The following is a 144,179-nucleotide window of genomic DNA, read 5'->3' as shown; positions in this document are numbered from 1 at the left end:
GAAAGGAATCGGGGAACAGAGAAGTAAACCTCTTTGTGGGGGCACTCTTTAAATATAAATATAATTATCGTTTAAAACGTAACTTTTATTAATTTTCAAATAAAATATGATATTTATCCTTTCTTTAACAGGGTTTTTATGTGATTTTTTTAGATATTTCTATGTATTTTTATTTATTAACAAATAATAAAGAAAATAAATAAAAAAGCAAAAGGTAAGTATTTTGATTCCCTTACAGTAGAAGTTTTATATTTTAATAATTCAGACCTCTATATGCGGGTTTACCCACGGGTGAAAATATAATGGACTGTGTAACGAATAGGTAATTCACAGCAAAATAATAGAAAAAAAGTTTTTGTTAAAAAAGTGGTCAGAAAATAATCTTATGACCACAATGGCACTGTAGTAATCCAAACGGAGCTGCTTGCCTACAACATGTTTCCCAAAGTATAAACAGAGACAATTATCTTATTTATACCTAAACAGTGGGAAAACTAAGTACACCAGTTGCTGTTAATATCAAATCATCAATCACGTCTTAGTTTCCAACATACTCAGTGGACATTGTTATGTGAGCATTTAGCAAGTAATATATCTGTTTCCTATTGGGAAGAAAAAGGAGGAAGAAAAAGGCTCTACATAGATAACAGCACTTGTTTTTTGGCCACAAATGTATCAAGAATGTTTCTTCTGTAACCTAGAGAATAACTTTTTGTTCATTTGAAACATAACATTTGTTGCAAAAACAAATCAGGTGCCTGAGTGAGCTCAATCCCCCTGTAAATGAAAATAATCTATTGTACAAAGCGTGTCGCTTATAACTTGATGGTCTGGTTCCTTGGAAATATGACACAATTGTTACAAACTCAGACGTCACATTAGGCTCAATCCTCCTGTAAATAAATTAACATATAGTACAGACATATTACTAATGGCTGAGAATTCTCATATTATAAGCCAGTGATAATTTGGTGCAATAGTGGTCATAGAGTTATGTTTTAACATTTGTAATTTTCAAGAATACTCTGTAGACAGTAAGTAGCCCGTCCCATGTGTCTGGCTAACTTCTGCTGCCTTCCCATGTGCGTGCTGGCACACAGTGAATGGGAGGTGAGAGAGTTAACCAGACGGCGGCGGGCTGAAGAAAGAAAGAAGTGATTCTGCTGTCGTCCGCTACTCTCTGCTCTTGCTACAGCTCCATCCGCGATCGCGTTCGCGGCTTTTGCTTTTGTTGAGATGGAGACAGCTGTGTCTCCATCTCAAAACATTTTTGGGGTTCATCAGGGGGGGTTTCCAGGTACTCGGAAACCCCCCCTGCGTGCGCCACTGAGCCCCTCACCTTTTAGATTCTAAACTCGCAAGAGCAGGGACTTCTTTCCTCATGTGCCTTTCCTTTTCTTACTTACACTATCTTATACTCCATACTCCCTTTGATGGCACCTAACCCCGGGTTTTCTATACCTGTCCTATATTGTCTTGAACTGTAAGTGTTTTTTTCTTGTTTGCTCATTTGATTATGTACTGTCTAATGGGCGCTGCGGATCCCTTGTGGTGCCATATAAATAAAGGATGATGATGATAATAATAATAATAATAATAATATTATTATTATTATTAATAATTGTGATTAGTAAATGCCTGTCCTTTGAATGTTGCATGTTTCTTTCATGCCTGTAAACCATTTGTCACACTGTGGGGCAGATGTATTAAGCTTGGAGAAGGCAAAAGAAGCGATAAAGCGGTGATAAGTACCAGGTGATATCGTAACAGCCAATCAGCTCCAATATGGAAATTGACAGTTATGAGGTGACTGGCTGGTGCATTATCACCTTGCACTTATCACCGCTTTATCACTTCTTTATGCCTTCACCAGGCTTAATACATCTGCCCCTATGTGGGTAATTTGGATACGAGATACTCATAGCAACCAAGGACACTTTCCTTGGTCTAAATTATACTTGACCAACCAAGGCTTACTACTGATTGGTAAATGACTGCACATTCGCTCTTTTAAACCATGTTATTAAGTCACCCGCTATACATCTGAACCATGGCCCTCATTCCGAGTCGTTCGCTCGGTAATTTTCATCGCATCGCAATGAAATTCCGCTTAGTACGCATGCGCAATATTCGCACTGCGACTGCGCCAAGTAATTTAACAATGAAGATAGTATTTTTACTCACGGCTTTTTCTTCGCTCCGGCGATCGTAGTGTGATTGACAGGAAATGGGTGTTACTGGGCGGAAACACGGCGTTTTATGGGCGTGTGGATAAAAACACTACCGTTTCCGGAAAAAACGCAGGAGTGGCCGGAGAAACGGGGGAGTGTCTGGGCGAACGCTGGGTGTGTTTGTGACGTCAAACCAGGAACGACAAGCACTGAACTGATCGCAGATGCCGAGTAAGTCTGAAGCTACTCTGAAACTGCTAAGTAGTTTGTAATCGCAATATTGCGATTACATCGTTCGCAATTTTAAGAAGCTAAGATTCACTCCCAGTAGGCGGCGGCTTAGCGTGTGTAACTCTGCTAAAATCGCCTTGCGAGCGATCAACTCGGAATGAGGGCCCATGTTGTACTAAGCAGCAGTCAATGAGAGATGTTAGTCTCTGCAATTAGAAGAGAATTTATCCCCCTGCAGACAGCAAGGTTCTGCTGACTGTAAAATATATTTTTGTATGCATGGTTACAATTTTATTTGGTGTCTGAATCCCCTCCGGCACTTCACGCCTACTAATGTTTTGTTTTTTTTGTTTTTCTGTCGTCAGTTGGTTAATTACAGTGGTCTTAAATTGTATGTCGGTTTTACCCCTTCTAGGATGGAAAATGCATACACCTGCTGATGTGTTTTTCCAAAAACTAGTTTGTATACACAAGGTTTAATCAAAACATTTAAGATTTTGAATGCAATTTTTACCAGTGCTCTTAATATTTGTATTAGGGCTGATGATAAATGTGGCACCTTCAATGACACTGGTATGGGTTTATTTACTGTATCTGATAAGAGAAGATGAAATGAACAGTTACAAACATCTGGGATTATAATGCTGTGTTTTAATAAAATGTTAATCCCCCCTCCCCAATATATTATTCATGCGTAAATCATGTCAGGAACTGCTTTTATTCATATCTTGTAATTAGGGAGACCAATCCCGGGCCTTTTTTTCAATCCTGGGTATCGAGATTGAAAAAAGGTAAATTCCGGGATTCCCAGGATACTCGGGATTGGGTTGAAGACCCGCCCACCCCACCCCACACAAATACTCGCCATCGTGGATGGGAGCCTGGCTTGCTGGCTGTGGTCCTGGTGGCTGGCGTCAGACCCACCATAGTGGGTGGGCGGACTCACGGGCTGCGGTTCGGGTGGCACAGGCGGCTGGCATCTAACATCATGTCATGCTGCGCAGTATGCACTGCGGGGGAGGGGGGGGGGGGGGATCCGGCCAGCATCTGAGCCTCCTGAGGACGCTCAACACTGCCTGGCATTAAAAAACAATGGGGCAGGTATATTCCGCAATCCCTGGGATTGGAGCTCCCTACTTGTAATATTCAGTGCAAATGGGCAACAATCTATACAAATACCTCTATTATTTCAAATAACTCTTAGTTGTAGGCAAGACTGAATATGGCTGCATCTAGTGATATTTATCAAACTGTGCATCTTTACCAATTTACGATCATTTCAGAGTCATACACATATCGGATTTTTCTTTGTGCACTCTGACTATTTTTAGGTGACAGCTGGAGGAACGAGCAACAACGGGAACACTCGCAAGAGAATCACTATGTGCATGTGTCGTGGCCATTACTTGCTTATTCTGAGAATTATCCATGTAAAGAGGATGCCAATCCCAGATGGACGTCCTGCATCTAGCATTTAGGTAGGTGTAAATGCTGCTGCTAATGATGACGCCAGCTCTCACAGGATGGTATCGGGATCCCGGCAATTGGGATGCCTGCTGTCAAAATACCGACAGTGGCATCCCGAAGCTCAAGATCCCACACCAAGGTGGTAAGAACACTAGACCTAATCCTCAACCCCCTAATCCTTCTTACCCAAAGCCTGAACATAACCGCCCCCTCTGTAGGGTAACCCTAATCCTTTGCTGTGGTCCATAATTCTACCCCCCTTCCCCGCTGCCTAACCCTCCACTATGCAGCCTAACCCTAAAAGTCCCCCCCCCCCCAGACAAATAAAGAATCCAGCTATGCTGACATTAGCTTGAGGAGGGATGTAAACCGCAGCTACAAGAACCATAGAAAACTCCCTAGTCAGATAGAATGGCCTGCACCTTAATAACATAAATTCTAAGTCCATGGAGCAATAGTTTTCTATTAAAACCACATCCGAACTCCATATGTCATGCGTATAAATTAGAGATGAGCGGGTTCAGTTCGCCGAGAACCGAACCTTACCGAACTCCACGTGTCAAACACGGTTCCGAGCCCGGCTCGGTTATTCCCGCCTGACTCGGAAAACCCGAACGAGGCAAATCGTCATCATCCCGCTGTCGGATTCTCACGAGATTCGGATTCCATATAAAGAGTCGCGCATCGCTGCCATTTTCACTCGGGCATTGTAGAGAGTACAGAGAGGACGTGGCTATGTTCTCTCAGTGTCAGTTCTCAGTATCAGTGCTCATTGTCTTGTGCTGCTCAGTAATACTAGTAGAGTGTCTTGTGCTGCATCTTGCTGCAGTAAGGTGTGTGGTAGTAGTGTCCTGTGACTGTGCATCGGTCATCATCATTCCAGTCACAGTGGTATATGGGGGGGGGGGGGGGGGGGTGACAATTCCAGAGGGCTTTTGTGCTGCTCACTAATACTAATACTAGTACAGTGTCTTGTGCTGCATCGTGCTGCTCAGTGTCAGTTCTCAGTAGTATCATCAGTGCTCAGTATCAGTGCTCATTGTCTTGTGCTGCAACGTGCTGCTCAGTGTCAGTTCTCAGTAGTATCATCAGTGCTCAGTATCAGTGCTCATTGTCTTGTGCTGCATCGTGCTGCACAGTAATACAAGTACAGTGTCTTGTGCTGCATCTTGCTGCTGTTGGGTGTGTGGTAGTAGTGTCCTGTGACTGTGCATCGGTGATCATCATTCCAGTCACAGAGGTATATATGGGGGGGGGGGGGGGGGGTGTGTGACAATTCCAGAGGGCTTTTGTGCTGCTCACTAATACTAATACTAGTACAGTGTCTTGTGCTGCATCGTGCTGCTCAGTGTCAGTTCTCAGTAGTATCATCAGTGCTCAGTATCACTGCTCAGTAGTATCATTAGTGCTCAGTATCACTGGTCAGTGCTCAGTGTCTTGTGCTGCATCGTGCTGCTCGGTGTCAGTTCTCAGTAGTATCATCAGTGCTCAGTATCACTGCTCAGTAGTGTCATCAGTGCTCAGTATCACTGCTCAGTAGTATCATCAGTGCTCAGTATCACTGCTCAGTGCTCAGTGTCATTTCTCAGTAGTATCAGTGCTCAGTATCACTGCTCAGTAGTATCATCAGTGCTCAGTATCACTCGTCAGTTCTCAGTGTCTTGTGCTGCATCGTGCTGCTCAGTGTCAGTTCTCAGTATCAGTGCTCAGTAGTATCATCAGTGCTCAGTATCACTGCTCAGTAGTATAATCAGTGCTCAGTATCACTGGTCAGTGCTGAGTGTCTTGTGCTGCTCAGTGTCAGTTCTCAGTATCACTGCTCAGTAGTATCATCAGTGCTCAGTATCAGTGCTCAGTAGTATCATCAGTGCTCAGTATCACTTGTCAGTGCTCAGTGTCTTGTGCTGCATCTTGCTGCTGTAGGGTGCTGGGGTAGTGTCCTGTCACTGTGCATAGGTCATCATCATTCCAGTCACAGTGGTATCTGGTATCCATCTAGTGGTATCTAATTCCAGACATTACTGCCGTCTAATTCCAGATATATTACTGGCATATAATTCCACACATTATAAAATGGAGAACAAAAATTTGGAGGGTAAAATAGGGAAAGATCAAGATCCACTTCCACCTAGTGTTGAAGCTGCTGCCACTAGTCATGACAGAGACGATGAAATGCTATCAACGTCGTCTGCCAAGGCCGATGCCCAATGTCATAGTAGAGAGCATGTAAAATCCAAAAAGCAAATGTTCAGTAAAATGACCCAAAAATATAACTTAAAATCGTCTGAGGAGAAGTGTAAACTTGCCAATATGCCATTTACGACATGGAGTGGCAAGGAACGGCTAAGGCCCTCTCCTATGTTCCTCATGACTAGTGGGTCAGCTTCACATGACGATGGAAGCACTCATCCTCCCGCTAGAAAAATGAAAAGAGTTAAGCTGGCAAAAGCACAGCAAAGAACTGGAGGAGAGTCCAAATGTGTCGGCGGGTGCGATGCCTGACCTTCCCAACACTGGACAGGAAGAGGTGGCTCCTTCCACCATTTGCACGCCCCCTGCAAGTGCTGGAAGGAGCACCCACAGTCCAGTTCCTGATATTCAAATTGAAGATATCACTGTTGAACAGAGGCGGATTGGCCATAGGGTTCACGGGAAGATTCCCGTGGGCCGACGCACCCGCGGGGCCTGTTTTGTTTGAGGACATGTGGTCCTATTTATAGACATAATGAAAAAGATGCCAAACAATTTGCATATATAAAAATTACTTTGCCTCTTAGCCTGTGATTGCAGATGATCTAGTGTATGCTCTGTCTGCCTGCTTGGCTGACATATAAGATTGAGTGAATAGGGATTGGGATACGGTTGGTGTAATAAGCAAGAAAATATATCTTTCTAAAGAATTATATAGTTTCCTAAATTCTAAAGGTGTATCATATAATGTGCTCATAATATTTAATTTTATTTCCTTTTAACTTCCCCTTGATGCTGGACATCCCCACTATCTGGAAAGTCTTATGGGGAGGGTGCTGCTGCCATGGCCCATGGCTAGACCTTACACCTCTGGTGCTGCCCAAGTGGGGCCACTAGTACAAATTTTTCCAGGGCCGCTTTTTGTTCCCAATCCGCCCCTTCTGTTGAAGTACATCAGTATGAGGATATGGGTGTTGCTGGCGCTGAGGAGGAAGTTGACGAGGAGGATTCTGATGGTGATGTGGTTTGTTTAAATCGGGCACCCGGGGAGACAGTTGTTGTCCGTGGGAAGAATAAGGCCATTGACATGCCTGGTCAAAATACAAAAAAAAAATCACCTCTTCGGTGTGGAATTATTTCAACAGAAATGCGGACAACAGGTGTCAAGCCGTGTGTTGCCTTTGTCAAGCCGTAATAAGTAGGGGTAAGGATGTTAACCACCTAGGAACATCCTCCCTTATACGTCACCTGGAGCGCATTCATCAGAAGTCATTGACAAGTTCAAAAACTTTGGGTAACAGCGGAAGCAGTCCACTGACAACTAAATCCCTTCTTCCTCCTGTACCCAAGCTCCTGCAAACCACACCACCAACTCCCTCAATGTCAATTTCCTCCTTAGACAGGAACGCCAATAGTCCTGCAGGCCATGTCACTGGCAAGACTGACGAGTCCTCTCCTAACTGGGATTCCTCCGATGGATCCTTGAGTGTAACGCCTACTGCTGCTGGCGCTTCTGTTGTTGCTGCTGCTGGGAGTCAATCGTCATCCCAGAGGGGAAGTCAGAAAAACACTTGTACTACTTCCAGTAAGCAATTGACTGTCCAGCAGTCCTTTGCGAGGAAGATGAAATATCACAGCAGTCATCCTGTTGCAAAGCGGATAACTCAGGCCTTGACAGCTATGTTGGTGTTAGACGTGCATCTGGTATCCACCATTAGTTCACAGGGGCTTAGAGAATTGCTTGAGGTAGTGTATCCCCGGTACCAAATCCCATCTAGGTTCCATTTCTCTAGACAGGCGATACCGATGTGTACACAGACGTCAGAAAAGTGTCCACAGTGTCCTAAAAAATGCAGTTGTACCCACTGTCCACTTAACCACGGATATGTGGACAAGTGGAGCAGGGCAGACTCAGGACTATATGACTGTGACAGCCCACTGAGTAGATGTATTGCCTCCCGCAGCAACAACAACAGCGGCGGCACCAGCAGCAGCATCTCGCAAACGCCTACTCGTTCCTAGGCAGGCTACACTTTGTATCTCCGCTTTCCGTAAGAGACACACCACTAACAACCTGTTACGGAAACTGAGGGACATCATCGCACATTGGCTTACCCCACTTAGACTCTCCTGGGGATTTGTGATATTGGACAACGCCACCAATATTGTGCGTGCATTACATGTGGGCAAATTCCATACAATTAATTTGGTGGTGCAGAATTTTATGAAAATCAACAGGGGCGTGCAGGAGATGCTGTCGGTGGCCCGAAAAATTGCGGGCCACTTTCAGCATTCAGCCACCGCGTGCCGAAGACTGGAGCGCCAGCAAACACTCCTGAACCTGCCTTGCCATCACCTGAAGCAAGAGGTGGTAAGGAGGTGGAATTCAACCCTCTATATGCTTCAGAGGATGGAGGAGCAGCAAAAGGCCATTCAAGCCTATACATCCGCCTACGATATAGGCAAAGGAGGGGGAATGCACCTGACTCAAGTGCAGTGGAGAATGATTTCAACGTTGTGCAAGGTTCTGCAACCCTTTGAACTTGCCACACGTGAAGTCAGTTCAGACACTGCCAGCCTAAGTCAGGTCATTCCCCTCATCAGGCTTTTGCAGAAGCAGCTGGAGAGATTGAAGGAGGAGCTAAGATGGAGCGATTCCGCAAAGTATGTGGGACTTGTGGATGGAGCCCTTCATTCGCTTTGCCAGGATTCACGGGTGGTTAGTCTGTTGAAATCAGAGCACTACATTTTGGCCACCGTGCTCGATCCTAGGTTTAAAGCCTACGTTGTATCTCTCTTTCCGGCAGACACAAGTCTGCAGATGTTCAAAGGCCTGCTGGTGAGACAATTGTCAAGTCAAGCGGAACGTGACCTGTCAACAGCTCCTCCTTCATTTTCTCCCGCAACTGGAGCTGCCAGGAAAAGTATAAAATTTCCAAACCCACCCGCTGGCGGTGATGCAGGGCAGTCAGGAGCAAGTGCTGACATCTGGTCCGGACTGAAGGACCTGCCAACGATTACTAACATGTCGTCTACTGTCACTGCATATGATTCTGTCGCCATTGAACGAATGGTGGAGAATTATATGGGTGACAGCATCACTGTAGGCATGTCAGACAGTCCGTATGTATACTGGCAGGAAAAAGAGGCAATTTGGAGGCCCTTGCACAAACTGGCTTTATTTTACCTAAGTTGCCTCCCCTCCAGTGTGTAGAGTGTTTAGTGCAGCCGAGCACCTTGTCAGCGATCGGCGTAGGAGGTTACTTCCACTAAATGTGGAGAAGATGATGTTCATCAAAATGAATTATAAATACCTCCGAGGAGACATTTACCAGAAATTGCATCCAGAAAGTGCACAGGGACCTGTGATGGTGGATTCCAGTGGGGACAAATTAATAATCTGTGATGAGGAAGAGGAGGATCTACACCCTGAAAGGGGTGAGGAATCTGAGGGTGAGGGTGAGGATGAGGACGACATCCTGCCTCTGTAGAGCCAGTTTGTGCAAGGAGAGATGAATTGCTTCTTTTTTGGTGGGGTGATTAATTTCTTCGTTTTTTGTGGGGGCCCAAACAAACCAATCATTTAGTAACATAGTAGTAACATAGTAACATAGTAACTAAGGTTAAAAAAAGACAATTGTCCATCGAGTTCAACCTATTTATGGTCTCCTATGCAGTCTTATTATAAGACTAGTTATTTTTATGTTAGGACTAGTTAAATTAACTATAATGCGTGCCTACGCACCATAACCCTGAATATCATTATCCAATAGGAATTTATCTAACCCATTATTAAAGGTGTTGACTGAGTCCGCAGTTACTACTCTCTCAGGCATAGAATTCCAAACACGTATTGTCCTTACTGTGAAAAAAACCTTTTCGCCTCAATGTGCGTAAACTCCTCTCTTCTAACCTAAGCGGCAGACCCTGACGCTGAAACTATTGGTTTGTTAAAGTGTGCATGTCCTGTTTATACAACATAAGGGTGGGTGGGAGAGCCCAAGAACAATTCCATCTTGCACCTCCTTTTTTATTTATTATTTGCATCATGTGCTGTTTGAGGACTATTTTTTTAAGTGCCATCCTGTCTGACACTGCAGTGCCACTCCTAGATGGGCCAGGTGTTTGTGCCGCCCACTTGGGTCGCTTAGCTTAGTCATCCAGCGACCTCGGTGCAAATTTTAGGACTAAAAATAATATTGTGAGGTGTGAGGTGTTCAGAATAGACTGGAAATGAGTGGAAATTATTGTTGTTGAGGTTAATAATACTATAGGATCAAAATTACCCCCAAATTCTATGATTTTAGCTGTTTTTGAGGTTTTTTTTAAAATCACCCGAATCCAAAACACATCCGAATCCAAAACCCAAAAGGGTGGTTTTGCCAAAAAGCTTCTGAATCCAAAACACGACCGCGGACCCGAATCCAAAACCAAAACACAAAACACGAAAAATGCCCGCTGCACATCTCTAGTACAGAGTCCATCACCTTTCTCGTTCCCGGACTCTAAAGTTCTGTCAACTCTAAACAGGGACCTCTCAGTTCAAAGGAGCATACCGGATCATTCCCCCTTAGCCAGGTCTCTGTAAATACCAGAACTGAGGAGTTATTAAATGACTGGATCATTCCCCCTCAGCCAGGTCTCTGTAAATACCAGAACTGAGGAGTTATTAAATGACTGGTTACAGGCAATTTTCAGCCTAATCTCGTCCATTTTGTTGGTCAGTGATCTTACATTTGCTAAGAACAGGATTAAAAGTGTGGTACCTCAGACTTGCCAGGGTACCTGCTCTCTTCCCCCTCTTCTGTCACTGCGGCAACCACAGTGGCCAGCACAAGTCAAAGCTCCGTCAGCGATCCAAGCAGCGCCCGGTAAGACCTCCTCCTTCACACAAGAGCTGCAGCCATTTGATCCAATACGTTTAGCCCCAGAAAATGGGCAGAAAAAAATGAATCAACTTCTTGGGTTTAGAAGGTTGAGAAGTGGTTGCTATGGGCAACTTGTCCACTGGTCTAATCAGTTTCTACCTTTCATTTTATAGAATGTACTTGATAAATGTTACATCAATGCTGATTGGTTGCTATGGGAAACTTCTGCTCTGGTCCACTTCCCCACTCTGTTTTTCACTGCTTGATCCATCAACCCCGTCGTATTTCTTTAAAGAGAATAAACCCAAGGAGTTGATTTATTTTCTGGTACTACATGTATTGGATCAAAGTGGCTATGGTAATAATCTAATTTGTCTAAATAATGCTTGTCTGATCGCAATGATCAGGTTTTCAGTAGCCAAAACTAGAAGGTCCTGCCCATTCCACTGGAGCCAGTGGTGGTCACTGACTGATGTTCTGCTGTATCCAGCCAACGCTCCAGCAATGCAAGGAAATTGCCCAAGTCTTCTCACTACACTCGCCCATCTCTGTCATCCTCTGTACAGGACTCAAAAGAACATGCAAAAACAAAAAGTACAACCCGGGACATTCGTGATTTGTATTTTGGAAAGCATGTTTCTTTTGTTTGTTGATTTCCTCATATGTTGATAATGATACAGATTATGTCAGTTACAACCTTTTTATTGAGGACGAAAAGTTCTGATTTTATTACGATGACCTGATTCCTTAATGGGCTGGGGCAATAGTGCCCCCAAGAGGTAATAGGCGGAAACCACTTCACAAGACTTCATAGCAACTTCAGAAACAACTTGTGTTATTCATTTATCCAGTTATGGAAGCGTCCTTCCCAATGTAGCAAAGTCTGAATCATGCAGAGTGGAGTTTAGTATAAGTAAAGGTTGTTGGTTCTTTTCTTTAAGGGAAAAATACTTATAAAAATGATATTCACATACTGTATATGACTAACAAAAACAATAGTAAAGCCTTTTTACATATATTTGATTTGGAAATTATAAAACCCTCAAAGAGACCTTTACGAATCGTTGCATACTTGTTTAAAGTGCACCTAATTATGCCCCACATGCAGCTTGGGGTGCACGCCATGGTTTTTGAAAGCACCCTCTATATCAATCAGCAACTAGTTTTGTGGGTCAGTCAGATAAAATTGGTTTTGAAAACCATGAAAATCCTACATCAAGATCCAAAGTACCACTACTTCAGGAACATGTCATTTATATTTTTCTTTTTGCTCCGTTTAGTTTGATATTGCTTAAATTCGCTATAATTGTGAGGAGACATCGTTTTTTACACTGTTACTTTGGTGTGTTAAAGGCTGCTTCTTACACAGTGTTGTGGGTGCCTATAAATGCCATTACCTGTAGAAGTACATGTGAGAAGTGCTGGAGATGAGATCTGTTGTCTCTTGGGCCTCAGAGCATGGGCGTGGCTATAGTGGGTACAGGCATTGCTATCAGGCCCAGAGGCTTAGGGGCCCGACTCAACTGCAACTAGGTCATAAAGGTGTCACTGTCTACCAGTTTCTCAGAATTGCCTGCTAAGGACTGTGTGGTATAATTGAAGTGAGGGAACTGTGTGGCATGTGCACCAGCAGCAGTCTAATGTAGCATTATTCTTAACATGGGGCACTATAAAGTGAAATAATATAAAGTGGGTGCACTGTGCGGTATAACGTGAACTAGGACACTACTAAGGGGCATGACATTACCTAGGGCACCACTATAGTTCATAAATGAACTAGGGCACAATTATAGTGTATACAATTAACTAGGACTTTACTATGGTGCATAAAATGAATAACTGCTGTGTGTCAGGACCGGGTGTTTTTGTGAATCCGTTAACCTGGAACCAACCTCAGGTGTAGGTGCTGGGGTATGAAGAAAACAGGGAGGACGAAGGAAGTTCCGTTTCATATATTTATTAAAGTAACAATTCGGTAAGGAGTTAAATGACTAGTTGTTAATCATCATTATACTGAAGTATTGCAGGAATGACAGAAATAATATGCAAGAGAAAACTCAGAAATAAATAAAAGAAATGTTCATGGAAACATATGCAAAAACAAGCTGAAGAATAAATGTTGAATTGTCCAAATATAAACAGGCTTTGATGCTGAACTGCAGATTGTGTTTAACTGGTTAATGCAGACATGGAGAATTAACTGTAAGAATTTGCAATGGAGTTTTTAAGAGTTAACTGAGAGACTGTGAAGAATTATCCTTGTAATGACAACATAGAAAAAGTACTGTATTGGGTTACTTGCGGGTTCCGGAGATCACTGTGAAACTGTAGTAGATGGCAAGGTGATGAATGGGTTAAATGCAGAGTTGAACAAACGAACAGCTGAGGGAATTGGAATCCTCCAGACTTTGTATGATAGGCAGACAGACAGGGTAACCTCATGCAGGACACTGGGAATCCAAGTATTTCCAATAGGTGTGCAATTGACTGATAGCACAATGGAGAGCCGGTAGATCTTTGGCAGTGAAGGCTGCAAAACGGACCTCTGGGAACGGAGGCGATATCTGGACCACGGGAATCACACAGGAATGCACGGAGAGAGTTCAGAGCTAGAGCACAGCTTTGATACAACAAAGCACTGGCCCAGAGTGACATAATCCCAGCCTACTTAAAGGCAGCACAAGCACGGGATTGGCTTACACCTGCCCACAGGTGTTTTCACAAGTGCTCAGTATTAGCTATTTGGTCTCCAACATGGCCACCTCCTATACAGCAGACACACCGCAGTGCCTTAGGCCATTTGGTCCCCGCACTCACAGTTCCCAGACTCTGCATTACCTGTGCCATTGATCACGCCGTGTCCCCACACGGGCGCACAGCACCGCGAGCAACCGCACTGGCAACGGATGAACCCCAGAACCCGCAAAGGTGAGAGACCGGTTCGTGACAGTACCCCCTCTTCTACGGGTGGTCTCCGAACACCTTTGAACCTTGTCAGGATTTTTGGAGAAGTATTTCTGTACCAGTCTTGGAGCATGAACATCTTCAGAGAAAACCCAGGATCTCTCCTCCGGGCCGTAACCCTTCCAGTCGACCAGAAACTGTAAACGTCCATATCGGGAACGTGAGTCCACAATCTCTTTAACTTCAAATTCCTCATTCCGCAAAGAGTGAACTTTAGGAGATTTGGACTGGGTAGTACGGAACTTATTGAGAATCAAAGGCTTCAGTAAAGATGTATGAAAGGCGTTAGGAATTCTCAAAGACGGTGGCAGCTTGACTTTGTATGACACAGGGTTGAGTACCTTTACAATGGGAAATGGACCAATAAACCTGGGAGCAAATTTCTTAGAAGGAACTTTGAACTTGAGATTGCGCGTAGAAATCCAAACTTGGTCTCCCACTTTGTAATTCGGTACAGCTTTACGTTTTCTATCTGCAAAAGATTTATAACGAGCGGAAGTTTTGACCAAGGACTTACGTACACAACTCCAGATGCTAGATAGACGTTGAAGCTCTTGATCTGCCGCTGGGACCTCTAGGGCTGGCAATGGATGAAACTCTGGCACACGAGGATGAAAGCCGAAGTTAATATAAAAGGGCGTAGATTCTGAAGATGAATGGAAGAGATTATTATGAGCAAATTCTGCCAATGGAAGGTAGTCAACCAAGTCATCCTGTGAGGACGATATATATAGCCGGAGAAATGTTTCAAGGTCTTGGTTGACTCTCTCAGTTTGTCCATCTGTCTGAGGATGATATGCAGAAGAAAAGTTCAACTTGACATTTAAAGATGAACAAAGCGACCTCCAAAACTTGGCCACAAACTGTGTTCCCCGATCAGAAACAATTTCTCGAGGAAGGCCATGCAACTTGAAGATTTCAGAGATGAACAATCTGGCTAGTAAAGGGGCTGATGGTAACCCAGTTAATGGAATGAAATGTGCCATTTTCGAAAATCGATCCACTATCACCCAAATGGTATTTCGCCCTTTTGATGGAGGTAGATCGGTCACGAAATCCATTGAGATATGAGTCCATGGTTGTTTGGGTATGGATAGTGGATGTAACAAACCTGGTGGAGAACTTCTTGGACTCTTATGTTGGGCACATTTAGGACATGCTGCTATAAACTCTTGGACATCGGCTTTGAGACGTGGCCACCAATAAGACTGTTGAATAAACTTGAGAGTCTTTAGAACCCCAGGATGACCCATGAAGGAAGAGGAGTGAGCCCAGGTAAGCAGCCGTTTTCGAAGACTTGTGGCGACAAAGGTCTTGCCAGGCGGAGGAACTGGAGAGGTTCGAGTCATTAAAAAGGACCTAGGATTCACAATGGCTTGATTCGTGGTAGCATCATTTAATTCAGAAGAAGCAAAGGACCGGGAAAGGGCATCTGCCTTTTTGTTCTGAGACCCTGGACGATAGGTGAGTTTGAAATCAAATCGTGAGAAGAAAAGCGCCCATCGAGCTTGTCGTGGATTCAAACACTGAGCTGACTGCAGATACAGAAGATTCTTATGATCAGTATAAACTGTAATGCGATGTTGAGCTCCTTCTAGAAGGTATCTCCACTCCTCAAATGCCAACTTGATGGCAAGTAACTCTTGCTCACCGATTGCATAATTACGTTCTGCCGGGAGGAACTTACGGGAGAAATATCCGCAGGGATGGACTTTTTTATCTTCAAAGACTTGTGACAACACAGCTCCTACTGCTTCTGTAGATGCATCCACCTCTAGTAGAAAGGGACGATTCAGATCAGGCTGTCGAAGAATGGGGGCTGACACAAAGGCTTGCTTTAAATCAGAGAAGACTTTGATTGCTTCTGAAGACCAGTTCGTAGGATTTGCTCCCTTACGAGTTAGGGCTGTGATGGGAGCAGCTAACGTAGAATAATTCTTAATGAATCTCCTATAGAAATTAGCAAAGCCGAGAAATCGCTGAATCCCCTTGAGAGTTGTAGGAGTGGACCAATCTCGGATAGCTTGTACCTTACCGGGATCCATACATAGCTCTGATCCAGAAATGATGTAACCAAGGAACGGTATGGAAAATACTTCAAAAGTGCACTTCTCTAACTTACAATAAAGTTGATTTTTCCTCAGACGTGTCAGTACCTCTTTAACTTGGTGACGGTGAGACTTTATATCCCTAGAGAATATTAGGATATCATCCAGGTACACTACTAGACACTTGTAGAGAAGATCACGAAAAAGTTCATTCACATAGCTTTGAAAAACTGCAGGTGCATTACAAAGACCGAAAGGCATTACAAGGTATTCGTAATGCCCATCCCGGGTATTAAAAGCAGTTTTCCACTCGTCCCCTTCTCGGATGCGGATTAAATTGTAGGCCCCTCGGAGATCCAGTTTTGTAAACACAGTAGCTCCTTTTACCCGGTCAAATAATTCTGGAATTAAGGGTAATGGATACTTGTTTTTCACAGTGATCTCATTGAGTCCACGGTAATCTATGCATGGTCGTAACCCACCGTCCTTCTTCTTAACGAAAAAGAATCCGGCTCCTGCAGGTGAAGAAGATGGTCTGATAAATCCTTTGGTTAGATTTTCTTGTATATAATCAGACATAGCTTGCGTCTCTGGGATGGATAGCGGATAAATTCGTCCCCTAGGAGGTGTTTTACCCGGAACCAGGACAATTGGGCAGTCCCATTCGCGATGAGGAGGTAGAGAGTCTGCTGCTTGTTTACTGAAAACATCCGCAAAGGATTGATACACCGGAGGTAGGTCGGGAAGGCTGATTGACCGGAGAGGTACAATTGAGGCTAAACAGTCCTTGGTACAAGATTTACCCCATGAAAGGACTTCCATGGTTTGCCAATTAAGTTGAGGGTTATGTTTCTGCAGCCAAGGTAAACCAAGTATCACATCTTGAGAGGCTTTGGGAATCACGTAGAAGGAGAGGTATTCGGAATGGAGCACACCAACTTTCATCTTGAGACATACGGTTCGATGAGTAATTATACCATCTGGAATTCGACTTCCATCCACTGCTGTAACGGCAACTGCTGCTTCCAGAGGCATGGTTTGAACTTTAGACCGCATGACAAAGGCTGAGGAGATGAAGTTCTCGGCTGCCCCAGAATCTAGGAGAGCTGAAACTTTCACTGTAGAACTTGGAACTTCTAATTGAATAGACAAAGTCGGCTCTTCCCCAGAACGTGATTCTAGAGTAACTCCTAGCTTAACCTCTCTTGAATAAGCTAGGAGCGAGAGTTTCCCGGTCGGAGTTTGCAGAATTTAACTAAGTGTTCAGAGGACCCACAGTACATGCAGAGGTTACCCTGTCGACGACGAAGTCGTTCCTCTTCTGTGAGGCGAGAGCGCCCAATCTGCATAGGTTCGTCTGTCGTTACCGGAGACTGTGATGAAGAATCTTGTCGAGGCCTAGGATGATAACGTGGACTGGATCGCTCTGCCCTGGATTTCTCTAAACATCGCTCCCTGTAGCGTAGGTCAAGTTTGTTACAGAGAGAAATCAATTCATCCAGTTTAGTTGGCACATCCCGGATAGTTAAATCGTCCTTGATTCTCTCAGAAAGTCCATTCCAAAACGCGGCGATCAGGGCCTCCTCATTCCAGTTTAACTCTGAAGACAACGTGCGAAACTGAACAATATATTGATTGACAGGACGTAAACCTTGACGTAGACGGAGAATCTCCAAAGATGCTGAGGTGGTCCTGCCGGGTTCGTCAAAGATTCTCCGGAAAGAAGATACAAACTCTTTGTAATTAGAGAGGATAGGATCACCTCTCTCCCATAATGGTGATGCCCACTCCAGAGCCTGACCGGAGAGGAGGGCAATAATATATGCGACCTTAGAACGAGCTGATGGGAAACTGGCGGACATCAGTTCGAACTGGATCTCGCATTGATTCAGGAATCCCCTGCAAAGTTTTGGAGTTCCGTCAAACTTACTCGGAGAGGGTAACTGCAAGCGGGACGTAGGCAGCATCACAGGAGAAGCTGTAGTGGTAACTGGGACAAACGGAGTTGGAATCTGGACTTGAGACGTTTTAATTGCTGTATGAAGAGTCTCTAAACGGTCTGCCATAGTTTGCATAAACTGCACTATTTGTGTCTGTATAGACTCCTGGTTTTCCAGACGGGAAAGGATATTTGACGTAGCACCGCCTCCTGCGAATTGGTCACTTGACGGATCCATGTGGCCAGTGCTTACTGTCAGGACCGGGTGTTTTTGTGAATCCGTTAACCTGGAACCAACCTCAGGTGTAGGTGCTGGGGTATGAAGAAAACAGGGAGGACGAAGGAAGTTCAGTTTCATATATTTATTAAAGTAACAATTCGGTAAGGAGTTAAATGACTAGTTGTTAATCATCATTATACTGAAGTATTGCAGGAATGACAGAAATAATATGCAAGAGAAAACTCAGAAATAAATAAAAGAAATGTTCATGGAAACATATGCAAAAACAAGCTGAAGAATAAATGTTGAATTGTCCAAATATAAACAGGCTTTGATGCTGAACTGCAGATTGTGTTTAACTGGTTAATGCAGACATGGAGAATTAACTGTAAGAATTTGCAATGGAGTTTTTAAGAGTTAACTGAGAGACTGTGAAGAATTATCCTTGTAATGACAACATAGAAAAAGTACTGAATTGGGTTACTTGCGGGTTCCGGAGATCACTGTGAAACTGTAGTAGATGGCAAGGTGATGAATGGGTTAAATGCAGAGTTGAACAAACGAACAGCTGAGGGAATTGGAATCCTCCAGACTTTGTATGATAGGCAGACAGACAGGGTAACCTCATGCAGGACACTGGGAATCCAAGTATTTCCAATAGGTGTGCAATTGACTGATAGCACAATGGAGAGCCGGTAGATCTTTGGCAGTGAAGGCTGCAAAACGGACCTCTGGGAACGGAGGCGATATCTGGACCACGGGAATCACACAGGAATGCACGGAGAGAGTTCAGAGCTAGAGCACAGCTTTGATACAACAAAGCACTGGCCCAGAGTGACATAATCCCAGCCTACTTAAAGGCAGCACAAGCACGGGATTGGCTTACACCTGCCCACAGGTGTTTTCACAAGTGCTCAGTATTAGCTATTTGGTCTCCAACATGGCCACCTCCTATACAGCAGACACACCGCAGTGCCTTAGGCCATTTGGTCCCCGCACTCACAGTTCCCAGACTCTGCATTACCTGTGCCATTGATCACGTCGTGTCCCCACACGGGCGCACAGCACCGCGAGCAACCGCACTGGCAACGGATGAACCCCAGAACCCGCAAAGGTGAGAGACCGGTTCGTGACACTGTGGAGAAAGTTGTATTTCTAGAATGGGAAAGGAGCCCCTTCAGTATGTTGCTATGGGGCCCTGCAAAGTTCCGGCTATGCCCTTGCCTCGGACGTGGTGAATTAATCATACCTTCTTGTGTGGTGGAAAAGGCAGTGTACCCTTCTGCACATAACTCTTGTGAAAGTTCCCTTTCCAACCCCTTATCTCATTCTCTGCAAAATAAAATCTTGTAAAACTGGGAGTGCTTGTGCTCCTAATCTACGTTTACCAAATAACATTCTTAATCCAACCACCATGTACTTCAATCCAGAGCAGACATACACTTACCACGGAAGCCCCATCTTGGCCCAATTACTCGTGCACTTCCTCATAAATGTGACTCTATGTTATGGCTTTAACCTTTTGCCATTCCTAAATACGGTCTGATTATTATCAGCTAGACTGGTGTGTGTGTGTTTTTGTTTTTTTTGAGGCATTTGTGCGCTCATTATAACATTTTTAATCTCTTGATTTTCTAATGATTTGGTTCTTGCACCACTCCTTATTGTAGAGTCATTTTATTTGCTAAAACAATGCCTTCAGTTGCATTTGGTTTTAGAGCTTGTTTTCAAATATAGTTTATAGAAAAAGTTCCTTTAAATATTTGTCAAGTTCAAACAAACTATGATTTTTATCCAGTAAATCCAATATCCAGGTCTGTGTTTTATCCACTTATGCCTCTGTAATCTCATCTATATCATTGACTGTACAATCCTCCCTGTCTTTATTTTATTCAACCTTACAGCATCCTTAGAACACACAGAGGAAGCATGTGTAACACTAGCCGCAAGGCTGCCTTCGTTACTGTAGGCTCCGTATATCTTCCTATGTGGTAGGAGTTAAATCGATTTGTCTGGTGTGATTTAACACGTCTATAATTGGCCCACAACAGTAGTAATACGTGTACTATTGGATACAATTTTCTCTGCAGAAACAAAGCGTCTGTAATTTCAGATCACATTTAGGACTTCCTGCTGGATAAATACGGTTCTGTATTACAATCACGCCTGTCTCGAAATCCCCACCGAGAGAGGAAAAATGTTCTGTAGTGCAAATTGTACAGTGTGCTCTTCCTTCTATCACAGTTCATCAGGGTGGATTTCTGACTCAGTTCTGGGCATGATATCAAAGCCTCAGTTGATGCTGAAACAGAGATTTTCAGCGTTCCTTGCCAGGACATGACACACATAATTTCCTAGGCAGAGGCTATAATGTTATTTTACCCCTTTGGTACAGAAGATGAAAATGTTATTGCCGTTTAGAATGCTAGTTCTCGTCTAGACCGGTAGTGGTTAAATCCTTAAATGGGTTCTATAGAGAGGTTTGAAAATGAGACATACCTCCGTCTACCAGCTGCCTGTGCTGCTAGGTTACCAGATGCTGAAAAATATATACGGGGACGCAATGTATTTTTTGGACATATGCGGTTATTTCATAAACCCCGCCAACCACAGGGGGCGCAGAGTTTGCACTATTTAATATATAAATATTAGCTTAATTTGTTCAATCTGTGCACAAAGCCAATCGCTAAAATTTGGAGTTAGCATGTCGTTACCACACAAGTCGTATTTGCTTCCACCCAAAAAAAAATACAGTATAGCTGATAATGGGAGTGTAAGTACTGGGTAGGTGGAGGGTGGGTGCAGATGGGGCAGTTGCCCCCCCCCCCCCTTCCATGAGCTCCTACAGAAAAGTGAATGGGGATATATGAAATGAAAATGGGGATGAAGTGATAATAGCTGTATTTGAACTTGCGAACTGTTGTGGTATATGCTTACCACAGTTACCAGTGTTGCTATTACAGCTTGTACTTAGCATAAGCAGACACACGAGACCGGGAAGCTGCATTTCCCATCGATTGTTGTAAGTTGTACAACAATGGAACAGAGAGAGCAATTGACTGCGGCCTGCAGGCGGTTTAAGACGTTAGCAGCTGTCTCATTGGTGCCAGATCATAGGGTAGACAATGGTTGCCTTTGCAGAGTCGTAGAGCCATGGCGCCCGCAGCAGGCTCATGTCCCGGCGCCCCGCCATACACATACTGACACACGTGACACATCACAATGCAATTAACACCCCATGAAACCATTGCCTCAAAAACCCATCAATCCACCCCTGAGAATCCATTAACCTATTCATCTCCATTCTATCATCATTTCACCCTCCCAGCACCAAATAACATTTTTATCCACTCTATCAGCTCCCATAAAGATCTTCCCACAGTAAAATGTAATTTTTTAAAATTTCATTTTGTGAAGTAATTTCATTGAGGATTTACAGGGAAAGGCAAATGACATGCATAAAACAGCAATACGAAAACAGTTTTCTCAGATAAACACACAATGTAGAAAACGGCATACAAAAATGGAAAGCAGCAGAGATACCTGTGAATTCTGAACAGCTGGAGGGAGGAGAAGAGGGGAATGGAGAGGAAGTAGACAAAGGAAGAAAGGGAAGGGAGGGGAGAGGGGGACTGTTGGCGGATACCAGTGGTGCAGATAGAACATATTTCTTAGTGGTATTGTGTGCGTGACCCCCCCCCCCCCCCCCGCCCCTTCTCCCTTGTGCGCAACAAAATGGGGCAGTCTCATCACTCTGAGAACATTAATTTCCATTTCATATGCACCTTACCTATATGGTGGTTTCTCACAATGGGGAACCTCTGAAGAAATGTATCCTCCCTGATCAGACAGCGTCTTCAGTTGGTTTTCACTATTCATGTAGGAAATCACATGGAAGATGCCTGTTTGTGTAGCAATATAATATTGTCATACAACAGATTCAACCAGATGCATGCCACCTGTGTCACCTTCCACCCCCTGCGGCTCTCAGCTACACCATTATCTTCGCATCTGCATCTCTCAGCCACGCCATTATCTTCGCCCCTGCGCCTCCCTGCCACATTATCATGTGTTTAAAAACCTTAAAAATAAGGTTTATTGGCACTGTGTAGACAAGTGTGTATACAATGATATGCAGATCAACAGGCACCTAGTGAGGGGTAGCCAGCCTCTTCTCAATCATAAGCACAAGGAACAAAGGGCCTAATTCAGACTTGATCGCTGTTGTGTGATATCGCAGAGCGGACGATTATCGAATGACTGCGTATGCACCGCAATGCACAGGCGCGAGACCAAACAGCAGCAGAATGGTGCAAAAATTTTGATTGCAAGGTGTATGCAAGGTGATTGAAAGGAAGACGATGTTTGGGGGTGGTAAATGCCCGTTTTCTGGGAGTGTTAGGAAAAACGTTCCCAAGCGTTTTCAGGGAGGGCGTGTGAGGTCAGCTCCGGGCCTGATCAGCCGGTTTGTATTGCACTGTTGGATTAAGTCCTGGGCTATGCACAGACTGGAAAAATCATTCAGTGGTGACTGAGTTGCGAACAGATTTGCAGAAGTTTTTATTTATAAAGAATAAAACAGCTTATCTGATAAAACACTTCCTCCCATCCGCAGTAAGGGTGAAGTTCTAGTCCTTCCTATAACTTCACCCTTACTGCAGATGGGAGGAAGTGTTTTATCAGATAAGATGTTTTATTCTTTATAAATGTACGGGCATTTATGTGTTAATTATTATCATTAAACCTGTGTAAAACGTATTGCACTATCATGTCCATTTAAATCTCATTTATGTGACATACTCAGAATTTTGGATTGTGGACATTTGGTGTTGCAGAATGCATGTGGCTATATTAATCTGCGTGAGAATGGATGGTTGAATTACCACCTGATACGGTACTTGCAGATTTTATTAGGTGTCAGAAGGTGGCGGATGAAAATTGTTAAAAAATACTGCACTAGGAGGCGCTTTTTTCACTCTTTTACAGATATATATTATAATATCTCTATATAAAATATTGTTCTGCCTCCACTATGATGTTTCCAAATTCAGGCAAACCATATAACCACCTCTACTTTTCAATAATCCCAATCAGATGTGATAATCTGAATCCTCTATTATTATGCAGTAGAGGAAACTGAAAATGCAATTACAATAAGCATAGATAGGATAATACAATGCAAATATATAAATATGTAGGATGCAGAAACATTAACAAAATATGTAAATGTTACTAGTTCACATGTGCAAAGTATAGGCTGCAGTGTAAAACAATAGAAGCTAGCATATATAACTGTCAAGAGATAGCAGATTTAGGGTCCCCATCGGATGCTATGCTCCGGGTGAGCATGTGTGGTTGGGACCATGAGGGAAGTAAAAAATGGTTGCTCACAGTTTCTTTTACCCAGAATACACTGAGCACCTTGCTATGGTGGGCTGTGAGGTTCACAATTAAGCTAAAGTGCTTGTATGCTAACCACTAGATGAGGCTGATAAAATAAATGACTGTAAACAGAAATAAGATGTATAACTTGAAACATGACCTATAAGACACATGCTGAAGGTATGACCTATATAGTAATATCATTTGTGTATTATATTTGAAAGAAACACTTTTTTTATTTTGGTGAAATATGTGTGACACACATGCACTATACTGCTTCATTGAGAGTCTGTAGCTTTTACTATAATTTTTGTATTGTTCCTGTAGACCTTAGTACAGTATGTTGATTAATAAAGTCATTGACCCTGTCCTCTACGTAGACTGTTAGGGGGAGATTCAATTGTTTGAAAAGTCAGTTGGGTGTCTGTTTTTTTCCTGTCTAATAGACAGATAAAAACAGACACCCAACCGACTTTTCAAGCATTTGAATTCCCCCCTTAGAATTTGAGCTATGTCGTACACATCCACTTGTGCTACTGATTTATCAAATCGTGATGAACATAGTTAATCTGAGTCCCTACATATTTATTCAGATGTATTAGTACGTGTCAAGAAAGGACAACTCAGCATGTAGTGTAACTGGTTCAGAAGACTTCAGCCACTGGCATCTAATGCATTATACTTTAGTAACAGTTGTCGGCAATTATGATGTCTGTGTTACGAGTTGTTCCAAGAGAAGCTTTGAACGCGGTGACAGTAAAAAAACAAAACTGATATATTGTTGTCATTTTAACCTCAGTGGCAGCAGCCATGAAGTCTATAAGACTATTGCCACATGTCCAGGCTATAACATCTACATTTAGCTACGTGATACCTTTTATAAAAATAAACACATTTACTTTATAACAAATTTTAGTTGGCTATTTAAAAAAAAAATTGTCCTTTTTGAAAAAATATAAATGCAAATTGTATACAGTAGTTGCTGCTTAACGTAACACTCAGGAATTTCCTGATTAACAGAAATACTGTACACTAATGCTCTATTTGAAAAGTTACATTCTCAATATTAATTTGGTAATACATTGACACAATAAATATTTAAGCAAAGTAACTGAATCTAGAATGTCAGAGAAAGTTAGAGTTGAAAACTCATTGCACTGAAAAAATGTTTTAGGTCCCTTTGGAATCACATTTTCTGAGAATAATGCAGAGACTAGTTTTGAGGGGTTAGAGTTTTAAATGACCAATTTGTTAATGTGCACTTTAAAAATGACCACAATAGTATGCATGCACTTTGTGTAACCAACTTCACAGTTGTTATAACTGGATGGGAACGTGTTTTTCTCCATTAAATGATGGAGAAATGAGCCTATGATATTTTAGGGGCAATTAAACAAAACATTTTATGTAAATAATTTTTAAAATGTGAAAATAATATATTGTAAAGTAGATAAAATGTGATGCATATCTGAATTTTTCTGATGGCAGTAGATGTTAAATATACATCTAATATATAACAGTATGAATAAGTTAATGTTTAGGCCAACACAAGAAAAATCCAATAGCTAAATATATTCTACATTAATATTTATTGCCAAAACATTGCAACAAAGGCCCTCATTCCGAGTTGTTCGCTCTACTAGCTGCTTTTAGCAGCATAGCACACGCTAGGCCGTCGCCCTCTGGGAGTGTATCTTAGCATAGCAGAATAGCGAACGAAAGATTAGCAAAACTGCTACTAAATAATTCTTAGCAGTTTCTGAGTAGCTCCGGACCTACTCACAGATTGCGATCAGCTCAGTCCGTTTATTATTATTATTATTATTATTATCCTTTATTTATATGGCGCCACAAGGGTTCCGCAGCGCCCAATTACAGAGTACATAAACAAATAATCAAACAAGAAAACAGCAACTTACAGTTGACGACAATATAGGCCAAGTACAGGGTAAATAAACATAGCTACATCAGCAGATGACACTGGAATAAGTATCAGGTGGCAGAAGACTGCTGGATTTGGTGCAGTTGAAGATTATTAAAGTAAGAAAAGGGTAAGCACATGAGGGAAGAGGGCCCTGCTCGTGAGAGCTTACATTCTAACGGGGAGGGGTAGACAGACAGGGGTGAGACAGATGGGGTACATAGAGAGCGTGGAACAGAGGTTTAGGATGAGATTTGGCTGGGTTTGGTGTAGAAGTGGGTCTTGAGAGCCCGTTTGAAGTTTTGTAGAGAGGTGGAGAGTCTGAGGGGGAGAGGTAGGGAATTCCAGAGAAGTGGTGCAGCGCGTGAAAAATCTTGGAGGTAGGAGTGGGAGGAAGTAATCCGTAGGCAGGAGAGTCGGCGAGCATTAGCAGAGCGAAGAGGACGGGTGGGAGTGTAAAGCGAGATAAGATCAGAGATGTAGATGGGAGAGGAGTAAGTGAGGGCTTTGTAAGCAAGTGTGAGAAGCTTGAAATGGATTCTGAAAGGGAAGGGGAGCCAGTGAAGGTCTAGTAAGAGAGGAGAGGTGGACGTAGTGCGTTTGGTGAGGAAAATGAGCCGGGCAGCAGCATTGAGGATAGATTGGAGTGGAGAGAGGTATTTGTCAGGAATGCCAGTCAGGAGGAGATTACAGTAGTCCAGTCTGGAGATGACCAGTGAGTGGATAAGAGTCTTAGTAGCATCCTGGGTCAGAAAGGGTCTGATCCTGGAAATATTTTTTAGATGAAAACGGCAGGTTTGTGAGAGGTGCTGAATGTGAGGTTTGAAGGAGAGGGAGAAGTCAAGGATTACTCCAAGACAGCGCACTTGGGGGGTAGAGGAGATAGTAGTGCCATCAATAGATAATGAGATTGTAGGAGGTGAGGTTATGCGGGAGGGAGGGAAGATGATCAGCTCAGTCTTAGACATGTTAAGTTTAAGAAAGCGCTGGGACATCCAGGAAGAGATAGCAGAGAGACAGTTGGAGATACGAGTGAGGAGAGTAGGGGAGAGGTCTGGAGAGGAAAGATAGATTTGAGTGTCATCAGCATAAAGATGATATTGGAAACCAAAAGAACTAATGAGCTTACCTAGTGAGGACGTATAGAGAGAGAAGAGAAGAGGACCAAGGACAGAACCTTGGGGTACCCCTACAGTTAGTGGAAGTGAGGGGGAGGTGGAGTCATGAGAGGAGACAGAGAATGAACGGTTAGAAAGGTAGGACGACAACCAAGAGAGGGCAGTGTCACGCAGACCAATGGAGTGAAGGATTTGCAGTAGGAGAGGATGGTCCACAGTGTCAAAAGCAGCAGAGAGATCAAGTAGAATAAGTAGAGAGTAGTGTCCCTTAGATTTAGCAGCATGGAGGTCATTGCATACTTTTGTAAGGGCAGTTTCAGTGGAGTGGAGAGGACGGAAGCCAGATTGGAATGGGTCAAGCAGTGAGTGTGAGGAAAGAAAGGAAGTAAGGCGGTTGTTGACAATACGCTCAAGGAGTTTGGAGGCAAAAGGGAGGAGAGAGATAGGTCAGTAGTTGGAGAGAGTGTTTGGATCAAGGGTAGGTTTTTTAAGAATAGGAGAGATGAACGTTTAGTTCCTGGTTTGACGTCACAAACACGCCCTGCGTTCGGCCAGCCACTCCCCCGTTTCTCCAGACACTCCCGCGTTTTTCCCTGACACGACTGCGTTTTTTTGCAAACGCTGGGAAAACGCTGAGTTGCCGCCCGGAAACGCCCCTTTCCTGTCAATCATTTACCAAACAGCAGTGCGACTGAAAAGCGCCACAGAAGCCACAGCAAAACTGCTAAGTTTTGTGTTAAATAACTAAGCGCATGCGCCCTGCGTGCCTTGCGCATGCGCAATTTGCAACAAATCGCAGCATAGCAAAAATCGGCAATGAGCGAACAACTCGGAATGACCCCCCATGTGCTGCATATTATTTGCTAATCCTCTGCTGGCTTTACCCATTCTTATTGTAATTAGTAATATTATTACTGATGTAATTACTTACTATATTATTAATGCTCAGCTTCATTCATACAACACTAACACGTCATCATTATCCAATAATGCAATCGTGTCACAGACAAATTGCAATGCTACTATATACAAGAATGTAGAGAATGGTGACGGGGGACACCTGAGATGTAATGTAATAGGAAATTAGTTGTGGAATCATTGGTGAGGAGAGTGTAGCCACTCAGACTTCACTTAAACAGTACATGGGTAAATTCAGCGGTGACTCCTACCTAGGTGGAGGAGGGGGGCTGTCGCTGTCTCTATCACAGAGACTAGGGAGAACATGTAATGTTAAAAAGTATTCTTATTATTAAAATAATTCAGAGAAAATAAATAACACACACGTAGTGCACAAAGATAGCCGGGAAGGTCACATGCAGCGCAGGTTCCTGCTCTCTGTTTTGCCCGTCCCGTCCCCACCCAAAGTGCCTGCTTCAAAGAAGTATGGGGGCGTGCTGTGAGTCCCCACCCCCTGACCTTTCATGTGCGTGTGGGCCTTCAGCACACACACGTGCATAAAAATGCCAGGGTCGAAATGCGGCCCCAGTTCATCCCTGGGTAGCATATGTTATTTGTAATAAAATATTGTTATAGATGGGAATACAGATATTAAATATGTACTATGGATAATTCAATGAAGATGTAAATGGAACAAATGCCCCTAATGTTTAGGCAAGAAATAAGGGATATATGTACTAAAGTGTGAATTTATAGAACTGGAGATAGAAACATAGAAACATAGAATTTGACGGCAGATAAGAACCACGTGGCCCATCTAGTCTGGCCCTTTTTTTTATCCTTTAGGCAATCTCAACCCTTTCTGAACCTTCATTCTTTGTAAGGATATTCATATGCCTATCCCAAGCATTTTTACATTTCTCTACAGTCTTAACCTCTACCACCTCTGATGGGAGGCTATTCCACTGATCCAGAGATGGTGCCCATGGCAACCAATCAGAATCTTGATATTATCTTCAAGTTATCTTATCTCAAAAGTTTCTATCCCCAAGCGGTCCGCCTGCTGAAGTTCTGAACATTGACTTGCTAGACGTACATGTAACTAACTTTTGTCCCTGGGGTACTATTCCTATCTGCATTACTTTACTTGCCCCCCCCCCCCCTCCCCCCTCCCTGCTTATCTGTTACCTACTTGGCTGTTGTATAGCAAACCAAAGACAAATTCCTAGTATACGCAAGTATACCTGGCCAACAAAGCTGATTCTGAATAAGGTGCTAGATAAGTAGAATCTGGTTGCTATGGGCAACATCTCCACTTCTATAAACCCACACTTTAGTAAATATACTCTAGATGGTGCCGAACGGAGCTATTCAATTGTAGCACTGTTTGGACACGATCTGCATTTTAACTTGCACCCGCCAGGAGTGGCGAGTTCAAATGTGTGAAAAGTGACCTATTTGGGCACCCAAACGTCTTTTTTTCCCAATCGCGTCCATTAGTTTAGTTAGGTTTAGATGCTTTACGTGGCGAAAACGAACACTAAAGGGTGCAATCAGTGTGATATGGGACATCAATTGAATATCGCCCCCTGCAATCTCCCGTCACTTTAGATGGGAGATCGGGGTTGATAACAATTGAATTCCACCCTAAGACTCATAAGTTCGGTACTAGTGTGATTTCCAAATTCGGAACAATGAAATGTCCTCTTGTATAATAGCCCAGAAACATAAGAGACAACCGTCAGTTAAATCTCACTACTATGAGGAAATGTATAGCAGCAGCACTTTTCTCCAGAAAGGTTAGTCGCATGTATCTGGCGAATGTAATATCCACATGAGCTCCCAAATTTGTATGTGTGTTATCCCAGTAATTATTAGCATTAGGGCGCACAAGTTGATTAGAATAACTAAACACCTAACAGACAAAGTGGAAGAGGATGTACTTAATTTAATGTACGTGATTTGCAGGATATCCAGTGCACTGTATATTGCTATCACATGATTTACGCTCTCTTGAAATGCTGAAATCCCAGGGCTAGGCAGCACTCTAGGCCTTAGTTTGTCTAATCATAGTGTTGGCCCTGCATTCACTCTTATGTTCTTCAGGGAAGCAATCATGTCTAAGGTTTCATTTTATTTATGTTCTTCTTTTTATATCAGACACTCCATATAATAATGGTGAATTATTACATACTCATTAAATGCACATTTCAGAAATCTAATACATAAAAATGAAATTTTGTCCCTCTGTCTTTCTATACAAATCCACAGTTTACAAGCGGAGATCATGAAATTGGGGGAGGTGGGGGGGAAGCAGCACAGAGTATATCAGAGTATATCAGGAGACAGCATAACTCTGGAATTCTGGAGCAATGTACTAAAAAATTGGTACACATATGCCTTACAATCTGGCAACAAACAGTGTGTGTGTGGAGGGGGGGGGGGAAGGCAGCAGCACTGAGTATTTCAGCAGAACGCATAACTCTGGAATGCCTGCAGCAATTTACAACAAACTTGGTACACATATGACTTACCCTCTGGAAACAAACACTGTGGGGGTCAGACACCCCTAGGGGTGGGACAACGGCACAGAGTATGTCAGCAGACAGCATAACTGTGGAAGGCCTGGAGCAATTTACACCAAACTTGGTACACATCTGACTTACAATCTTGGAACAAACTCTGTGGGGGTTAGACACCCCTAGGGGTCAGACAGCAGTACAGAGTATTTCAGGAGACAGCATAACTCCAGAATGCGTAGACCAATTTACACCAAACTTGCTACACATACTACTTACACTCTGGGAACAAACACTGTGAGGGTAACACACCACTAGCACCCCTAGGGGTGGGCCAGCAGCACAGACTATATCAGAACATGCATAATATGTCAGTGATGACAGGGCTGTATGTGACAGGGGCTGTGACATGATGTGAGGAGGGTAATGGAGGTAGCACGAACCCACACACTGAGAGTTATATAGTGGAAGTAGCATGGTCCCCCATCAGCACAGAGTATATCAGAAGATACATAATGTGCTGTGCTATATAAGAAACTGTGGAGCGTTTGGGGGAGGAGGATCTATCTAGGTACTTATGTAATATATAACAGCGAAAATTTGTACTTCTGTCCTTCTGTCTTTCTATACAAATCCACAGTTTACAAGCAAAGATCGTGAAATTTTACATACGAGCATATTAAAACACGGCCAAGGCAACTAATTTTTTTTTAAATGTATAGTGGGAAGAGCCGGGTCTCTTTGGGGACCAAAAAGGGGTCCGCCCACAACACAAAGTGCGTCAGGGAAGCAAGATATGCCTATATACTAGATCTGCAACCAACGTAAATTAACGAACTATCATTCTAATTTACCATCCTCATCCCATAGCAAAGCACGGGTATTCAGCTATCTACAATGTTATTTATACTGTGTGTTCAATATTTCAATTTATTTTGGTAAACAGACATTCTTAAAATCCCGGGCAACGCCGGGTACTCCAGCTAGTACTTTATATAACTGAATATCATTTGTTTAGGTAATCTTGCTAAGAGTAAACTAATTATGCTAGCTCTTTATGCAATTTCCACTTAGTAGGTTATAGGCAGGGGTTAAAGTGAGCCGAAACAGGGCGGAACTGCGTTCCGTCAGTTCCACTTGGAGACGGAACACAGTTCCGTCTCCTTTGGCTCACCTCACCCGATGTGTCCCGGCGCCACACAGGGAAATGCCGGGCGCCTGCTGAGATTGTGTTATCAGCGGCGCCCGATTCTCCCTACATAGTTGAAGCCAGCGGCAGCTCAGTACTGAGCTCCAGCTTCCGGCTCCCGGCTCAGTGCGCGCTATGAGAGAGACGTCATGACGTCTCTCTCATAGTGCTGGGGAGCCGGACGCCAAGAGATCACAGCGGTCGGACGCGGGAGCGGGGCTTGGTAAGTATGGTGGCTTTTTTTATTTTTAAACATGTGTGACTGTACAGCACATCTACTGGGGCAAGCTACAGGGGGGCAAACTACTGGGGGCAAGCTCCGGGGGCTAACCACTGGGGGCAAGTTACAGGGGGCCAAACTACTGGGTCAAGCTACAAGGGGGCCAAACTACTGGGGCAAGCTACAGGGGAGGCAAACTACTGGGGCAAACTCCAGGGGGGCCAGACTACTAGGGCAGACTACAAGGGGCTAAACTACATGGAGCTAACTACAGGGGCGCATTACTACTGGGGGCATAACTACAGGGGCGCATTACTACTGGGGGCTAAACTACAGGGTGTTTTGTTCATCTGTTTGTAAATCCAGTCATCAGGACACAGAGACATGTGAGTTTACTGCTGTGCTGTTTTTATTCCATCACCAACTCCAGACACACTGCACACTAGACCACCCACTTCCCAGCATCCCCCTGGTCCCAGGGACCATCACTGAAGATTCAGGCTTACACATATTAGTAAGGGAGTATCTACAAATATTAAGCATTCTAATACACTAACATCACATCCTCTTTTCTTTAAAGATAAGCCCTGTACGCTTCAATGCAACAATTAACAACGTCATATTAAGAACATCATCTAACACGTTTCAATGAGTCTCTCAGGTCTGCGTATTTCCCTTTTGGGTCTTTCATACACAGTCTGTGTTTCATCGACCATGTTGGACCTTTCTAGAATCGTGGTTTGTTCACCATTATGAGGATCATCATACATGTCAGATGAAGGGTATTCTTCAGTCATGTTGTCTTCATTATGGTTAGGTTGAGATCTTAAATCCACCCGATTTCTTCTTACTTCCGTTCCATGCTCTGTACGTATAGTATAAGATCTTGGTGCTACTTGTGCTTGCACAACACCTTTCTGCACCCAAATAGCTTTCTCGTGATCTCTGAGACGGACTTGGTCACCCGATTTTAGATCAGATAAGCTTTTTGCTTGCCTGTCATGGAACAGTTTCTGTTTCGCCTGTTGACGTTCCTTACTCAGTCTGACCAACGCTGAGTTATGTGTATTAAGCATGTATCGGGAGATTTGCTCTAATCCTCCTTCCCATCAGCATTTGTGCAGGAGAAAGTCCATTCTGTAAAGGTGTACGGCGGTAGATTAGAAGACTTTTGTAGAAATCTTCTTTACCTTCTTGAGTTTTTTTCATGAGACTCTTTACAGTTTTTACTGAACAGTTTTTACTGAAATATATAATGATGCAGAGGCATTACAAACATGGATTTAACAAATACATAAATAAGATATCTGTATTATTTGTATATCTCTCCTAAACATTATACTAGATCAGCTATGTCACATTATACTCTAATTTTGGAAATAGGACCCTGCCAATTTAGAGAAATAACACACTGACTTTGATAGACAGGTCAGAGGCCAAATCAGTGATACAATCCTTCATCCAATCAGAACAGGTCTGGTTTGATAGACAGGTCAGAGGCCCAATCAGTGATACAATCCTTCAACCAATCAGAACTGGTATGGCCCACTCAGAAACATACAAATCAGAACAGGTCTGGTTTGATAGACAGGTCAGAGGCCCAATCAGTGATACAATCCTTCATCCAATCAGAACTGGTATGGCCCCCTCAGAAACATACAAATCAGAACAGGTCTGGTTTGATAGACAGGTCAGAGGCCCAATCAGTGATACAATCCTTCATCCAATCAGTACAGGTCTGGTTTGATAGACAGGTCAGAGGCTCAATCAGTGATACAATCCTTCATCTAATCAGAACTGGTATGGCCCACTCAGAAACAAACAAATCAGAACAGGTCTAGTTTGATAGACAGGTCAGAGGCCCAATCAGTGATACAGTCCTTCATCCAATCAGAACTGGTATGGCCCCTCAGAAACATATAAATCATGTCAATCTAGACACTTCAAGCACTCCCAGAGGAAGACCGAAAGGTTGAAACGCGTTGTAGGAACTACAAAGAAAGAACCACTACAGATTCAAAGACTTCATCAGGAAGACTCTTTCCCACGTCGAAAAGACCCAGTCACGTGACCGGACCAACCTGGAAGCCAGCAGCGCTGCTAGGATACCAGACAGCGGAGGAAGCCGGTGACGGAGCGCAGCTTGCGGCTGGAGCGGGCGACAGGTGAGTTCTCTGTAAACTGTGGGAGAGGCGCAGCTAGCTGCTCTGCAGAGCGGCATCTGAATCCTTTCCCCACCGCTAGACAGGTCCACCTCTCTGACCGACCTGCACCCGGGGGGCGTCTGAACAAGGACGCACCACGGGCAGCAGGGGCAGAGATGGGGAAACCAGTCCGGAGACCCCTATTTACCCCACTTATGCCACCACCGTAAGCTCAGGGCATCGTGAAGGTTTTAAAGATTTTTTACCAACACCAGCATTTATTATTATTATTTTTTTCCTAAATACTTTTCAACAGCAGATGTGCGGGACACCGCAGTCTGTAATATAACCTGCATGAACTTTATAAGAGACAATATCGCCCACCTGCATGAACTTTATAAGAGACAATATCGCCCACCCTGGGCATTAACCGCACACCTTTAGATTGGCCAGTATACAATAAATACAGTGGCTCACAACAATTAATTCGCATCATATTGTTATTTTTGTGATTTCTATATCCAAGTGCAAACTCAAATTTGGGTCTGTTCATACATTATCCTTTATTACATCTGATGTGCATTCGTTAGCTAAACACACACACCTTAGGGGTTGAGCGCAGTTCTATTGTGGTATATCCACTAAGCTTCTCCATTTACGTATAGGTGCGTTGGAACACCCATCAGAACGAGCAGCACACCCCGGCTAGCTATAGAATAAAGACACTCAGTGCGCAGAACCCTCCAATTTATAGTGTTTTACTGAACTTTCCACCAACCCATTTGAGCGTGGATAGTGGGGACTTGACGTAGTATGGACAAATTCCCACTCATCAGCAAATTGTCTTAATTCAGCACTGGAAAACTGAGGACCATTGTCAGTGAACACTTCCATAGGAACACCATGCCTTGCAAAGATTGACTTCATGCAATTGATTACGGCTTTACTAGTAGTTGTATGTAGTGTCTTCACCTCAGGGTAGTTAGAGTAATAATCAGTCACGACAATGTACGTTTTCCCATTACAATCAAACAAATCTGCGCCAACTTTCTGGTACGGTCTCTCTGGCACTGCGTGAGGACTCAGTGGCTCGACTTGTTGTTTCGGTCTATACGTAAGACATAATTCACATGTAGCTGTAGTCTGTGCTATGTCTTGGTTCATTCTTGGCTAATACATAACTTCACGCGCTCTCCGCTTACATTTTTCTTCTCCTAAGTGGCCTTCATGTATCTTGCACAGCATAGTTTTTCTCAGTCGTGCAGGTATGACAAACCTATTGCCTTTGTAAATAATACCATCAACAACTGTAAGGTCACTGCGGTACATCCAATAATCATGGATAGACAGCGGGCACGCATGTTTTTCTGCCGGCCAACCTTTCAGAATGATATCTTTCAACACTTTCATTGTGTCATCTGTCTCAGTTTCTTTCCTAATCTGTTCTTGTCTTGCAAAAGACAATGGTAGAGAAGCTACGATCAAATGAACATAGGCTTCTATCTCTTCATCCATCAGACTTTTGGAACCTTCACTTTTGTCCACAGCACGAGAAAGTGTATCAGCAATGTACATGTATTTGCCGGGACAGTACAGCAAGTGTACATCATATTTCTGTAGTCTGATAAGCATTCGTTGAATTCTCATGGGACAGTCATGTAATGATTTAGTCATGATAGCTACCAATGGCTTGTGGTCAGTGTCCACTGTAAATGTTTGACCATACACAAACTGATGAAATCGCTCACATGCATAAGTGATCACTAGAAGTTATTTTTCTATCTGAGCATACCTTGTTTCAGCACTTGTCAGTGCTCTTTATGCATAGATTACTGGTTGCCATGTATCCTCATGTTCTTGTAACAGCACTGAGCCTAGGCCAAATTGCGAAGCTTCTGCTGAAATTCTTATTCTTTTCGCAGGATCAAAGAATTTTAGCACTGGTTGCTCTGTAATGATCTGTTTCAAGTTTTGCCAACTTTCTTCTTGTTCATGTGACCACATCCACTCGTTATCTTTGTCCAACAACCATCTAAGAGAGGCTGTTCGTTCAGAGAGTTGAGAAATAAACTTTCCTAAGTAAGTAATCATTCCTAGGAATCTTCTGACGTCGTCTTTGTTGTTCGGACGTTCCATGTTCACTATGGCTAATATTTTCCTTGGGTCTGGTTTTACACCTTGATCCGAGACCACGTCGCCCATAAAGGTAAGCGTATTCACGCCAAATTCACATTTTTCCTTGTTTAGCTTTAGATTCACTTTCTTGACAAGTTCCATTACTTGTCTCAATCTAGAATCATGTTCTTCCTTTGTAGATCCCCAGACAATAAAAAATCATGTGTATCTTTTTGTGATATACTTCTGGAGCAGACAATATTCCATATGGTAGTCGAAGAAATCTGTATCGACCTTCTGGTGTATTAAATGTACAAAGCTTTGAGCTGGCCTCATCTAGCTTCATTTGCCAGAATCCTGAAGATGAGTCCAATTTACTGAACCATTTTGCTCCCGCAATTTGCGACATGATTTCATCTCTGGTTGGTAGTTTGAAATGTTCTCATTTAATAGCTTTGTTTAAATCTCTGGGGTCTAGACTTATTCTGAGTTGTCCATTTTTCTTTTCAACAATTACTAAGGAGCTTACCCATTCAGTAGGCTCATCAACTTTCTGTATCACACCCAAGGCTTCCATGCGATTTAACTCTTGTTTCAATTTTTTCTCTCAGCGCAAACGGCTCTTTTCTACAGGGGAGTATCACTGAAGAAACTTGCGTGTCTATATTTATTTTATGCTCTCCAGGCCAACAACCTAGACCTTCAAACAAGTCTCTGTATTCTGTAAACATCGATTTGCAGTCATCTTCTACTTGTGATGTCACCATAAAAACTTTCTTTAGCAAGCTTAGTTTCTCACAGGAACTTAATCCTAGAATCGGTTGCACATTTTTATCCACAATCAGTAGAGATGTTTTAAACTGTTTTCCCTTATATTTCAGTGTCACTAAGCATGTATCTTTCACAGGAATTTCCTCCCCAGTGTACCCTGTAACTTTCACTTTGGCTGGATGAATTTTAGGTTTTACTCTAAAAGTCTTATAGTCTTGAAACGATATTAAATTCACCTGTGCGCCAGTATCAAGCTTAAAGGGAATGACAATCTCGTTCACAGTTAAAGGGACAATCCATTCTTTCTTATCTGCACTGCAAAGTTCAATGCAATCCACAAAGAATTCCTCTGTTTGTTTAACAGCATGCACATTGGTTGTTTAACTTTTCATTTTACAGCATTTGGCAAAGTGATTAAGTCTACCACATTTCATGCAGGTTTTACCATAAGCCGGGCACATTTTAGGATTGTGAGCATTTCCACACATTTCTACACATTTCCTTATTAGACTGTGGCTTAGACTGCTTCATTCTTGAGAATGGAGGTGTGCTTGGCTCTGTTTTCTGCACTACATGTACATCAGCTTCCTTGTGTAACGTTTTGGCTTGAAATCTAATTATTTCTGCAGATCTACACATAGTCACTGCTTTATCTAGTGTTAGGTCTTGCTCTCTCAGCAGTCTCTCTCTGAGTCCATTATCAGGTATTCCACAGACAATACGATCTCTAATCAGTGAATCCTTTAAATCACCAAACTCACAGGTTTTACTGAGTGATTGCAGCTCTGTAACATACTGATCAAATCCATCTACAGACTTCTGATCACATGTGAAAAACTTATATCTTTCATATGTCACATTTTTCCTTGGCACAAAGTAATCTTCAAACTTTTGCATTATAGAAGATAGCACCATATTCTGCCCCTCAGCAAACTGAAAACTATTATAAATGTCCAGCACATCCTCTCCTATCACATGGAGGAAAATGGATGCCTTCGTTTTGTCAGCCTCTGTATCAGCTCCACATGCAGCAAGATATATATTAAACCTCTGCTTAAATCTTTTCCAGTTTTCAGACAAGTTACCAGACATCAGCATGCCGATTGGAGGAGCTAGTTTATCCATGGTTACTCACTGTTTGAAGAGAGGAGCACACGGCAGGCTTTGCAGACACTGAGTATCACAGCCTTAGAGACTTCTGCAAGATTCTTTCACACTCTGAGAGCACTAGCAGTCCAAGTTAAACTTCTTCTGACACCATGTTTTGTTCATATGTTTGTAAATCCAGTAATCAGGACACAGAAACATGCGAGTTCACTGCTGTGCTGTTTTTATTCCATCACCAACTCCAGACACACTGCACACTGGACCACCCACTTCCCAGCATCCCCCTGGTCCCAGGGACCATCACTGAAGATTCAGGCTTACACATATTAGTAAGGGAGTGTCTACAAATATTAAGCATTCTAATACACTAACATCACACAGGGTGGTTAAACTACAGGGGCTAAACTACAAGGGGGAATAACTACAGGGGACATTACTACTTGGGGCAAACTACATGGGGCTAAACTACTGGGGCATTACTACTGGGGGGCTAAACTACATGTGGCAAACTACATGAGGACTAAACTACAGGGGCTAAACTACTGGGGGCATTACCACTGGGAGGCTAAACTAAAGTGGGGGTAAACTACTGGGGTTATAACTGCAGGGGCATTACCACTGGGGGCTAAACTACAGGGTGCTGGGGGCATTACTACAGGCGACATTACTACTGGGGGCATTACTAATGGGGGCACTACTAATGAGGGCATTGTAAAGGGGGCACTTCATAAGGGGCATTACTCCTGGGGACATAAAGGGCACTACTACTGGTGGCATTGCATAAGGGGCACCACTACTATGGTCTCTATATAAGGGGCACTATCAGTACAGCGGACATTGCATAAGGGACACTACAACTGTGGTCATTGTAAAAGGGGTGCTACTGGCTGTGGGCATTGTGTATTAGGGGTGCTACAACTGTGGGCATTATTACTATTTTGTGTGACCACGCCCCTTTCTTTTTGAGACCACACCCCTTTTTTGGGCATGCGCCACATGGGCGCCGGGGGTACAGGGAGTGAGTTCCACCACCTCTCTAGGACCACTTTAAGCACTGGTTATAGGAATAAGGAATAAAGTCTTGGTTCTTTTTATTACTTTAGATACAGTATTTGATATTTTTAAGCTTAGTTTTGTTGAATGGGTCACTCTGACCTAGTCTTTCTCTTGATAATATCTTGTTCTTTATTAAATGGCAAATGTATAAATTTAACTTTCCCTATATAATACCCAGCAAAACGTCCATTGTGGCAAAGTCCTGGAACAGCGCTATGAGAGTTTGAAACTTTCAATCAGTGCTTCTCAAACTGTCCTTAAAACACATTGTGGAGCCAATTCAATTGGTTTACCCCGTGGCTGCCACTAGGGGGCACAAAGCGGAGCAATTCAAATGTTGATTCGTTTAGACGCCCAGTAGCCAGGGGGTGAAATTTCTTCTTGCAGCCTCCTGAGGTGCGAAAAGAAATAAGCTATAAATCGGCACATTGGGTGTCCAAACAGGAGTTTGGACGCCCAAAGCAGGACTTTACATGGGTTTAGCCATTTTACACGGCTAAACCCTGTCTGTTTGGCCATAACATGTGCAATGTGCATGGGCGCCCAAACATCAATTGAATTGTGACAGTTGTTTGGAGTGTCTAACACAGTCCCATTTAGACTGGATTTTCAGACACAATTTAATCAGCCCGTAACAGTCCTGAAATAAGAATGCTTGAGCACGGATTGTTAAATCAAAATAACTTCGGTACTAATTAAGTCACCTATGATGAAGCTTACAACCTGGACTGTTCATGTGTCTTGAAAGGAGTTTGCAACGTACCTTCCTAATACCCCTTTCACATCGCACAAATAACCCGGTACCGACACGGCATATTGCCGTGTCGAACCGGGTCAGTGTGCGATGTGAAAGCACACTGGCCGATTTAGCGGGTCGCCTGACCCGGTAAATCAACCCGGTAAAAAAGAAGGGTTTTACCCGGGTTGATTACCGGGTCAGGTGCGGTGTGAATGGGAGCCGTGTCGATGCGACACGGTTCCCATTCACAAGATAGGGAGAGGCGGCGCTGGAGATGAGCTCATCTCCCGACGCCGCCTCCACCCCCGCCCCTGCTGCTGCTGCGCGCTCCGTTGTTATGGCAACCGACCCGGTATATTGCCGGGTCGGAAAGCCAGCAGCGGAGTGCAAATGCCGGATCCCACCCGGTAAGTACACGTTTGTCTTACCGGGTAGGATCCGGCATTTGCAGTCTGAATGCAGCATAAATCACAGAATTGACCACTACTACATATTAACGGTCTTGTAGCTGGGAATCCACATGGTTACAGTTAAACTACATCTGCCTGCGATTTATCAAACTATTTCTATAATTGCAGATTAGATAAACAGCATAAAGCTTCCTTCTGGCTGTCTCATATTATTGTATTCTTACCAACTGGCTGACAAAGCCCAGGTCCCTGTGAACATTTCCTGGTTAATATTAAACTAATTTTTCCACTTTAATCTGGGATAGTTGATCTAAACCAGCCAGACATACAAGAAACCCTATGATAGCTGGATGTGTTTATAATGAATTGGAATGTATTTGGGTCATGCTTAGGCTATTGTGGCTTTCCAGTTCTGGTGGAACTACATGTTTCACTGGGCCTATCCAGACAGAAGTTGGAGTCAGGACATGCTGGGTTATGTAGCTCCACAACAATGTAAAAGCATCATGTTTATGGCAGAGGCACAGCTTGGAAATGTTATTAGTTCATTTCCATGGCCACATACGGATGGATGGCCATCGACGGTAGAGAGCTAATGGTTCTCTGCCATCGAAGGCAGGCAATATTTTTTCTTTCATTGGTACAGGGGGAGGCTGATCATCTCTGCCTCCTCCTCTTATTGGCCTGCTGCCAGAGCCAGCCCTAGGCATAGGAAAGCTAGGCAAATGCCTAGGGCATTTGGAATGCCGACTGGCACAAGCAGTTTCTGCTGATTAAAATGATATGCAGCATGCCTATATTCTGTGTGCAACTGCAGCTGTATCTGCATACAAAATGGTATGTTACAGTGTATTCCTGGCATTCACTGTAATGTAGCATTTCGTATGCAGATACAGCCACAGTAGTACAAAGAATATAGACATGCTGCATATCATTTTAATCAGTAGAAGCTGCTTGTGCATCCTAGTCACACAGTAACACTAGTAAGATGCATTTAAAGCAACAAAAAGGCTTCCAGCATTAGCAGAGCTGGCCGGGAGCTGCCAGTTGACTCACGCCAGGCATCTCCAGCTGCATGGCGTATTGAAGCAAGATGTATGCGAACACATACAGTACTTGTCAAAAGTCTGAGCACACCCCCTAAAATCGAAAAGAAGCTTGTTTATCGTACATTCTGCTACTTGTGTATGAATGGAGTATAATAAAAAATAACAAAATATATCATTGTTTTGAGGGAAGAAGGTTTATTCTTTGCGGCAAATCCGCAAACGGTTGAAGTTAGCCGTTGGGGCCGTGCGTCGGGCTATTGAACGAAAGTTAAAAGCGGGTCAAAATGTTACAAGAAAACAAACTAGTCATCCAAAAACAAAACAACAACTGTTCATAAGGACAACTTCATTGTGACTACTAGCAAGTAGAGATGAGCGGGTTTGGATCCCTGAGATCCGAACCCTACTGAACCTCCCTACACGAGTCCAGATCCGAGTCAAGCTTGGATTTTCTCGCCTGACTCTGAAACCAGAACGAGGCAAAACGTCATCATCCCGCTGTCGGATTCTCGCTGGGTTTGGATTAGTGATGAGCGGGTTCGGTTTCTCGGAAACCGAACCCCCCCGAACTTCACGCTTTTTACACGGGTCCGAGGCAGACTCGGATCTTCCCGCCTTGCTCGGTTAACCCGAGCGCGCCCAATCGTCATCATCCCGCTGTCGGATTCTCGCGAGGCTCGGATTCTATCGCGAGACTCGGATTCTATATAAGGAGCCGCGTGTCGCCGCCATTTTCACACGTGCATTGAGATTGATAGGGAGAGGACGTGGCTGGCGTCCTCTCCGTTTAGAGTAGACTAGAGAGTAGTAGAGACACTTGATTTACTAATTTTGGGGAGCATATTAGGAGTACTACTTGCTGATAGTGTGACCAGTGACCACCAGTTTAATTAATCCGTTCTCTGCCTGAAAAAAAACGATACACAGTGTGACACAGTCACATACCATATCTGTGCTCAGCCTCAGTGTGCCCTCAGTGTGCTGCATCATCTATGTAATACTGTATATCTGACTGTGCTGAGTGCTCACTGCTCACACAGCTTAATTGTGGGGGAGACTGGGGAGCAGTTATAGCAGGAGTACATATTTTAACAGTGCACACTTTTGCTGCCAGAGTGCCACTGCCAGTGTGACTGACCAGTGACCACTGACCACCAGTATATTGTGATTGTCTGCCTGAAAAAGTTAAACACTCGTCGTGTGGTGTTTTTATTCTATAAACGCATTCTGCTGACAGTGTCCAGCAGGTCCGTCATTATATAATATATACCTGTCCGGCTGCAGTAGTGATATATATATATATTTTTTATATCATTATCATCCAGTCTATATTAGCACTGCAGCAGACGCAGTACGGTAGTCCACGGCTGTAGCTACCTCTGTGTCGGCAGTCGCTCGTCCATCCATAATTGTATACCACCTACCCGTGGTGTTTTTTTTTTTCTATCTTCTTGATACTAGTAGCTTACTTTAGGAGTCTGCAGTGCTGAGCTGACAGTGTCCAGCAGGTCCGTCATTATATAATATATACCTGTCCGGCTGCAGTAGTGATATATATATATTTTATATCTCATTATCATCCAGTCTATATTAGCAGCAGACGCAGTACGGTAGTCCACGGCTGTAGCTACCTCTGTGTCGGCAGTCGCTCGTCCATCCATAATTGTATACCACCTACCCGTGGTGTTTTTTTTCTTTCTATCTTCTTGATACTAGTAGCTTACTTTAGGAGTCTGCAGTGCTGAGCTGACAGTGTCCAGCAGGTCCGTCATTATATAATATATACCTGTCCGGCTGCAGTAGTGATATATATATATATTTTATATCTCATTATCATCCAGTCTATATTAGAAGCAGACGCAGTACGGTAGTCCACGGCTGTAGCTACCTCTGTGTCGGCAGTCGCTCGTCCATCCATAATTGTATACCACCTACCTGTGGTGTTTTTTTTTTCTATCTTCTTGATACTACTAGTAGCTTACTTTAGGAGTCTGCAGTGCTGAGCTGACAGTGTCCAGCAGGTCTGTCATTATATAATATATACCTGTCCGGCTGCAGTAGTGATATATATATATTTTATATCTCATTATCATCCAGTCTATATTAGCAGCAGACGCAGTACGGTAGTCCACGGCTATAGCTACCTCTGTGTCGGCAGTCGCTCGTCCATCCATAATTGTATACCACCTACCCGTGGTGTTTTTTTTTTTCTTTCTATCTTCTTGATACTAGTAGCTTAGTTTAGGAGTCTGCAGTGCTGAGCTGACAGTGTCCAGCAGGTCCGTCATTATATAATATATACCTGTCCGGCTGCAGTAGTGATATATATATATATTTTTTATATCATTATCATCCAGTCTATATTAGCAGCAGACGCAGTACGGTAGTCCACGGCTGTAGCTACATCTGTGTCGGCAGTCGCTCGTCCATCCATAATTGTATACCACCTACCTGTGGTGTTTTTTTTTTCTATCTTCTTGATACTAGTAGCTTACTTTAGGAGTCTGCAGTGCTGAGCTGACAGTGTCCAGCAGGTCCGTCATTATATAATATATACCTGTCCGGCTGCAGTAGTGATATATATAAATATTTTTTATATCATTATCATCCAGTCTATATTAGCAGCAGACGCAGTACGGTAGTCCACGGCTGTAGCTACCTCTGTGTCGGCAGTCGCTCGTCCATCCATAATTGTATACCACCTACCTGTGGTGTTTTTTTTTCTTCTATCTTCTTGATACTAGTAGCTTACTTTAGGAGTCTGCAGTGCTGATCTGACAGTGTCCAGCAGGTCCGTCATTATATAATATATACCTGTCCGGCTGCAGTAGTGATATATATATATATTTTTTATATCATTATCATCCAGTCTATATTAGCAGCAGACGCAGTACGGTAGTCCATGGCTGTAGCTACATCTGTGTCGGCAGTCGCTCGTCCATCCATAAGTATACTAGTATCCATCCATCTCCATTGTTTACCTGAGGTGCCTTTTAGTTGTGCCTATTAAAATATGGAGAACAAAAATGTTGAGGTTCCAAAAATAGGGAAAGATCAAGATAGACTTCCACCTCGTGCTGAAGCTGCTGCCACTAGTCATGGCCGAGACGATGAAATGCCAGCAACGTCGTCTGCCAAGGCCGATGCCCAATGTCATAGTACAGAGCATGTAAAATCCAAAACACCAAATATCAGTTAAAAAAGGACTCAAAAATCTAAAATAAAATTGTCGGAGGAGAAGCGTAAACTTGCCAATATGCCATTTACCACACGGAGTGGCAAGGAACGGCTGAGGCCCTGGCCTATGTTCATGGCTAGTGGTTCAGCTTCACATGAGGATGGAAGCACTCAGCCTCTCGCTAGAAAAATGAAAAGACTCAAGCTGGCAAAAGCACAGCAAAGAACTGTGCGTTCTTCGAAATCACAAATCCACAAGGAGAGTCCAATTGTGTCGTTTGCGATGCCTGTCCTTCCCAACACTGGACGTGAAGAGCATGCGCCTTCCACCATTTGCACGCCCCCTGCAAGTGCTGGAAGGAGCACCCGCAGTCTAGTTCCTGATAGTCAGATTGAAGATGTCAGTGTTGAAGTACACCAGGATGAGGAGGATATGGGTGTTGCTGGCGCTGGGGAGGAAATTGACCAGGAGGATTCTGATGGTGAGGTGGTTTGTTTAAGTCAGGCACCCGGGGAGACACCTGTTGTCCGTGGGAGGAATAGGGCCATTGACATGCCTGGTGAAAATACCAAAAAAATCAGCTCTTCGGTGTGGAAGTATTTCAACAGAAATGCGGACAACATTTGTCAAGCCGTGTGTTGCCTTTGTCAAGCTGTAATAAGTAGGGGTAAGGACGTTAACCACCTCGGAACATCCTCCCTTATACGTCACCTGCAGCGCATTCATCATAAGTCAGTGACAAGTTCAAAAACTTTGGGCGACAGCGGAAGCAGTCCACTGACCAGTAAATCCCTTCCTCTTGTAACCAAGCTCACGCAAACCACCCCACCAACTCCCTCAGTGTCAATTTCCTCCTTCCCCAGGAATGCCAATAGTCCTGCAGGCCATGTTACTGGCAATTATGACGAGTCCTCTCCTGCCTGGGATTCCTCCGATGCATCCTTGCGTGTAACGCCTACTGCTGCTGGCGCTGCTGTTGTTGCTGCTGGGAGTCGATGGTCATCCCAGAGGGGAAGTCGTACTCGTAAGACCACTTTTACTACTTCCACCAAGCAATTGACTGTCCAATAGTCCTTTGCGAGGAAGATGAAATATCACAGCAGTCATCCTGCTGCAAAGCGGATAACTGAGGCCTTGGCATCCTGGGCAGTGAGAAACGTGGTTCCGGTATCCATCATTACTGCAGAGGCAACTAGAGACTTGTTGGAGGTACTGTGTCCCCGGTACCAAATACCATCTAGGTTCCATTTCTCTAGGCAGGCGATACCGAAAATGTACACAGACCTCAGAAAAATACTCACCAGTGTCCTAAAAAATGCAGTTGTACCCAATGTCCACTTAACCACGGACATGTGGACAAGTGGAGCAGGGCAGGCTCAGTACTATATGACTGTGACAGCCCACTGGGTAGATGTATGGACTCCCGCCGCAAGAACAGCAGCGGCGGCACCAGTAGCAGCATCTCGCAAACGCCAACTCTTTCCTAGGCAGGCTACGCTTTGTATCACCGCTTTCCAGAATACGCACACAGCTAAAAACCTCTTACGGCAACTGAGGAAGATCATCGCAGAATGGCTTACCCCAATTGGACTCTCCTGTGGATTTGTGGCATCGTACAACGCCAGCAATATTGTGTGTGCATTAAATCTGGGCAAATTCCAGCACGTCCCATGTTTTGCACATACCTTTGTCACGATCCGGGTATCTGGACGCCATTACTTACCCTTCAGATGCCTCCTAAGGCTGGCTCAGCGTTCCAGGACCGGATCCCGCTGTTCCTGAGTTTCCACATGCAGAATGTCAGAGTGGTGATTTCATCAGCCGCGGCCTCCGCTGTGCCCGCGTGGTTAAATGTGCGCTTGTCAGTCTGGCGTCTCCTGTCTCCTGTGGCCGGCGTTGCCATTACTGTTTCAATTCTCACATGGATTACAAACCAAACTTCCCTCCAAGTGTCTGCATGGGCGCAGCCATCTTGGATTTTGTCATCTGAGCATTTCCACCAATCTGCTGTCTGTATTGTTGATTTGCATAATTGCCTAGCCAACCCCTTCCTTGCTGCAGGTATAAGTAAGCTGTGCCTGAGCAAGGAAGGCGTCAGTGCTTTGGTTGTCTAACCTAGTTCCAGTTTGTCTCTCTCCTGTGGTTGTCTTCCAGGTTCCAGCTCCTGTCTCCAGACTTCTGCTATAGAGACCCGCACCAGCATTCCATCTGCGGTGTAGCCTGACTCTCCGATCAATTCTGGACTCACCTGTTTCCAGTTACAACAATCACCTGCTTCCAGCTTCCAGCAGTGTACAGCTTCTCTTAAAGGGCCGGTGTCCTTTCTGCAGTTTACCACTCTCCACCGGTATTATTATTTCACCGCTCTCAAACTCCAAACTTCATCAATCACCTGCTTCCAGCCCAGCTTCCAGCAGTGTACAGCTTCTCTTAAAGGGCCGGTGTCCTTTCTGCAGTTTACCACTCTCCACCGGTATTATTATTTCACCGCTCTCAAACTCCAAACTTCATCAATCACCTGCTTCCAGCCCAGCTTCCAGCAGTGTACAGCTTCTCTTAAAGGGCCGGTGTCCTTTCTGCAGTTTACCACTCTCCACCGGTATTATTATTTCACCGCTCTTAAACTCCAAACTTCATTATTATTTCATCGCTCTCAAGTTCGTTTATTATTTAACTGGTTCCAGCCAGTATCCACTCCGTACCAACAACAGTCTGGTTCCAGCCAGTATCCACAGCAGCCGTTTTATCTTCAGCAACCCAGCCTTTCCTGGAACACCAGCTGGTACGATCCTGGGTTCTCTCCATTGCTACAGTCAGGTCTGGTAAGAACTTTCCAACTAGAAGATTATAAGAACTGTCTCACTCTACCAGTGCCTGTGGCCCTTGCCACCCTGTAGTACCCAGGAATTGTATTTATCCTCTGTTGACTTTTATGTTTCCTTTACTGCTGCTGTGTTACGGAGTTTGTCATAATAAACATCATTGACTTTTATCCTGGTTGTCGTGGTCACGCCTTCGGGCAGTTATTCTACATGTTACTTACATGTCTAGGGGTCTGATACAACCTCCCAGGTTCCGTTACATCTCAGCCCCTACAACTGAGGCTGCCTCCCGTCAGCTCAGGCCCTCAGTTGTGACAGTAAGCACTGACCTAATGAATCCAGCCGGAGACCAGGATCAAGCGGCCAGGCCAATGCAAGAACTGGCAGCCCGACTTGAACATCAGGAGGCTGCACAGGGCCACATCGTCCGCTGTCTCCAGGATCTCTCTACACGGCTGGATGGGATTCAAACGACCCTCCGTGGACCTGGCACGTCCGGTGCATCCACTACAGTGACACCAGCTGTAACCCCACCCACCTTACCCATTTCCAGTCCACATCTTCATCTTCCAACGCCAGCAAAATTTGATGGATCTCCAAGGTTCTGCAGGGGATTTCTCAATCAATGTGAAATCCACTTTGAGCTTCTACCTGGCAATTTCTTCAGTGACCGTACCAAAATTGCCTATATCATCTCCCTTCTCAGTGGCTCAGCCCTTGACTGGGCATCACCTTTATGGGAGAAGTCTGATCCCCTGCTATCCTCCTATACTGACTTTGTAGCTACATTCAGGCGCATCTTCGACGAGCCAGGCCGGATAACATCTGCTTCATCTGAGATTCTCCGTTTACGCCAGGGAACACGTACTGTGGGACAGTATCTTATACAGTTTAAAATCCTGGCATCCGAACTGGCATGGAACGACGAGGCCCTGTATGCTGCATTCTGGCATGGCTTATCAGAACGCATCAAGGATGAGTTAGCTACCAGAGACTTGCCCTCAAAGTTGGATGAGCTAATTTCTCTTTGCACGAAGGTTGATCTACGTTTCAGAGAGAGAGCAACTGAGCGAGGAAGATCATCTACTCCTAAATCTTCTGCTCCTCCTCCTCGTCAACCATCTCCATCCAAGGATGAGCCTATGCAAATTAGTCGTTCTCGTCTATCTCCCGCTGAGCGCCGAAGACGTCTCTCTGAGTCTCTCTGTCTCTACTGTGCAGCTCCGTCGCACACTATCAATGCCTGTCCCAAACGTCCGGGAAACTCCAGATCCTAGCTCGCCAAGGAGAGGGCCGGCTAGGAGTAATGATCTCCTCTCCATCTCCTCATGACTGTAACCTCCCAGTGTCGCTCCAAATTGCTCAACGTTACAGGAACGTCATTGTCCTCCTTGATTCCGGAGCAGCTGGGAATTTCATAACCGAAGCTTATGTTAAACGGTGGTCCCTACCCACCGAGAGACTGTCCTCGTCCATCTCTTTGACTGCCGTGGATGGCAGCAAGATTTTTGACGCAGTCATTTCCTTAAGGACTCTTCCAGTTCGTCTGAGAGTGGGAGTTCTTCATTCTGAGTATATTTCTTTTTTAGTGATTCCAAGAGCCACACATCCAGTGGTTTTAGGCCTTCCATGGCTCCGTCTCCACAACCCATCAATTGACTGGACGACTACGCAAATACTGGCATGGGGTCCCTCCTGTGCTGAGACTTGTTTAGCCAAAGTTCTTCCTGTTTGTTCTTCCTTCCCCAGGTCATCTGATGTTCCGCCTCCTCCATATCAAGACTTCACGGACGTGTTCAGTAAAGCCTCTGCTGATATCCTTCCTCCTCATAGAGAATGGGACTGCCCAATCGACCTCATTCCAGGGAAGGTTCCACCGCGAGGCCGAACTTATCCGTTGTCTCTGCCTGAGACACACTCCATGGAAGAGTACATCAAAGAGAACCTGGCGAAGGGTTTCATCCGACCATCTTCTTCTCCAGCCGGCGCAGGCTTCTTCTTCGTTAAGAAGAAAGACGGTGGTCTGCGTCCGTGCATCGACTACAGAGGTCTGAACGACATTACCGTCAAGAACCGATACCCTTTACCCCTGATTACCGAGCTCTTTGATAGAGTTAGTGGTGCAACTATTTTCACAAAGCTGGACTTGAGGGGTGCCTACAATCTCATCCGAATCCGTGAGGGTGACGAGTGGAAGACCGCCTTTAACACCCGTGACGGACATTATGAGTACCTCGTCATGCCCTTCGGATTGAGCAATGCTCCAGCAGTCTTCCAGCACTTCGTGAATGAGATTTTCAGGGACATCTTGTACCGCCATGTCGTGGTTTTATCTAGACGACATCCTCATCTTTGCTAATAATCTCGAAGATCATCGTTTCTGGGTAAAAGAGGTTCTTTCCCGTCTCCGTGTCAATCACCTCTATTGTAAATTGGAGAAGTGTGTGTTTGAAGTTAAAACCATTCCGTTTCTAGGTTACATTGTGTCCGGTTCCGGACTAGAGATGGATCCTGAGAAACTCCAAGCAATCCAGAATTGGCCTATACCCTTAAGCCTCAAAGGGGTCCAGAGGTTCTTAGGGTTCGCCAATTATTATAGAAAATTTATACGAGACTTTTCCACCATTGTGGCGCCTATCACTGCATTAACCAAGAAAGGTGCTAATCCGTCCAAGTGGTCCGAGGAAGCTACACAGGCCTTTCACCTTCTGAAGCAACGGTTCATCTCTGCACCAGTTCTGAAACAGCCCGACACCGACTCTCCTTTTATCTTAGAGGTAGATGCCTCCTCCGTTGGAGTAGGAGCAGTGTTATCCCAGAGGGCCAAAGATGGACATCTACATCCTTGCAGTTTCTTCTCCCGGAAGTTCTCCCCAGCTGAGCGCAACTATGCCATTGGCGATCAGGAGTTGCTAGCCATCAAGCTCGCTCTGGAGGAGTGGAGATACCTGTTGGAGGGAGCTTCCCACTCAATCACCATTCTTACCGACCACAAAAATCTTTTATATCTCAAAGGCGCACAATGTCTGAATCCTCGTCAGGCCAGATGGGCACTTTTCTTCTCTAGGTTTGACTTTAAACTCCAGTTCTGTCTGGGTTCTCAGAATCGTAAGGCCGATGCCCTTTCCCGCTCATGGGAGCAAGAAAATGAGTCCGAGTCTGCAGACAAGCATCCTATTATTAATCCGTTGGCATTCTCCACGGTAGGGATGGACTCTACGCCTCCACCAGGGAAAAGTTTTGTTAAGCCAGTTCTAAGGAAGAAGCTCATGCATTGGGCCCATGCTTCCCGTTTTGCTGGACATACAGGCATTCAGAAAACCCTTGAATTTATTTCTAGGTCCTACTGGTGGCCAACTCTGAAGAAGGACATTATGGAATTTATTGCCTCCTGCCCAAAGTGTGCCCAACACAAAGTCTCCCGCCAGTCGCCTGCGGGGCAACTGGTTCCATTATCTGTTCCCCGTCGACCTTGGACCCATTTGTCGATGGACTTTGTTTCCGATCTACCTATCTGCAACAAGTTTAATACCATCTGGGTGGTAGTTGACCGGTTCACCAAGATGGCACATTTCATCCCTCTCACCGGTCTTCCGTCAGCTTCCAAGTTGGCTCAAGTGTTTATACAAGAGATCTTCCGACTTCACGGTCTTCCTGAAGAGATCATCTCGGATCGTGGAGTACAATTTGTAGCCAAATTTTGGCGAAGTTTGTGTCAAGCCCTCCAAGTCAAGTTAAAGTTTTCCACGGCTTACCATCCTCAGACCAATGGTCAAACCGAGAGGGTGAATCAGGACTTGGAGGCCTTCCTCCGTATATATGTGTCTTCCTCTCAAGATGACTGGGTTCAACTCCTTCCTTGGGCCGAGTTCAGCCACAACAATCAATACCATTCCTCATCTTCTTCTACACCATTCTTCATTAATTATGGATTCCACCCTAAAGTCCCAGAATTCCAACCGCTTCCCGCAACTTCTGTTCCAGCAGTGGATGTCACCTTGCGTCAGTTTTCAAATAACTGGAGGAACGTCCGCGCAGCCCTGCTTAAAGCCTCATTCAGGTATAAGAAGTTTGCCGATAGAAAGCGTAGAGCGGTTCCTGCTCTCAAGGTGGGTGATCGTGTGTGGCTGTCCACGAAGAATTTGAGGTTGAGAGTTCCCAGCATGAAATTTGCACCTCGCTACATCGGACCCTTCAAGATTGAACAAGTCATCAATCCTGTTGCCTACAGGTTACAGTTACCATCCTTCTTGAAAATACCCAGGACATTTCATGTTTCTTTGTTGAAACCGCTGATCCTGAATCGGTTTCATTCCGCACTTCCTCCAGCTCCCAAAGTTCAGACTCAACGGGGAGTCGAGTACGAGGTGGCCAAGATTTTGGACTCACGTTTCCGTTACGGTCAGTTACAATACCTCATTGACTGGAAGGGCTATGGTCCTGAAGAACGCTCTTGGACCAATGCCTCAGACGTCCATGCTCCTGCCTTGGTCCGAAATTTCCACGCAAAGTTTCCTTTAAAGCCTAAGAAGTGTCCTGGGGCCACTCCTAAAGGGGGGGGGTGCTGTCACGATCCGGGTATCTGGACGCCATTACTTACCCTTCAGATGCCTCCTAAGGCTGGCTCAGCGTTCCAGGACCGGATCCCGCTGTTCCTGAGTTTCCACATGCAGAATGTCAGAGTGGTGATTTCATCAGCCGCGGCCTCCGCTGTGCCCGCGTGGTTAAATGTGCGCTTGTCAATCTGGCGTCTCCTGTCTCCTGTGGCCGGCGTCGCCATTACTGTTTCAATTCTCACATGGATTACAAACCAAACTTCCCTCCAAGTGTCTGCATGGGCGCAGCCATCTTGGATTTTGTCATCTGAGCATTTCCACCAATCTGCTGTCTGTATTGTTGATTTGCATAATTGCCTAGCCAACCCCTTCCTTGCTGCAGGTATAAGTAAGCTGTGCCTGAGCAAGGAAGGCGTCAGTGCTTTGGTTGTCTAACCTAGTTCCAGTTTGTCTCTCTCCTGTGGTTGTCTTCCAGGTTCCAGCTCCTGTCTCCAGACTTCTGCTATAGAGACCCGCACCAGCATTCCATCTGCGGTGTAGCCTGACTCTCCGATCCATTCTGGACTCACCTGTTTCCAGTTACAACAATCACCTGCTTCCAGCCCAGCTTCCAGCAGTGTACAGCTTCTCTTAAAGGGCCGGTGTCCTTTCTGCAGTTTACCACTCTCCACCGGTATTATTATTTCACCGCTCTCAAACTCCAAACTTCATCAATCACCTGCTTCCAGCCCAGCTTCCAGCAGTGTACAGCTTCTCTTAAAGGGCCGGTGTCCTTTCTGCAGTTTACCACTCTCCACCGGTATTATTATTTCACCGCTCTCAAACTCCAAACTTCATCAATCACCTGCTTCCAGCCCAGCTTCCAGCAGTGTACAGCTTCTCTTAAAGGGCCGGTGTCCTTTCTGCAGTTTACCACTCTCCACCGGTATTATTATTTCACCGCTCTCAAACTCCAAACTTCATTATTATTTCATCGCTCTCAAGTTCGTTTATTATTTAACTGGTTCCAGCCAGTATCCACTCCGTACCAACAACAGTCTGGTTCCAGCCAGTATCCACAGCAGCCGTTTTATCTTCAGCAACCCAGCCTTTCCTGGAACACCAGCTGGTACGATCCTGGGTTCTCTCCATTGCTACAGTCAGGTCTGGTAAGAACTTTCCAACTAGAAGATTATAAGAACTGTCTCACTCTACCAGTGCCTGTGGCCCTTGCCACCCTGTAGTACCCAGGAATTGTATTTATCCTCTGTTGACTTTTATGTTTCCTTTACTGCTGCTGTGTTACGGAGTTTGTCATAATAAACATCATTGACTTTTATCCTGGTTGTCGTGGTCACGCCTTCGGGCAGTTATTCTACATGTTACTTACATGTCTAGGGGTCTGATACAACCTCCCAGGTTCCGTTACATCTCAGCCCCTACAACTGAGGCTGCCTCCCGTCAGCTCAGGCTCTCAGTTGTGACAACCTAGAATTTGGTGGTGCAGAATTATTTAAAAAACGAGAGGGGCGTGCAAGAGATGCTGTCGGTGGCCAGAAGAATTGCGGGACACTTTCAGCGTACAGGCACCACGTACAGTAGACTGGAGCACCACCAAAAACGCCTGAACCTGCCCTGCCATCATCTGAAGCAAGAAGTGGTAACGAGGTGGAATTCAACCCTCTATATGCTTCAGAGGTTGGAGGAGCAGCAAAAGGCCATTCAAGCCTATACAACTGAGCACGATATAGGAGGTGGAATGCACCTGTCTCAAGCGCAGTGGAGAATGATTTCAACGTTGTGCAAGGTTCTGCAACCTTTTGAACTTGCCACACGTGAAGTCAGTTCAGACACTGCCAGCCTGAGTCAGGTCATTCCCCTCATCAGGCTTTTGCAGAAGAAGCTGGAGACATTGAAGGAGGAGCTAACACAGAGTGATTCCGCTAGGCATGTGGGACTTGTGGATGGAGCCCTTAATTCGCTTAACAAGGATTCACGGGTGGTCGATCTGTTGAAATCAGAGCACTACATTTTGGCCACCGTGCTCGATCCTAGATTTAAAACCTACCTTGGATCTCTCTTTCCGGCAGACACAAGTCTGCTGGGGTTCAAAGAACTGCTGGTGACAAAATTGTCAAGTCAAGCGGAACGCGACCTGTCAACATCTCCTCCTTCACATTCTCCCGCAACTGGGGGTGCGAGGAAAAGGCTCAGAATTCCGAGCCCACCCGCTGGCGGTGATGCAGGGCAGTCTGGAGCGACTGCTGATGCTGACATCTGGTCCGGACTGAAGGACCTGACAACGATTACGGACATGTCGTCTACTGTCACTGCATATGATTCTCTCCCCATTGAAAGAATGGTGGAGGATTATATGAGTGACCGCATCCAAGTAGGCACGTCAGACAGTCCGTACTTATACTGGCAGGAAAAAGAGGCAATTTGGAGGCCCTTGCACAAACTGGCTTTATTCTACCTAAGTTGCCCTCCCACAAGTGTGTACTCCGAAAGAGTGTTTAGTGCCGCCGCTCACCTTGTCCGCAATCGGCGTACGAGGTTACATCCAGAAAATGTGGAGAAGATGATGTTCATTAAAATGAATTATAATCAATTCCTCCGTGGAGACATTCACCAGCAGCAATTGCCTCCACAAAGTACACAGGGAGCGGAGATGGTGGATTCCAGTGGGGACGAATTGATAATCTGTGAGGAGGGGGATGTACACGGTGATATATCGGAGGATGATGATGAGGTGGACATCTTGCCTCTGTAGAGCCAGTTTGTGCAAGGAGAGATTAATGGCTTCTTTTTTGGTGGGGGTCCAAACCAACCCGTCATTTCAGTCACAGTCGTGTGGCAGACCCTGTCACTGAAATGATGGGTTGGTTAAAGTGTGCATGTCCTGTTTATACAACATAAGGGTGGGTGGGAGGGCCCAAGGACAATTCCATCTTGCACCTCTTTTTTCTTTCATTTTTCTTTGCGTCATGTGCTGTTTGGGGGGTGTTTTTTGGAAGGGCCATCCTGCGTGACACTGCAGTGCCACTCCTAGATGGGCCAGGTGTTTGTGTCGGCCACTAGGGTCGCTTAGCTTACTCACACAGCTACCTCATTGCGCCTCTTTTTTTCTTTGCGTCATGTGCTGTTTGGGGAGTGTTTTTTGGAAGGGCCATCCTGCGTGACACTGCAGTGCCACTCCTAGATGGGCCAGGTGTTTGTGTCGGCCACTAGGGTCGCTTAGCTTACTCACACAGCTACCTCATTGCGCCTCTTTTTTTCTTTGCGTCATGTGCTGTTTGGGGAGTGTTTTTTGGAAGGGCCATCCTGCGTGACACTGCAGTGCCACTCCTAGATGGGCCAGGTGTTTGTGTCGGCCACTAGGGTCGCTTAGCTTACTCACACAGCTACCTCATTGCGCCTCTTTTTTTCTTTGCGTCATGTGCTGTTTGGGGAGTGTTTTTTGGAAGGGCCATCCTGCGTGACACTGCAGTGCCACTCCTAGATGGGCCAGGTGTTTGTGTCGGCCACTAGGGTCGCTTAGCTTACTCACACAGCTACCTCATTGCGCCTCTTTTTTTCTTTGCGTCATGTGCTGTTTGGGGAGTGTTTTTTGGAAGGGCCATCCTGCGTGACACTGCAGTGCCACTCCTAGATGGGCCAGGTGTTTGTGTCGGCCACTTGGGTCGCTTAGCTTAGCCATCCAGCGACCTTGGTGCAAATTTTAGGACTAAAAATAATATTGTGAGGTGTTCAGAATAGACTGAAAATGAGTGGAAATTATGGTTATTGAGGTTAATAATACTTTGGGATCAAAATGACCCCCAAATTCTATGATTTAAGCTGTTTTTTAGGGTTTTTTGAAAAAAACACCCGAATCCAAAACACACCCGAATCCGACAAAAAAAATTCGGTGAGGTTTTGCCAAAACGCGTTCGAACCCAAAACACGGCCGCGGAACCGAACCCAAAACCAAAACCCGAAAAATTTCCGGTGCTCATCACTAGTTTGGATGCCATATAAGGAGCCGCGCGTTGCCGCCATTTTCACTCCGGCATTGGACAGTGTACAGAGAGGACGTGTCTCCGTTCTCTCAGTTTCCGTGTCTTGTGCTGCATCTGTCCAGTCACGGTGGTTGTGTCCACTTAATGCCATATGTCCAGTGTTGCTGTATAGTGTGCTGTGTTGTGCTGCATCAATTCAGTGGTGGTGTATTGTGCTGCATCAGTCCAGTCACAGTGCTTGTGTCCTCTTGCTGTCATATGTCCAGTGCTGCTGTATAGGGTGCTGTGTTGTGCTGCATCAATTCAGTGGCGGTGTATTGTGCTGCATCAGTCCAGTCACAGTGGTATCCTCTGCTACCATATGTCCAGTGCTGCTGCATAGGGTGCTGTGTTGTGCTGCATCAGTTCAGTGGTGGTGTATTGTCCAGTCACAGTGGTATCTTCTGCTGCCATATGTCCAGTGCTGCTGTATAATTGTTATGCACACCAGTGCCTGCAGGAAAGTACTGGTGTCAGAACTGTTATGCACTCCAGTGCCTGCAGGAATGTACTGGTGTTTGAACTGTTATGCAAAACAAATGGACTCACAGACAGACTGGGGAATATGACATAACGTACACAGAAGGTGATAGGGTAACAAAATACACACAAGGTGAACAGAGAAGCCCAGAGGCTAAGGAACTGGGTATCTCCCTTGTATTAGAACTGCTCAGATGGGAAAAGCAGGATGTTGTGTTTTAATACGTAGAGAACCCGAAATGCTGTTGCTAAGGGCAACAGCAAAACCCTAAAGGGTTACCAACGGGTGTGGCAGTAAACTCCTTGGTCAGAGATGGAATGATAGACACAAGGAGAGTCTCCACAATCCTAATTCTCACTTGCAGGTTCAGCTTACTGACACTAAACTGACCCCTGACACCTAGCACAGTGAGACAGGATTAGACAGGCAAGTCTTAGAATACAGCCGCAAACTTGCTAAGTTCACAGAGTAGTAACAGAACCCCAGCAAGCTAAACGACTGACTCCAGTCTTACTGCTAGGTCTGGATTGGCAGAGTGTAATACCAAATCCCCAGGCCTATTTGCAGTAAGCAACAAACAAATACAAAGCTACACAGTACTGGTTAACTTTCAGGAACTGACTAACCAACAAAGATTCAGCAGCATCTGCTTACCCTGAGAAGAGGCCTTATAAAGCAGGTGCTGTCCACGCCCCACTCAGACCTCACAGACTGTGAGCACAAAAACCAGCACCGGATCCCCTGCCGTGCACAGAGCCTATAACCACTGGACAGCAAAAGACCCGAACCGGAGTATCAGCTGCGCTCAGGTTACTCCGCTAGCACTTGTCTCCCGGTTGCCATGACGACGTGGCAGCACAGGGCAGGAGACCCTAACAATAATAATAACAACAAGTCCCTTACAGTGTTGCTGTGTTGTCCTGCATCAGACTAGTGGTAGTGTCCTGTGCATCAGCCATCAGTCATTTCAGTGACCAGTCACAGTGGTATTCTCTGCTGCCATATGTCCAGTGCTCCTGTGCCGCATATTGTGTTATATAATTCCCAAAAAATAATGGAGAACAAAAATTTGGAGGATAAAATAGGGAAAGATCAAGAACCACTTCCTCCTAGTGCTGAAGCTGCTGCCACTAGTCATGACATAGACGACGAAATGCCATCAACGTCGTCTGCCAAGGCCAATGCCCAATGTGATAGTAGAGGGCATGTAAGATCCAAAAATCCAAAGTTTAGTAAGAAGACCCCTGTCACAATCCCATGTAGTTTCTACTCCATGCCTGGGGTGGCGCTCTCTGCTCTGGTGTTCAGAGTTCTGCTCTGTATCTGCATCTTGATTAGTAGCTGCTACCACAGCTGTGAGCAGCACCTGTACTCACTACTTAGGCCAGCCACACAGGCTCCCTGGTGCCAGTTCATCAAGTCAAGATTGTTACAGCTCCTGGTCATGCTGATCTCTGCTGCTAAATCGACCAAAGAACTGCCAGTGCTCTTGTTCCCGGCGAGTTTCTCCGCAGTCTACCCCAGTGTCTCCGGTGCTTCCAGCATTAACTGCTGCACAGCTTCCAGCGTTCTCAAGCAGCTTCTGGACTTTAATGTGTCTCGGTCATCAGCGTGCTGGGAGTCAGTGTCTGCATCAGAGTCTTTAATTGTTATTTTCAAGTTCCTAGAATCATCAGTGTCTCCAGTCACCGTTTGCTACTCTGCAAACCATCAGTGTCTTTAATTGTTATTTTCAAGTTCCTGGAATCATCAGCGTCTTCAGTCACCGTTTACTACTCTGCAAACCATCAGTGTCTTTAATTGTTATTTTCAAGTTCCTAGAATCATCAGTGTCTCCAGTCACCGTTTGCTACTCTGCAAACCATCAGTGTCTTTAATTGTTATTTTCAAGTTCCTGGAATCATCAGCGTCTTCAGTCACCGTTTACTACTCTGCAAACCATCAGTGTCTTTAATTGTTATTTTCAAGTTCCTAGAATCATCAGTGTCTCCAGTCACCGTTTACTACTCTGCAAACCACCAGTGTCTTTAATTATTATTCTCAAGTTCCTGGAATCATCAGCGTCCTCAGTCACCGTTTACTACTTTGCAAATCACCAGTGTCTTTAATTATTATTCTCAAGTTCCTGGAATCATCAGCGTCCTCAGTCACCGTTTACTACTTTGCAAATCACCAGTGTCTTTAATTATTATTCTCAAGTTCCTGGAATCATCAGCGTCCTCAGTCACCGTTTACTACTTTGCAAATCACCAGTGTCTTTAATTATTATTCTCAAGTTCCTGGAATCATCAGCGTCTTCAGTCACCATTTACTACTCTGCAAACCACCAGTGTCTTTAGTTATCATTCTCAAGTTCCTGTATCATCAGCGTCTCCAGTCACCATTTACTACTCTGTAAACCACCAGTGTCTTTAACCATTATTCTTAAGTTCCTTAACTCATCAGCATCTTCAGTCACCATTTACAAGTCTGCAAATCACCAGTGTCTTCAATCATCATTTACAAGTTCCTTAACTCATCAGCATCTTCAGTCACCATTTACAAGTCTGCAAATCACCAGTGTCTTAAATCATCATTCACAAGTTCCTTAACTCATCAGCACCTTTAGTCACCGTTCACAAGTTTACAAATCATCAGTGTTATCCTGTGTTCCAGTTACAGTGCAATCCTGCAACCCTGGTACGTGCATACTCTACCACAGTCTACATCATTCTCATGTACTCACAGTTTCCTGGCATCCCATGTCCCCTCAGTTTTCCCTTTGTGTTCTCTAGTTATTCCTGCTTTATATTTATTGTTTACAGTTGTACGTTGCTTTAATAAACTAGTTATTATTCCGTGAACCTCAGTCCCTGCTAATATGTTTTCACACTGGGAGATCCAAACGAATTCTGACAGTATGAACTGGCCAAAAACAAACAGCAGGGGAGATAATTGCAGTCTGCCTGAGGGAGTTTTCTCACAGCTCGTTAACCCCTCAGCTCCCGTGACATCACCTTCTTTAGATTTGTTACAATTGGGGGTTTTAAAGGAGCAGTTAGACCAGCTACAGACTTTAGTGTCCGGTATTCTATGCGTTCTTCCTGAATTCCTGGGGAGACTGGTGGACCCCAGTAAAATAGCTCCAGAAAAGGAGTTTTCTTCTGACCCATGGACTAGGCATGAAAGAGGCACCTCTCCTCCTCAGTCAAGAGGCAAGTTCCAAAGTTTCCCTCGACCTAGCCTCTCTGAAACAGAACGCCAGTATCGAAGAGACTATAAACTTTGCCTGTATTGTGGGGGTCAAGGACATTTTATTTTAACCTGTCCCATTCGAAAACCAAGAAATGAGGGCAGAGTGTATATCCAATCTTTAAATACCATCTGTCACAAAACTGGTCTTCCACCTAGAGTTTCCAAGCCTGTCGCCCCAGGAGGGAGTTCTTCAGAGTGTCCAGCCCCAAGAAGGGGTTCTTCAGAGTATCTTGCCCCAAGAAGGGGTTCTTCAGAGTGTCCAGCCCCAGTGAGGGGTTCGGAGCATCCAGCCCCAAGAGGGGGTTCTTCAGAGCGTCCAGCCCCAAGAGGGGGTTCTTCAGAGCGTCCAGCCCCAGTGAGGGGTTCAGAGCGTCCAGCCCCAGTGAGGGGTTTTTCAGAATGTCCAGCCCCAAGAGGGGGTTCTTCAGAGTGTCCAGCCCCAAGAGGGGGTTCTTCAGAGCGTCCAGCCCCAGGAGGGGGTTCTTCAGAGTGTCCAGCCCCAGGAGGGGGTTCTTCAGAGGGTCCAGCCCCAGGAGGGGGTTCCGAGGGTCCAGCCCCAGGAAGGGGATCCGAGGGTCCAGAGCCAGAGGGTCTACAGAGTGCTGCCCAGCCAGAGGGTCTACAGAGTGCTGCCCAGCCAGAGGGTCTACAGAGTGCTGCCCAGCCAGAGGGTCTACAGAGCGCTGCCCAGCCAGAGGGTCTACAGAGCGCTGCCCAGCTAGAGGGCCTTCAGAGCGCTGCCCAGCCAGAGGGCCTTCAGAGCGCTGCCCAGCCAGAGGGCCTTCAGAGCGCTGCCCAGCCAGAGGGCCTTCAGAGCGCTGCCCAGCCAGAGAGCCTTCAGAGCGCTGCCCAGCCAGAGGGCCTTCAGAGCGCTGCCCAGCCAGAGGGCCTTCAGAGCGCTGCCCAGCCAGAGAGCCTTCAGAGCGCTGCCCAGCCAGAGAGCCTTCAGAGCGCTGCCCAGCCAGAGAGCCTTCAGAGCGCTGCCCAGCCAGAGAGCCTTCAGAGCGCTGCCCAGCCAGAGAGCCTTCAGAGCGCTGCCCAGCCAGAGAGCCTTCAGAGCGCTGCCCAGCCAGAGAGCCTTCAGAGCGCTGCCCAGCCAGAGAGCCTTCAGAGCGCTGCCCAGCCAGAGAGCCTTCAGAGCGCTGCCCAGCCAGAGAGCCTTCAGAGCGCTGCCCAGCCAGAGAGCCTTCAGAGCGCTGCCCAGCCAGAGAGCCTTCAGAGCGCTGCCCAGCCAGAGAGCCTTCAGAGCGCTGCCCAGCCAGAGAGCCTTCAGAGCGCTGCCCAGCCAGAGAGCCTTCAGAGCGCTGCCCAGCCAGAGAGCCTTCAGAGCGCTGCCCAGCCAGAGAGCCTTCAGAGCGCAGCCCAGCCCCGTGAAGAGGGGGCTCTTGCCTCAGCCCAGCCCCGTGAAGAGGGGGCTCTTGCCTCAGCCCAGCCCCGTGAAGAGGGGGCTCTTGCCTCAGCCCAGCCCCGTGAAGAGGGGGCTCTTGCCTCAGCCCAGCCCCGTGAAGAGGGGGCTCTTGCCTCAGCCCAGCCCCGTGAAGAGGGGGCTCTTGCCTCAGCCCAGCCCCGTGAAGAGGGGGCTCTTGCCTCAGCCCAGCCCCGTGAAGAGGGGGCTCCTGCCTCAGCCCAGCCCCGTGAAGAGGGGGCTCCTGCCTCAGCTCAGCCCCGTGAAGAGGGGGCTCCTGCCTCAGTTCAGCCCCGTGAAGAGGGGGCTCCTGCCTCAGTTCAGCCCCGTGAAGAGGGGGCTCCTGCCTCAGTTCAGCCCCGTGAAGAGGGGGCTTCTGCCGTAGTTCAGCCTCGTGACAAGGGGGCTTCTGCCTTAGTTCAGCCCCGTGACGAGGGGGCTTTGAGCATTATGTCAATTTCAGAAGAAGAATCTAGCACTCTCGTTTCTCACAACACAGGCCATATATCTAGACACATAGGCACTGTTGTAGTCCTGGGTTCCAATTCTACTACTAACCTGTTGGCTCACGATTTGGGTACAGCCCAGTCCCCCAGGACTTCCAGGAAGGACCAAATCCAAAAAGTACCATCCAAGCCTCTAATCCAAGTTCAGTTAGGATCATCATATATTTCTGACCAGTCTTCTGAAAGTCTGTCCCCTCATCCTGATGATCCATCTCCAGTGTTTCCAGAAAATCAAGTTTCCACTTCACAGAATTCATCCAACGCTCCATCTTTGGATTACTTTGATGGAGATTTAACGCAATACTATGCACTAGTTAATCGATATGTTTCTATGATGGAGACAGATCTTTCCCTCGGAATTACTCCATCCAACATAGTTAAACTTTTATTCCTGACCTTCAGAGGAGAAGCCGCGGCTTGGGCTAGTCCACTAATTGAGACCAATGACCCAGTTCTTCTTAATCTTGTGGCCTTCAGTGAAATGGTAATTAAGAAATTCAATTCATGGTCTTACCAGTCTTCAGTCCCAAATGAGGCTCCTGCCCAGCCGGGGTCATCCAAGGTTCCCATCTATCTTGATTCATCCGAGAATCCTGTTGCCAGCTTTGAGACTCCAGCAATCAGCTTACCTGTTGGTTTTCTTCAGCTCCAGTCTATTGTTCCTACTGGGAAATCCACAAAAAGGAGAAAGAAGAAAAAGGGAAAATCTAAGTTGAAAGCCTCTGTTGGACTTCCTTTGCAGCATGAGGATACCGTGATATGCCCTCTACCTTTTGATTCAGACTCTGACATGTGTTGAGCGTCTGGAATCCGCTCCTTAGGGAGGGGGTACTGTCACAATCCCATGTAGTTTCTACTCCATGCCTGGGGTGGCGCTCTCTGCTCTGGTGTTCAGAGTTCTGCTCTGTATCTGCATCTTGATTAGTAGCTGCTACCACAGCTGTGAGCAGCACCTGTACTCGCTACTTAGGCCAGCCACACAGGCTCCCTGGTGCCAGTTCATCAAGTCAAGATTGTTACAGCTCCTGGTCCTGGTCATGCTGATCTCTGCTGCTAAATCGACCAAAGAACTGCCAGTGCTCTTGTTCCCGGCGAGTTTCTCCGCAGTCTACCCCAGTGTCTCCGGTGCTTCCAGCAATAACTGCTGCACAGCTTCCAGCGTTCTCAAGCAGCTTCTGGACTTTAATGTGTCTCGGTCATCAGCGTGCTGGGAGTCAGTGTCTGCATCAGAGTCTTTAATTGTTATTTTCAAGTTCCTAGAATCATCAGTGTCTCCAGTCACCGTTTGCTACTCTGCAAACCATCAGTGTCTTTAATTGTTATTTTCAAGTTCCTGGAATCATCAGCGTCTTCAGTCACCGTTTACTACTCTGCAAACCATCAGTGTCTTTAATTGTTATTTTCAAGTTCCTAGAATCATCAGTGTCTCCAGTCACCGTTTGCTACTCTGCAAACCATCAGTGTCTTTAATTGTTATTTTCAAGTTCCTGGAATCATCAGCGTCTTCAGTCACCGTTTACTACTCTGCAAACCATCAGTGTCTTTAATTGTTATTTTCAAGTTCCTAGAATCATCAGTGTCTCCAGTCACCGTTTACTACTCTGCAAACCACCAGTGTCTTTAATTATTATTCTCAAGTTCCTGGAATCATCAGCGTCTTCAGTCACCATTTACTACTCTGCAAACCACCAGTGTCTTTAGTTATCATTCTCAAGTTCCTGGAATCATCAGCGTCTTCAGTCACCATTTACTACTCTGTAAACCACCAGTGTCTTTAACCATTATTCTTAAGTTCCTTAACTCATCAGCATCTTCACTCACCATTTACAAGTCTGCAAATCACCAGTGTCTTCAATCATCATTTACAAGTTCCTTAACTCATCAGCATCTTCAGTCACCATTTACAAGTCTGCAAATCACCAGTGTCTTCAATCATCATTTACAAGTTCCTTAACTCATCAGCATCTTCAGTCACCATTTACAAGTCTGCAAATCACCAGTGTCTTAAATCATCATTCACAAGTTCCTTAACTCATCAGCACCTTTAGTCACCGTTCACAAGTTTACAAATCATCAGTGTCATCCTGTGTTCCAGTTACAGTGCAATCCTGCAACCCTGGTACGTGCATACTCTACCACAGTCTACATCATTCTCATGTACTCACAGTTTCCTGGCATCCCATGTCCCCTCAGTTTTCCCTTTTGTGTTCTCTAGTTATTCCTGCTTTATATTTATTGTTTACAGTTGTACGTTGCTTTAATAAACTAGTTATTATTCCGTGAACCTCAGTCCCTGCTAATATGTTTTCACACTGGGAGATCCAAACGAATTCTGACAACCCCAAAAAAAGAAATGTAAATGGTCTGAGGAGAAATGTAAACTTGCCAATATGCCATTTACGACACGGAGTGGCAAGGAACGGCTAAGGCCCTGGCCTATGTTCATGACTAGTGGTTCAGCTTCACATGACGATGGAAGCCCTCATCCTCCCACTAGAAAAATTAAGAGTTAAGCTGGTAAAAGCACTGAAAAGAACTGTGCATTCTGAGATGTTATCACAAATCCCTAAGGAGAGTCCAAGTGTGTCGGCGGTTGCGATGCCTGACCTTCCCAACACTAGACGGGAAGAGGTGGCTCCTTCCACCATTTGCACGCTCCCTGCAAGTGCTGGAAGGAGCACCCATATCCACACCAGGATGAGGATATGGGTGTTGCTGGTGCTGAGGAGGAAGTTGACGATGAGGATTCTGATGGTGATGTGGTTTGTTTAAATGAGGCACTGGGGGAGACACCTGTTGTCCGTGGGATGAAGAAGCCCATTGTGATGCATTAGCAAAATACCAAAAAAGGCACCTCTTCGGTGTGGAATTATTTCTCCACAAATCCAGACAACAGGTGTCAAGCCGTGTGTTGCCTCTGTCAATCGGTAATAAGTAGGAGTAAGGATGTTAACCACCTAGGAACATCCTCCCTTATACGTCACCTGCAGTGCATTCATCAGAAGTCAATGTCAAGTTGTGAAACTTTTGGTAAGAGCATAAGCAGTCCAATGACACCTAAATTCCTTATTCCTCTTGTACCCAAGCACCTGCAAGCCACACCACCAACTCCCTCAACGTCAACTTCCTCCTCAGCCATGAACATCAGTAGTCCTGCAGGCCATGTCCCTGGCAAGACTGACGTGTCCTCTCCTAACCGGGATTCCTCGGGAGGATCCTTGAGTGGTACGCCTACTGCTGCTGGAAGTCGATTGTCATCCCAGAGGGGAAGTAGGAAGACCACTTGTACTACTTTAACTAAGCAATTGACTGTCTAACAGTCCTTTGTGAGGAAGATGAAATATGACAGCAGTCATCCTTCTGCAAAGCGGATAATTGTGGCCTTGACACTTATGTTGGTGTTAGACGTGCGTCCAGTATCCGCCATTAGTTCAGTGGGATTTAGACAATTGATGGAGGTATTGTGTCCCCGGTACCAAATCCCATCTAGGTTCCACTTCACTATGCAGGCAATACCGAGAATGTACAGAGACGTCAGAAAAAGTGTCGCCAGTGTCCTAAAAAATGCGGTTGTATCCAGTGTCCAGTCCACTTAACCATGGACATGTGAACAAGTGGAACAGGGCAGACTAAGGATTATATGACTGTGACAGCCCACTGGGTAGATGTATTGCCTCTCGCAGCAACAACAGCAGCAGCGGCACCAGTAGCAGCATCTTGCAAATCCAAACTCGTTTTTAGGCAGGCTACGCTGTGTATCGCCACTTTCAGTAAGAGGCACACCGCTGACAACCTCTTACGGAAACTGAGGGACATCATTGCGCATTGGTTTACCCCACTTAGACTCTCCTGGGGATTTGTGATATCGGACAACGCCACCAATATTGTGCGTGCATTACATCTGGGCAATTCCAGCACGTCCCATGTTTTGCACATACAATTAATTTGGTGGTGCAGAATTTTTTGAAAAATTACAGGGGTGTACAGGAGATGCTGTTGGTGGGCCGAAAAATTGCTGGCCACTTTCGACATTCTGCCACTGCGTGCTGAAGACTGGAGCACCAGGAAACACACCTGAACCTGCCCTGCCCTCAACTAAAGCAAGAGGTGGTAACGAGGTAGAATTCAACACTCTATATGCTTCAGAGGATGGAGGAGCAGCAAAAGGTCATTAAGGCCTATACATCCACCTATGATATAGGCAAAGGAGGGAGAATGCACCTGACTCAAGCGCAGTGGAGAATGATTTCCGTCTTGTGCAAGGTTCTCCAACCCTTTGAACCTGGCACACGTGAAGTCAGTTCAGATACTACTAGCTTGAGTCAGGTCATCCCCTCATCAGGCATTTGCAGAAGCAGCTGGAGAAATTAAAGGAGGAGCTAAGAAGGAGTGATTCCGCTAAGTATGTGGGACTTGTGGATGGAGCCCTTCATTCGCTTTGCCAGGATTCAAGGGTGGTCAATCTGTTGAAATCAGAGCACTACATTTTGGCCACCGTGCTCGATCCTAGGTTTAAAGCCTACGTTCTATCTCTTTCCGGCAGACACAAGTGTGCAAAGGTGCAAAGACCTGCTGGTGAGTAAATTGTCACCTCAAGTGTAATGTGACCTGTCAACAGCTCCTCCTTCAATTTCTAAGATTTCCTAGCCCACCCAGTGGCGGTGATGCAGGGCAGTCAGGAGCAAAAGCTGACATCTGGTCCGGACTGAAGGACCTGCCAATGATTACTGACATGTCTACTGTCACCATTGAAAGAATGGTGGAGGATTATATGAGTGACAGCATCCAAGTAGGCATGTCAGACAGTCCGTATGTATACTGGCATGAAAAAGAGGCAATTTGGATGCCCATGCACAAATTGGCTTTATTTTACCTAAGTTGCCCCTTCCCTCCAGCGTGTACTCCGAAGGAGTGTTTAGTGCAGGCGGTAACCTTGACTTCGATCGGCATAGGAGGTTACTTCCACAAAATGTGGAGAAGATGATGTTCATCAAAATGAATGATAAATTCCTCCAGGAAGACCTTGACCAGCAATTGTCTACAGAAAGTACACAGGGACCTGTGATGGTGGATTCCAGTGGGGACGAATTACTGTAAAACTCTGTGAGGAGGGAAATGTACACAGTGAAAGGGGTGAGGAATCAGAGGATGAGGATGAGGTGGACATCTTGCTTCTGTAGAGCCAGTTTGTGCAAGGAGAGATTGATTGCTTCTTTTTTGTTGGGGGCCCAAACAAACCAGTCATTTCAGCCACAGTCATGTGGCAGACCCTGTCGCTGAAGTGATCGGTTTGTTAAAGTGTGCATGTCCTGTTTATACAACATAAGAGTGGGTGGGAGAGCCCAAGGACAATTCCATCTTGCACCTCTTTTTCTTCTTTGTATCATATGCTGTTTGGGACTATATTTTTAAAGTGCCATCCTGTCTGACACTTCCGTATATGTCCAGTGGTACTGCCATATAATTCCAGTGATACTGCCGTATATGTCCAGTGGTACTGCCATATAATTCCAGTGATATTGCTGTATAATTCCAGTGATATTGCTGTATAATTCCAGTGGGAATTGTTTATGCCGCTTGGCTTAGTCAGACGGCTACCTCATTGCACCTCTTCTACATCTTTGCATGAGGTGCTGTTTGGGGCCTAGTTTTTGAAAAGTGCCATCCTGTCTGCCACTGCAGTGCCACTCCTAGATGGGCCAATTGTTTGTGTCGCTTGGCTTAGTCATACAGCTACCTCATTGCACCTCTTCTACATTTTTGCATGAGGTGCTGTTTGGGGCCTTTTTTTTTTTATCTGCTCTCCTGTCTGACACTGCAGTGCCACTCCTAGATGGGCCAGGTGTTTGTTTAGTCCTCTTGTGCAGAGCCAGATTAACAATGGGGCGGATGGAGCTGCAGCTCCAGGCCCCCCAATGAAAATAGGCCCAGAGGGATCCGCTGGAGTCTGGCAGCGTGTACAGGGAAAAAAATATTTTCCTGTTTCAGCCAGCGCCAGAAGCCATCGGAGGTCCCGCACCCCTTCCAACACCCCCACCATACACCCTCCTGTCCGGCTACAGCTAGTATGCTGGAATAACCACATACAATCTCTATGCTCGAAGTACCTCTCAGACAGTGCTCTGGCTGATGCTGCATATACAGACCACACCCTTCTTTATCAGTTGGTGGATAGAGAGGGGGGGGGCGGCTCGGGATGCTGCATGTGCAATCCCACACGCCACTTGCACCTCTGATACTTGGGCTTCCGGCTCCGCCTCCCAGCTAAGGATGTGGCTCCAGGAATGGAGGAGGTGGCGGCTATGAGAACAGGTCGGGAGCAGGCACACCGGCGCTGCAGCATCCAATGGGTTCGTGACGCTTTGTGTAATGAGATGTATTGTAGCTGTAGAGCTGGGTGCCGGCATGTGTTCTGCCGCACACCCTGTCTGTGCTGGACCTCCTTATCATGCATCACTGCCTGTGTCCACCAGCAGTATCCCTATAGTACTGGAGCACTGCCTTTGTACTGGATGCAGTGGTTCATTTGTGTAACCCCCAGTTCCTCTCTCCCATAACACTGCCTACTCTTCATGCTAGGTGAAGGTCCATTGAGCACATAGGTGAGGTGCAGGGGTATGAGACGAAAGGAGGTAGTGAGGTGCATGGGTATGAGGAAGGAGTGAGGTGCAGGAGTATGAGAAGGAAGGAGGTAGTGAGGTGGAGGGGTATGAGGAAGGAGTGAGGTGCAGGGGTATGAGAAGGAAGGAGGTAGTGAGGTACAGGGGTATGAGGAGGAAGTGAGGTGCAGGGGTATGAGAAGGAAGTGCAGGACGAAAGAAGGATAGAGGGTATAGGGGGTAAGTATAGGAAGGAGGAAGTAAGAGTAGCAGGGGTGACACATGAGACATTTAGAAAAGCTAAATTAAAACAAATACTGTATAGGGAAGAAGATGATGAACACAGGTTAGATAACTATAATATATAATATGGTTTCTTTTATACTATATACTGATTTTACTTTATCAAAATCCTTACAGTTTCTGGGATTCTAGGTATACCCCAGATCCCCGGCCGTTCTATTAATTTGTGGACACCCCCACTTCTAAGTTCCCACTTGGACCACTACATACAACAACAACAATAATAACAGCAAAAACAGAGTACCCGATACAGCACTCTTATTATTGTTGTATGGGCTGGACTGAAGGGGGTATACACAGGCGGCTCCCTCAGGGGCTAGACCATCTGAGTGATATTGTGCATGCTACCCTGCAGCTGTGGCACAAGGGCAGAGTGACGGCCTCTATCTTTTTTGGCTCCTTCTCCACGCACAGGCTTTGTCGGGACCCTCCGCCTCTGACTGTGGGAGCAGGCTCTCTGAGCAGCTTACATAGCCAAAGCAAGACCCAGATCAAGAACAAGTGGTGAGTGGGGCTGGAGGGAGGGGTGTTATAATACACTATGCAGATTACGTACTGTATAAACTGTAATATTATCAGTTATAGTATTTATATAGTGAGTGCCAACTACCTCCTCCCACCAGTGATGAATTCAAGGATGTGTCCTGGCCCTGGCCCCTCTATCCTGCCCCTTCCACCTCAATCCTGTCCCCTCTGTCCTGCCCCTGTCCCTATTGTTTTGGTCCCTCTGTTCTGGTCCTGTCACTTCCGTCCTGCCTCTCTCCCCTCAGTCCTGGTCCTGTCACTCTGTCCTGGTCCCATCCCTGTCACCTCTGTCCCTCTCCTCTCTTTCCTGCCCCTGTCACCTCTGTCCTGTCACCTCTGTCCTGTCCCCTCTGTCCTGGTCCTATCACCTCTCTCCTGAACCCTCTTTCCTGTCCCTGTCACCTCTCCTAGTCCTGTCATTTCTTTACTGTCCCTCTCCACTCAGTCCTGGTCCTTTCCCTGTCACTTCTGTCCTTGTCCTTCTGTCCTGGTCATATCCCCTCTGTCCCTGCCACCACTGTTCTGGTCCTGGGACCTCTGTCCTGTCCCTGTCCACTCTATTCTTGTATTTTCACCTCTGTCCATGTCCCCATTGTCCTGTTCCTGTCTCTTCTGTCCCTGCCACCACTGTCCTGGTCCTGGTACCTCTGTCCTGTCCCTGTCACCTCTCCTAGTCCTGTCATTTCTGTCCTCTCCCTCTCCGCTCAGTCCTGGTCCTTTCCCTGTCACTTCTGTCCATGTCCCCATTGTCCTGTTCCTGTCCCCTCTGTCCTTGCCACCACTGTTCTGGTCCTGGGACCTTCGTCCTGTCCCCTCTATTCTTGTCCTGTCACCTCTGTCCTTGTCCCCACTGTCTTGGTCCTGTCTCCTCTGTCCCTGCCACCACTGTCCTGGTCCTGGTACCTCTGTCCTGTCCCTGTCCCCTTTATTCTTGTCCTGTCACCTCTGTCCTTGTCCCCACTGTCCTGTTCCTGTCACCTCTGTAACATTGGATGGAAAGTTAGAAGGTATCTAGAGAACAATGAAGTACTTAGGAAAGAATCGAGGGGGGAAGTGGTTAAGTAAAGAGGGGTCTATTTATTATTGTTCATATCTTTGTTAAGAAAGTGTTCCACCTATACAGCAATAAACCCTGCCAGAGGAACTATATTTAAGAATGTTTCTCTGGATGTTGATAGCAGGGAAAGCTCAAAGATAGAAAAAAGCTACTACGCTATTGCTGTTGCTGCAGGAGGCGTCTATAGGAAGTAGATGCCACCTGATAGTTTAACAGATCGGAAAACAGCTTCGGATCACCGTCATGACCATCGGTTGCAAAGGTAGCAATGGAGGCAGCAGTAGGAGTGGACAGTCTGAGTAAGCTGAAGTGAGCGCTATCATAGGACTCGTTCTGCACATGTGCAGACCCACAACAATTGGGAGTTGTATGACGGGTTTGCGTACAACTCTGAATTAGCCCCATACTCCCTTGTTTCAGTAGATGGCTGCTCTCTCCCAGTATACCAGATAGATGGTGAATCCAATAAGTAGATCTATAAAAGCGGTAGGCTAAAAGGCAATGCACATTGTGCTTTGACTGGCAGGAACTCAGCAAAGCCAGGAAGGCTTTGCGGAAGCTGGGAAAGGCTTTTGGCATCTATAGATGGCGTAAGCGATACAGTTACAAACAGCAGTAAGCTAAGCTTACTGCTGTTTGCTAAATACATGATGCATAACACACAAACCCACAGAACTGGTTACACTCCCTGCAGTGGCATAAAATAGGCCCTTCATAAATTTCAGCTCCAGGCCCATGTGGACCTTAATCTGGCACTGCTCTTGTGTCGCTTAGCTTAGTCATACAGCCACCTCGGTGCAACCTTTTGGCCTAAAAACAATTGTGTGAGGTGTTCAGAATAGACTGGAAATGAGTGGAAATTAATGTTATTGAGGTTAATAATACCATAGGATCAAAAGTACCCCAAAATTCTGTGATTTTAGCTGTTTTTATGTTTTGTTTCCAAAAATCATCCAGATCCAAAACCAAAACCAAAACACGAAAGGGTGGTTTTGGCAAAACCAATCCAAAACCAAAACGCGAAAGTGAAACTAGAACCAAAACCAAAACACAAAACACGAAAAGTGCCAGCCGCACATCTCGTAGCAAGCGTAACAGACTTTTGACCGCTCCTGAAATAGGAAGGGTGTTGCAGAAAAGTCGTTCCCAGCCTGTGTCTGATAGGACGGTGGCCAGGCACTTGCAAGAATATGGCCTTAGTGGTAGGGTTGCGGTAAGAAAACCACTTCTACGTGCTACAATCGTAGCAAAGAGATACGCATGGGCTAAAAAGCATAAGGATTGGAGAAAGTAACAGTGGAAGAGGATGCTTTGGAACGACAAATCAAAATTTGAACTTTTTGGCTTGCAGCGCCGGGCTTCTGTGCGTCCTATTCCAGGTGAGAGCTTTCTCCCAGACTGTGTAGCGCCAACAGTTAAGCATGGAGGGCAATGTGATGGTTTGGGGATGTTTCGCAGGCAACCAAGTTGGTGACTTGGTCAGAATCAATGGAATAATGGCTCAAAAGGTGTACCACAACATATTAGTGCATTATGCTATTCCCTCCGGAAGATGACTTGTGGGTCAGAACTTCGTTTTCCAACAAGATAACGATCCAAAACATACGTCCAAGTTGTGTACTAATTATTTGTAAAATAAAAAAGACGCTCAAGTCGTAACAAAAATGGAATGACCACCTCAATCACCAGATGTTTCACTCATGGAGCTTTTGTGGGAAGAACTAGACAGTGAAGTCTGCAAACAGATGCCTACCATACTGAAGGCCTCTGGGAGGCTCTTCAAAGCTGCTGAAGTTGAATGGATCGCCAAAAGCTTGAAAAATTGGTAAATAGGATGCCAAGGATATGCAAAGCACTTATTAAAGAATAGGGTCGTCACTTCGCTGAAAGCAGGCTGCCTAAATCAACTTGCCTAACAGTCAAAACAAGTATATTTTTTGTTTCCTTATTGCTCAAACACTTGTTTATTTTGTAAACAAAATTCCTTAAACTATACTGGTGTGCTCAGACTTTTGACAAGTACTGTATGTATCCAAGCAGAGGCAGAGGTCACAGTGTTAGTGGCTGTGTGAGTGCTGTGTGCAGGTAGGTTGATTGTGCAATAGTGTTCGGCATATGTGCAAGGGGCATTATGTCTGTCATGCGTTTAAATGCATTAATAATGTGCGGCATACAGTATGTGTAAGGGGCACTATGTGTGTCATTATGTGTATGAAGGCATTAATAATGTGCAGCATATGTGTAAGGGGCTTTATGTGTGTCATGTGTATAAGGACATTGATAATGTGCAGTGTATGTGTAAGGGACATTATGTGTATAAGGGCATTAATAAAGGTTGGCATGTGTAAGGGGCATTACTGTGTGGTAGTATGTGTATAAAAGCATTACCATTGTGTGGCATTATGTGTATAAGGTGCTCTACTGTGTGGCGTAACGTATAGAAAGGACACTACTGTGTGGTCTAATGTGAATAAAGAGCAATATGGTGTGGTATAATGTGAATAAGGAGCAATTCAGTGTGATGTAATGTGAAAAAGGGGCACTCCTGTGAGGAGTAATGTACATAAGGTAAAGTGGTTCTACATTGTGATGTAACGTGGATAAGGGATAATATCGCATGATATAATGTGAATAAAGTTGCACTACTGTGTGGTGTAGTTTGAATTGGGGGGATTGTTGTGTGGCCATGCCCCTTCCCAGCAAGAACACATCCCTTTTGTGCACAATGTGTTTCTATTTAAAATATAGTGGGTAGGAGCACCAAAATGAAGATTGCTATGGGTGAGGGGTGAAAGGTGATGGGTCAGAGGGAGAGGGTGCTGGGTCAGAGGTGGAAATAGCGGCGGTGCTAGTGGGCACCAGCCAAAATATTGCCTAGGGCATCATATTGGTTAGGGCCGGCTCTGTCTGCTGCCCATTATGTCACACATCTGGGATGCACATCTATAGGTCTAACCATTGATGGTTATCTAGTCGATATTTTAATACCATTAATGATAAACACCGATGATACCATTGATGTAGATAATCGATTATTAACTCATTGATGGCCTTCTCTCCTGCAGCAGTAATGGCTAACAGTTTACTGAATGCAGCAACATTGTTTCTACAATTGTCACTTATGCTGTGTTTCCAAAACACTCCTAAAATACTATCTACCATTAAATTCAATGTCCTCTTACCACTAATTTTAGCTGAACTGCTGACACTATTGGAAGTATTCAGTTGTTCCTTGGCTAATTACAAAACTGAATAAAAACTAGAGATGAGCGGGTTCGGTTCTCAGAGAACTGAACCCTACCGGACTTTGCCTTCCGAGTTCGGTATTGAGCCCGGCTCGGGTTTTTCCCGCCTGACTCGGAAACTTGTACGCGGCAAAACGTCATCATCCCACTGTCGGATTCTCGTATGATTTGGATTCCATATAAGGAGCTGCGCGTCGCGGCCATTTTCACTCCAGTCTCGGAGAGTGTATTGAGAGGACGTGTCCTCAGTGTTCAGTGTCTGTGTGGGGGCGGGAAAGTGGGGTGGCGAGTCTTGTGCTGCTCAGTCCAGTACAGTGTAGTCAGTGTATTGTGCTGCATCAGTCCAGCCAGTCACAGTGTTGGTGTCCTCTCCTGCCAGTGTAGCTGTACAAAGTGGTGCTGTGTTGTGCTGTCCAGTCAGTGTATTGTGCTGCATCAGTCCAGCCAGTCACAGTGTTGGTGTTCTCTGCTGCCATATATCCAGTGTAGCAGTATAAAGTGGTGCTGTGTTGTGCTGTCCAGTCCAGTGTAGTCAGTGTATTGTGCTGCATCAGTCCAGCCAGTCACAGTGTTGGTGTTCTCTGCTGCCATATATCCAGTGTAGCAGTATAAAGTGGTGCTGTGTTGTGCTGTCCAGTCCAGTGTAGTCAGTGTATTGTGCTGCATCAGTCCAGCCAGTCACAGTGTTGGTGTCCTCTGCTGCCATATATCCAGTGTAGCAGTATAAAGTGGTGCTGTTTTGTGCTGTCCAGTCCAGTGTAGTCAGTGTATTGTGCTGCATCAGTCCAGCCAGTCACAGTGTTGGTGTTCTCTGCTGTAATATATCCAGTGTAGCTGTATAAAGTGTTGTTGTGTTGCATCAGACCAGTGGTAGTGTCCTGTCTCATCAGTCATTCCAGTGACGTTATACGCTGCTGCTATATGTCCACTGCTGCCGTATTATAATAATTACAACAACAACAACCACAAGTCCCTTACAGTGTTGATGTGTTGTGCTGCATCAGTCCAGTGGTAATGTCCTGTCTCAGTCATTCCTGTGCCGCATATTGTCTTATATAACTCCCAAAAAATAATGGAGAACAACAATTTTGAGGATAATATAGGGAAAGATCAAGAAGAACCACTTACTCCTGGTGCTGAAGCTGCTGCCACTAGCCATGACATAGACCAGAGCTGGCCCTAGGCATAGGCAAACTAGGCAATTGCCTAGGGCATCTGGTATGCCTGGGGCACAAACAGCTTCTGCTGATTAAAATTATATGCGGCATGCCTATATTCTGTGTGTAGCATTTTGTATGCTGATACATCCACAGTAACACACAGTATATAGGCATGCCGCATATCATTTTAATTAGCAGAAGCTGCTTGTGCATCCTAGCCACATAGCAATGCAAATAAGGGGCACTATTGTGTCATTATGTGTATAAGGGCACAAATAATGTGTGGCATATGTGTAAGGGACATTATGTGTGTCATTATGTGTATAAGGGCATTAACAATGTGCGGCATATGTGTAAAGGAAATTATGTGTATAAGAGCATTAATAAGGGTTGGCATGATGTGTAAGGCACATTATGTTTATAAGGACTTTAATAATGTGTGTCATGTGTAAGGGGCATTACTGTGTGGTATTATGTGTATAAATGCATTACCAATGTGTGACATTAAGGGTATAAGGTGCTCTACTGTGGGGTGTAACATATAGAAATGGCACTACTGTGTGGTGTAATGTGAATAAGGAGCAATATGGTGTGGTGTAATGTGAATAAGGAGCAATATGGTGTGGTGTAATGTGAATAAGGAGCAATTCAGTATGATGTTATGTGAATGAGGGGCACTACTGTGAGGAGTAACATATATAAGGTAAAGTGGTACTACTGTGTGATGTGATGTGAATAAGGGATACTATTGCATGATCAATTGTGAATAAAGTTGCACTACTGTGAGGCATAATTTGAATTGGAGGTACTATTGTGTGGGCATGCCCCTTGCCAGCAAAAACACATCCCTTTTTGGCCTGTGCACCGAATGTGCGAACTGTTCTTATTTAAATTACAGGGGGTAGGAAAACAAAAAAAGGACTGCTATGGGTGAGGGGTGATGGTGCTGGGAAAGGGTTGCAGGGTCAGAGGCGGAACTAGAGGTTGTGCTGGGGGCACCAGCCAAAATCTTGCCTAGGGCATCATATTGGTTAGGGCCGGCTCTGACATAGACGATGAAATGCCATCAACGTTGTCTGCCAAGGCCGATGCCCAATGTGATAGTAGAGGGCATGTAAATCCAAAAAGCCAAAGTTCAGTAAAAAGACCCAAAAAATAAATTTAAATGGTCTGAGGAGAAACGTAAACTTGCCAATATGCCATTTATGACACGGAGTGGCAAGGAACGGCTGAGGCCCTGGCCTATGTTCATGACAATGGAAGCCCTCATAACTGAGGCCTTAACACTTATGTTGGTGTTAGACGTGCATCCGGTATCCGCCATTAGTGCAATGGGATTTAGACAATTGTTGGAGATATTGTTTCCCCAGTACCAAATCCCATCTAGATTCCACTTCACTAGGCAGGCGATACCGAGATTTTGCCATTTAATTCCAGTGATTTTGAAGTATAATTATTAATTACAGTGATTTTGCCAATTCCAGTGATTTGGACGTATAATTCCAGTGATTTTGCAGTATAATTCCAGTGATTTGGACGTATAATTATTAATTACAGTGATTTTGCCAATTAATTACAGTGATTTGGATGTATAATTACAGTGATTTGGACGTATAATTCCAGTTGGAATTGTTTGTGTTGCTTGGCTTAGTTAGTGCGGCGGTGCGCAGGGGCGGATTGGGACGGTCAAAATGTCCTTGACCATTAATGGCCATCTGGCAAGGGTGTCATACCCGCATCCCTTGCAACCCTGGTGTTGCACCCGCGCTGCCTGCCCACTATTACGCCGATGAAGGCCCATGGTGTTCAGCGGCATGACTTCACTACAGCAGTGCAACTCCTACCTTGTTAGGGCTGCTGCTGGGAGTGCGACAGCGATGCTAATGCTGCTGCCTGTCCTCACCGTCCTCCGGCTCCTCTTGGCTCCCAGAAGGTGAGGCGTCTGGCAAGACACAGAGACATAGAAGGGGGTGGGGACACACACACACACAGAGACACATAAAAAAGGATGGACAGACAGAGAGACATACTGTGTAGAATGAAGGGGGAGAGGGGGGAAGTGACAGAGAAACATAGAATAAGGGGGGGGGGCAGAGAGACATAGAATGAAGGGGGGAGAGACAGAATGAAGTGGGGGAGGCTGTTCGACACAGAGTGAATGGAGGGGGCAGTGAGAGACGCAGGTGGAACACGATGGTTTGGCAGAGAGACACTGTTGTGAGATGATTATGTTGCTGAGAGATGACACAGTGGTGACAGAGATGATGGTGTGCTGAGAAATGACGCAGGGGGTAGATGATGATGTGACTGAGAGACAACACGGGGGCTGGGGTGATAATGTGGCTGAGAAATGCAGCGGGGAGATGGTATGGCTACGAGGCAATGCAGGGAGGAGATTATAGTGTGGTTGAGAGACACAAGGGAGAGACTCATACTGCGTTGAGTATTGTGAATTTGGCCTATACTGTGCGGCATAATGTCAATTTTGGCTCACACTGTGTGGCGTAATGTGAATTCGGCTCATACTGTGTGGCGTAATGTGAATTTGGCTCATACTGTGTGGCGTAATGTGAATTTGGCTCATACTGTGTGGCGTAATGTGAATTTCAGCTCATACTGTGTTGCATAAAGTGAATTTCGGCTCATACTGTGTGATGTAATGTGAATTCGGCTCATACTGTGCAACGTAATGTTAATTTCGGCTCATACTGTGTGGCGTAATGTGAATTCGGCTCATACTATGCAACGTAATGTTAATTTCGGCTCATACTGTGTGGCGTAATGTGAATTTCGCCCCATACTATGTGAAGAAGAGGCACTACTGTCAGTAGCTGGTGAGCATGGGGACATGTTTGACACATTCTGGTGTCCTGCATATATAGAGAGCTTGATGGCATAGAAGGAGGCAAATGTGGCTCAGATGGCATACTGTATGAGTAAAATTGAAACTTGTGTTATATTAAAACTCAATTATTCAGCCCCCTAAATCTCCCGTACTTTTCAGAGTGGCCTAGTCTAAATAAGGGTGTATGTGCTGGGGTTGCAAGCAGTGTGGGGGAGGGGGGAGGGGGGATATATATGCACCTAGACCCACCACTCTCTAGTTCCATCACTAGGTCAAGGATAGGTTGGGGAAGTGTAAGCAGTGATAGGGTGCAGCAACAGCTGTGACTCAGGATTACAGTATGTTGTGGCGGAAAGTTAGTACCAGCCAGTGGTCGCACCACTATGTTTTATTTAATTTCTCTGGGGTGTATTATATTTGCTTGTATTATTAGGAACTAGGGAGAAATTAGATTAAGCCATGTGATTTTAATGAGTGAATGTAAAATAGTGCTAGACACGCCCAAAAGATGGTGCACCCCCTAATAAAATTATCTGTGCACGCCTATGCTCATTGCACCTCTTCTACATCTTTGCATGAGGTGCTGTTTGGGGCCTAGTTTTTTAAACGTGCCATCCTGTCTGACATTGCAGCGACACTCCTAGATGGGCCAGGTGTTTGTGCCGCACACTTGTATCGCTTAGCTTGGTCATACAGCCACCTCGGTGCAACTTTTAGGCCTAAAAACAATATTGTGAGGTGTTCAGAATAGACTAGAAATGAGTGGAAATGAATGTTATTGAGGTTAATAATACCGTAGGAGCAAAATTACCCCCATATTCTGTGATTTTAGCTGTTTTTATGTTTTTTTAAAACATTATCCAGATCCAAAACCAAAACTCGAAAGGGTGGTTTTGGCAAAACCAAGCCATAACCAAAACACGAAAGTGGAATTAGAACCAAAGCACGAAAAGTGCCATCCGCACATCTCTAATAAAAACTTAATTTCATCAAATTTACTGTAAACCAGTTTCCAGCAAAAATGTTGCATTATGAAATTCAAGCCTTTATGAAACATGAATCCTTTAAGAACTCATTATTATATATGAATTAATCCTTTCATGTATGAATTATGATAACCTAATGTAAGATTTATTTTAAATATTTTTTTTGTCTTCAGGCTCATAAAAACAAAAAAAGTTATACATGTGACCACTTGAGTGGACTGCATGCATCTACGAAGTAAAACATTGCTCTATTACACAGGTTCTCAAACTCGGTCCTCAGGACCCCACACAGCTTCAGCTGTCTGTCTGTTGAATATATTCAAGTCTCCGTGAGTGCCGTCCAGCTGGTTCATTTGTATGTATGGTACGTCCAGGTCGGGCACCGGAGCAGGCTGTGTTTCTAAGTGTGGAGGAGTGCCGAACATCCTTGGTTTATGTATTGAATGCAGTTGGGTTCTCCAGCGTCCCTAGTCTGCATTTAGTTCTGGCACCCCAAAACTACAGTTCACCTCTTTACAGATTGACTGTGACTGCTGCCGTGCAGTTTATTAGCCAGTAAGTTGCATATTGGCTATAAGATGTCCTCAATAGAGGATCCTCCTGGTTTCAGCAATATTGTTTTACCCACGGGAGAATCATTATGCCTTACTGTGACTCTGAAGCTGAAAGCATTCTATTTGCCGATAAATTATTTGATACCATTAACAGCACTAATTCCATTGAACAAATCTCAGCACAATTGCTGAAACTAAAAAAACGGGAAGTGGATTTTTATCTGCATGGGGTGACTTTATCTGATTATTTCAGAGACAAAAAAATCCCTAGGGGATTTAGAATCCGTAATATTCCGACTATTGGACGTTATAACAATGATTTTTGCAGACGTTGGGCAGCCGTGCTCAACAAGTGTTCTTATGATTTAATCTTGTTGGTGATAGAGGAGTCCAGAAAGGAACTTAATCTGACCAAAGAAAAAATTGCACAATTTGAACAGCAGCATCTAGAGTCCATCAAGGCTGATACTTCACAGGATTGGCTGGCTGATTTGTCCACCCAGGTCGACAAATATCGATCCGACTTGATTCAGTTTAAAATATCTAAGCGAGCAACTGTGGATCGTGACTATGCAGAGCTCAAAGTCTACAGTTGGGCGTACCATAGGGGAAGTGCCCAAGACCGTAGACCCAAATTCAGAAGCCGTAGACGCCCGGACGCCGGAACAGAAAATACTAGTGAAGGTAACTCTTCGAGTGAGGTAGAAGGAACAAGTAAGACTACTTCAACACGTAAACCCCCTTTAGGGGTAACCACTCGGGCCAAAAATGCCCCTTCAAAAAAAGAGCAACCCGTCGCGGCGGCCAGTGGGCGAGGCGGGCAAAAAAAGACGTATGCCAAGAAAACATAGTCTTTAACTTGTCCACACGGATCCTGACTACGGATGAAATCCGTGTGTTAAATAAAGGACTTTCATACGTACCAACCAACATTTATGATTCCTTTAACAGCCAAGTAGACCTTTATCATTTCAGTCGGCGAGTGCGCCTGAAAGAATTCTTTGGTCCTGACTCTTTAAAACTCTATGAACCTACACCTGTACATAAGCCATCAGCTTTCGATCCACAATCTGCGAACCCTGCCATTAAGATCTTCACCTCCCACATGAGTCATTTTGTGGAATCCATTTCCCAAAATATAAATGAAGTTGCACATAATTTATCTACAGCTGAAAGAAAAGCACTTCACGATTTAGGGAGATATCAAGACATCGTGATCCGCTGCGCGGATAAGGGTGGAGGCATTGTAGTGCAGGATTTGGAAACGTACAAATCGGAAATATACAGACAACTATCGGAACCCTTGGTATACCAACTATTACAACAGGACCCCACTATGATTTACAAAAAGGAATTAGATGACATCCTGACTGAAGCAGTTTCCAATAATTTCATTACCAAAAGCATACAGGATAGTCTGACTCAAGAGTGGCCTAAAATTCCTGTGTTGTATACGATCCCGAAACTCCATAAGAATGCATCTTCACCACCGGGTCGCCCTATCATTTCTGCCCGCGACTCATTATATTATGGGGTTTCTCAATATTTAGACTTTTATTTACAACCTTTAGTGCAAAAAGAACACACTTTTTTGAAGGACACCACTGCGTTTCTTCTACTGTTGCAATCCCTTTCTCCATTACCTGACAGAAAATTGATGTGCACCATTGACGTCACCAGCCTCTACACTAGCATTCCGCAAAAAAGAGGTATGGAGGCGGTCCGTAGGTTTCTGGTACACAATGTCAACTACACTGGACCTGACATCAATTTTTTCATGACATTATTGGAACTCACTTTATCTAGAAATTATTTTGTCTTTGATGGAAAGTTCTATGCACAGACATCTGGCTGTGCTATGGGGTCATGTGTGGCCCCAAGCTTCGCCAACATTTTCATGTATGACATTGAAAAATGTTTATTTTTTGGTAATAATGAGATCTCAAATCAAATTTTTGCTTTTTGTCGCTACATCGACGATATTTTTATGTTATGGTCAGGGTCAGAAGAGTCATTTGTTGAGGCCATAACATACATCAATCAGTTAGATCCTGATATTAAATTCACATACACAATGAGTTTTACTGACATACATTTTTTGGATGTGGCAGTTCATCAGGATGATGGCAATTATTTACACACTTCTGTGTACTTCAAGGACACTGACCGAAATACAGCATTGCATGCGGATAGTCATCACCCGCCGTCGATGAAATGGGGCTTGCCCTATGGGCAATTTCTCAGAATTTTTCGCATCTGCAGCAGTAGGACAGATGCTGAAGTTCAGATTGATTTGATGATGATTAAATTTCTACAACGGGGTTATCATCTTAAGTTATTGAAAGAAGCAAAAAGTAAAGTGTTGGCCTTAGATAGACAACAAATGTTATTGAAACACTCTAAAGATCCGGTGCAGAACAAAATTATTTGGACACAAGATTATTCCACCAGCAGTTCCGAACTCATGAAGAAAGCTAGGACGATCTGGCCGATTATCTCCGAGGACAAGGCCTTACCCATGATGAGAAAACAATCCATTCTCCCCTCATATAGACGGGGTAGGAATTTGAAAGATATAGTGGTACACAACGATATCACCCACTTTACCCCAGTTAAACCCACTCATTTTCTGTCTCGTAAACCTGGTAATTTCAGGTGCTTAGGATGCACTACTTGTAGTGCACTAGAGGTTGGAGATACATTTAGACATCCACGATCTGGGAAGATGTTCAAGATAAAGTTTCCCTTAACATGTACAAGTCGTTATGTTGTCTATTATATCCGTTGCCCATGTGGAAAATTCTATGTGGGCAAAACAACTAGGCAATTTAAGGAGAGAATAGCCCTACACCGTTCTGCGATACGAGCAGCATTGGACGGCAAAGGGTCGGAACAACCGGTGGCTAGACATTTCAAGGAATGCCAGCATAGTCTAGCCACCATTAAATATAAAATGATTGATTGGATACCTCCCAACATCAGGGGTGGTAATCGTGGACGTCAATTGCTTCAGCGGGAGTCCAGATGGATCCATTGTCTTCAGACTGTTCGACCACATGGTCTTAATGAAATTTTGTCTTTTTCTAGCTTTTTAGGATAATTGTATTTACAGTATTCTTTTATGTTTGTTTAGAGCAGATTTGCACACGGCATGTTATTAACTATGGGATGTATAGCTTTATGCTATACATCATTATCTATTGGATTTACATTAATCTTCAAATATATTTGATCTCTATAAATTACAGCCGTTTGCATAAATGCTCTATTATGTGTTATATTCAATGCTTCACCGGGTCTTGCATAATGATCCCCTTCACGGAGGTGTCATGCATCTATTTTATTTTTTATTTTTTTGTTTCAGTGTATCACCATGGTGATGGTTTGCACGTTGCGGCCCCCGCCCCCAAGTGATGCCGGTCCGTAGGCGCCGACGGGAGCCAGTGACGTCATCGGTCCACGACGGGTGCGGGAGCGCACAGTCAGCACGAGGTTGGGGTAAGGTATAAATGTTTGTTATAGTACCTGTATCTGGTTGTCTTGAAAAAAGAAGTAAATTCTGAAACGTTGACAATCCACCAGCTTCAGCTGTCTGTCTGTTGAATATATTCAAGTCTCCGTGAGTGCCGTCCAGCTGGTTCATTTGTATATATATATATATATATATATATATATATATAAAATTGTATATAATATATATATAATATTGTATACCACCTACCCATTTTTTTTTTCTTCTTCTTTATACATACTACTATAGTAGCTTACTGTAGCAGTCTGCGGTGCTGCTGAGCTGACAGTGTCCAGCAGGTCCGTCATCAGTCATTACATAATAAATATATATACCTGTCCGGCTGCAGTACTAGTGATATTATATATATATATATATTGATTTCATCTCATTATCATCCAGTCTATATTAGCAGCAGACACAGTACGGTAGTCCACGGCTGTAGCTACCTCTGTGTCGGCAGTCGCTCGTCCATCCATAATTGTATACCACCTACCCGTGGTTTTTTTTTTTCTTTCTTCTTTATACATACTACTATAGTAGCTTACTGTAGCAGTCTGCGGTGCTGCTGAGCTGACAGTGTCCAGCAGGTCTGTCATCAGTCATTACATAATAAATATATCTACCTGTCCGGCTGCAGTACTAGTGTGATATTATATATATATATATATATATATATATATTGATTTCATCTCATTATCATCCAGTCTATATTAGCAGCAGACACAGTACGGTAGTCCACGGCTGTAGCTACCTCTGTGTCGGCAGTCGCTCGTCCATCCATAATTGTATACCACCTACCCGTGGTTTTTTTTTTTTCTTTCTTCTTTATACATACTACTATAGTAGCTTACTGTAGCAGTCTGCGGTGCTGCTGAGCTGACAGTGTCCAGCAGGTCCGTCATCAGTCATTACATAATAAATATATCTACCTGTCCGGCTGCAGTACTAGTGTGATATTATATATATATATATATATATATATATATATATATTGATTTCATCTCATTATCATCCAGTCTATATTAGCAGCAGACACAGTACGGTAGTCCACGCCTGTAGCTACCTCTGTGTCGGCAGTCGCTCGTCCATCCATAATTGTATACCACCTACCCGTGGTTTTTTTTTTTCTTTCTTCTTTATACATACTACTATAGTAGCTTACTGTAGCAGTCTGCGGTGCTGCTGAGCTGACAGTGTCCAGCAGGTCCGTCATCAGTCATTACATAATAAATATATATACCTGTCCGGCTGCAGTACTAGTGATATTATATATATATATATTGATTTCATCTCATTATCATCCAGTCTATATTAGCAGCAGACACAGTACTGTAGTCCACGGCTGTAGCTACCTCTGTGTCGGCAGTCGCTCGTCCATCCATAAGTATACTAGTATCCATCCATCTCCATTGTTTACCTGAGGTGCCTTTTAGTTGTGCCTATTAAAATATGGAGAACAAAAATGTTGAGGTTCCAAAATTAGGGAAAGATCAAGATCCACTTCCACCTCGTGCTGAAGCTGCTGCCACTAGTCATGGCCGAGACGATGAAATGCCAGCAACGTCGTCTGCCAAGGCCGATGCCCAATGTCATAGTACAGAGCATGTAAAATCCAAAACACCAAATATCAGTAAAAAAAGGACTCCAAAATCTAAAATAAAATTGTCGGAGGAGAAGCGTAAACTTGCCAATATGCCATTTACCACACGGAGTGGCAAGGAACGGCTGAGGCCCTGGCCTATGTTCATGGCTAGTGGTTCAGCTTCACATGAGGATGGAAGCACTCAGCCTCTCGCTAGAAAAATGAAAAGACTCAAGCTGGCAAAAGCACCGCAAAGAACTGTGCGTTCTTCGAAATCCCAAATCCACAAGGAGAGTCCAATTGTGTCGGTTGCGATGCCTGACCTTCCCAACACTGGACGTGAAGAGCATGCGCCTTCCACCATTTGCACGCCCCCTGCAAGTGCTGGAAGGAGCACCCGCAGTCCAGTTCCTGATAGTCAGATTGAAGATGTCAGTGTTGAAGTACACCAGGATGAGGAGGATATGGGTGTTGCTGGCGCTGGGGAGGAAATTGACAAGGAGGATTCTGATGGTGAGGTGGTTTGTTTAAGTCAGGCACCCGGGGAGACACCTGTTGTCCGTGGGAGGAATATGGCCGTTGACATGCCTGGTGAAAATACAAAAAAAATCAGCTCTTCGGTGTGGAAGTATTTCAACAGAAATGCGGACAACATTTGTCAAGCCGTGTGTTGCCTTTGTCAAGCTGTAATAAGTAGGGGTAAGGACGTTAACCACCTCGGAACATCCTCCCTTATACGTCACCTGCAGCGCATTCATAATAAGTCAGTGACAAGTTCAAAAACTTTGGGCGACAGCGGAAGCAGTCCACTGACCAGTAAATCCCTTCCTCTTGTAACCAAGCTCACGCAAACCACCCCACCAACTCCCTCAGTGTCAATTTCCTCCTTCCCCAGGAATGCCAATAGTCCTGCAGGCCATGTCACTGGCAATTCTGACGATTCCTCTCCTGCCTGGGATTCCTCCGATGCATCCTTGCGTGTAACGCCTACTGCTGCTGGCGCTGCTGTTGTTGCTGCTGGGAGTCGATGGTCATCCCAGAGGGGAAATCGTAAGACCACTTTTACTACTTCCACCAAGCAATTGACTGTCCAACAGTCCTTTGCGAGGAAGATGAAATATCACAGCAGTCATCCTGCTGCAAAGCGGATAACTGAGGCCTTGGCATCCTGGGTGGTGAGAAACGTGGTTCCGGTATCCATCATTACTGCAGAGCCAACTAGAGACTTGTTGGAGGTACTGTGTCCCCGGTACCAAATACCATCTAGGTTCCATTTCTCTAGGCAGGCGATACCGAAAATGTACACAGACCTCAGAAAAAGAGTCACCAGTGTCCTAAAAAATGCAGCTGTACCCAATGTCCACTTAACCACGGACATGTGGACAAGTGGAGCAGGGCAGGGTCAGGACTATATGACTGTGACAGCCCACTGGGTAGATGTATGGACTCCCGCCGCAAGAACAGCAGCGGCGGCACCAGTAGCAGCATCTCGCAAACGCCAACTCTTTCCTAGGCAGGCTACGCTTTGTATCACCGGTTTCCAGAATACGCACACAGCTGAAAACCTCTTACGGCAACTGAGGAAGATCATCGCGGAATGGCTTACCCCAATTGGACTCTCCTGTGGATTTGTGGCATCGGACAACGCCAGCAATATTGTGTGTGCATTAAATCTGGGCAAATTCCAGCACGTCCCATGTTTTGCACATACCTTGAATTTGGTGGTGCAGAATTTTTAAAAAAACGACAGGGGCGTGCAAGAGATGCTGTCGGTGGCCAGAAGAATTGCGGGACACTTTCGGCGTACAGGCACCACGTACAGAAGACTGGAGCAACACCAAAAACGCCTGAACCTGCCCTGCCATCATCTGAAGCAAGAAGTGGTAACGAGGTGGAATTCAACCCTATTTATGCTTCAGAGGTTGGAGGAGCAGCAAAAGGCCATTCAAGCCTATACAATTCAGCACGATATAGGAGGTGGAATGCACCTGTCTCAAGCGCAGTGGAGAATGATTTCAACGTTGTGCAAGGTTCTGCTGCCCTTTGAACTTGCCACACGTGAAGTCAGTTCAGACACTGCCAGCCTGAGTCAGGTCATTCCCCTCATCAGGCTTTTGCAGAAAAGCTGGAGACATTGAAGGAGGAGCTAACACGGAGCGATTCCGCTAGGCATGTGGGACTTGTGGATGGAGCCCTTAATTCGCTTAACAAGGATTCACGGGTGGTCAATCTGTTGAAATCAGAGCACTACATTTTGGCCACCGTGCTCGATCCTAGATTTAAAACCTACCTTGGATCTCTCTTTCCGGCAGACACAAGTTTGCTGGGGTTCAAAGACCTGCTGGTGAGAAAATTGTCAAGTCAAGCGGAACGCGACCTGTCAACATCTCCTCCTTCACATTCTCCCGCAACTGGGGGTGCGAGGAAAAGGCTCAGAATTCCGAGCCCACCCGCTGGCGGTGATGCAGGGCAGTCTGGAGCGACTGCTGATGCTGACATCTGGTCCGGACTGAAGGACCTGTCAACGATTACGGACATGTCGTCTACTGTCACTGCATATGATTCTCTCCCCATTGAAAGAATGGTGGAGGATTATATGAGTGACCGCATCCAAGTAGGCACGTCACACAGTCCGTACTTATACTGGCAGGAAAAAGAGGCAATTTGGAGGCCCTTGCACAAACTGGCTTTATTCTACCTAAGTTGCCCTCCCACAAGTGTGTACTCCGAAAGAGTGTTTAGTGCCGCCGCTCACCTTGTCAGCAATCGGCGTACGAGGTTACTTCCAGAAAATGTGGAGAAGATGATGTTCATTAAAATGAATTATAATCAATTCCTCCGTGGAGACATTGACCAGCAGCAATTGCCTCCACAAAGTACACAGGGAGCTGAGATGGTGGATTCCAGTGGGGACGAATTGATAATCTGTGAGGAGGGGGATGTACACGGTGATATATCGTAGGATGATGATGAGGTGGACATCTTGCCTCTGTAGAGCCAGTTTGTGCAAGGAGAGATTAATTGCTTCTTTTTTGGTGGGGGTCCAAACCAACCCGTCATTTCAGTCACAGTCGTGTGGCAGACCCTGTCACTGAAATGATGGGTTGGTTAAAGTGTGCATGTCCTGTTTATACAACATAAGGGTGGGTGGGAGGGCCCAAGGACAATTCCATCTTGCACCTCTTTTTTCTTTCATTTTTCTTTGCGTCATGTGCTGTTTGGGGAGTGTTTTTTGGAAGGGCCATCCTGCGTGACACTGCAGTGCAACTCCTAGATGGGCCAGGTGTTTGTGTCGGCCACTAGGGTCGCTTATCTTACTCACACAGCTACCTCATTGCGCCTCTTTTTTTCTTTGCGTCATGTGCTGTTTGGGGAGTGTTTTTTGGAAGGGCCATCCTGCGTGACACTGCAGTGCCACTCCTAGATGGGCCCGGTGTTTGTGTCGGCCACTAGGGTCGCTTATCTTACTCACACAGCTACCTCATTGCGCCTCTTTTTTTTCTTTGCGTCATGTGCTGTTTGGGGAGTGTTTTTTGGAAGGGCCATCCTGCGTGACACTGCAGTGCCACTCCTAGATGGGCCAGGTGTTTGTGTCGGCCACTAGGGTCGCTTAGCTTACTCACACAGCTACCTCATTGCGCCTCTTTTTTTCTTTGCGTCATGTGCTGTTTGGGGAGTGTTTTTTGGAAGGGCCATCCTGCGTGACACTGCAGTGCCACTCCTAGATGGGCCCGGTGTTTGTGTCGGCCACTAGGGTCGCTTATCTTACTCACACAGCTACCTCATTGCGCCTCTTTTTTTCTTTGCGTCATGTGCTGTTTGGGGAGTGTTTTTTGGAAGGGCCATCCTGCGTGACACTGCAGTGCCACTCCTAGATGGGCCAGGTGTTTGTGTCGGCCACTAGGGTCGCTTAGCTTACTCACACAGCTACCTCATTGCGCCTCTTTTTTTCTTTGCGTCATGTGCTGTTTGGGGAGTGTTTTTTGGAAGGGCCATCCTGCGTGACACTGCAGTGCCACTCCTAGATGGGCCCGGTGTTTGTGTCGGCCACTAGGGTCGCTTATCTTACTCACTCACACAGCTACCTCATTGCGCCTCTTTTTTTCTTTGCGTCATGTGCTGTTTGGGGAGTGTTTTTTGGAAGGGCCATCCTGCGTGACACTGCAGTGCCACTCCTAGATGGGCCCGGTGTTTGTGTCGGCCACTAGGGTCGCTTAGCTTAGTCATCCAGCGACCTCGGTGCAAATTTTAGGACTAAAAATAATATTGTGAGGTGTGAGGTATTCAGAATAGACTGAAAATGAGTGGAAATTATGGTTTTTGAGGTTAATAATACTTTGGGATCAAAATGACCCCCAAATTCTATGATTTAAGCTGTTTTTTAGTGTTTTTTGAAAAAAACACCCAAATCCAAAACACACCCGAATCCGACAAAAAAATTCGGTGAGGTTTTGCCAAAACGCGGTCGAACCCAAAACACGGCCGCGGAACCGAACCCAAAACCAAAACACAAAACCCGAAAAATTTCAAGTGCACATCTCTAATTAGTAGTCCGTGTGCTCTTGCCTCAAATAAGGCAACTTTCTTGTGTAACCAAACATTTTCTATTACTCTTATCCAATCTGCCGCGGACCAGCAGCCAGTCATTGGCTGCCGGTCCGCGGCAGATTGGAAATAGTAGCGCCGGGTCATAGGAGCCAGTGCTGCACCACCAAAGGCCGCCGACCACAGCCTCCTCCATTGCACCACTGCTGCCCTCTGCCTCCTCAGCCACCCTCAGTCCTTCTCTGCCCATAACCTCCTCCGCCCCGTGCCGACCACAGCATCCTCATGCACCGCAGACCACATCATCCTCCACTCCGGCTGCTAAATAGGTAATCTTACCCTGCTGCCCTTCTCTCTCCCTAATCCCTACTGTATGCCCTTGCTGTCCCTCTCTCTGTCACTCTCCCTGTCCCTATGTCTTTGCTGTCACTCTCCCTGTCCCTATGTCCCTGCTGTCACTTTCCCTGTCCCTCTGTCACTCTCCCTGTCGTCACTCTCCCTGAATTTTGTCTCATTCCGTGTGGCATAATGGGAATTTTCGGCTCATATTGTGTGGTTTAATGTGAATTCCGGCTCATTCTGTGTGCTAAAATGTGAATTTTGGCTCATACTGTATTCTATAATGTGAATTTCGGCTCATACCGTGTGCTATAATGTGAATTTTGGCTCATACTGTGTGCTATAATGTTAATTTCGGCTACCGTGTGCTATAATGGGAGTTTCGGCTCATTCCGTGTGCTGTGAATTTCGGCTCATACCGTGTGCTATAATGTGAATTTCGGCTCATACCGTGTGCTATAATGTGAATTTTGGCTCATACCGTATGCTATAATGTGAATTTCGGCTCATACCGTATGCTATAATGTGAATTTCGGCTCATACCGTGTGCTATAATGTGAATTTCGGCTCATACCGTGTGCTATAATATGAATTTCGGCTCCTTCTGTGTGCTATAATGTGAATTTCGGCTCATACCATGTGCTATAATGTTAATTTCGGCTCATTCCGTGTGCTATAATGTGAATTTTGGCTCATACTTTGTAGTATAATGTGAAAGGAGCACCAGTATAAGGGGTCCTACTATTGTGGTGCATAATGTGTATAAGGGGTATGTAGTGTGGTAAACTACACTAGAGGACATGCCCCCTTTTGAGTGGCTATGCCCCCTTTCCCGAAGAGAGATATTAGATATACATATATCTATCTATCTATATATATATCTATATATATATATATATATATATATATATATATATATACACATGAAACTTGTGTGGCCGACACTCCTTGTTTAAATTCTTTTTAAGAAGAGCACTAGCATTCATACTGTTTTAAATTGCTTGGAGTGCCAGATTATATATAGACACACAAACACACACACACACACACACACACACACACACACACACACACACGTGGTGTGATACGGAAGGAGGTCCATGGGGGTGACACCATAAGTTGCCATACCGGGTGACACCAACCCTAGTGACGCCTCTGGGGGGCACTACTACTGGGGCATTATCAAAGGGGCATTAATACTGGGAGCATTACCAAGTAGGAATTAATACTGGGGGCATTACCAAAAGGGGCATTAATTCAGGGGGGGCACTACTACAGGAGGCATTACCAAAGGAACATTAATACTGGGGGCACTACTACTAGGAGCAATACCAAGGGACATTAATACAGGAGGCATTACCAAAGAGGCATCAATACTGGGGGCACTACTTCTGAAGCACTACTACAGGGGAAATTACTACTGGAAGTACTACTAATGGGGGCAATACTACAGGAGGATTTACGACTGGGTTCACTACTACAGAGGGCATTACTAGGGGCACTACTACAGGAGGCATTACTACTGGGGGTACTACATAAGGGGCATCACTCCTGGTGGCATGAGACACTGCATATGGGGCACCACTAATATGGGCACTGCATAAGGGGCACTACCACTGTGGGCTTGACATAAGGGGTACTACCACTACAATGGGTATTGCATAAGGGGTACTACAGCTGTGGGCATTATGTGTCTAAAGCTGGCCATACACTTATCCGATATGGCCTCTTTTCACCCGATTCTGAGAAATCGAGTGAAAAGTGGGCAAATCAGATGAGAGCGAGATCGGACAAGCTGCACATACGACCAACGACTCAGGGCGGGCTAAGACAGCAGGGAATGGGATCGCATGCAATATGTCACATGCAAAAGGACCGCATGCAATATATCACAAGAGCTTCCCAGGTGGCTCAAGGGGCATCGCCTGCGATTTATCCCGTGGGAGTAATGTATGGGGGCCTTTAGTGCTACTACTACTACTGTGGACATTGTGTATAAGGGCCACTAATGTGGGCATTGTGTAAAAGGGGTACTACTGTACAGGGACGGATTGGGAATTTACAGTGGCCCTGGAAAATTCTGAAAGTGGCCCTACAGATGTGTCCTCATACATCCAGCCACAATACGCCATGCAGCTTGAGATGCCTGGCGTGAGTGAGCCACCAGGTCCCATGCAACTCTGCTAACGTTGGGCATCTTTCTTTGTTGAAAATGCGTCTTAGTACCAACGCAATGTGACTAGGACATAGCAGGAGACTGTGCTGATTAATGTGATATATGACACTTGTATATTGTGTGTGACTGAGTCTGTATACGGAGCACTGTGGAACTTGTATTGGAAGAAAGCTGCTGCTGCTACATTGTACACAGTCAGAGACTCAGTCACACACAATATACCAGTGTCATTTATCAAATCAATCAGCACAGTCTCCTCGTGCGTCCTGTAATTGTGACATAAAAGATGACCGACACTAGGAGATTCTCCTGCGTCCTGGCGTGCCAAGAGGGGCTGTTTGGTGTGACTGCAGTAAAGATGTATGAGGACATATATGTAGGCATGGCCAGGAGAAAATGTTGGTGAGGTTTGCAGACCATTAGCCCTAGTGCTGATAGCACTGCAGGAAACGCTATAAAGCATACCTCCCAACCTTCTAGTAGCAGCGGCTGGGACCTTTACACATGTCGGAGGTGCATGCCAGAAAAAGGGGGCATGGCCTCATGTAAAGCACAGCGCCTGCGAACCACACTAAGGGCATGCCCAGCACTCCACTCCCAGTTAGTCTCTCCATGGAATAGACGCTGCGCGCGGCATCTATTCACCGCTTGCTCTACTAAGTAGAGCAGTGGGTGACAGGGGCCTCAGAAACCCACCCACCCCTGTCCGCCCTGCCACTGAGCTCTTCCTCACATGACAAGGATGGCCTGATCTCATGATGTTAGGAGGTCCTCCATGGGTCACTCTGCTTGCTATGGCAGGCACCGGCAGACTGCCAGTCATGCAAGTGTATCACTCCTTGCAGGGCCGGTTTTACACCAATTAGGGCCCAGGGTGAAAAGTTCTAATGCACCTCCATTAAAAAATTATAATTTTACATATGCTGGTATTTTGTGTGCACTATATATAAATACACCTTACCTATATGGTGGTTTCTCTGCAGCAGGGAACCTCTTAGGAAATTGATCCTCCCAGGGCTTACAGTGTCTTCAGTCGCTATTCACTATTCATGTATATCACGTCGGGAGATGTATCTTTGTGTAGAAATATATCCATAGTCATGATCGTACAACAGAGGTTCAACCAGATTCGTGGCCTCTGTCACCTCCTGTCCCTTGTGCCCCCTCCAGCCTACTGTGTCTCTTCACTATCCAGCCCAAGGTCACTCTAGCCTCCTGCCCCATGTGACTCCAGCCTCCTGTTCCTCCAGCCTCCTGCCCCATCTCTCCAACCTCCTGCCACTGCAGGCTCCTGTCCTGTCTCTCCAGCCTCATGCCGCATCTCTCCAACCTCCTGCCTAGTCACTCCAAATTCCTGCCCCATATCTCTCAAGCTTCCTGTACACTATGTCTCCAGTCTCTTATCTCCTGTCACTCCTACCTCCTGCCACTCAAGCCTCCTGCCCCATCTCTCCAACCTCCTGCCACTGCAGGCTCCTGTTCTGTCTCTCCAGCCTCCTGCCCCATCTCTCCAACCTCCTGCCACTGCAGGCTCCTGTCCTGTCTCTCCAGCCTCCTGTCCCGTCACTCCAAATTCCTGCCCCATATCTCTCAAGCTTCCTGTCCCCAATGTCGTCAGGCTCATGCCATGTCACTCCAGCCTCTTATCTACTGTCACTCCTCCCCCCTGTGACTCCAGCCTCCTACTTGTCTTTCCAGCCACCTGCCCTGTCCCTCTTACCTCCTGCCACTCCAGGCTCCTACCCCGTCACGCCAACCTCCTGTCCCTCTAGGTCACAGCACTTAACCCAGACTGCTGGATGCTGACTGCTCTGCTTCTGATGCGTGTCTGTTGCATACTTCTGTCTTGGACTGGAGGAACTCTCTGTCTCAGGAGAAGACAGCCTCTTCTCGCAATGTCAGTAGCTTGGTGCTCCTCCTTGGGCAGGCCACTGACAGGCCCCGGCGAGCTACTTGGCATATGAGAAAACTGAAGCACTACTGAGGGCTGGCTCCCATGTGACAGGCGGTCCCACAGTCCTCACAGCTCACCGGGGCTCTTACCTGGAAGTTACACGCCCCATCCACCCCTTTTAAACATCAAGAGTTGTGAAAGCTAAGGCCATATCAAATGTATCTTTACTACAATCCCAAATACATGGAACTGGCAGAATGCTTTAATCTACAAGGGGTTTCTCAAAAGTAAGTTTCCCTATTGCAGGAGAAAAACAATGGATACGCAAGTACAGTAGCTTGTGGCTTGGAGTGACATGTGGTCTTGCGTTTTGGAGCCGCCACTGTAAAGCATGTCCGACTATAAAGTGCATTCAGAACCATTTGAATGAGGACATTAGCCGCTCATCAACTGGACCAATATTGTGTGATGAACTGAATTTCAACATGGACGCTGTCAAGGCTGAGGTGAAATCGTGGCTCCTATCCATGGAGAGTGGCGTCATGTTATGACAAGTGTTTAGCCCTTAATGCTGATTATGTTGAGATGTAGCTTAAAAGTATGTAAATCAAATAAATGAGCCTTTCATTTTTCTTTCCTGGGATGGGGAAATGTACTTTTGGGGAGACCCCTCGTCATTTACACCACAAAAGCTTTCCAGATTCTGTAAAGGAAATTGCACTGTGTACTGGTCTGAACCAACATCAAGTCCTCTTAGTGGTTACAGAAACACTGACACTGTATATAGTATATGGGGATTCTGCACACGGTAATGTCCGCAGTTTGCAATGCTCCATGTCTCACACCTCTTACACAGCATCTTACGTTATCTAATGAGAACAGTATCAGTTCTTACAGACGCTATTAGGCAGGTAAGTGGAAGATGAGCTGTGCGTTGCCCGTGTCGCTACTCTCACTTCCTCTGCTCCTCCATGGGCTGTGGTGTGAGTGGGACTCTGCCATTGGTATGTGTATGATATACATATAATTCTTACTTGACACTGGCATATATTACATAACGGCACTCAATTCAAAGAGACCTTACCACAAAAACCAGATGTAGTATACACCAAAGCCCCTGATTTACAGCAGAGACTAGATCAGAACCACTTTAGGAATAATAAAGAATTAGTACAAACCTCAGTTACAGAGGAAACGGGCGGATCATCCACTGCGGAAAATGGTGTAACCTGAAGAACCTGGGACACAGAAGCACAAAACCCACCATAAGCTTCACATCAAACCAAACCAAACAGCCGTACACGATAAGACAGAGACTTACCTGTGCCTCCACCAACACAACACTGTATATCTGCTGGATGCAGCTCCAACTGGCAGCACGTGGGACGGACAGTAGGATCTATGGGTAGAAAGAACAGGGGAGCATATAAGTAATATAAGAAAAGGATTTCAGCGACATAATGCAGCAAAATATGACTGTAACCCTGAAGGTTTGAGATTTATATCAAGTGACAGTGAACAACCGAATTGGCCAGGAGGAGATTTTGGCCCCAAAAGGATTTTCCTATAATATTCAGTCTGGCTGGATACAGTGGGTGAGGAGAGTATACATAATTACCACCGTGTACTGCAGTGTATAACATAAGAAGATACTGGTACGGGACTTATAGACATTCTGTGCTACAATTGCCAATCACTATGATATTCCCCAGAATCACATTAGAGTCTGTTACATCTGGTTACATATTATTTGGTGACTATCATTTCACTTCTATGCTTAATACCAAAGCCGGACTGAGCGCCGCCTCCTGCCTGTATTCCTCCTCATTTCTGTGACTTTCTCCCAGCACTAGCAACTGGTGCCCAGAACCGTAAGCTGTGGGGGCTGCCGGGGGAGGAGGGGCAGAAAGAGAGGCTGGTGCTGCAGAGCGTTTCTTTAGGAGTGCTTAGGCAGTACAATACAATTTAATAAATAACACATTTCAATATACTGCCATACCCAGGATTCAAACCTATAACCTGTTGTATTCCAGTCAATTCAGGCTGTCCTGGGCCCCACAATTTCTGATGGCAGCCTTGATCAGTGCTGCAATTTCCGGATGCCGATCCAATCCACTGATCGGCGACCAAAACCAAGACTGACATATATTACATAAGGACACACAACTCAGAAGCTTTCCAACAACAATAAGATATAGTAAGCCCCTGATTTAAAACAGAGACCAGATAAGAAGCACTTTAGGAATGATAAAGAAGTAGTACAAACCTCAGTTACAAAGGAAACGGGGGGGATATTCCACTGCGGAGAATGCTGTAACTGCAGGAACCTGGGATACAGAAACACAAAACCCACAGTAAGCTTTACATCAAACTTAACCACACAGAAAAGAAGAAAAAAGAAAAATGCAGGTGCACACTTCAAACACTAAGATTACTGATAATCAGAATAATTATAATAAACTCTACATTTTAACATGGAGTAGTAATAAGGTTTCTGAGCATAGTAATCTACACATTAGAATGGACACTATGAAAGGTAAGTCCTGGATAAATACACTGCTCAAAAAAATAAAGGGAACACTAAAATAACACATTCTAGATCTGAATGAATGAAATATTCTTATTAAATACTTTGTTCTTTACATAGTTGAATGTGCTGACAACAAAATCACACAAAAATTATCAATGGAAATCAAATTTATTAACCCATGGAGGTCTGGATTTGGAGTCACCCTCAAAATTAAAGTGGAAAACACACTACAGGCTGATCCAACTTTGATGTAATGTCCATAAAAACAAGTCAAAATGAGGCTCAGTAGTGTGTGTGTGGTCTCCACGTGCCTGTATGACCTCCCTACAACCCACACAAGTGGCTCAGGTAGTGCAGCTCATCCAGGATGGCACATCAATGCGAGCTGTGGCAAGAAGGTTTGCTGTGTCTGTCAGCGTAGTGTCCAGAGCATGGAGGCCAGTACATCAGGAGACATGGAGGAGGCGGTAGGAGGGCAACAACCCAACAGCTGGACCGCTACCTCCGTCTTTGTGCAATGAGGAACAGGAGGAGCACTGCTAGAGCCCTGCAAAATGACCTCCAGCAAGCCACAAATGTGCATGTGTCTACTCAAACGATCAGAAACAGACTCCATGAAGGTGGTATAAGGGCCGAAGTCCACAGGTGGGGGTTGTGCTTACAGCCCAACACCGTGCAGGACGTTTGGCATTTGCCAGAGAACACCAAGATTGGCAAATTCGCCACTGGCGCCCTGTGCTCTTCACGGATGAAAGCAGGTTCTCACTGAGCACATGTGACAGATGTGACAGAGTCTGGAGACACCAAGGAGAACCTTCTGCTGCCTGCAACATCCTCCAGCATGACCGGTTTGGCAGTGGGTCAGTAATGGTGTGGGGTGGCATTTCTTTGGGGGGCCGCACAGCCCTCCATGTGCTCACCAGAGGTAGCCTGCAAGACGAAGGCATTGATGCTATGGACTGGCCCGCCTGTTCCCCAGACCTGAATCCAACTGAGCACATCTGGGACATCATGTCTCGCTCCATCCACCAACGCTACGTTGTACCACAGACTGTCCAGGAGTTAGCGGATGCTTTAGTCCAGGTCTGGGAGGAGATCCCTCAGGAGACCATCCGCAACCTCATCAGGAGCATGCCCAGGCATTGTAGGGAGGTCATACAGGCACGTGGAGGCCACACACACTACTGAGCCTCAATTTGACTTGTTTTAAGGACATTACATCAAAGTTGGATCAGCCTGTAGTGTGTTTTTCCACTTTAATTTTGAGTGTGACTCCAAATCCAGACCTCCATGGGTTAATAAATTTGATTTCCATTGATAATTTTTGTGTGATTTTGTTGTCAGCACATTCAACTATGTAAAGAACAAAGGGGTAGATGTATTAACCTGGAGAAGGCATAAGGAAGTGATAAACCAGTGATATGTGCAAGGTGATAAAGGCACCAGCCAATCAGCTCCAGTATGTAAATTAATAGTTAGGATCTGATTGGCTGGTGCCTTTATCACCTTGCACATATCACTGGTTTATCACTTCCTTATGCCTTCTCCAGGTTAATACATCTGCCCCAAAGTATTTAATAAGAATATTTCATTCATTCAGATCTAGGATGTGTTATTTTAGTGTTCCCTTTATTTATTTGAGCAGTGTATATACTATATACTGTGTCAGTATTAGGGCTGTAGGGACCCACCTGATAAAGGTTTGCCTTGCCGTGGTAGGAGAGCTTGCACTTTTAGCCAAACTAAGAAGTTAATTATAATAATTCTGATTATTAGTATTCTTAGTGTTTGAAGTGTGCACCAGCAATTTTCTTTTTTCTGTGTGCCACTACAAGTCTCAGCATGGTAGCACTTCTTATTATGTTTGAAATTAGGGTGTGCAGTCCGGCCCAGCTCCATCAAACCAAACCAAACAGCCGTACACAATAAGGCAGAAACGTACCTGTGACTCCACCAACAGAATACTGTATATCTGCTGCTGCAATCGGCAGTACGTGGGACAGACACAAAGACCTATGGAAAGAAGAATAAGGGTACACATAAGGAACGCAATAATGGATTTCAGCAACATAGTGCATCCCAACATTTCAGGGAAAAACATGACTGCAACCTTGAAGCTTTGCGACTTATAAAACTGAGCAGATACAACCTACTTAGCAAAGAGGGGATTTTGGCCAAAATTTACAAAACTGAGAGGCGATGGGAACTCAGCATAAAACCTTACAACCTGGAGGTCTAAATATAGATCCATAAGAAATATAATTGTGTGCACAGTTAAGTATGCAAAACTGAGTAGCATATAATGCATAATACAGAGACAATTTAGGGTGTGCAAAACCAAAATAGTATGAACCCAAGAACATACGTTATAGGGTATATAAGCTATAGCAGGACACATGCTATAAATGATTGCCGCTTTAATAATCACCAGACTCGCACAAATTCCCGCACTTCCTGCTTCTCAGAGTTATTACATTCAGCTCTATAAGCTACAAGGGCTAAAATACAATATAGAAACTAAAAAATTCCAACATAGAAGTTATCATTAGGAACAAAATTGGTACAATATGGAAAATAAAGGCTGCACCGCAGTTATGGATGTCGCACAAACAACACTGAGCAATTATAGTGACTAAAGTACAGAAGGAGAAACGTTAGGTGACCACTAGAGGACAACCAGTAGGAACCTTAACCATTGCATTTGATCACCATAAAGGAGAATTTACAACTAGTATCAGAGCCTGAAGTATACACCAACATAACAGTTACCACGGTGATGCAACAGAATGTCCTATGAAAATGCAACTACAGAGTGGCCATAGCAATGAAACAGAAGCAATTCTCAAGGGGGTGAGATAGGTAAAGGCATGCATGACAAACATGGTAGATTACCAATAAGAAGTTATCAAAAGCTGGAGAGAGAGATATTTGAGGGATCGTAGAAGCACAGCCACACCCACTGAGGAAATCACACACATGACGAAACGCGTTGGTCCACTATCACCACTGACCAATCACGCTAGGATTAGCAAGGAGAGATATGAAGAGGAGAAAGCAGCCAATGGGGTCTGTACATATGGCTGCCGGTCCTCCTATGTCTATTTTACTTCATTTAGAGATGGTTAATTGTATGATGGTAATACAGTAAAAATAAATTTTTAAATGAAGCACACAAGTAATTTTTATTATATATCATATACATAACATACCAATCACAGATACCTACTCACACCTTAGTCCATGGAGTAGCAGAGGTAGTAACACTGGTAAGTACTGTAATGTGCAACTCACCTACCACTTACCTGCCTAATAGTGTCTGTGAGTACTGATACTGTGCCCATTAAAACGAGGTTCTGTGTAAGAAGCGTGAGACATGGAGCATTGCATACTGCGGACATTACCATGTGCAGAATACCCATATACTATATACAGTGTCAGTGATTCTATTACCACTAAGAGGACTTGATGTTCAAAGTTATTATTTCTCATATATGCATGTATATTTAGATATATATTTTTTTTTTAAGATTCAGGATTGGTGGATAAGTATTTCTCCATTAATACATAGTCTGGCTGGATACAGTGGGTGAGCAGGAGCGTATACAGACTGGGGCGTAATCACCAGATTGGAGTCTAGTGTGTAACATAAGACGCTATTTGTATAGGACTTATAGACATATTTTGCTATAGTTGACATTCGCTGTTTGATATTCCCTTTGTATAAGAATCTGTTACACCTGGATACATATTATTTATTGACCATCATTTCACTTCTATACATAATACCAAAGCCAGATTGTGCGCTGCATGAATTCTGTTATTCTATGTAACATAGAGGCTGGATCCCTCTCACATGCGGGCGGCACAACAAGGTGCTATGCGGACTCTACTGATCCAGGGCCCTCAAATCTGTCACTTTCTATCATTATTTTATCATATAAATCCTTTGGGGGCTGAAAATGCCCCCTCCAGTTCCTGGTCACACACACACACCAGGGTCATTTCACCCCAGGGCCTAGTCTGACACTAACTTACCCTTTACCAGACCCATTGAGTAGATAGGAGTATAAGTGAGGAAGGATATATACCCCCTGGGGCAGTCAGGTGACATGGAGGTAGGCTACATACCCCCCGGTGCTGTCAGGTGACATGGAGGTAAGATACATACCCCCCGGTGCTGTTAGGTGACATGGAGGAAAGATACATACCCCTGGGGCGGTCAGGTGATATGGAGGTAAGATACATACCCCTGGAGCTGTCTGGTTACATGGAGATAGGATACATACCCCCTGGTGCTGTCAGGTGACATGGAGTTAAGATACATACCCCCCGGTGCTGTCAGGTGACATGGAGGAAAGATACATACCCCTGGGGCTGTCAGATGACATGGAGGTAGGATACATACCCCTGCGGCAGTCAGGTAATATGGAGGTAGGATACATACCCCTGGGGCTGTCAGATGACATGGAGGTAGGATACATACCCCTGGGGCTGTCAGGTGATATGGAGGTAGGATACAAACCCCTGGAGCTGTCAGGTAACATGGAGGTAGGATACATACCCCCTGGGGCTGTCAGGTAATATGGAGGTAGGATACATACCCCTTGGGGCTGTCAGGTAATATGGAGGTAGGATACATACCCCCTGGGGCAGTCAGGTGACATGGAGGAAAGATACATACCCCTGGGGCTGTCAGATGACATGGAGGTAGGATACATACCCCTGGGGCTGTCAGGTGATATGGAGGTAGGATACATACCCCCTGGGGCTGTCAGGTGACATGGAGGTAGGATACATACCCCTTGGGGCTGTCAGGTGACATGGAGGTAGGATACATACCCTTGGGGCTGTCAGGTGACATGGAGGTAGGTTACATACCCCTGAAGCTGTCTGGTGACATGGAGGTAGGATACATACCCCTGCGGCAGTCAGGTAATATGGAGGTAGGATACATAACCCCTGGGGCTGTCAGGTGACATGGAGGTAGGATACATACCCCTGGGGCTGTCAGGTGACATGGAGGTAGGATACATACCCCTGGGGCTGTCAGATGACATGGAGGTAGGATACATACCCCTGGGGCTGTCAGGTGACATGGAGGTAGGATACATACCCCTGGGGCAGTCAGGTGACATGGAGGTAGGATACATACCCCCTGGGGCTGTCAGGTGACATGGAGGTAGGATACATACTCTTGGGGCTGTCAGGTGACATGGAGGTAGGATACACACCCGCTGGGGCTGTCAGGTGACATGGAGGCAGGAGCGTAGCCAGAACTTCACGGGCCCCGTAGCAACATTTTGAAGGGGCCCCTGCCTCAATGATTCGAGAGAGACTGCAGGAGTTGTTAATTTTATGCCCCATAATAGTGCCCTTGCTCATATTCTGAACCATAGTAGTGCCCTAGTTCACATTATATCACAGTGTAGGGCTGCCAGTACATATTATGCAACACAGTATCACCAATTCAAATGGTCACATAAAGTGTTCCCAGCTCCTATTTTGCCACGCTATAGTGCCCCAGTTCATATTACGTAACATTATACTACATTAATTTTAAAATACATTCATTTTTTCGTACATTATAATCCAGTTAATTTTATACCACATTACAATGAGCAGGTCCAGTTGCATAACTAGATATATTGTAGGTCCCAAGGCAAATGTTTTTATCACCCAATGGTGAAAAATGTATATAACACATAACTTTGACAGGGAAGGTGGGCCCCTCTCAGCTCTGGGCCCCATAGCAGCTGCACTTTCTGCACCTATGGTAGCTACACCCTTGCATGGAGGTAAGATGCATACCCCCTGGGGCTGTCAGGTAATATGGAGCTAGGATACATACCAGGGACGTGCAGTCAGGGGAGGCAGGGGAGGCAGTGCCTCCCCTGTGATTAATTATTAAAATAATATAAAGAAGATACTTATGACACATATTCTGTGTCATAAGTATCTTCTTTCTTTTCTTCTAATAATTGTATGGCCTTCAAGTACTTTGGGAGGCACTGATAGCAGTGCCTCCCGTGGATAATGGGAACGGGACAGAGCGGGGGGCGGGGCCAAGCACGGGGCTGTAAAAGCCCATTAAAAAATATATGGAAAGCGGCACTGAAACAAGTGCCTCGCTGACAGGGACACCACCCCCATGTCAGCGAGGCACCTGTGATTGGACAGCGGATCCAGTGCTGGATCCGCCGTCCAATCACACACATGCGGCGCTGGAGGCGGCGGTCCCGGCGGTGAGTATCGCTGGAGGTAGCCGGGAGGGAGCAGTGGCCTTGGAGTGTGTGCGGTTCTCCTCCGTGCTCCCACTGACCCGAGCGGCAGCGTGCGGCTCTCCCCCTCCTGCGCCCTCCCGCTGACCGGAGCTACTGTCCCTCTCCTCCGGCGGCGTGCGGCTCTCCCCCTCCTGCGCCCTCCCGCTGACCGGAGCTACTGTCCCTCTCCTCCGGCGGCGTGCGGCTCTCAGCAGGTATTTAGTGTGTGTGTTAGTGTGTCTGTTAGTGTGTGTGCGTGTTAGTGTGTGTGTGTTAGTGTATAAGGATTTTATATACGGATGACAGAAATGTAATCATTGCAAGGGATTTGGGGCTCTATTTAAATGACACATACTGGGCTGGTATTTTCTACAGTTACCTCACCCCTCATTGTTAACATCGACCTGCAATATCGCTTTACTGCAGGCAACGAGCAACCTCATCGTTACTGAATATTTTAATGGCTCAACTGAGATCAACAGGCTTGGACATGCTCTTATCACCTTACAGCTTCCACCATTAACTTGTTACAGAATGTTGTTGAAACCAATGAATTCTAATTGTTGGGTAACTCTACATTGTATTAGTGCCAACAGTTTTTGCTTTGTATTATATTTCTGATGGCAATGCATACCATTGTATCATAATATATATGACCGCTGACCGGAGCTACTGTCCCTCTCCTCCGGCGGCGTGCGGCTCTCAGCAGGTATTTAGTGTGTGTGTTAGTGTGTCTGTTAGTGTGTGTGCGTGTTAGTGTGTGTGTGTGTGTTAGTGTGTGTGTGTGTTAGTGTGTGTTAGTGTGTGTGTGTTGTCGAAGTCAGAAAAATGTCTCTATGCACGTTGCCATATTTGCACCGCACACTGGTCCGTGCTGCGCATGCGTGCGCTCTCCCGTGGAGGCGCATACCCGCAATAGCGTGCACTCGCAGGCGCGGTATGCGTATTTACGGTAGAGTTTACGTAGTCGTAGCGTGCGACCCATTCGTTACAACTGTTCACAATTAATGTAGTTTATAGATCATGGTCCCTTTGATAGATTCTGAAAGTTTGGTTAAAATAGAATGTCCCTGAGCTGAGGAGTCCCTCTTTGCATCGTACGAAGGGTCTAACAGGAATCATACAGCAGTGTTTGGTACCCATCGGAAGAGTATTTAATTAGCAATATTCCGGTGTTGGTTTGGAGCGTATTAATTGCTCGTGCGAATAGTTATGGACATAAGAAGTTATGTCCATTTATTTATTATTATTTGTTCTTACTTAGTCATGCATCTGAACAGTTGGAGACAGGCATCAGTAGGTCTCAAATGTCTCTTTGACCTCAGAGATCCCCCAAACAATAGTTTGCATGTTAAGAGGGCCTCATATCTACACATGCATAAGGTAAACACAGGAATAGTAATTGAAGATCAATTGTACTCCAAATCAGTATCTTTCCCGCAGACGGAGTACAATAGCCTTTAATTACACTGAGCTTTTGAGACTCAATAAGGAGGGCCAACACCTGTGTTTACAAATGGGGCTGGATTTGTATACAGGAGAATGAGGGCTGAGATGTCATTGTCTCAACTGAAAGTGGACATCATGAATATAGAACAAAACCCAGACAGGATTCTGTTTTGTATTCGCCAAACAATAGCTTCTCACTAGACAGGAATGTGTTGGTCATCACCCATTGTGTTACATAACCAAGGCCACTGATGCAGCTGGCTCACATGCTGGGAGGGACACACACTTCCTGTGGTTGACACACCCCCACAGCTGGAATGCAGGTATGATATACCCACTGGAGATCACAGGGCTGACGGACACTCAGAACTAAGCTAGCATCAAGCAGCATGGCGGCTACATCCCCAGGACAGAATTCCTTCCCAAAGGCTAAGTATAGAATCACATGGCTATAGAAGGAAATATAGACATATTGCTTTCTGGTTTAAATAGGATATTGTAACTTGGCTGTGATGATTGTTGGGTGTTAGTGTTGGTGCCCTGTGGAATCTGTGATGGTAGCTGGGATCTTGTTAATCATAAATACCACCATGCAGTATTTTTGAATATGTGCTGGTAGCAATGGCAGGCTGATACTTGTGAGTACCTGGTGGTCTGGTCTTGTGATAACTCATATGCTCTGGTTATAGAGATACTGTGTTTGCTTGAAATTGTGAAAGGTGATTTAGATTGTTTGGAATTGTAAAATCAGAACATATGCATTGTTTTGAGGCTTGGACATTTTGGAATAAAATGGAGTCTAGCTTCTGCCCCATGCGGCATTGTAGGGACGATTGTGTAGCTGGGTGTTGTGTATATAGGGACAGGCAGCATGGGTAAGCTCAAGTACTTTCTAAACAAAGATTCTCAGCATTGATTAACTGCGCAGCGATTGTTCCTCACATGTGTAAGCTTCGCTGCAACCATATTGTCTTTTAATGTTATTGTGAGCCAATCTCTCTCAAATCTCTCTCTCTCTCTTGTCTTCTCATCTTCTCTTATTTCTCCTTAAACTTAACTGTATTGTATTGTAGTGTGTTTCCTGTATAGTTATCTGGTTAGGTGGTTTATGTTATACTGTAGTGTATCATTTGTACTGTGATTCCTTTTTGCAAGTATATTAGTTATAATACATAGTTAATAGGCTTTGGAACCTAAACCAGTATCTGTGTATTTTCTATAGTGTTAAGTGTTCACTTGAGCGTCGGTGACGCTCAAGCAGCTTTGTAGTTAGTCAGGTTACACAAGGTTGCACTTACACCCTGTACTCACATTAAGGTATTCAGTGTATTTCATTGGTATAAGGTTTTAACATAAAGGTATAGTGTTGTGAGCGTCTGCATCGCTGGTGACCTCCTCGTGGTCTCGAGCGTAGGCTACGCTACAGCGAATCATTCCCCTAGACATAACCAATAACGTGTCCTGTGATCACTGGGCCGTGAGCGAACGTGACGCTTGAGCGTCTCGCCTACGGCTTAGCGATCGTTACGCAGATAGCGTACCCATACGGTATTTCTTAAGCAAACAGCGTACAGTGTTCTTAGCTTCATAAAGGGTTGTTTATACGACAAAGGAATTTAGCATTGTCAATTGGGAACTCGTCCTATACTTCTCACATCTGCACTAGGTAGATCAGCAGACATTATCCCCCAGCAAAGGGTGGGAGATTGTCTCATAGTGCTGGCGGGATAAGCGTCTGCTTCGCTTAGATAAAGAGTGCTGAAGGAACCCGGTAACCGGAAGTAAGAACAAAACGCTTGTGTCCTTTTAAAACTGTTTATTTTTCTTTTGTCTTGCGTACGCACGCATATATCTGCATTTCTGTTTCATTTTCGTATATCACTATTCCTGTTTGCCAATTTTATAGTTGATAGAAAGTGCTAAAAAGAGATTTGCTGTTATTTCATAGTAGAGGTAATAGTTAAAGTATAGAACAACACACGGTTTGTCTGAGATACAAGGCAGTCAGTGTGGATTGCGGTAGATGATCAGGGATCATTTACATTGATAAAAATATATTGTGTTACGGTGGATCCTTTGCATTGCGTACACGTGTCGCTAACAAAGACTAGCGTACGCAATCCAAAAGGCAGACGCACGCAGTGTACATTACGCAACGTAGCGTCCGGTTACGCCCACGTAGCTCAAGCTGTGATAAAGTGAAGTAACGCAAAGGCGATAATTAACGCACAGCGGTAGATAACGCGACGCGGTAAATAACGCAAATCTATTTTTGGAAAAATCTGAAATTTAGTTTAACAGATCCTGCTCCTAATTGGTAACACTTTTGGCCTAAAGACAATTTCTGCGCAGAAATGGATATAGAAACAAAAGTGTACATGTGTTGAGTGAGTGTGTTTTGTATACAAAAGTTTATATAACTGTAAGGTGGAACCAAAAGGAAAGCCGGGTACTCGTCAAGGGACATACGTGTAAGTGACATATACGGTGGCTAGGGAGGCATCCCTGGTTAAATAATATTTGAGCATTAGAGTATAGCGGACCATAAGGTAACAGACCAGGAGGTCATAAGGTAACAGACCAGGAGGTCATAAGGTAACAGGTAAAATAGACAAAGAGGTCAGCTATAAAAGTCCAGTGGCACAACGCCTGGGGTGTTGGTGCAGAACCCATATAGGCCATACAAGCTCTTGCTGAAGGAATCGCGGCCGGAAACATCGATTCCATTGATCTTTCAGTACATGACAAGTAGTGCTCGTGTACTGAACGATTGGACCGCACGTAATTGTGTGCAGTAGTTAGTAATCTGACCTAATACCATTAGAGTAAAGTGGTCACAAACGCTATTTGTACATTCTGACGTGATTTGTGTAATTTTTTATTTTTGGAAGGGAAGTTCGCTGGTCACTCAGGAACTATCCAACAACCGATACTTGCTGGGGAACGCGCCCCAGTAAATAAAGGTTCACAGGGGCCCTGGGTTGGGTACAGCAGCTCTGGTTACAGTGATTGCAGCACAGGCCAACGTGGGCGAGAAGTAAGTGGGGTACTTGATAAACCACCACCGCCGGCCTGCCCAAGGACATCTTGGTTTGTTTGTAAGGGTTCGCTGAAAACCTTGAGATAAAGATCCAAGGAGGAATAAGCAACGCCTGCAGATTATGGGGGCCATTTGTTCAGGTAGGGGGTCGATCAACCTCGGTTCGGGTTGATTCAGAGAACCGACCAGTTGGGTCGGCACGATATGTAATGTGTGAAAAATACGGTAGTCACACAGAGGTTTTATGTGATGAATGGGAGAGAATGACTGTACAAGACAGGGACAAATTCCCAAGAATAGGTAGCTTCAGTCCAGTAGTGTTACAAAATTTAAGGAGGAGGATAAGTCTCATTGAACCAACGAAGAGACAAAATAAACATTATGAATATTTACAGTTATGGCAACAGGAAAGTGAATTACAAAAAGAGTCTATTGACTTTTCTGACTCTTATCTTGAGAGGAGAGACAGTGGCATCAGGAGAGGGGTTGATTGCGGAGAGAAAGACACAAGGGTGAACAATAAAAACGCTCTTAGCAACTGTAATATAGATTATAAGAATAAGTGTAATAAATGTAACAATGATTATTGTAATACTGTTGAATGTACAACTATTAACCTGTGCAAGCTGCACCCCATGTCAAACCTCCCTCAGGAATACAAACAAGAAAGTGAGCCCAGAACGATGTCGGCACCTCTTCCAGAAGCCATCCTACAAGACATCCAGGTGGACACGACCAAATTGGTAAAGGCAATAATCAAACCCCCTAACGGAGGGTCAGGTGAGGTCGTGTCCACAGGTACGTACAATGTTTTATATCACGCACAAACAAATGTACCCCATATTATAAGACCAAAACAAGGTGATGTAATTGAGTTTAGTCCTGTCAGGGTGATCACAGTCCCCAATGGGAAGACTGACGATCAGGGAACCATTCCCGTCAAGGACAGTGCAATGCGCCATCCCTGGTCCCGGACAGAATTGAGATCAATCATGTCTGATTACCCAGATCCTAGGAAAGATCTAACTGTATGATCAAAGATTCACAGAAGGTATATCAACTCCCTAGACAACGACATAATCATGGTATCCAAGGAATCAGGTAGGTACAGGGAAAGCGGTTGATGGTGATGAGCATCCAAGCGTTTGAGGAGGCATCAAATCAACCAAAACCCCAGGCCATTGGCACATGGAGGAACTTAAGGATTTGTGATCTGTGCAAAAGAGAAGGGCATTGTGCTAGCAACTGTAATAACCCACATAAAGTTAGACCCCCTAGACCAAGAAATGAGCAAAATTACAATACACACCATTATAATCAAGGATCACATAGGCAGGAAAGGTGATTATTAGGAATGGAGGCAAGCCTGAAGTAACGGTTAATGAAGTGGGAGGTCATTCACTAAAGACACAGGAATGACCAGGTGAAAAGTTGTAAATGTATTTGTGAAAAATGTTTTTCTCTCCCTCTCTCTATCCCCATCTCTGACTAGTAGTGGTAAGAATTCACACATTGCATACCCACTTGGTCCTTGCAGAAGTCTACCAAACCCCAGCATGACCTCCGCCACAATGTATTTCTGGCCAGATACAGACAGTGGAGTAATGCAGGTGCTGGTGGGGAGGGACTGCTCAAGGAGACCAGTAGACACATAGATATGACAGCCTAATAAGTCTGACAATGTTTTTCTAATGCTAACAATGTTTTCTTACAATGTTTAAAAATGCTTTGTTTCTCTTTTCTTATTGATGGTTATTGTCGAGTTATGTAATGTATATATGCACATGAATTGTTCTCTATCTCTTTTGTTTTTTTTTATTTTCTCTCTCTTCTCACTCATGTTTCCATGGTTTAAAGATGCTATGTCACCCCTCAGTTGGACCAATGGTAATGCCAGATTTTTGCTCCTTACAGAAAGATCGTCGGTTAGGAAGGAATATTGCATCACCAGAATGATCGTTTTTGAAGACTGAGAGACAACACCTTTGAGAGGACAGCAGAACAAGAAGAACAACAAGACGAGAGAACTTATTATCGTAACGAGTTCTCTCCCCCTCAAACTGATTTTCTTATACCCCATTTACAAATTTCTTCTTTTCTCCTCCTGTAAGATGGACTTGCCCCAAGAGACTGTGATATGGATTTTTCCCGTTAACCATGATGTTGACCAGAGCAGTCTGTTTCGGTGAGAGTACCAGTGAGGTCGAGAAAGGATCCAGAAAGGTCCTGATGACTGAGACGGAGGTGTAAATTTCCAATAGCAACCCAATCACCAAGCAAAGGCGAGTACCGGGCACGATCTAACAACCATGTTATTTGTAAACAACTGTGAAGGAATGTTAGTTCAAAAAGAAAGTTGTATCTGTAGGCTCTGTAACAAAGAAATGCCAATCCAGTTTTAATATCCATATGGACCGGCATCCATTGAGTGACTATCACTCTCTAGTGGGTAACGTGTTAAACCAAACAGATTGTTGGGTATGCTCTCAAGTACCTCAGGGTCATAGTAAATCAGGGCTAGTACCATTTCCTTTAACGTTAGGGGAGGTACTTGAGCTAAGTGGTGGGAGACCGGTGGACCGGAGGTTTAATATCTCCAGCCCTCCTAGTTTGAAGCTCCACCAATACCATGTGGATAGGTCCCTCATATGTTTTAACATCTCCAATCCCAGAAAACCGGGAAATTGGGAAGTGTCATGGAGCAACCTAACCATGACCTTTTCGCATAGAGCAGATAGAATGCCTACAGATACAGAGCTGGTACGCCACATAGCCAGTAGAGGAAAATCTTTCCGGTATCGATATACCTTAGGAAATAGGATTACTAGAGTTGGAGAGGTATCACCAGGATACTGTGCACATATCATACAAACTGATACGTGCATTAGGCAGATGGAAGAATTAGGGTCAGGAGATTTCACCTGGAAGGTTTGTAACATGGTCATGTCCTTCTCCGTCCCATATGTTCTCCCCGATGATGCATATTTCATATGCGGGAGAAAGGCGTACAAGTGGCTTGCCCCAAACTCTGAAGGATTGTGTTATATTGGAAAAGTATTGCCTGAAGTGATGACTGTTACACATGACAAAATGAAGGACATACACCGTGGTGCCCAAGCTCCTTATACTCACACTCATTACGAGCACCGAGTTAAAAGACAACTGTCAGAAAGGTTAGAGCATCCGGCCTCTGATCTTATCCATGAATCCACCGGGATTCAGGTTCTGGTAGCGTTAGATTTCACTCGCACCGCTCGAGGTGTGATGAATTATAGATACATTTCCGCACTCGCCAATTTGTTAGATAATATCACTGAAATGTATGATGACACGTTTAGATACACTGGAAGAGAACTTCAAGCTTACAAAACAGAACTAGTTCAGCATAGGATGGTTCTTAATTATCTTACAGCAGTAACAGGCGGATATTGTGTTACATTGGCAACACAGTACGGCATAAAGTGTTGCACGTATATCACGAATAGCACCGAGGATCCGGTAGAGGTCATAGACCAAAAGATGGACGATATTCTCCAATTGAAGTGGGAATTTCGTCGAAAACACAATCTCACCCTTGCTGCTGTAGGTAATGAGCTGACTAGTTGGGTGTCATGGTTGAACCCGCGAAATTGGTTCTCCGGTTTAGGAGACTGGGCTCAAGGAGTCATAATGGATGTTGGAAAGTTTCTACTATGTATCTTGGGTGTCGTTATATCAATTGGATTGATATTTAGATGCGGGCAGGCTTTAATGAGGTGCAAACAAAGTACAAAAGTGATGAGCTTGAGGAGTGAGGAAACTGTAATTAACCTGGATTTGATTTATGACCCAATGATAGAAACCAGAATGTGATGAAAAATGCGATTATACGGTCCGTTTCTTTCACCTGTTTTTCTGCTTTTCTCCAAGATGCAAAGACCCCCTTGGACGTGGAAGTTGACGAGACGCTATACAGACAACAGACAAGCACCAAAGATGAAGTTTTGACAACCTATGATATGGACACTTGATGAACTTTGCCATGGATCCCCAGTTTCCCTAGTACTTTTAAACTCACGCTAGCCCAACATTTTTTGTAAATCTGATGGCTCAGACAAAGCTATTTGCTCATGCCTAAGGAGCAATACAGCGCAAAGAAGACGACTCTCAACAGATACCGAACACAACCTCAACGACAGATGTACATTTCCCTGACATAGAATATCATTGCATTCTCCATAAGTGTTCTTTATCTTCATCTCTACAACCCTCAGGTAATAACACACATAGTCGACAGGGAATACAGGCACAGATATCAGCAACCACATACCTCCCCCATTCATGTATCATCAACTAAAATGTGCTCCCCATTTTGTTCAAAATCCGAAACGAGCTCGGTAGAGTTTGACAGCCCATCCACAGACCTGTACCACAGGATAAGAAGGAATTCAAATGTATACTTCGCAATACCTCGAAGCTTGATTTACCACACGTACGGCACGATGATACATGACCCTCCAAACATGGACTCATACACACATGCTTCTACTCTCTCACTAGGTCATACCCTTTTCACACCTACTCCTCTCTTCTTCCTTACCCCACCATGGAAATCAATTAACCCCTGACTTACATTTTTCTCCTTAAACGTTTTGTGGCAGTTATTATTGACTGCCAAAGGGTGGACTGTCGAAGTCAGAAAAATGTCTCTATGCACGTTGCCATATTTGCACCGCACACTGGTCCGTGCTGCGCATGCGTGCGCTCTCCCGTGGAGGCGCATACCCGCAATAGCGTGCACTCGCAGGCGCGGTATGCGTATTTACGGTAGAGTTTACGTAGTCGTAGCGTGCGACCCATTCGTTACAACTGTTCACAATTAATGTAGTTTATAGATCATGGTCCCTTTGATAGATTCTGAAAGTTTGGTTAAAATAGAATGTCCCTGAGCTGAGGAGTCCCTCTTTGCATCGTACGAAGGGTCTAACAGGAATCATACAGCAGTGTTTGGTACCCATCGGAAGAGTATTTAATTAGCAATATTCCGGTGTTGGTTTGGAGCGTATTAATTGCTCGTGCGAATAGTTATGGACATAAGAAGTTATGTCCATTTATTTATTATTATTTGTTCTTACTTAGTCATGCATCTGAACAGTTGGAGACAGGCATCAGTAGGTCTCAAATGTCTCTTTGACCTCAGAGATCCCCCAAACAATAGTTTGCATGTTAAGAGGGCCTCATATCTACACATGCATAAGGTAAACACAGGAATAGTAATTGAAGATCAATTGTACTCCAAATCAGTATCTTTCCCGCAGACGGAGTACAATAGCCTTTAATTACACTGAGCTTTTGAGACTCAATAAGGAGGGCCAACACCTGTGTTTACAAATGGGGCTGGATTTGTATACAGGAGAATGAGGGCTGAGATGTCATTGTCTCAACTGAAAGTGGACATCATGAATATAGAACAAAACCCAGACAGGATTCTGTTTTGTATTCGCCAAACAATAGCTTCTCACTAGACAGGAATGTGTTGGTCATCACCCATTGTGTTACATAACCAAGGCCACTGATGCAGCTGGCTCACATGCTGGGAGGGACACACACTTCCTGTGGTTGACACACCCCCACAGCTGGAATGCAGGTATGATATACCCACTGGAGATCACAGGGCTGACGGACACTCAGAACTAAGCTAGCATCAAGCAGCATGGCGGCTACATCCCCAGGACAGAATTCCTTCCCAAAGGCTAAGTATAGAATCACATGGCTATAGAAGGAAATATAGACATATTGCTTTCTGGTTTAAATAGGATATTGTAACTTGGCTGTGATGATTGTTGGGTGTTAGTGTTGGTGCCCTGTGGAATCTGTGATGGTAGCTGGGATCTTGTTAATCATAAATACCACCATGCAGTATTTTTGAATATGTGCTGGTAGCAATGGCAGGCTGATACTTGTGAGTACCTGGTGGTCTGGTCTTGTGATAACTCATATGCTCTGGTTATAGAGATACTGTGTTTGCTTGAAATTGTGAAAGGTGATTTAGATTGTTTGGAATTGTAAAATCAGAACATATGCATTGTTTTGAGGCTTGGACATTTTGGAATAAAATGGAGTCTAGCTTCTGCCCCATGCGGCATTGTAGGGACGATTGTGTAGCTGGGTGTTGTGTATATAGGGACAGGCAGCATGGGTAAGCTCAAGTACTTTCTAAACAAAGATTCTCAGCATTGATTAACTGCGCAGCGATTGTTCCTCACATGTGTAAGCTTCGCTGCAACCATATTGTCTTTTAATGTTATTGTGAGCCAATCTCTCTCAAATCTCTCTCTCTCTCTTGTCTTCTCATCTTCTCTTATTTCTCCTTAAACTTAACTGTATTGTATTGTAGTGTGTTTCCTGTATAGTTATCTGGTTAGGTGGTTTATGTTATACTGTAGTGTATCATTTGTACTGTGATTCCTTTTTGCAAGTATATTAGTTATAATACATAGTTAATAGGCTTTGGAACCTAAACCAGTATCTGTGTATTTTCTATAGTGTTAAGTGTTCACTTGAGCGTCGGTGACGCTCAAGCAGCTTTGTAGTTAGTCAGGTTACACAAGGTTGCACTTACACCCTGTACTCACATTAAGGTATTCAGTGTATTTCATTGGTATAAGGTTTTAACATAAAGGTATAGTGTTGTGAGCGTCTGCATCGCTGGTGACCTCCTCGTGGTCTCGAGCGTAGGCTACGCTACAGCGAATCATTCCCCTAGACATAACCAATAACGTGTCCTGTGATCACTGGGCCGTGAGCGAACCTGACGCTTGAGCGTCTCGCCTACGGCTTAGCGATCGTTACGCAGATAGCGTACCCATACGGTATTTCTTAAGCAAACAGCGTACAGTGTTCTTAGCTTCATAAAGGGTTGTTTATACGACAAAGGAATTTAGCATTGTCAGTGTCCTTGCTGCGTTGTTGAATTACATTGCAAAGTCATTGCGCACGACTCTGCACCAGCCCTTCTCTGCTTTTTCCTGCTGCTGCGACCTGGGCCACCGTCATGGAGAACCGCCACTTGCTGCATCTATTACAAGGTGCTAAAATGCTGGTTTATTGCTGTGTTAGCCTTTGTGTGTGTGTGTGTCTTACCAGCTCAATATCTTTTCCCCGTATTTAATTAACCCCCAGCCTGCCACGCTGTCACTTGCACCTGTTACACGTGACTTCTGCATGATACCTGCTCTCATAGGTAGCCTATTAGTCCACTGTGGGCACCGTATGTACGAACGTGCAGGACCCATCACCTCCGATCATTAAACAATGGCACATATGCCTGGAGGTGACGGGTCCTGTACGTTCGTACATACAGTGCCCATGGTGGAATAATAGGCTACCTATGACAGCAGGTACCGTGACGAAGAAGTCACGTGTAACAGGAGATGCGGAAGCAACTGACAGTGCAGTAGGCTGAGGATTAATAGAACATACGGGGAAAAGACATTGGGCCGGTAACAGGTTTTACCGCTATATTACTGCTTAGTACATCCCGCCCTCACACTCTCTCTCTCTCTCTCTCTCAGTTTGTAAGTATAATGTTAATTTTTACAGGTACCCCTACCCTATTGGATTCTACTGGACAAGTGGACGTGATTCTCGGCGTGGGATGTAGGTAAGTAATCTCTCTCATTTTTACAGGTACCCCTATTGGATTCTACTGGACAAGTGGACGTGACCGGCGTGGGATGTAGGTAAGTATGTGTTAGTGTGTAAGTGTGTTTTAATAAATTTTTACTTTCACGGTGTGTGAGTTGTGTTTTTATTTGGGTATTTTTTTTGTTGTAGAACTACAGGTATCTGCGGGCCCGTTATTTCCCCGCATGCTGGTACTTGAGGTTCTCCAAGTACCAGCAAGCGGGGGAGGCTTGCTAGGCCTTCTAGTTCCACAACAAAAAACAATATTTTTTTTTTACACACATGGCTATCAGCCCGGCACCCACCGCCCAGGGGTGCTGGGGACAGCCTCGGGCTTCACCCCTGGCCCTTGGGTGCCTGGAGGGGGGGGTGACCCCTTGAATTAAGGGGTCCCCACTCCTCTGGGGAACCCCGGCCAGGGGTGACTAGTTGGGGGTTAATGTCACGGCCGCAGGGACCTACATAAATGTGTCCCCCGGCTGTGGCATTATGTCCCTGGCTAGTGGAGCCCGGTGCTGGTTTCAAAAATACGGGGGACCCCTACATCTTTTGTCCCCCATATTTTTGGAACCAGGACCGGACTAAGAGCCCGGTGCTGGTTGTCAAAATACGGGGAACCCCTGTCCAATTTCCCCCCCAGTATTTAAACAACCAGGACCGGCTCAAAGAGCCCGAGACTGGTTATACTTAGGAGGGGGGACCTCACGCATTTTTTTTTTAACCAATTCAGACCCTTCTCCATTAAGTTAATGGAAGCCCTGGACAACAAAATTGCAAAATGTTTAATTTTTTTTCTATAAAAATGTACAATATACAACAAGTATGATGAGCACGCAGGCAGAAGGCATTGGCGGCATCGGACTGAGATGCAAATTAGTGGAGGAGGCCTGGGTCAGTTGATGGTGGGCGAGTTTGTAAGCCATTGGCGGTGGCAGCGGGCATTGGCTCAGAGGCAGTAGCGGGCATTGGCTCGACGGCGGTAGGGGTCATCGGCAGGATGTGGCAGACATTATGGCTGTAGTGCCTCACCAGCCACTGACCTCACCGCACGCCACTGATACATACCCACTGGGGCTGTCAGGTATATAGACTCTGTCAGGTGACATGGAGGTAAGATATACAGTATAACCCCTGGGGCTGTCAGGCAGGGCCGTAACTAGGTGTGTGCCAATGGTGTCTTGCCCACAGCGCAAATGCACTGAGGGCGAACTATCTGGCAGCACACCCCCACCCGCACGCACGCTATCTCACTACTCACTCCCGCCGCCGCCTGTCTCCTGGGCCGCTGCTGCACGGGACATGTCTGGCCTGCGTCCCCCCGCCGACACCACCAGCGCCCAGCTGCATTGCCTGGCTACCTCTCACATAGGTAGCTGGACAGCACTGCAGCTCTCTCCCACCCATGTGCTAGGAGAGATGACGTCTCTCCCAGCCCTCCCACAATGCCCTGCGCTGCGAAGAGCACAGCGTAGGGCAGATAGGAGAAGAGGAGAGGCCTGCCAGTTGGTCACATGTAAGTAGAATACTCTCTCTCAGACTCTGCCTGCCTAATGTGTAAAAAGGGGGACTCTGCCTGCCCTATGTGTAAAAAGGGGGACTCTGCCTGCCTAATGTGTAAAAAGGGAACTCTGCCTGCCTTAGGTGTAAAAAGGGGCTCTGTCTGCCTTATGTGTAAAATATGGCTCTACCTGCCATCAGGTGACATGGAAGTTAGATATATAACCCCTGGGGCTGTCAGGTATACATAGACCCCGTGTCAGGTGATAGGGGATAAGGATATATACACCACGTGGGTAGTGACAGGAGATGGATGCTGATGCCTCAGGCGGTTGCCAGGTAACGACGATCAGCTGCAGCCAGGTCTCCCGGCTTCTGATGCTGACACTCTGGCGCCGCCTCCTCACAGCAGCCAATCAGGAGAATCCGCACCACGATAGCAGGGATCGACAACGACAAATCAGGAGGCTTCTGAGAGAGATGGTTTCCACGGCAACCAGCTCCGCTCGAACAAGGGGGCATCTCCTTCCAAGATGTGGGCGGTGTCTTGAAGACGGCCGGGTCAGGGTTCCAGAGCCCGGAACAGAGCGGCAGAGACCGTGGCCGCACCGGCAGGATGGGAAGGGTGAGTGCTTCCTGGTGGCAGCGCCGTGTGACGTGTCTGTACAGTGGCAGGCTAGGTGTGCTGCTGTGACGATGATGATGTCACAATGTGTGTTCTGTATATATGTCACATGTGCTGTACAGAAATTCTATATATCTCACATCATTTAGATATTCTCATGTCATTTACAGTGTATATTATGTAGATATATCACATGCTGTACAGTGTATATTTATATACTAAGTGCTTCATCGCGCCCTACGGGCGCTCTTCACACCGTCGGAAGGGGCTACGCCCCCTTAACCCCTGCACGCCTTTCTGGGGTTCAATATATGGAGTATTACCTGCATTCCTAGTTTTGTTAGTGTTTGAATATTGCACAATGAAAGGGCATCCGATGGTGAAGGGGGCGTAGTCCCTTGCAACAGGAAGGGGTTTGGGGAGTGGGGACCGCGGATGGGGGAGGGGGTATGAATGCGCTGTGGGTGGGGTAGGAGCAGGGGTGTCGCAGGTGGGGGATGGCAGCTGCAGGGCTGTTGCGGATGGAGGAGGGGTTCCGAAGGCGCTGCAGATGGGGATAGGCTGGGTGCAGGTGTGCAGTGGATGGGGGAGGTGTCCAGGGGGCGCGGTGGGTGGGGGAGGGGTGGATGCGGGGGTAACGTGGGTGGGGGAGTGGCGGGTGCGGTGCTGTTGCGAATGGTGTAGGCGATGCGGATTGGGAAGGGCCTGCTGCGTGGGTGGGGTAGGGGATCCAAAGGTGCAGCGGGCGGGGGAGAGCAAGATGCGGGGTGTGGCGGATGGGGAGGGGGTCCGGAGGTGATGTAGGTGGTGGAGGGGCGGGTGACATAGGGGGTCTGGAGGCGCCGCTGGTGGGTACCGGGGGAGGGGGGCGGGGGGGCGTTGTGTGTGGGGGAGGGGCAGGTGGGGGAGGGGCAGATGCTGGGCTGGATGGGGGAGGGGTTCCAGAGGTACTGCGGGTGGGGAAGGGTGTGGCGGGTGGGTAGGAGGTGTGGAGGCGTTGCGGGTGGGAGAGGGGGGTGTGCAGTGAATGGGGTTAGGGGTCCGGAGGAGGGAGGGTCCGTTTGTGTGGAGGTGTGGGGTTCGTAGGCGCTGTGGGTGGGGGTGCCATGGGTGGTGGAGGGACAGGTGTGTGGATTTGCGGTGGATGGGGGAGGGGGTCTGGAGGTGCTGCAGGTGGTGGAGGGGTGTGTGCGCGGGTGGGATAGGGGGTGGGTGCGGGGGTGCAGCGGATGGTGGAGGTGGTCCGGGAGTGTGGGAGAGGTGAGGTGCTGTGGGTGGGGGAGAGGCGGGTGAGGGGCTGTTGCGGATGAGGGAGGGGTTCCGGAGGCGCTGCAGGGTGGAAGGGTGCAGGTGTTGCGGGTGAGGTAGGGGGCCTGGAGGCGCTGCGGGTGGGGGTTCGGTGGATGGGGAGGGGCCGCAGGTGGTGGAGGAGCGGGTGGTGGAGGAGGTCCGGAGGTGCAGTGGGTGGTGGAGGGGTGGGTGCTGAGGGTGGGGTAGTGGGTCCGAAGGTGTTGCGGTTGCTGGAGAGATGGGGGTGTAGGGGATGGGTCAGTGGGTGCAGCGGATGGGGGAGGGGTGAGTGCGGGGGTTCAGCGGATGGGGTCAGGGGTTGCGGGTGGGGGAGGCGGGTGAGGGGCTGTTGCGGATGGGGGAGGGGTTCCGGAGGCGCTGCTGGTGGAGAAGGGTGTAGGTGTTGCGGGTGAGGTAGGGGGCCTGGAGGCGCTGCGGGTGGGGGAGGGAGGGAGTGGGGTGAGGGTGCGGTGGGTCGGGAGGGGCTGTAGGTGGTGGAGGAGCAGGTGGTGTAGGGGGTCCGCAGGTGGAGTGGTTGGTGGTGGGGTGAGTGCTGCGGGTGGGGTAGTGGGTCCGAAGGTGTTGCGGTTGCTGGAGGGGTGGGGGTGCAGGGGATGGGTCCGGGGGGTGCAGCGGATGGGGGAGGGGCTGCTGCAGATGGGGGAGGGGTTTGGAGGACACTGCGGGTGGGGTAGGGGGTCCGAAGGCGCAGTGGGTGGGGGTGCCACGGGTGGTGGAGGGGCAGGTGCGGGGGATGGGGAGGGGTCCAGGGGCGCTGCAGGTGGTGGAGGGGCAGATATCAGTGCACATAGTCTCTGTGGTAGTTAGTGAGGGTTGGTGATGGTGTAAGAGGGGTGAAGGCCAGTACACAGACAGGCAGTTAGAGAGCAGGATGAGGGTGACAGGGCATAGTGACGGGGAGTACTTAGCAGATATAGGGGTGGGCTACAGGTGTGATGTCACAGTGTGTGTACCTTTGCTCTCATGTGTGAGGTATGTGAGGTATATGTGAGGTATGTGTGAGGTAAGGATGTGCGGGTCGTGGTGGCCACTAACCTCCTGGCTGCTGCTGTGAGATGGTGACTGCAGAGGGAGGGAGCTCAGACCCAGCAGCAATGGGTCGTGGTCAGCATTCCTTCCTGGCCCCGTTCCGCCGCACACTGTCCGCCCCGTCTGACGGGCGTCATTCCTCCATCCTGCCTGGCAGCGTCAGCTGCTGTGATCGCGGAACATAGGTAAGCGTCCGGAGCCCTGTGGGCGGGCAGGCATGGTGTTTCCCTGGAGAGGTGCGGCGCGCGTCCTTGGGCTGCAGACGGAGGGAGCTCCGGCCCAGCAGCAATGTTGATTAGTGCGTGTCCCGTCCTGGCGCTGTCCCGCTGCACATGCTCCGCACCGCTTGCCGCTGAGCATGGCAGCCCTTGTCTGTATGCTGCAGATGCTGATCTAGCGGTGCCTGAGCTAGCGCCCTCTCCCTGGGGTGTGGGTGTCAGGCGGCAGGTATGGTGTGTAGGTGGGAGAGGAGCTGCGGGCGGCGACTCGCTGCCTGCAAGTACCCTCCATATCAGCGCTGTTCCCCTCCCTGCAGATAGTGTCAGTGGCCGTGGTGTACTTTTGCTACTGGTGGCCAGGGCCGGTGCTAGGGTGTTCGGCGCCCCCCTGCAAACTATGAATTTTGCGCCCTCCAATATTCCTTTGTTGTGCATCGGGAAAAGTGGTGTGGTCTCACAACTAAGGGGCATGGCCACACAATAGTACCCCCATTTAAAATTACGCCACAATGTAGCACAATCTTATTCATCTTATACGTAATGCCCCACCCGTAGTAGTAGCGTCCTTATACGTAATGCCCCCCCAGTAGTAGTAGTGTCCTTATACATAATGCCCCCCAGTAGTAGTAGCAGTTATATGTAATGCTCCCCAACAGTAATAGTAGCGTCCTTATACATAATGCCCCCCCCAGTAGTAGTAGCATCCTTATACATAATGCCCCCCCAGTAGTAGTAGCGTCCTTATACATAATGCCCCCCAGTAGTAGTAGTAGCATCCTTATACATAATGCCCCCCCAGTAGTAGTAGCGTCCTTATACATAATGCCCCCCCAATAGTAGTAGCGTCCTTATACATAATGCCCCCCCAATAGTAGTAGTGTCCTTATACATAATGCCCCCCCAGTAGTAGTAGCAGTTATATGTAATGCCCCGGAACAGTAATAGTAGCGTCCTTATACGTAATGCCACCCATGTAGTAGTAGCATCCTTATACGTAATGTGCCCCCAGTAGTAGTAGCGTCCTTATACATAATGCCCCCCCAGTAGTAGTAGCACCGTCCTTATACATAATGCCCCCCAGTAGTAATAGAGTCCTTATACATAATTCCCCCCCAGTAGTAGCGTCCTTATATGTAATGCCCCCCCAGTATTAGTAGCCTCCTTATACGTAATGCCCCCCCCATAGTAGTGGCGTCCTTATACGTAATGCCCCCCCTATAGTAGTAGCGTCCTTATACGTAATGCCCCCCCATAGTAGTAGCGTCCTTATACGTAATGCCCCCCCTATATTAGTAGCGTCCTTATACATAATGCCCCCCCTATAGTAGTAGCGTCCTTATACGTAATGCCCCCCCCCTATAGTAGTAGCGTCCTTATACGTAATGCCCCCCCTATATTAGTAGCGTCCTTGCATGTAATGGCCTCAGCAGCAGTGGCGTCCATAAAGTGCGCACACACAGACATACCTCACACACACACACACAATTCACACACATATATACAAACACACACCACCATGCACACACACACACACACCCCCCCCCACTATACACACACACACACACACACACACACACACACACACACACACACTATATACACACACACACACCCCTCACTATACACACACACACACACACACACACACACTATATACACACACACACACACCCCACTACACACACACACACACTATATACACACACACCCACTATATACACACACACACCCCCCTCACTATACACACACACACACACACACACACACACACACACACACACACCACTATATACACACACACACCCACTACACCCCCCCCCACTATACACACACACACACACACCCACCCACTATATACACACACACACACCCCCCCACTACACACACACACTATATATACACACACACACACACACACACACACACACACACTATACACACACACATTTCTCTCTCACCCTCCACTTACCAAGTCTGGCTGGCCGTCACTGCAATGCTTATTCCACCACTGTTCAGCTGTCTGGTCCCGTGTAGCTCCGCCCCTCTATTCCGTGTAGCTCCGCCCCTCGTGCCGCCGTAGCCCCACCCCCTTTTCAGGACCCGCACTGCACAGCACACAGCCCGCTGTCACAGGTGATTGGGGGGAGGGGGGAGGAGGCTTTTGGCCATCCTCACCTCCTATACTGTAAGGTAGGGTCTTGCACCTGACTGCTGCTGGCACTGGGTATGGGGCAGCAGATGCAGTTGACTCCGCCCAGCTCTGTGACTCCACCCAGCGTTACGCCCAGCACAGAGTCACAGATCTGGGCTATTATATAGGAGATATCTCCCATACTGTACAATTCATAGTCTACATATACCACTTGCTGTACAGTTTGTGGGTGTGTATGTGGGTGTGTATGTATATATATATATATATATATATACTGTACAGTATATGTTCCATATATATCACATGTGCTGCATATTGCATATTATGTAGGCATCACTTGCTGTACAGTGTATATTCTCTCTATATTATGCTCTACATACAGTATATGCTCCACATATATATCACTTGCTGTACAGTGTATATTCTCTCTCTTACTGTATATATATGTTACATGCTGTACAGAAATTCTATATATCTCGCATCATTTAGATATTCTCATGTCATGTACAGTGTATATTTATCTATATCTCCCATACTGTGCAATTGATAGTCTACATATACTACTTGCTGTACAGTTTGTGTGTGTGCATATATATATATAAATATATATATATATACTGTACAGTATATGTTCCATATATATCACATGTGCTGCATATTGTATATTCAGTAGACATCACTTGCTGTACAGTGTATATTCTCTCTATATTACGCTCTACATACAGTATATGTTCCATATACTGTATATATCACCTGCTGTACAGTGTGTATTCTATCTATATATGCTGCATATTGTATACTCTGAAGACATCACTTGCTATACAGTGTATACTCTCTCTTTTACTTGCTGTGCAGTATTGTGTATACAGTGTCAAATACTGTATTATATAGAATGTCCCCATGTAGAGTAATGTAATGGTCCTGTGTGCAGTATAGTCTCTGTGGTCAGTATATATTGTGATATGCCTCTGTGTACAATATATACCTTACTATACCGTCACTGTGCAGTATATAGCGTAATATAATGGCTCTCAAGAACTCAATGCCAAGAAGTTTAAGAATGCCCTTCTACAGGAGTAAGTGTCCGTCTTTCCGTATCTGCATTGGAGGAGGGATAAAGAGGTCTATACACCTGCGTTAATGTTACCTCCTGGCCCTTCACCAAATCTGTTCTCTGCGCCACATTCTGATAATGTATGAGAAGGCCAGGGGCGGATTGGCCCACCAGGACACCATGACAGATTCCGATAGGCCGGTCCCATACACCGAGGGGCGAATTGGAAACAAAAAGGGGCCCTGGAAAAATTTGTACTAGTGGCCCCAAATGGGCAGCACCAGAGGTGTACGGTCTAGCCATGGGCCATGGCAGCAGTTCCCTCCCCCCAAGACTTTCCAGATAGTGGGCATGTCCAGCATCAAGGGGGAAGTTAAAAAGAAATAAAATTAAATATTATGAGCACATTATATGATACACCTTCAGAATTTAGGAAACTATATCATTCTTTAGAAAGATATATTTTCTTGCTCATTACACCAACCGTATCCCAATCACTATTCACTCAATCTTATATGTCAGCCAAGCAGGCAGACAGAGCATACACTAGATCATCTGCAATCACAGGCTAAGTGGCAAAGTAATCAGAATCAGAATCAGCTTTATTGGCCAGGTATACTTGCGTGTACTAGGAATTTGTCTTCGGTTTGCTATACAACAGCTAAGCAGGTGGGGGTAGGGGGGGTTGGGGGGGGGGGGGGCAAGTAAAGTCACACAGATAGGTATACCGTAGGGACACAAGTTAGTTACATGTACGTCTAGTCAGTCAATGTTCAGGAGTTCAGCAGGCGGACCGCTTGGGGAAAGAAACTTTTGAGGCTTCTGGTGGACCTGGCAGGGACGGCCCTGTAACGCCTGCCTGAAGGAAGCAAGTTAAACATGTTGTGGCTGGGGTGTAGCTGGTCTTTTAGTATCTTCATTGTCCGCTTTTTAGCTCTGGACAGGTACAGGTCCTGGACTGAGGGAAGATCGGCCATGATGATCTTCTCTGCGGTTCTGACCACCTTTTGGAGCCTGCATCTGTCCCTCGTGCTGGCGGAGCTGTACCATACGAGTATCGAGGAACCATACGAGTATCGAGGAGTATTTTCATATATGCAAATTATTTTGCATCTTATTCATTATGTCTATAAAAATGATCACATCAAACAAAACAGGCCCCACGGGTGCGTTAGCCCACCGGGAATCTTCCCTGTAAACCCTATGGCCAATCCGCCTCTGCTACTGTATGTCATAACATGAATAAAAGACACTACTATGTGGTGTAATTTGAATTGGGGATACTATTGTGTCACCACACCCCTTTCTTTTTGGAACAACACCCCTTATTTTTGTGACATGCATGCAGTCCCTCTATTTAGTAGGTGCCATGGAGGGGAAATAAGTTCCATCACATCTCTAGGACCACTTTAAGCACTGCCCGTATCTACCATCTCCTGTTGTTGCATTTGTGTGGGTACATCGCCACACATTGATCCATTACATCCACTCCCCCCATGTGCATGGTATATCACTCTGTGCCTAACTGTGTTGCTAGATGCTCTTGATGTCTGGAGAGCAGGGACGTGCAGTCAGGGGAGGCAGTTCCTCCCCTGTCATAATGATTAAAATAATAAAAAGAAGATATTTATAACAAAGTATGTGATAAATATCTTCTTTTATTATTGTAATCATTTTTCCCCTCTTGCTGTGGCTGCGTGTGATGGTGTGAGGCAGCGGGAGAGGTGCCTCCCGCTGCTAACATTAAAGTCCGGGCAGCGGGGGGCGGGCAGGGGGCGGGGCGCAGCAATGGGCTGTGAAAGCCCATTGAAAAAGAATGGGGAAGCGCCACGTTTACTGGTGCCTCAATGACAGGGGTGTGCATTCAGCCCCGATGAATGCATGCCCATGTCAGTCCCCCAGATGTGATTGGCCCAGCGGATCCAGCACTGTCCAATCAGTAGCGAGCCCCCTTCCCAGCTGCAGCAGGCGCCGTGGGCTGTGTGGGAACCCGCTGCAGACGGCGCCGCTGACTGACACTAGAGGTCATAATTGACCCCTAGTGTCTGAGCGGCGCTACTATGGGAGAGATGTAATGAGTCATGACGTCTCTCCCATAGTAGAGAGGAGCCGGCGGCCGGAGACGGAGGACAGCGCAGCAGGAGCGGTAAGTATGTGTGTGTGTATTTTTTTTTTATGTGTTTGGGGCACTGGCACATCTACAGGGGACACAGCGACTGGGGCAAAGCTACAGGGGGCACAGCTACAGGGGCACAACTACAAGGAGCACAGCAACTGGGGGCACAACTACAAGGGGCACAGCTACAGGGGGCACAGCGACTGGGGGCACTGCTACTGGGGGCACAGCGACAGGGGGCACAACTACTCGGGGCACTGCTACAAGGGGCACAGCTAGGGGGCACGGCTATTGGGGGCAAAGCTACAGGGGCACAGCTAAAAGGGGCACAGCAACTGTGGGCACAACTACAGGGGTCACAACTACTGGGGGCACAGCGAATGGGGGCAAAGCTACAGGGGCCACAGTGACTGGGGGCACAACTACTCAGGGCACTGCTACAAGGGGCACAGCTACAGGGGGCACAGCTACAAGGGGCAAAGCTACAGGGGGCACAACTACTGGGGGCACAGCCACAAGGGGCAAAGCTACAGGGGGCACAGCTACACGGGGCACAGCGACTGGGGGCACAACTACAGGGGTCACAATTACTCGGGGCACTGCTACAGGGGGCAAAGCTACTGGGGGCACAGCTAGAGGGGTCACAACTACTGTGGGCGCCTGCTCCATCCTCCCAGCCAGCAGTAGCACTCTCCCGTCTGTGCTAACGTGTTCCCGTGTCAGCGAGTGCATAATATTCATTCATTTCCCTCTCTCTCCTCCTGTGGATTACTTCGTTTGTAAGTATAATTTTCATTTTTACAGGTACCCCTATTGGATTCTACTGGACAAGTGGACGTGACCGGCGTGGGATGTAGGTAAGTATGTGTGCGTGTGTAAGTGTGTTTTAATACATTTTTAGTTTCATGGTGTGTGTTGTGTTTTTATTTGGGTATTTTTGTTGTTGTAGAACTACAGGTACCAGCGGGCCCGTGATTTCCCCGCATGCTGGTACTTGAGGTTCTCCAAGTACCAGCAAGCGGGGGAGGCTTGCTGGGCCTTGTAGTTCCACAAAAAAACAATATTCTTTTTTTACACACTTGTGGCTATCAGCCCAGCACCCACCGCCCAGGGGTGCTGGGGACAGCCTCGGGCTTCATCCCTGGCCCTTGGGTGCCTGGAAGGGGGGAGACCCCTTGATTTAAGGGGTCCCCACTCCTTCAGGAAACCCCGGCCAGGGGTGACTAGTTGGGGGTTAATGCCACGGCCGCAGGGACCTACATGAATGTGTCCCCCGGCTGTGACATTATGTCCCTGGCTAGTGGAGCCCGGTGCTGGTTTTAAAAATACGGGGGACCCCTACATCTTTTGTCCCTCGTATTTTTGGAACCAGGACCAGTCTAAGAGCCTGGTGCTGGTTGTCTAAATACGGGGAAGCCCTGTCCAATTTTTTTCCAGTATTTAAACAACCAGGACCGGCTCAAAGAGCCCGAGGCTGGTTATACTTAGGAGGGGGGACCTCACACATTTTTTTTTTTAACCCATCCAGATCCTTCTCCATAATGGAAGCCCTGGACAACAAAATTGCATTCATGTCCTCCTCCCACTCCCTTCCCAGTCCCAAACACTATATATATATATATATATATATATATATATATAAATTTTTTTACAATATATCACAAGTATGATGAGCAGGCAGGCAGCGGGCATTGGCGGCATCGGACTGAGATGCAAATTAGTGGCGGAGGGCTGGGTCAGTCGATGGTGGGCAAGTTTGTAAGCCATTGGCGGTGGCAGCAGGCATCGGCTCAGAGGCAGTAGCGGGCATTGGCTCGACGGTGGTAGGGGTCATCGGCAGGATCCGGCGGACATTATGGTTGTAGTGCCTCACCAGCAGGGCTTAAAGTGGTCCTGGAGAAGTGGGGGAACTCACCTCGCCCATGACCTCTCCTGCTTAGGCGCGCGCTCCCGACAAGGGTGTGTGGCCTCATTAAAATGGGTGTGGCCTCATTAAAATGGGCGTGGACTCATCTGATCTCATCACGGCCACCACAGGAAAAAAAAAGTCCCATTTTACACATTACGGCAGGCAAGAGTCCCCATTTTAAACAGTACGGCAGGCAAGAGTCTCCATTTTACACAGTACAGCAGGCAAGTGTCCCCATTTTACACAGTACGGTAGGCACGTGTCCCCATTTTACACATTACGGTAGGCACGTGTCCCCATTTTACACATTACGGCAGGCACGTGTCCCCATTTTACACATTACGGCAGGCACGTGTCCCCATTTTACACATTACGGCAGGCACGTGTCCCCATTTTACACATTACGGCAGGCACGTGTCCCCATTTTACACATTACGGCAGGCACGTGTCCCCATTTTACACATTACGGCAGGCACGTGTCCCCATTTTACACATTACGGCAGGCACGTGTCCCCATTTTACACATTACGGCAGGCACGTGTCCCCATTTTACACATTACGGCAGGCAAGTGTCCTCATTTTACACATTACGGCAGGCAAGTGTCCTCATTTTACACATTACGGCAGGCAAGTGTCCTCATTTTACACATTACGGCAGGCAAGTGTCCTCATTTTACACAGTACGGCAGGCACGTGTCCCCATTTTACACAGTACGGCAGGCACGTGTCCCCATTTTACACAGTATGGCAGGCAAGTGTCCTCATTTTACACATGACGGCAGGCACGTGTCCCCATTTTACACATTACGGCAGGCACGTGTCCCCATTTTACACATTACGGCAGGCAAGAGTCCCCATTTTGCACAGTACGGCAGGCAAGTGTCCCCAATTTACACAGTGTGGCAGGCAAGTGTCCCCAATTTATACAGTGTGGCAGGCAAGTGTCCCCATTTTGTACAGTGTGGCAGGCAAGTGTCAAGTGGGGGGGAAGGGAGAGGGAGGGGGGGAAGGAAGGGACAACTTACATATGAAGAGGATCTTCCCACTCTTCGGGTCGGGCCACCTCTTCTTCCTCGTGCAGGAGTACTCGGGAGGAGGAGGAAGAGGGGGAAACAGGGACCAGCAAAGTGCCGCGGCGGGCTCACCCGCCGCAAGTAACGGCACTGCCTGGCAGACTATTGAACAGTACTGGCTCACGAACCGGCTGCCATTGAAGAGAAGCAAGGCACTTTGAATCTGGCACCGCTTGTGCGCCATTCACGGCTCCCGGACCGCCAGCTAATGAGAAGCTGCCACTTGGCAGCTTCTCATTGGCTGGCGGTCCGGGAGCCGTGATAGGCTCACGCCAGATTTGAATAAAGCCGCCCGACTCCTCCCCCCTGTATTACTCCGCCCCCCCCTGCATTACTGGCCACCGAAGTGCCATACTCCGCCTCCCCCCCGCATTACTGGCTGCCGAAGGGACCGATTCCATCCGCCCCCCACGTATTACTGGCTGCCGAAGTTGCCCGACTCCGCCCACTTCTCTCTCTGCTTATTATGAGACTATCCTAACTGCTTACGGCTGCTATCAGCGCCCGCAGCAGCAGAGTAAGCAGAGAGAGAAGGGGGCGGAGTCGGGTACTTCAGCAGCCAGTAATGAGGTGGGGGGCGGAGTCGGGCACTTCGGCAGCCAGTAAGACGGTGATGGGGGGGCGGGCGCCACCGCGCCAGCCAGGTCAGTGAATCGCGGCCGTGTCTGCAATGCTCAGTGCTCACTCAGTGAGTACACATTGTGTGTGGGAGGGGGGGCGCGGCAGAACGGTGACTATACAGACAGTACACAGTGACAGTACTAGTGCTGCTGTAGTGTTGTGCTGTAGATAGGCTAACAACTTGAAAAAAGTGGGCGGGACGGCGGTGGAACGGCGTTCCGCCTCCAATTGCAAGAGCCGGAACGCAGTTCCGCCCCGTTCCGGTCCACTTTAACCCCTGCTCACCAGCCACTGACCTCACCGCACGCCACTGCTGGAGAGAATAAAACCAATATTAATAAAGCATCCGTCACTACTACCACAGCTGCTGTTAATGATGATAATTTAAATCATTTACAATTTAAATAGCTGTCAACTGGCATATATGGCTATTATATGAGGAAAATATTTAGGTTAGGCCTATATGTCAGGATAAGCCTAGCGTGTAGTATGGATTATTATTTTGCATGACGTCCACTGAACATATGATTTTACATCAACGGTGAACAAAACAGAGTATATGATCAAAACATCAACCATATATTATGCCCCAAATGTTACTTTCAAAGAATTTATTTTTTGCACCTGTTCTGGTATCTTTGAGTAAAAACATTTGACAGCAGTCCATGAAGTGTTCAGTGCTGGTGAACTGTTCTCGGCCATTTCATTTTTTTAGGAAAACTGCCACTACTTTAGGCGGAATACATTCTAATTTTGATAAAGCTCCTAAGAAGCGGACACAATGCACTAGTGATGTCAAAAGAGAGTTTCTAAGGGAGATAATGACTTAAAACAACTGTCCACTGTAGTGGCATCTATGTATGATAGGATTAATATGACAAAAAGTCACAACACTTCTTCAATAAAAACTGTGATAGCAAATTGATACATAAAGCACAGAAATGCTAGTAACACACTCATATAGTCTTTTGCGTAATGTACCTGGGGAAAGCTAGAAGAATGAACAATTCATTAGTTGAAGTCTGGGTTCCAAAACTAACGAATTCTAAAATCAAATATGCAATTTTTAACCCCCCTCCTCTGTGGCATAATAGCAATATATGTGTTATGCTAATCTGTTTTACAACCATTTTATTGCCCTTTATCCAATAACAGTACTACTGTAGTAATAGTTTCTAGAAATACTATTCTATTTCTCTTTGGAATATAGCAGAGAAATAAACGTTAGGCATTTTTTTTCTCATCCATACTGTGCATATCAAACATTGGGGTAAATGTATGATTGGTCGTTATGGTGGAGAAGCAGTGTCAGCGCACGTTATGTGCACTGATACCGCTTCTCCCCCATGTATAACAGCGGCGGTGTCGCATAGTGACAGGGGTGCTACTGTAGAAAAGATAGCAGGCCGATAGGAGGGGGCAATGTATGCTGATGGTTCTGACACCTGCAGCTGGAGATAACCTATTTCCACCGCAGGGACAGAGCTGTAGCGAGTGCTGGCCCCAGACTGCGCAGGGGATCTTGCGTGAGTAGAGACATCCTGCACATGCGCAGAGGAGCCGGACGGGCAGGGAGACACAGCGCATCAGCACTAAGCTATATATATATATATATATATATATATATATATTGATAAAGCTAAATATTTATCGTATATAAAACACTTTAAGAGGTCTAAGAACACTGTACGCTATCTACGTAAGAAGTACCGTAAGGGTACGCAAGTTGTGTAGCGATCGCTCAACCGTAGTCGAGACGCTCAAGCGTCACGTTCGCTTACGGCCCAGTGATCACAGGCAGGCACGCTATTGGCTGCCGACTAACGTAATGATTCGCTATAGCGTAGCGTACGCTCGGGACCACGAGGAGATCACCAGCGGTGCAGACGCTTACAACGTTAAAACCTTTATATCTATACCTTTAACAATGAGATACACAGTATACCTTAGTGTGGAGACAGAGTGTAAGTGCAACCTGGTGTAACCTGATTAACTACAAAGCTGCTTGAGCGTCACCGACGCTCAGAGAATACTTAACCCTTATAAAGAATACACAGATACCTGGGCTTAGGGTCCAAAACCTATTATATGTATTATAACTATTATACTTGCAAAAGGAATCACAGTACAAATGATACACTACAATATAACATAAACCAACTAACCAGATAAACTACACAGGAAATACAATACAATACAATTAAAGGAAAATACGAGAGAGATAGAGAGATAGAGAGAGAGAGAGAGAGAGAGAGAGATGGCTCACAGTAAGACAATATGATTACGGAGAAAACTTACGCACAAGGGGAAACGATCGCATGCGCCTCGATATCCAGCTCCCGATTATCAGCAATGAGAACCGTTGAAGAGAGTGAACTGGATACGGTCGGCCTGCCTATTTATGCCCCACACACAATACAATTCAATGGTCCCTACAATCTCATTGTTCATTGGACACAGGAATTCGGCTTCGCATTATAACAAAAGGTCATAGGTTGATTCATACAGGTGGGCTGTGACTATTTCCAACTGCTCAGGTGGGAGGGAAACTGGGTTTCCCGCCGCATGGGTAATAAAGTGCAAATAAAGTAAATGTTCATAAACTTCTTATGTCCATAACTATTCGCACGAGCGATTGATCTGCTTCAAACCAACACCGGAATATTTCTAATTAAATATTCTTCCGATGGATACTAAACACCACTGTATTACTCCTGTCTGACCCTTCGTATCAAACAAAGAGGGATTCCTCTGTTCATAAACATTCTATATTAACCAAACTTTCAGAATCTATCAAAGGGACCATGATCTACAAAATACATTATTAGTGAAAATATGTAACGATTGAGTCGCACGCTACAACCACATAAACTCTACCGTAAATACGCATACCGTGCGCCTGCGGGTGCCCGCGACTGTGAGTATGCGCACGTACGGGAGAGCGTACGCATGCGCAGCACGGACCTGTGTGAGGTGCAAATATGGTAGTGTGCATAGAGATATTTTTCTGACTTTGACAGTCCACCCTTTGGCAGTCAATAATAACTGCCACTTCCTGAAAACATTTCAAAAGGAGAAAAATATATGTTAGGGGTTAATTCATTTCCATGGTTGGGTAAGGGAGGAGAGAGGAGTAGGTGTGAAGAGGGTATGACCTAGTGAGATAGCAGAAGCATGTGTGTATGAATCCGTGTTTGGGGGGTCATGTATCATCGTGCCGTACGTGTTGTAAATTAAGCTTCGAGGTATTGCGAAGTATACATTTGAATTCCTTCTTATCCCGTGGTACGGGTCTGTGGATGGGCTGTCAAACTTTACCGAGCTCTTTTCGGATTTGAACAAAATGGGGAGCACATTTTAGTTGATGATACATGAATGGGGGAATATGTGATTGCTGATATCTGTGCCTGTATTCCCTATACTCTGTGAGTCATTACCTGAGGGTTGTAGAAATGAAGATAAAGAACACTTATGGAAAATGCAGTGGTATTCTATGTCAGGTTAATGTACATCTGTCGGTTGAAGTTTTGTTCGGTATCAGTTGAAAGTCGTCTTCTTTGCGCTGTGTTGCCCATTAGGTGTGAGCAAAAAGCTTTGTCAATGCCATTAGATTTACAAAAAATGTTGGGCTAGCGTAAGTTTAAGAATTCAAGGGAAACTGGGGATCCATGGCAAAGTTCATCAAATGTCCATATCTCAAGTGGTCAAAACTTCTTCTTTGGTCTATCCGTTGTCTGTATAGCGTCTCGTCAACTTCCTCGTCCAAGTGGGTCTTTTTATCTTGGAGAAAAACCAGAAAAACAGGTGAAAGAAACGGACCGTATAATCGCATTTTCATTACATCATTGTTTCTATCATTGGGTCATAAATCAAATCCTGGTTAATTACAGTTTCTTCACTCCTCAAACTCATTACCCTGGTACGATGTTTGCACTTCATTAAAGCCTGACCGCATCTAAATATCAATCCAATCGATATGACAACACCTAAGATACATAGGAGAAACTTCCCAACATCCATTATGACTCCTTGAGCCCAGTCTCCCAAACCGGAGAACCAATTTCGCGGGTTCAACCATGACACCCAACCAGTCAGCTCATTACCTACAGCAGCAAGAGTGAGATTGTGTTTTCGGCGAAATTCCCACTTCAATTGGAGAATATCGTCCATCTTTTGGTCTATGACCTCGACCGGATCCTCGGTGCTATTCGTGATATACGTGCAACACTTCACGCCGTACTGTGTTGCCAATGTAACACAATATCCGCCTGTCACTGCTGTGAGGTAATTGAGAACCATTCTATGCTGCACCAGTTCTGTTTTATAAGCTTGAAGTTCCCTTCCAGTATATCTAAACGTGTCATCATACATTTCAGTGATATTATCTAACAAATTTGCGAGCGCCGATATGTATTTATAATTTAGCACTCCTCTAGCGGTGCGGGTGAAATCTAACGCGATTAAAAATTGAATCCCGGTGGATTCACTTATCAGATCAGAGGCCGGATGCTCTGTCTTCTCTATCAGGTGCCTTTTAACAACGTGCTCGTAATGGGTGTGAGTATAAGGAGCTTGGGCACCACGATGTATGTCTTTAATTTTATCATGTGTTACAGTCATCACTTCAGGCAATACTTTTCCAATATAACACAATCCTTCAGAGTTTGGGGCAAGCCACTTGTACGCCTTTCTCCCGCATATGAAATATGCATCATCGGGGAGAACATATGGGACGGAGAAGGACATAACCATATTACACACCTTCCAGGTGAACTCTCCTAATCCTAATTCTTCCATCTGCTTAATACACGTATCAGGTTGTATGATATGTGCACAGTATCCTGGTGATACTTCTCCAACTCTCGTAATCCTATTTCCTAAGGTGTACCTATACCGGAAAGATTTTCCTCTACTGGCTATGTGGCGTACAAGCTCTGTATCTGTAGGCATTCTAGACAGGGAAGGGGGAGTGTTCCTGCACAACCTTTCAGAAAATAATGAAACGTATTGTAAACCAACAATCTGGAAAATAATTAAGGAAAGAATTTCCAAAGATAAATCATCCTGCTGGTGGTGCACCCCAAGGAAAAAAAGACTGAATTTTAGAAAATTGTTTTGTTCCTTGAAAGAGATCAAGAGAACAAAAAAGAAAACCTCTTTGTGGGGGCACTCTTTATCAAAATTGTTTAATTTATTTAAAACATAACATTTATTGAATCAAAAGTAAGAAATATATATCATTCATAGCCTTTCTCAAACAAAAAGGAAATTTTTGACCTCTAAGTATAGGTCACCCTCAGGTGAAAATATAGTGTAATATAAAATTGTATCCAAGAATGCTTTTTTTCAATTTGATTTTAAGATAAAATAAGCAAGGTCAGAAAATAATGATCCGACCGTGACGGCATAATGTATTTTCCTAACTGGACGATCTACCTATAGTTAGTAGCTACTGTATCACTCCTCTTGAGAGAAACCAAAAGCAATTTTATCAGATTAGTTTGTAGCTGATCATTGTACCTGCTCAGAACAGAATATACCTGAGCAGGCTTTGTAGATCAGAGCTTTATTGTGTTAAAATCCTGATATATAAACAATTGGTCATGAACAATTTTGAAAGTGAGTATTTACCTGAATAAGGCAGATAAGTCATATATTCCTTAATAATGAGAAGCAATTTGCTTTATAGCCCACAATGACAGGTACAGATAACAAAAAGACTTTTTCTGTCTTTATATGAGCATGATTTGCACTGAGGAGAAATATATATGTGTGTATATCCCCTGCTGCTGTGTTTGCAACAATTACTAAGGAAAAAGACACAAGGTAAGATCTCAAAAGAATGAAGCAGCAGCTCCTTATATGGACTCAAATCTCCAAATTACTTGCAACAATATTGTTATTTCTTTAAGCAAAATGTAACATCAGCAGTGCAACAATATTGTTATTTCTTAAGCAGAATGTAACATCGATAATAAGGTAAAATTACAATGAATTGTTAATCTTCCTATAAATCCAATTGTAGCCAGAGGAAGCAAAATGTAACATCACCAATAAGGAGAAAATTACAATGAATTGTTAGTCTTCCTATGAATCTGATTATAGCCAGAGGAAAAGTTAGATTAGTTAAGTCTGTTTTAGGGCTATAGCTATAATAGACGTCTGTGGAAAAAAACTTTTTTATTTTAATTACCACAGAAAGGGGATATTAGTATAAATTAAATTAAAGAATCCCCATCTACAGGCATAATAGAAGTCCGTCCTGGGAGGTACCGCCAAGCGGATGATGAGAGCGCACTGAAAATACCTAGCGGGGAGAGAGAGTGTCCCCGAGTGAACGTACGTTTCACCCTGTATAGCGGGCTTGTTCACCATCACAGATGGAGATATTAAACCTCCTGTCCACCGGTCTCCCACCATTTAACTCAAGTACCTCCCCTATCGTTAAAGGAAATGGTACTAGCCCTGATTTGCTATGACCTTGAGGTACTTGAGAGCATACCCAACAATCTGTTTTGTTTAACACATTACCCACTAAGGAGTGATAGTCACTCAATGGATGCCGGTCCATATGGATATTAAAACTGGATTGGCATTTCTTAATGCACCCATCTTCAATGACATTGTTACAGAGCCTACAGATACAGTTTTCCTCAGCTAACAATCCGTCACAATTCCTTCTATGGTCAATGCTATCGGATCGTTTTCTGATACTCGCCTTTGCTTGTTGGTTAGGTTGATCTTGGAAAACTACGCCTCCATCTTTATCATCAGAACCCATTCCAGAACCTCTATCGACCTCCATGGTACTCTCGCCGGAACAGACTGCTCTGGTCAACATCATGGTCAACAGGAAAATCCGGATCACAGTCTCTTGGGGCAAGTCCATCTTATAGGAGGAAACGGAGAAGAATGAGAAGGAGGAAAAAGAAATTTGAGGGAGAGGGGATGGGAAGTGGAGGAAAATAATAAAAGGGAGTGGGGAGTCGACAACAGCTCTCGGTCTTCAAGGCTCAGGTGCCGCCTCAGTCCTCCTGGAACAGACACTCCAGTGATACAACCTCTACCGTCTGTTCCTTATCACGGGACTTCTCTGGATCAGCAACCTTCTTGCAGTGGGATGAATGGACCCAAGTCTCTCTCTCAGCAACCTTTAATGCTGTAGTGCTAGTCAATAAGACCTGGTATGGTCCTTCCCATCTGTCAATAAGGCAACCTGAGCGTAGAAAATTCCGTATCATTACATAATCCCCAGGTTCAATATCATGACAATTACTATCAGGTAGATCAGGAATCACCAACTTCAGACTATCATTCTGATTCCTTAACTGTTTACTCATGTTAATCAAGTACTTTACAGTTACTTCATTGTTACATTTCAAATCATCCTGAGGGTTAATCATGACATGCGGTTGTCGACCAAACAAGATTTCAAAGGGAGACAGATTAAGAGGGGACCTGGGAGTGGTTCTGATACTATACAATACAACGGGTAAAGCTTCTGGCCATGTCAATCCTGTCTCTGCCATCACTTTACTCAATTTATTTTTAATAGTGCTGTTCACTCTTTCGACCTTCGCACTCGCCTGTGGACGGTACGGAGTGTGCAGCTTGCTATCAATTCCCATCAACTTACACATTCCTTGAAAGACATCACCTGTAAAATGGGTACCCCTATCACTTTCGATTATTCTAGGGATACCATATCTACATACAAGTTCCTGCACAATTTTCTTAGCAGTAAACATAGCGGTATTTGTAGCCGCAGGAAATGCTTCGACCCAATTTGAGAAAACATCTATACAAACAAGTACATATTTCAAATTCCGACAAGGGGGTAATTGTATAAAATCAATTTGTATTACCTGGAAAGGGCCGCCGGCAGGTGGGATATGGGATGGTTCTGTAGGTATTGCCTTTCCAATATTCTTTCTCAAACAGGTAAGGCATGACATTGCTCTTTTACTCGCATGAGAGGAGAATCCTGGGGCGCACCAATAGGCTCTTACCAATTTGCACATCCCTTCCTTGCCTAGATGAGTCAGCCCGTGAGCTGCTTCAGCCAGACATGGAAGATATGCTCTGGGGGCCACTGGTTTACCATATCCATCCATCCAGAGTCCTGAGGACTCCTGGCCACATCCCTTTGCCTTCCAGACTGCCTTTTCCTGTGTGGAACACAAATTTTGCATTTCACACAACTTCTGTGTGTTAATGGTATTAAATACCATCAATTGTGTGGTGTCTGTCTGTATGGGGGTAGCAGCTGCTAACTTAGCAGCTTCGTCTGCTCGGCTGTTACCAAGTGATACCGGGTCTTGGCTATATGTGTGTGCTTTACACTTGATAACAGCCACTCTGTCGGGTTCCTGTATCGCTGTTAGAAGCCTTTTTATGTGAGCTGCATGCGCTACCGGTGTACCAGCGTCCGTCATGAAATTTCTGAGACGCCATAGGGCTCAGAAATCATGGACTACCCCGAATGCGTATCTAGAATCGGTGTAGATATTGGCTGACTTACCCTTAGCCAATTCACATGCTCTGGTTAGGGCGACCAGTTCAGCAACCTGGGCTGAGTGAGGTGGGCCTAGCGGTTCCGCTTCTATGGTGTCTTGGTCATCTACGACTGCGTATCCAGTACACAAGTCTCCCGAGTCTGACTGTCTATGGCAACTACCGTCCGTGTAGAACGTGAGTTCTGCATCTTCCAGTGGGTTGTCACTGATGTCAGGCCTTGCGGTAAAATTTTGGGTCAAATATTCCATACAATCATGTGTATCTTCCTTTGTATTAAATCCTCCTTCCCCATCACTCTCACCTTCCACCCTTTGTGCCTGACCAGGCACACCTGGGAGATACGTTGCAGGATTTAATGCACTGCATCTCCTTATGGTGATGTTTACGGGGGCCATTAGTGCCAATTCCCATCTTGTAAACCTCGCTGATGAGACGTGTCTGGTTTGGGCAGAATTCAATAAGGCTGATACTGCATGTGGCGTATGGATTGTGAGGTTGTGGCCTAGCACGACGTCTTCGCTTTTTGTCACTAGCAATGCTATCGCAGCAACGCTTCGCAAGCATGTGGGGAGGGATCGCGCTACCGTGTCTAGCTGAGCGCTGTAGTATGCAACTGGCCTGCTGGCATCACCGTGTTTTTGGGTTAGTACACCTGCCGCGCAACCAGCACTTTCTGTTCCGTATAGTTCAAAGGGTTTCCCATAGTCTGGCATACCTAGTGCTGGTGCCTGCGTTAGGCACTGTTTGAGTCTCTCAAATGCTGTTTCGGACTCGTCTGTATGCGAAATCCTATCAGGTTTGTTTGAGGAGACCATTTCCTGCAAAGGTAACGCCAAAATGGAAAACCCTGGGATCCAATTACGGCAATACCCACACATTCCTAAAAACGTTCTGATCTGTTGCTGGGTTTGTGGCAGAGTCATGTCTCTAATTGCTTGGATTCTATCAGCGGTCAGGTGTCTCAGTCCTTGTGTTAGACAGTGTCCCAAATATTTTACCTTAGTTTGGCATAATTGTAACTTGTCTTTGGACACCTTGTGTCCTGTGTCTGAAAGATGAAACAGGAGCTGTTTCGTATCCTTCAGAGATGCTTCCAGTGAATCTGAACACAGTAATAAATCGTCCACATACTGTATCAATACTGATCCACTGTCTGGTTGGAAAGACTGTAAACAATCATGCAAAGCCTGAGAAAATATACTTGGACTATCTATGAAACCTTGGGGTAATCGAGTCCACGTGTATTGGACTCCTCTGTATGTAAATGCAAACAAATATTGGCTGTCAGGGTGCAGAGGTACCGAAAAGAAAGCGGAGCAGAGGTCAATAACAGTGAAAAATTTGGCGGTGGGAGGGATTTGCATTAGGATGACAGCTGGATTTGGCACTACGGGGAACTGACTCTCAACTATTTTGTTAATCCCCCTTAGATCCTGCACTAGCCGGTAACCCCTCCCCCCACTCTTTTTAACAGGGAAGATGGGACTATTGGCAGTGCTGGACGTTCTTACCAGAATGCCCTGTTGTAGCAAGCGCTCTATTACTGGGTAAACTCCTAACTCCACCTCTGGCTTCAGAGGGTACTGTGGGATTTTTGGAGCTATCCTACCATCTTTTACTTGTACAACTACTGGAGCTACGTTTGCCATTAATCCAGTGTCTTGTCCGTCTTTTGTCCAAAGTGACTCTGGTATCTGAGATGTCATCTCTTCTATTTGGGATGGATTCCTATTTGTCATAATGGTATGTGACATTAATTTTGATGGGGAGTCTAACATGTCTCGCACTTCCTGAGCGTGTTTCTCAGGTATGTCCAAGAATACACCTTCAGGAGTACAATAAATGACACACCCCATTTTACACAGTAAGTCTCTTCCCAGGAGATTGGTTGGTGCCGATGCAGCCAGCAAAAACGAATGCTTGGTATGCAAAGGCCCTATTGTAATCTCGGCTGGTTTGCTAACAGGGTAGTGCTGGACTACTCCTGTTACTCCCATGGCTGGAATTGTCCTACCAGTGGTTCTCATGCCCACTGTCGAATTTATCACTGACTTGGCCGCCCCTGTGTCTACAAGAAAGTTTAAAGTTTTACCAGCTACATTAATTGCGATCTCGGGTTCACTTCCAAGGTTGGCAATTAATTTTACTGGCTGCAGATTACAGGTATGGCCACACCCCTATTGGGTATGGTGGCCTCCCTGAATCCCGCTGGCAGCAACTACTTGTGAGGGAGATAGTTGGGAACTACCAGAGGCATGCCAGTCTCTGTTTGGGGGATATCTTTTTGTTTCCCCTGTATGTGGCTCATAACTCCGTTTCTGCGGACCTTGCTCCCAATGTCGTGTGTCGTGTCGTTGTCTAGGGGGTTGGTATGAGTTTCGTGGATTCTTTACTCTACAATCTCGTGCCATGTGTCCCTGTTTGTGACAAGAATAACAAGTAACCATACTTGACTTACCCACAGGATTTGGTGATACAAACAAAGGCTGCCTTGTGGTCAGAGCCTGTATACTTACTGACATTAATTTATCACCTTGTTGTTCCCTGTGTCTGGTGATGTTTCTATCGTGATCAATAGCAGCCTCTCTCAAAGTAGCCACAGACAGACCTCGCCAACATGGTTGTGTGGTCTGTACCCTAGTCTTCAATGACTCTTTTAAACCATCCATCAGTACCGATACTGCTACTTCCCGATGGTTTGTGTCTGTTTTAATGTCCTCTATGCCTGTGTATTTTGCCATTTCTAATAATGCTCTGTTACTCTGCAGCTGTCTCTGACTCCTTCTGTTTAATGGAGAATATCTTATTCCATTTAGCTACTGCTGGGAAATACTCTTTTAGCTGCAAGTTTATTCTTTTCACATTATCTTGGTTGTACACATCTGTAAGAGGTACATCATGATCTAGTCCGCAATCAGCTAAAAATTGAGTTGCGTCGACATTTGAGGGTAAACATGCTCTCAGCAATATCTGCCAGTCTTTATTGTTGGGCTCTACAGTGTTACCTAAGTCTCTGATGTATTTTTGACTGGCAACTAAGTCTTTTCTAGGGTCAGGAAATTCAGACACTATGGTCCTTAATTCCATTCGGGAAAATGGAGTGTACATGGCAATGTTCCTAATGGGAGTGGCTCCTGATGCGTCTGTTTTCCCATTTGGCACTGCTATTACTCTAACAGGGGTAATTCTAACAACCTCATTCTGTGTAGATTCTACAGGCTGTGGTGAAATAGTTTCAGCATAATGCATGGTGCCGTACTTACCAGTTGATACGACCTCACCTATCCCTCCGCTAGGGGCCTTTACTAATCTGGTGGGTGGAGCTGTGCCTACTGTGGTCTCTGCTATGGTGGCTGCTAGAGAGAGCGCTGAAATCGTTGCCGATTCGTCCTCTTGATCACACTCCTGAGGAAAGTTCAAAACAGGGTACAACTTGCACGGGTTAATACTTGCATGGGTTAATGGGTTAACATTATCATTAACATTTACACAGTTACTAAGTGATTTTGTGTTACACCTTAGTGCGTCTTTCTCCGCAATCAACTTATCTCCTGATATATATGGTGGCGGTGGGGCCGTGGCAATCAGTTTTCTGTTAGAGCCAGATCCCGCCGCCTGAGCCAAACCTCTCTGTATCTCACCTTCCTGTTGCCACAACTGTAAATAATCATAATGCTGGATTCGTCTCTTTGTTGATTTTATGAGACATATCCTCCTCAAATTTTGTAACACTTCTGAGCTGAAGCTACCTACTCTTGGGAATTTCTCCCCATCATGTACAGTCATTCTCTCCCATTCATCACATAAAGTTTCTGTGTGACTTCCATATTTCTCACACATTATATACCTGGCCGACCCAATTGGTCGGACCACTGAATCAACCCGAACCGAGGTTGATCGCCCCCTACCTGAACAAGTGGCCCCCATAGTTCGAAAGTGTTGCTTTATTTAGCCAACCCTTTACGCAAAACCAAATGTCAACAATAGGCTGACGGTGGCGGTTTACCGAGTACCCCACTCACTCGCCCACGCCGACCAATACGACCTGATCACACCGATATGGTGCTGGCGTACTCGACCTAGGGCCCCTGCGACCTGAACCTCTATTTACTGGAACCTGCGAGGGTTATCCGAAGAACACTTACTCTTTCCAGTAACTATTGGTTGCTGGATAGTTCCTGAGTGAGCAGCAAACTTCCCTTAAAATAAAAAAAATTACACAAATCACGTTAGAGTGTACAAATAGCGTTTGTGACCCCTTTACTCTAATGGTATTAGGTCAGATTACTAACTACTGCACACACTTACGTGCGGTCCAGTCGTTCAGTACACAAACAACTAAGCTTATGTACAGAAAGACCAATGGAATCGAAACTTACGACTGCGAATTCCTTCAGCCAGAGCTTATATGGCCTATATGGGTGTTGCACCAACCCTTTTCGGTGTTGTGCCTGTGAACTGTATAGCGGACTTCCTTGTCGGCTGTACCTGGACCTCCTGGTCTGTTATGACCTCCTGGTCTTGTTACAGTATGACCTCCTGGTCTTGTTACAGTATGACCTCCTGGTCTGCTATACTCTAATGCTCAAAATTGTATATTTAACCAGAGATGCCTCCCTAGCCACCGTGCACGTCACTTACACGCATGTACCTCACGAGTACTCGACTTTTCTTGTGGTTCAACCTTTAAAAATTGTAAAAACACTCACTCATCACATGTACACTTTTGTTTCTATTTCTATTTCTGCGCAGAAATTTTTCTTCAGATCAGGTGTGTTACCAATTAGGAGCAGGATCTGTTAATTAAATTTCGGACACCCAAAAATAGACTTGCGTTATTTCTCGCCTTGCGTTATTTATCGCTTTGCGTTAAAAATCAACTTATCGTGACTTGAGCTACGTGGGCGTAACCGGACGCTCCGTTGCGTAACGTACGCTGCGTGCGTCGGCCTTTGGATTGCGTACGCAAGTCTTTGTTAGAGACACGTATACGCAAAGCAAAGATCCACCGTAACACAATTTTATACTTTTATCAATGTAGATGATCCTTGATCATCTACCACACAAACACACTGACTTCGCCTTATCTCCCAGGCGAAACTGTGTGTTTGTCTATCTTTTAACTATATTACCTTTACTCTTAAACTATGAAATAACGGCAAATCTTTTTTAGCACTTCTATCAACTATAAAACTGGCAGACAGGAGAGTGATATACGAAAATGAAAAAGAAAAAGAAATGCAGATATATATATATATATGTGTGCGTGCGTGTGTACGCAAGACAGAAAAATAAACAGTTTTAAAAGACACTAGCGTTTTGTTCTTACCTCCGGTTCCCGGATTCCTTCAGCACTCTTTACCTAAGCGAAGCAGACGCTTATCCTGTCAGCACTACGAGGGATACAACCTCCCGCCCTTTGCTGAGGGATAATGTCTGCTGATCTACCTAGTGCAGATATGTGAAGGACGGGCGAGCCGCCAATTGATAAAGCTAAATATTTATCGTATATAAAACACTTTAAGAGGTCTAAGAACACTGTACGCTATCTACGTAAGAAGTACCGTAAGGGTACGCAAGTTGTGTAGCGATCGCTCAACCGTAGTCGAGACGCTCAAGCGTCACGTTCGCTTACGGCCCAGTGATCACAGGCAGGCACGCTATTGGCTGCCGACTAACGTAATGATTCGCTATAGCGTAGCGTACGCTCGGGACCACGAGGAGATCACCAGCGGTGCAGACGCTTACAACGTTAAAACCTTTATATCTATACCTTTAACAATGAGATACACAGTATACCTTAGTGTGGAGACAGAGTGTAAGTGCAACCTGGTGTAACCTGATTAACTACAAAGCTGCTTGAGCGTCACCGACGCTCAGAGAATACTTAACCCTTATAAAGAATACACAGATACCTGGGCTTAGGGTCCAAAACCTATTATATGTATTATAACTATTATACTTGCAAAAGGAATCACAGTACAAATGATACACTACAATATAACATAAACCAACTAACCAGATAAACTACACAGGAAATACAATACAATACAATTAAAGGAAAATACGAGAGAGATAGAGAGATAGAGAGAGAGAGAGAGAGAGAGAGAGATGGCTCACAGTAAGACAATATGATTACGGAGAAAACTTACGCACAAGGGGAAACGATCGCATGCGCCTCGATATCCAGCTCCCGATTATCAGCAATGAGAACCGTTGAAGAGAGTGAACTGGATACGGTCGGCCTGCCTATTTATGCCCCACACACAATACAATTCAATGGTCCCTACAATCTCATTGTTCATTGGACACAGGAATTCGGCTTCGCATTATAACAAAAGGTCATAGGTTGATTCATACAGGTGGGCTGTGACTATTTCCAACTGCTCAGGTGGGAGGGAAACTGGGTTTCCCGCCGCATGGGTAATAAAGTGCAAATAAAGTAAATGTTCATAAACTTCTTATGTCCATAACTATTCGCACGAGCGATTGATCTGCTTCAAACCAACACCGGAATATTTCTAATTAAATATTCTTCCGATGGATACTAAACACCACTGTATTACTCCTGTCTGACCCTTCGTATCAAACAAAGAGGGATTCCTCTGTTCATAAACATTCTATATTAACCAAACTTTCAGAATCTATCAAAGGGACCATGATCTACAAAATACATTATATAGTGAAAATATGTAATGATTGAGTCGCACGCTACAACCACAAACTCTACCGTAAATACGCATACTGTGCGCCTGCGGGTGCCCGCGACTGTGAGTATGCGCACGTACGGGAGAGCGTACGCATGCGCAGCACGGACCTGTGTGAGGTGCAAATATGGTAGTGTGCATAGAGATATTTTTCTGACTTTGACAATATATATATATATATATATATATATATATATATATATATACACACAGGTTGAGTATCCCATATCCAAATACTCAGAAATACGGAATATTCCGAAATACGGACTCTTTTGAGAGAGAGTGAGATAGTGAAACCTTTGTTTTCTGATGGCTCAATGTACACAAACTTTGTTTAATACACAAAGTTATTAAAAATATTGTATTAAATGACCTTCAGGCTGTGTGTATAAGGTGTATATGAAACATAAATGAATTGTGTGAATGTAGACACACTTTGTTTAATGTACAAAGTTATAAAAATATTGGCTAACATGGCCTTCAGGCTGTATGTATAATGTGTATATGAAACATCAATGCATTCTGTGCTTAGACTTGGGTCCCATCACCATGATATCTCATTATAGTATGCAATCATTCCAAAATACGGAAAAATCCGATATCCAAAAAATACCTCTGGTCCCAAGCATTTTGGATAAGGGATACTCAACCTGTATATATATATATATATATTTTTTTTTTTTAAACAAATTACTCTGCGCCCAATGATGTGCTTACTGCAACAATATAAAACCACAGCCAGGTGGGAAACAGTCCTTCCACCTTTTTATAATTAAAAAATTTAAAAAGCACCATCCGATATTCTATCAAGCAGGTGGACCGCCGCTAAAGCCTCCTCACAACCAATGTCCAAACTATGCCAATTTCTGTCAAAAGAAGAAGAGGTAGCGCTCAATAGTGCATTTAAAAGATGTAAGGTACAGGTAAAGATTCCCACAGGGTTATCCTCTCCCGTACCGGAAAAACAATATCTGGGGGCTGATTAGCACATGGCTACATTATCATACTGTACCAGGCAATGCTCCACTCGCTCTCCGCTTTCCTCCTCCCGGATACCTGCACCACGCTGCCGGCTCTCTCACAGCTAGCTCGGACGTGTCGGACCACAGTTGGAGTGAGTTAGATTAAAGACACTGCACCTGGTGACGTCAGGGAATCCCGCCCTAACGCATTTCGTATACACTTCGTCAGAGGGCTGAAATGCGCACCTCGCTGTGGTAATAGGTTGGGTGTGTCTCCAAAGCGTTTCGGCATCTAAAGTGCCTTGGTCAAGGCATAAAGGCACTTTAGATGCCGAACAATGGCAATCCGAAAAAGTCGATTGCCATTGTCGGGACTGGGCCAAACCTGTCGGGTTTGGCCCAGTATTGAATACTGACCTGTTGGATCCTTTCCGTCAGAAAGGATCCGACAGGTATTGAATACACCCCTATGACTCCTGTTTAATGAGATGCTCCATGCAGGACACACCCAGACAAGTTCAGAGATTCCTGTTCAAACTACTAGTCCACCTGGACAACTGGATCAGGTGCCCAAACGGCTGTAACTTTGGGAATTCCAGGGTAGTTATTCTTGCCGAAGGAGTGAATGAGAGGAATGTGGGTAGAACTAAAAGTCTCAGAAATGTGTGCAAGGCCATTGAATAGTAACACACAGGAGGACGCGCAGTATTACCTTCCATTGCCAGCCCCAGTTGAATCCCCAGTATTTTTAATGCTGTTCGGGCTTTAAAAATATACTACATTGTTTTCAATCGCAAATCATTTATATGTGGCGCTTGTTGTGTTTCCATTTATACCGCTTGCTCTAAGAAATAAATGAGGTTACTACCAGTGACAGTATGTGTTTGTATTCTCTTCTCAAATTCTCAATCAATGTTATGTACATGCAGAATGTTGGGAAAATAAAATTTACAGAAACATGATAGAGCGAAGAGGGGGCTATTTATCAGTCCTCAACGCTGGCAGAGTGGTCAAAATGAAACTGTCTGACACAACTTATTTTAATTGGCAAAAATGTCAAACAACAATGCGGTACTTTGCTAGAAATGGTAAATTATTTTTCTATGCTTCCATGTGTGATCATAACTTTAAATAAGTTTTTAATGAATTTATTTGTTTCTGCTAATATCCTGTAGGACAGATAA

This window comes from Pseudophryne corroboree, chromosome 12 (assembly GCF_028390025.1).
Source record: "Pseudophryne corroboree isolate aPseCor3 chromosome 12, aPseCor3.hap2, whole genome shotgun sequence".
NCBI lineage: Eukaryota > Metazoa > Chordata > Amphibia > Anura > Myobatrachidae > Pseudophryne > Pseudophryne corroboree.
This window is presented reverse-complemented; position numbering follows the sequence as displayed.